The 144,179-nt window shown below is 47.7% G+C and overlaps 1 protein-coding gene across 1 annotated transcript; it reads left to right on the forward strand.

Annotated features, from left to right (window-relative positions):
• Nucleotides 1-12,296: 12,296 nt before the first annotated feature.
• LOC140393797 (voltage-gated potassium channel KCNC1-like) lies at nt 12,297-92,428 on the forward strand. Its single transcript, XM_072480242.1, has 4 exons — nt 12,297-13,212; nt 68,895-69,819; nt 74,382-74,537; nt 91,402-92,428. Exons 1-4 carry the CDS (start codon nt 12,574-12,576, stop codon nt 91,461-91,463), a joined length of 1,782 nt encoding a protein of 593 aa, XP_072336343.1. The 5' UTR covers nt 12,297-12,573; the 3' UTR covers nt 91,464-92,428.
• The last annotated feature ends 51,751 nt before the right edge of the window (nt 92,429-144,179 follow it).

Below are 144,179 nucleotides of genomic sequence, written 5' to 3' on the forward strand. Positions count from 1 at the left end.
AATCCATTGTTAAGGATGAGATTTCTAAATTCTTGGAAGTGCAGGGTCGGATTAGGACAAGTCAGCATGGATTTAGTAAGGGGAGGTCGTGCCTGACAAATCTGTTAGACTTCTTTGAAGAGATAACAAATAGGTTAGACCAAGGAGAGCCAATGGATGTTATCTATCTTGACTTCCAAAAGGCCTTTGATAAGGTGCCTCACGGGAGACTGCTGAGTAAAATAAGGGCCCATGGTATTCAAGGCAAGGTACTAACATGGATTGACGATTGGCTGTCAGGCAGAAGGCAGAGAGTTGGGATAAAAGGTTCGTTTTTGGAATGGCAACCGGTGACGAGTGGAGTCCCTCAGGGTTCAGTGTTGGGGCCACAGCTGTTCTCTTTATATATTAACGATCTAGATGACGGGACTGGGGTCATTCTGGCTAAGTTTGCTGATGATACAAAGATAGGTGATGGGGCAGGTAGTATGGAGGAGGTGAGGAGGCTGCAGAAAGATTTAGACAGTTTAGGAGAGTGGTCCAAGAAATGGCTGATGACATTCAACGTGGGCAAGTGCGAGGTCTTGCACTTTGGAAAAAAGAATAGAGGCATGGACTATTTTCTAAACGGTGACAAAATTCATAATGCTGAAGTGCAAAGGGACTTGGGAGTCCTAGTCCAGGATTCTCTAAAGGTAAACTTGCAGGTTGAGTCCGTAATTAAGAAAGCAAATGCAATGTTGTCATTTATCTCAAGAGGCTTGGAATATAAAAGCAGGGGTGTACTTTTGAAGCTTTATAAAGCATTAGTTAAGCCCCATTTAGAATACTGTGAGCAATTTTGGGCCCCACACCTCAGGAAGGACATACTGGCACTGGAGCGGGTCCAGCGGAGATTCACACGGATGATCCCAGGAATGGTAGGCCGAACATACGATGAACGTCTGAGGATCCTGGGATTATATTCATTGGAGTTTAGGAGGTTGAGGGGAGATCTAATAGAAACTTACAAGATAATGAATGGCTTAGATAGGGTGGATGTAGGGAAGTTGTTTCCACTAGCAGGGGAGACTAGGACCCGGGGGCACAGCCTTCGAATAAAAGGGAATCACTTTAGAACAGAGATGAGGAGAAATTTCTTCAGCCAGAGAGTGGTGGGTCTGTGGAATTCATTGCCACAGAGGGCGGTGGAGGCCGGGACGTTGAGTGTCTTTAAGACAGAAGTTGATAAATTCTTGATTTCTCGAGGAATTAAGGGCTATGGAGAGAGAGCGGGTAAATGGAGTTGAAATCAGCCATGATTGAATGGTGGAGTGGACTCGATGGGCCGAATGGCCTTACTTCCGCTCCCATGTCTTATGGTCTTATGGCTGGTCAAATGGCAAATGGGCAGAACAATGGCAAATGGAATTTAACTCTGGAAAGTGTCGAGGTGATACATTTTGGAGGACTAACAAGGCGAGGGGCAACAAAATCTACAGTGGACCCTATATATATAGAATAGATAGGTGTTTGATTGTCAGCACAGACACAATTGACCAAATGGCCTCTTCTTGTGCTGTAAAACTCTATAACTCTATGATAACACGCCCATTCCCGGTACTAAACATAGAACATACAGTGCAGAAGGAGGCCATTCGGCCTATCGAGTCTGCACCGACCCACTTAAACCCTCACTTCCACCCTATCCCCATAACCCAATAACCCCTCCTAAACTTTTTGTCACTAAGGGCAATTTAACATGACCAATCCACCTAACCTGCATGTCTTTGGACTGTGGGAGGAAACCAGAGCACCCGGAGGAAACCCACGCAGACACGGGGAGGGCGTGCAGACTCTACACAGACAGTGACCCAGCGGGGAATCGAACCTGGGACCCTGGTGCTGTGAAGCCACAGTGCTATCCATTTGTGCTACCGTGCTGCCCGAATCCAGTAAACCTGCTCTGAACTTCTTCCACGCATTTCCAACCTTCCTTAAATAAGGAAACTAATACACACAGTACTCCAGATGTGGCCTCAAATGCACTGTATTGGGGAGCAATGGTGTTGTGGTATTGTCGCTGGGCTAGTAACCCAGGGACTCAAGGTAATTATCTGGGGACCCGTGTTTGAAAATCACCAGGGCAGATGGTGAAATTTGGATTCAATTTAAAAATCAGAATTGAAAGTCTAATGATGACCATGAAACAATTGTTTAAAAAAACATCTGGTTCACTAATGCCCTTTAGGTTAGAAAAGGAAATCTGCTCTCCGTGTGTGCGTGGGTCTCAACCCCAAAATGATGTGTAGGCTAGGTGGATTGGCCACACTAAATTGCCCCTTAATTGAAAAAAAAGAATTGGGTAATCTAAATTAATTTTTTTTAAAAGGGAAGGAAATCTGTCCTCTTTACCTTGTCTGGCCTAACTGTGACTGCAGATCCCCCAAAAAAACCTCCCTACTTTTATATTAAATTCCCCTTGCAATAAACAATAGCATTCTATTAGGTTTCCAAATGAATTGCTGTATCTGCATACTAACCTTGTGTGATTCATGCACTTTGACACCCAGATCCCTCTGCATCTCAGAGCTGTGCAATCTCTCACCATTTAGACAATATGCTTATGTTTTGCTCTTCCTGCCAAACTGGATAATTTCACATTTTCCCACATTATACTCCACTTGTCAGATCTTTTTGCCTATTCACTTAACCTATGTCCCTGTGTAGCCTCCTATGTCCTTTTTAGAACTTACTTTGCTACTTATCTTGGTTTCATCAGCAAATTTAACAGCTGTACCTTTGGTCCCTTCATTCATTTATATAAATTGTAAAAAATTGAGGATCCAGCATTGATCTCTGTGGCACACCGCTCGTCACCCAAAAAATGACCCATTTATGCCTACTGTGTCCTGTTAGCTAGCCAATCTTCTATCCATGCCAATATGTTAACTCCTACACCAGAAGTTTTTATTTTCTGAAATAACCTTTGATGTGGCACCTTATCAAATGCCTTTTGGAAATCTTTTTTTAAAATAAATTTAGAGTACCCAATTCATTTTTTCCAATTAAGGGGAAATTTAGCGTGGCCAACCCACCGACCCTGCACACCTTTGGGTTGTGGGGGCGAAACCCACGCAAACACGGAGTGAATGTGCAAACTCCACACAGACAGTGACCCAGAGCCGGGATCGAACCTGGGACCTTGGCGCCGTGCAGTGTCTTTTGGAAATCTAAGTACCAGTACATCCACCAGTTCCCCTTTATCCACAGCACGTGTTACTTTATGGAATCATAGAATCACTACAATGCAGAAGGAACCCCATTGGTAAATTGGTTAAGCATCATTTGCCTCTCACAAAACCATGTATATTCTGCCATATGCCTTGAATTTATCTAAGTGCCCTGCTATAACATTTTTAACAATAGCTTCTCATATTTTTCCCTATGTCAATTAAGCTAACTGACCTGTAGTTTCTTGTTTTCTGTCTCCCTCCCTTTTTGAATAAAGGAGTTACGTTCACTATTTTCTAATTCGTATTCTACCAGACTTGTAGAGTGTTCCCAACATGCACCCAGGACGTATCCTCAGGTTTAATGACTGAAGTTGAACCCATAAGACGACCTGGTTCTGGATGTATCGGACCCAACAGAGGGGATGGAAGAAATCATGAGGATTCTAGGGGAATTTGGCCGGTTTTCGGGGTATAAGCTAAGTATGGGGAAAAGTGAGATGTTTGCGGTCCAGGCAAGGGGACAGGAGAGGCGATTGGGGGAGCTGCCGTTTAGATTAGTAGGGGGAAGCTTTAGGTATCTAGGCATCCAAGTGGCGCGGGAATGGGACCGGCTGCATAAATTAAATCTGGCCCGACGAGTAGACCAAATGAAGGACGATTTTCAGAGATGGGACGCGCTTCCGTTGTCACTGGCTGGGAGGGTGCAGACGGTGAAGATGACGGTCCTCCCGAGATTCCTGTTTGTATTTCAGTGTCTCCCCATCTTTATTCCGTGGTCCTATTTTAAACGGGTCAACAAAGTGATCACTGGCTTCGTTTGGGCGGGCAAGACCCCGCGAGTAAGGAAAGTAATGCTTGAGCGGAGTCAGGGAGAGAGCGGGCTGGCGCTGCCACATTTTAGCAACTATTACTGGGCGGCGAATATAGCCATGATGAGGAAGTGGGTGGTGGGGGAAGCGTCGACATGGGAGCTTGTGGGGGCAGCTTCATGTAAAGGCACCAGTCTGGGGGCATGGGTAACTGCGCCTCTGCCGTTCCCGCCGGCACAGTACTCCACCAGCCCCATGGTGGTTGCGGCCCTGAGGGTCTGGGGGCAATGGAGGAGACATGTGGGAGCGGAGGGAGCATCGGTCTGGTCTCCAATCTGTAATAATCACCGGTTTGCCCCGGGAAGGATGGACAGGGGGTTACGGAGATGGCGGAGAGCAGGGATTGAGAGGATAGGGGATATGTTTATAGAGGGGAGCTTTCCGAGTATGAGGGCGCTGGAGAAGTTTGGGTTGGCGAGGGGAAACAAATTCAGGTACCTGCAGGTGCGGGACTTCCTACTTAGACAGGTTTCAAACTTCCCACTCCTACCACCAAGGGGGATTCAGGACCGGGTAGTTTCCAGAGGGTGGGTAGGAGAAGGGAGCGTCTCTGACATTTACAAGGAACTTATGGGGGTCAGAGGAGACACAGACCGAGGAGCTGAAGCGCAAGTGGGAGGAGGAGCTGGGGGGAGAGATAGAGGATGGTCTATGGGCGGACGCATTGAGTAGAGTCAACGCGCGCACAACATGTGCCAGGCTCAGCCTAATACAATTCTAGGTCGTTCATCGGGCTCACATGACAGTAGCCCGGATGAGCAGATTCTTTGGGGTGGAAGACAGGTGTGCAAAGTGTGCGGGAGGACCAGCGAACCATGTCCACATGTTCTGGACATGTCCGAAGCTTAGGGGATTTTGGCAGGGGTTTGCAGATGTCATGTCCACGATGTCATAATATCCACTCATGTATATAATGAGATGCAGACAGGCAGTGATTGACACACAGGATGACCAGTAAGCACACAACACAGTGCAGCCAATCACCAGACAGGACACTACCACTATAAAGCCAGAGGGCACTAGGTTTCCCGCTCTCTCGGGACCCAGCCACTGAGACAGTCAGAGTCCACGAGCTAGCAAGTGCAAACACCATGCGGTAGCTAGTAAGTCTGGTCAGGCTACTACAAGGTCTCCAGTCAGTTCAGTATAGTGTCGACCCACAGCTGAATATGTATATCAGTTCTATCATTGAATAAAACAGTGTTGGATCTTCTCCAGTGTTAGACGTCTGTTTCTAGCTTCCCTGCATCGAGTGCAGTCCACATCGAACCTACCTGCCAAACACATCAGGTGTTAAATACAAGGGTGGCACCGAGTCCAGAGGTGGCGATTTTCCGGGTGTCGGAAGATCCGGGAATCCAAGAGGAGAAAGAGGCAGATGTTCTGGCCTTTGCTTCCCTGGTAGCCCGGAGACGGATACTATTAGCTTGGAGGGACTCAAAGCCCCCGAAGTCAGAGACCTGGCTATCTGACATGGCTAGCTTTCTTTGTCTGGAGAAAATTAAGTTCGCCTTGAGAGGGTCACTTTTAGGGTTCGCCCGGAGGTGACAACCGTTCGTCGACTTCTTTGCAGAAAATTAATCGTTTAGCTTGGAGTAGGGGGTAAATAAAGGTGGGACCTGTAAGGGAGGGAGACGGCTTTTGCACTATGTTTATAGATTCATGTACATTGTTTATTTCGTTGTTGTAATACCAAAAATACCTCAATAAAATGTTTATTAAAAAAAAAAAGAATGAGTTGTTCCTTTTCAGTATGAAGAGCAGGCTTCCTGTCCGCCAGCCATTCCATAACCTAGCTTGCTTATGGTTTTGTCATGAATTTCAGGCTTCCAATCACTTTCAAGAAAAGTGAAACTGACAATAACATGAACTTACACAATCAGCGTCGTGCATATGTAACTGAGGCTGACAGACAGTCCCACACATTATGTCCTCATCAAACAAACCATTCTTGGCTTTGACAGATGAGGTTCAATGTGCAATTGGGTTTACAAATTATAATTGATAAGTCCTGACCAGCCTTTCTTCAGTATTAACAACCAGTTGAGTGAACCGAACATGACTTCATATTTTAACGGGCAGTTGCCAAAGTTGGTGAAGACAGTAGCAGGGTCCGAGATGCCTGCAATGTTTAAACCTTTATTATGACTGCCTTTAGCTTTCCATAGTAACATGGGACGATTGCAGAGTTTTACCAATGCTTCAAAGCAGTCGGGGTACAATTGAGGCCGAGAAACTGGTTTGATACCTGCTCATGTCAGGCCTTCACCGGGCTTTGACTGCACCAGAATGTCTGGGGATCTTGCGGAAGGGGTTGCGCGTGGTGGTAATCCGGCACCTTTCCTGCTGTCATCAGGGAGAGATGATGTAGAGATGCCGGCGTTGGACTGGGGTGAGCACAGTAAGATGTCTTACATCACCAGGTTAAAGTCCAACAGGTTTGTTTCGAATCAGTAGTTTTCGGAGCACTGCTCCTTCCTCAGGTGAATGAAGATGTGGGTTCCAGAAACATATATAGACAAAGTAAAAGATGTAAGACAAGGCTATGAATGCGAGTCTTTGCAGGTAATTAAGTCTTTACAGGTCCAGGCAGAGCAACTGGAGAGAGGATTGATCACAGGTTAAAGAGGTGTGAATTGTCTCAAAGCAGGACAGTTGGTAGGATTTCGCAAGCCCAACGAGATGGTGGGGGTGAATGTAATGCGACATGAATCCAAGGTCCCACTTGAGGCCGTAGTCATGTGTGCGGAACTTGGCTATAAGTTTCTGCTCGGCGATTCTGCGTTGTCACGGGTTGTCAGCACTCACACTCGGGCCGTCAGCACTCACACTCGGGCCGTCAGCACTCACACTCGGGCCGTCAGCACTCACACTCGGGCCGTCAGCACTCACACTCGGGCCGTCAGCACTCACACTCGGGCCGTCAGCACTCACACTCGGGCCGTCCAGCGTCTCACTCACACTCGGGCCGTCCAGCGTCTCACTCACACCGTCCAGCGTCTCACTCACACCGTCCAGCGTCTCACTCACACCGTCCAGCGTCTCACTCACACCGTCCAGCGTCTCACTCACACCGTCCAGCGTCTCACTCACACCGTCCAGCGTCTCACTCACACCGTCCAGCGTCTCACTCACACCGTCCAGCGTCTCACTCACACTGTCCAGCCTCTCGAGACCACACACACCTAAATTCCTGGTCTCCCATTAATCTGTTTCTGGAACAATTGTTTCCGCAACAATTCTCTTTGCAGTCACAATGTTGGGGGTATACTACAGGCCTCCCAACAGCCAGCGGGAGATGGAGGAGCAGATAGGTAGACAGATTTTGGAAAAGAGTAAAAACAACAGGGTTGTGGTGATGGGAGACTTCAACTTCCCCAATATTGACTGGGACTCACTTAGTGCCAGGGGCTTAGACGGGGCGGAGTTTGTAAGGAGCATCCAGGAGGGCTTCTTAAAACAATATGTAAACAGTCCAACTAGGTAAGAGGCGGTACTGGACCTGGTATTGGGGAATGAGCCCGGCCAGGTGGTAGATGTTTCAGTAGGGGAGCATTTCGGTAACAGTGACCACAATTCAGTAAGTTTTAAAGTACTGGTGGACAAGGATAAGAGTGGTCCGAGGATGAATGTGCTAAATTGGGGGAAGGCTAATTATAACAATATTAGGCGGGAACTGAAGAACATAGATTGGGGGCGGATGTTTGAGGGCAAATCAACATCTGACATGTGGGAGGCTTTCAAGTGTCAGTTGAAAGGAATACAGGACAGGCATGTTCCTGTGAGGAAGAAAGATAAATACGGCAATTTTCGGGAACCTTGGATGACGAGTGATATTGTAGGCCTCGTCAAAAAGAAAAAGGAGGCATTTGTCAGGGCTAAAAGGCTGGGAACAGACGAAGCCTGTGTGGCATATAAGGAAAGTAGGAAGGAACTTAAGCAAGGAGTCAGGAGGGCTAGAAGGGGTCATGAAAAGTCATTGGCAAATAGGGTTAAGGAAAATCCCAAGGCTTTTTACACGTACATAAAAAGCAAGAGGGTAGCCAGGGAAAGGGTTGGCCCACTGAAGGATAGGCAAGGGAATCTATGTGTGGAGCCAGAGGAAATGGGCGAGGTACTAAATGAATACTTTGCATCAGTATTCACCAAAGAGAAGGAATTGGTAGATGTTGAGTCTGGAGAAGGGGGTGTAGATAGCCTGGGTCACATTGTGATCCAAAAAGACGAGGTGTTGGGTGTCTTAAAAAATATTAAGGTAGATAAGTCCCCAGGGCCGGATGGGATCTACCCCAGAATACTGAAGGAGGCTGGAGAGGAAATTGCTGAGGCCTTGACAGAAATCTTTGGATCCTCGCTGTCTTCAGGGGATGTCCCGGAGGACTGGAGAATAGCCAATGTTGTTCCTCTGTTTAAGAAGGGTAGCAAGGATAATCCCGGGAACTACAGGCCGGTGAGCCTTACTTCAGTGGTAGGGAAATTACTGGAGAGAATTCTTCGAGACAGGATCTACTCCCATTTGGAAGCAAATGGACGTATTAGTGAGAGGCAGCACGGTTTTGTGAAGGGAAGGTCGTGTCTCACTAACTTGATAGAGTTTTTCGAGGAGGTCACTAAGATGATTGATGCAGGTAGGGCAGTAGATGTTGTCTATATGGACTTCAGTAAGGCCTTTGACAAGGTCCCTCATGGTAGACTAGTACAAAAGGTGAAGTCACACGGGATCAGGGGTGAACTGGCAATGTGGATACAGAACTGGCTAGGCCATAGAAGGCAGAGAGTAGCAATGGAGGGATGCTTTTCTCATTGGAGGGCTGTGACCAGTGGTGTTCCACAGGGATCAGTGCTGGGACCTTTGCTCTTTGTAGTATATATAAATGATTTGGAGGAAAATGTAACTGGTCTGATTAGTAAGTTTGCAGACGACACAAAGGTTGGTGGAATTGCGGATAGCGATGAGGACTGTCTGAGGATACAGCAGGATTTAGATTGTCTGGAGACTTGGGCGGAGAGATGGCAGATGGAGTTTAATCCGGACAAATGTGAGGTAATGCATTTTGGAAGGGCTAATGCAGGTAGGGAATATACAGTGAATGGTAGAACCCTCAAGAGTATTGAAAGTCAAAGAGATCTAGGAGTACAGGTACACAGGTCATTGAAAGGGGCAACACAGGTGGAGAAGGTAGTCAAGAAGGCATACGGCATGCTTGCCTTCATTGGCCGGGGCATTGAGTATAAGAATTGGCAAGTCATGTTGCAGCTGTATAGAACCTTAGTTAGGCCACACTTGGAGTATAGTGTTCAATTCTGGTCGCCACACTACCAGAAGGATGTGGAGGCTTTAGAGAGGGTGCAGAAGAGATTTACCAGAATGTTGCCTGGTATGGAGGGCATAAGCTATGAGGAGCGATTGAATAAACTCGGTTTGTTCTCACTGGAACGAAGGAGGTTGAGGGGCGACCTGATAGAGGTATACAAAATTATGAGGGGCATAGACAGAGTGGATAGTCAGAGGCTTTTCCCCAGGGTAGAGGGGTCAATGACTAGGGGGCATAGGTTTAAGGTGAGAGGGGCAAAGTTTAGAGTAGATGTACGAGGCAAGTTTTTTACGCAGAGGGTAGTGGGTGCCTGGAACTCACTACCGGAGGAGGTAGTGGAAGCAGGGACGATAGGGACATTTAAGGGGCATCTTGACAAATATATGAATAGGATGGGAATAGAAGGATACGGACCCAGGAAGTGTAGAAGATTGTAGTTTAGTCGGGCAGTATGGTCGGCACGGGCTTGGAGGGCCGAAGGGCCTGTTCCTGTGCTGTACATTTCTTTGTTCTTTGTTCTTTGTTCTAAACATGTTTGTCATTTTCTACATTTGATGGACAGATTTAAATCCAAGGTTTTCTGTCCTTACCTGTGATGTGTGTTCGGAATAGGTGGGTCTGCATCTGGATAACACCCTCGATTGCCTGACTGCGAGGGGACTACTATACAGAATAGACAGTGCTGGCTCCTGTGTGTTTCTGATTTATGCTGTTTAGCAGCAGCTGCTGGAGGTTTATATTCATTCAGATTCCAGTCGCTTGACGCCACTGGCGGCAGAAAGGAGCAATTTATAAAAATAGATTTTTTTAAATTGTATCTTCGACAATCCAAGAAATTCTAAACCAAAGAGATTAAACATCAGAAATAAAAATGAGGAGAAATTATTTGTGCTTCTTCCCAGTAAGTCTTGGGTCCAGGAGTTGAAACAATATTCACTCCTGATCTGTAATAATTAACTGCCAATGGACGATGTATCAATTAATACTTGTAATTTAGGATTATCGATTTTCTGGCAGGGCTGGCAAAATGTGATCTGTGGAGAAAATGTTTCAACTGAAAGGTTATCCACCGAAAACATTAACCCCGCTCCTCTCTTCAGCGAAGCTGCCTGACCTGCTGGGTATTTCCAGCTTTCTCAACTTTATTCCTCTTTTCAAATATCTTCTTTTTTAAAATTACCTTAGGGGCGGGTAGCCCAGGAGGAGAAGGTGACAGAGAGCACTCCCCCCCCCCAGCAGAGAGACCCCTTATCCAGGTAGAGCGAGACCCCAATAACCCAGGCAGAGAGGGAGCACCCCTTACACAGGCAGGGAGGGAGACCCTGGACAGCACGGTAGCATAAGTGGATACCACTGTGGCTTCACAGCGCCAGGGTCCCAGGTTCGATTCCCCGCTGGGTCACTGTCTGTGCGGAGTCTGCACGTTCTCCCAGTGTGTGCGTGGGTTTCCTCCGGGTGCTCCGTTTCCTCCCACAGTCCAAAGACGTGCAGGTTAGGTGGATTGGCCATGATAAATTGCCCTTAGTGACCAAAGAAAAAAGGTTAGGAGGGGTTATTGGATTACGGGGATAGGGTGGAAGTGAGGGCTTAAATGGGTTGGTGCAGACTCGATGGGCCGAATGGCCTCCTTCTACACTGTATGTTCTATAAGACCCCTTTATCCAGGCAGAGAGGGAGACCCCCTTACCCAGGCAGAGAGAGACCCTTCTCCCCGGAAGAGGGACCCTTCTCCTGGAAGAGGGACCCTTCTCCCCGGAAGAGGGACCTGTCTTCTCTTCCATCCCTCAAAATCTCCATCGCCACTTTAGACACAGGGTACCTCACCCTGTCCCTCCAAGAGCCACCCCCACCCTTACTCCGGCGATGTCAGTAATCCATTCCGTCCCCTCACTTCTGCTGCTGCCTCTTTAATGGTCTTAACATCCGGACCCGGGGAGGGAGACGTGAGAGCCTGAATATTTTGACTTGTGACTGGAGTGAAGCAGCCAATAATCAATAATTAATAATCAGCCAATAACTAATAACCCTCCAATACTGAATAACCCACCAATAATCAATAATCAGCCAATAATCAACCAATCATTAATAATCAACCAATAATTAATAATCCACCAATAACTAATAATCAGGCCATAATCAATAATCGACCAATCATTAAAAATCAACCAATCATTAATAATCAGCCAATAATTAATACTCAACCAATAATTAATAATCAGCCAATAATCAATCATTAATAATCAACCAATAATTAATAATCAACCAATAATTAATAATCCACCAATAACTAATAATCAGGCCATAATCAATAATCGACCAATCATTAAAAATCAACCAATCATTAATAATCAGCCAATAATTAATACTCACCCAATAATTAATAATCAGCCAATAATCAATCATTAATAATCAACCAATAATTAATAATCAGCCAACAATTAATAATCAGCCAATAATCAATCATTAATAATCAACCAATAAGTAATAATCAGCCAACAATTAATAATCAGCCAATAATCAATCATTAATAATCAACCAATAATTAATAATCAGCCAACAATTAATAATCAGCCAATGATCACATTGAACGACTCGACCAGGATGGAAGATTCTCCTGGCTTTGTCAATTCTGTGATCTGACAGTGAGTGGAGTTGTTCCTGTTGTGTATAGATCAAAAAGCCAATGGAGTGGTTAACACAGAGACAGGTTAATATTCCGGGCGGTGAGAAAGGCTTCACTGACCCTCAGCAACCTGTCAACGAGACCAAACTGATGGGTGAATTGAGAAATCCCTGCGTGTGGGACAGGAGCAAACTGTTGCTGCGCCTGAGGACTCAACCCATTTGGGAAGGAGAGCAGGCAGGAGTTGTTCCCGTATGTTTTTGATGCCAGGCAGTCTAGCGGCTCAATGAACCAGGTGGTCAGTCTGTGTGTGTGGGATTGATTCAGTCTGTGTGTGTGTGGGGGGGGATCTCAGGGCGGCTCCCATCCTTTCCCACCCTTTCCCACTCTCTCTCTCCAATTGCTGCCAACATCAGTATCACAGTCACTGCTCGCTCTGATTCCACCCGATCGCCCTGTCCCCTCTCCAGTAACTTGATCCGGGCTCAAAAGAAAAAAAAAACAAGCGCCGAAATAAAAGCCGATGCTCCTCGGGGGGAGATTTGGAGAGTGAGTGAAGCCAGAGGCTCCGTATGATAAGCTCCGTGTGTGTTTCATCTTACCGGGGACGCAAGCCAGGGAATAAAGCTCCTTCTAAACCATGTCTGAAAGCAGAGATGGCCAAGGGAGAGGACAGCGAGAGGATCACCATTAACGTGGGTGGAACCAGGCATGAGACGTACAAAAGCACCTTGCAGACACTGCCGGGGACCCGGCTGGCTGTGCTCACCGAGCCCGGAGCCCAGGGAAACTTCGACTTCGACCACAAGTCCAGGCAGTTCTTCTTTGACCGCCACCCGGGCATCTTCGCCTACGTCCTGAATTACTACCGGACGGGCAAGCTGCATTGCCCGGCGGATGTGTGCGGACCCCTGTTTGAGGAAGAGCTGGCTTTCTGGGGGCTGGACGAGACCGATGTGGAACCCTGCTGTTGGATATCTTACCGGCAGCACCGGGAAGCGGAGGAGGCTCTGGACATCTTCCAGCCCCCCGATGGGAATTGCGACGGCGCCGAGAGGGACGAGGATACGGGCGTGGAGCCGGACCCCGGCCGGAGTCTGGGTCTCGGGGAGGGGAACTCCAAGCCCTCGGCTCCTGGCAACTGTTGGAGGAAGTGGCGACCCAAAATCTGGGCACTTTTTGAAGACCCTTATTCCTCTCGGGCAGCAAGGGTAAGGAAGGGGTTAACGCCCTCTGGTCAATTTCACCGGCTCTTTAGTCAATTTCTGATAAAGAACACTACCGAGATTGCCACAGGTTTGCATTTGCACATTGCCATTCATTCAGTAAAACGTGAAGCAGAATTTTTACACAAGCTCATTGACTAAAGCCCGTCTTATGGTTCAACGAAAATCATCTTTATAATTTAACTAAATAAAATTAAACGACAGAAACCCGGGCTTGGGGTGGGGGGCAATTGGAATTCAAACCCCTGTTGAATCAACTCATTTCTGACACTCACCAGCCTGGCCTGAAGTAAGGAATATTTGAAACCTGTTTTAAATGAAAGGCTGATCGGTCAGCCCTTAGTTGAGGTCTGGGAGGACCAGCGAATGACTTCGGGGCTGAGTGTTCAGCACCAGCACTTCAATGCACAGCCATTGTAAATCAGAGCGAGGGAGTTCTGTCAATTATTCAGCAATACATCTTGAGTTCTTCACTACGATTCCACTTTTCGAAAGCTATACCCACCCGTTCGGTATCTATGGCTTGAAAGGGAGTGGAACGAAGATCCAGACACAGGGAGACACAGAGGCGTACACAGACACCCATCCAGACAGAGACACAGGCAGACACCCACCCAAACATAGACACAGACAGACGGACACTCATCCAGACACACAGAAACACACGCAGACAGGCACATAAAAAGAGACACATACAGACATCCACCTAGAAAGACAGAGACACAGATAGACACACACCCAGACATACATGTAGGCAGACAGACAGACGCATATAGCCATAACACATATAGACAGACAGACGTAAACACAGACACCCAGACATGGATGTGGATACAGACATGTACACAAACACACCAATATAAACACACACACTATTTAAGATGTGAATAGAGACAGGGACAATACTAGAATTCTGTACAGCTGTTTACTGGGAGCAGCCTCCTTGGTTCCTCAAAGGTTAATCTGAGAGCCAGACACACACGCTTTCTGCGTATGAAGATGACCAAAGATAATTGAGCCAGTTAGAGGACAAAATGGCATCAAATTCAGCAAAATCAGTGGCACAGTGGTTAGCACTGCTGCCTCATAGTGCCAGGGTGCGGGGTTCAATTCTGGCCTTGGATGACTGTGTGGAGTCTGCACGTTCTCCCCGTGTCTGTGTGGGTTTCCTCTAGGTGCTCTGGTTTGCTCCCACAGTCCAAAGATGTGCAGGTTAGTTGGACTGTCCACGCCTAAATTGCCCCTTAGTGTCCAAAACTTGGGTGGAGTTACGGGGATAGGGCGGGCTATTGGGCCTGAGTAGGGTGCTCTTTCAGAGGGTTGGTGCAGACTCGATGGGCCGAATGACCTCCTTTTGCACTGTAGAGATTCTATGGAAACATCTACTGGCTCAGAGAAACATAACAAGTGGTATCTGTCCACGACAATTGGAACAGGAACAGATGTCCACCAGACGTGTTCTTAAATTAAGATTCAGTCTGAAATTAACCAATTAATTATTGAATGGGCTGAAAATGTTGAGGAAGAAAAGTTATTTCTGATTTTTTTTAAATACACTGTATATTGAACGTGTTTTCAACCATTGAGCAGCTGTGATAACACAAGTCGTGACTTTGTTGTGTCACATTGGGCTCATGGCGTACCATAGGGTCCCTGACTGTTGTAGTGCACATGAATGATCTAGACATGAATGTGGGAGGTATGATAAATTCATAGATGACACAAAAAATGGTGGCATAGTAAATAGTGAGGAGGAAAGCCTTAGATTACAGGATGATATATAGACCGGCTGGTTATACGGGCAGAGCAGTGGAAAATGGAATTCAACCCTACTAAGGGTGAGGTGATACATTTTGTGAGGACTAACAAGGCAAGGGAACATGCAAGGAATGGTAGGATGCTAGGAAATACAGAGGGACCTTGGGGTGCATGTCCAAAGCTCCCTGAAGGCAGCAGGGCAGGTAGATAAGGACAGGCCAGGTGGTTAAGAAGGCATTTGGGGCACTTATTAGCCGAGGCATAGAATATAAGAACAGGGAAGCTATGATAAAGCTGTATAAAACACTCGTTGGGCCACAATTAGATTATTATGTGCTGTTCTGGTCGTCACACTCTGAGAAGGATGTGATTGCACTAGAAAGGGTGCAGAGGAGATTCACCAGGATGTTGCCTGGGCTGGAGCGTTTCAGCTATGAGGAGAGGCTGGTTAGGCTGGGGTTGTTTTCCTTCGAGCACAGAAGGCTGAGGGTGGGTCTGATCGAGGTGTGCAAAATTATGAGGGATTGACATGGTAGATAGGAAGAAACGTTTCCCCTTAGCAGAGAGGTCAGTAATCAGGGGGCATAGATTTTAAGTTAAGGAGCAGGAATTTAGAGGGGATTTGCAGAAGAGTCTGTAAAGTAACAGGGGTATTTTATTGTGCTTGTGTATAGTGGACAGCACGGTAGCACAGTGGCTTCACAGCTCCAGGGTCCCAGGGCCGATTCCCGCTTGGGTCACTGTCTGTGCGGAGTCTGCACATTCTCCCCATGTGTGCGTGGGTTTCCTGCGGCTGCTCCAGTTTCCTCCCACAGTCCAAAGATGTGCAGGTTGGGTGGATTGGCCATGGTAAGTTAGTGTCCAAAAAGGTCAGGTGGGGTTGCTGTGTTCAGGGGATAGGGGTGAGGTGTGGCCTTAAGTCGGGTGCTCTTTCCAAGAGCCGGTGCAGACTCGATGGTCAGAATGGCCTCCTTCTGCACTGTAAATTCTATGATTCTGTGATAAAAGGACAGTCCTCTCATTGAAGCAAGATAAGGTCAGGGTTTTGAAAGATGGACATAGCTCATGTGCAGGGGTGTGAATAAAGCTTGCGAGGAGGAATGATCAAATTCATGGTCAAAGAGCAGGCATTTGTAACAGGGTGGAGAGGTAATAAAGTGAGATTAATCAAACCTAGACTAAGAGTCAACAATAGAAAAGGGAAATTGTGGTTGGGGGGGGGGGTTTACCTGGGAACACCACCACCTGTAAAGTTCCCCTCCAAGTCACTCACTATCCTGACTTGGGAATATATCATCGTTCCTTCAGTGTCACTGGATCAGAATCCTGGAACTCCCTCCCTAACAGCATTGTGGGTACACCTACACCTCAGGGGCTGCAGGGGTCAAGAAGGCACCTTCTGAAGGCCACTAGGGATGGACAATAAATGGTGACATAGACAGAGACAGCCACATCCCACAGAACAATAAAAAAAGACAGACTTGAGGACACTTTGGGAGGAGGGAAATGTAGAGAACGTGAAGTTTGAAATAGTTCAGTATTTACCAGATTAACATGGATTAATATAGAACATAGAGTGCAGAAGGAGGCTATTCGGCCCATCGAGTCTACACCAACCCACTTAAGCCCACACTGCCATCCTTTCATCGTAACCCAATAAATCTTTTGGTCACGAAGGACAATTTATCATGGCCAATCCACCTAACCTGCACGTATTTGGACTGTGGGAGGAAACCAGAGCACCCGGAGGAAACCCACGCAGACACGGGGAGAATGTGCAGACTGTGCACAGACAGTGTCCCAGCGGGGAATCGAACCTGGGACCCTGGCGCTGTGAAGCCACTTGTGCTACCGTGCTGCCCACTATATGTCAGGCTGGAGGTTGTTTAAGGGCTGATTGAATGTGCCTGTGAGAAGTGGCGTATTATTGCAGAACAGCACCAGTTATGTTGGAAAATATAGACGAGATTCTCCCTTCATCAAAATGTGCTTCACAAACTGTTCCCATTCACAAAAGCTGGATGCAGGTAAGAATCAAAATCTGGTAGAAACAGCTCATCGCTTCAACTATTTTGATTCTGTAATACAATTGGTGCAGATTTCACTTGAGAAATTGTTGTAAACAATAATAATATCAGAAAATCCACTCGACATTAAAAATTTTCCAGATGCATTTACTCATTACGTGTCGGATTACTTGGCTCCCAAGCACACATTAGCAACTTTGAAAAGCATTTCACTTACGAATGAGCTCAATCCTTCATTTAACAAATGCATTGTCAAGAAACAATCTGAGCAAAACACACCAACTGTGTCTGGTTAGATCAGTCGGTGCAGGTTAATGGTGGAGTCCAGGGGGCTACTGATTGGCCACGGCAACCATCTGTCAGAGAGAGGGGAAATAGCGAGTGTTCCATCTCAGAGACAGAGCCCCCCCTCCCTGCTCAGAACCCCCCCCTCCCTGCTCAGAGACGAACCCCCCCCTCCCTGCTCAGAGACGGACCCCCCCCTCCCTGCTCAGAGACAGACCCCCCCTCCCTGCTCAGAGACAGACCCCCCCTCCCTGCTCAGAGACAGACCCCCCCCTCCCTGCTCAGAACCAGCCCTCCCTGCTCAGAGACGAACCCCCCTCCTCCCTGCTCAGAGACGAACCACCCCCGTGCTCAGAGACAGACCCCCCCTCCCTGCTCAGAGACAGACCCCCCCCCCCCCGCTCAGAGACGACCCCCCCCCCCTGCTCAGAGACAGACCCCCCTCCCTGCTCAGAGACCCCCCCCTCCCTGCTCAGAGACAGACCCCCCTTCCTGCTCAGAGACAGACCCCCCTCCCTGCTCAGAGACAGACCCCCCCTCCCTGCTCAGAGACAGACCCCCCCTCCCTGCTCAGAGACAGACCCCCCTTCCTGCTCAGAGACAGACCCCCCTCCCTGCTCAGAGACAGACCCCCCTTCCTGCTCAGAGACAGAACCCCCCCTCCCTGCTCAGAGACAGACCCCCCCTCTCTGCTCAGAGACAGACCCCCCCCGCTCAGAGACAGACCCCCCTGCTCAGAGACTGACCCCCCCCCTCCTCAGAGACAGACCCCCCCTTCCTGCTCAGAGACAGACCCCCCACCTCCCTGCTCAGAGACAGACCCCCCCCGCTCAGAGACAGACCCCCCCCCTGCTCAGAGACGGACCCCCCCTGCTCAGAGACTGACCCCCCCCCCTGCTCAGAGACAGACCCCCCCTCCCTGCTCAGAGACAGACCCCCCACCTCCCTGCTCAGAGACAGACCCCCCCCGCTCAGAGACAGACCCCCCCCCTGCTCAGAGACAGACCCACCCCCCCGCTCAGAGACAGACCCCCCCCCCCGCTCAGAGACGGACCCCCCCTCCCTGCTCAGAGACAGACCCCCTCCCTCCCTGCTCAGAGACAGACCCTCCCGCCTCCCTGCTCAGAGACAGACCCCCCCTCCCTGCTCAGAGACAGACCCCCCTCCCTGCTCAGAGACAGACCCCCCCGCCTCCCTGCTCAGAGACAGACCCCCCCCCTGCTCAGAGACAGACCCCCCCCCCCCGCTCAGAGACAGACCCCCTCCCTCCCTGCTCAGAGACAGACCCCCCTCCCTGCTCAGAGACAGACCCCCCTCCCTGCTCAGAGACAGACCCCCCCTCCCTGCACAGAGACAGACCCCACCCTCCCTGCTCAGAGACAGACCCCCCTCCCTGCTCAGAGACAGACCCCCCCCTCCCTGCTCAGAGACAGACCCCCCCTCCCTGCTCAGAGACCGACCCAGCCCCTCCCTGCTCAGAGACAGACCCACCCCCTCCCTGCTCAGAGACAGACCCACTCTCCCTGCTCAGAGACAGACCCCCCCGCCTCCCTGCTCAGAGACAGACCCCCCCGCCTCCCTGCTCAGAGACAGACCCACCCCCTCCCTGCTCAGAGACAGACCCACCCCCTCCCTGCTCAGAGACAGACCCCCTCCCTCCCTGCTCAGAGACAGACCCCCCTCCCTGCTCAGAGACAGACCCCCCCTCCCTGCACAGAGACAGACCCCACCCTCCATGCTCAGAGACAGACCCCCCTCCCTGCTCAGAGACAGACCCCCCCTCCCTGCTCAGAGACAGACCCCCCCCTCCCTGCTCAGAGACCGACCCACCCCCTCCCTGCTCAGAGACAGACCCCCCCTCTCTGCTCAGAGACAGACCCCCCCTCCCTGCTCAGAGACAGAGCCTCCCCTCCCTGCTCAGAGACAGACCCACCCCCTCCCTGCTCAGAGACAGACCCACTCTCCCTGCTCAGAGACAGACCCCCCCGCCTCCCTGCTCAGAGACAGACCCACCCCCTCCCTGCTCAGAGACAGACCCCCCCTGCTCAGAGACAGACCCCCCTCCCTGCTCAGAGACAGACCCCCCCCTCCCTGCTCAGAGACAGACCCCCCCCTGCTCAGAGTCAGGCCCCCCTCCCTGCTCAGAGACAGACCCCCTCCCCCCTGCTCAAAGACAGATCCCCCCCTGCTCAGAGACAGACCCCCCCCCCTCCCTGCTCAGAGACAGACCCCCCCTTCCTGCTCAGAGACAGACCCCCCTCCCTGCTCATAGACAGGCCCCCCTCCCTGCTCAGAGACAGACCCCCCCTCCCTGCTCAGAGACAGACCCCCCCTCCTTGCTCAGAGACAGACCCCCCCTCCCTGCTCAGAGACAGACCCCCCCTGCTCAGAGACAGACCCCCTCCCTGCTCAGAGACAGACCCCCCCGCCTCCCTGCTCAGAGACAGACCCCCCCTCCCTGCTCAGAGACAGACCCCCCCTCCCTGCTCAGAGACAGACCCCCCCTCCCTGCTCAGAGACAGACCCCCCGCCCTGCTCAGAGACAGACCCCCCCCTCCCTGCTCAGAGACAGACCCACCCTCCCTGCTCAGAGACAGACCCCCCCCTGCTCAGAGACAGACCCCCCCTCCCTGCTCAGAGACAGACCCCCCTCCCTGCTCAGAGACAGACCCCCCCTCCCTGCTCAGAGACAGACCCCCCCCTGCTCAGAGACAGACCCCCCCTCCCTGCTCAGAGACAGACCCCCCACCTCCCTGCTCAGAGACAGACCCCCACTCCCTGCTCAGAGACAGACCCCCCCCCCTGCTCAGAGACAGACCCCCCCTTCCTGCTCAGAGACAGACCCCCCCTTCCTGCTCAGAGACAGACCCCCCCCTGCTCAGAGACAGACCCCCCCATTCCCTGCTCAGAGACAGACCCCCCCTTTCTGCTCAGAGACAGACCCCCCCTCCCTGCTCAGAGACAGACCCCCCCTGCTCAGAGACAGACCCCCCCCCTGCTCAGAGACAGACCCCCCCCCCTGCTCAGAGACAGACCCCCCTCCCTGCTCAGAGACAGACACCCTCTGCTCAGAGACAGACCCCCCCCTGCTCAGAGACAGACCCCCCCTTCCTGCTCAGAGACAGACCCCCCTCCCCGCTCAGAGACAGACCCCCCTGCTCAGAGACAGACCCCCCCCCCTGCTCAGAGACAGACCCCCCCTTCCTGCTCAGAGACAGACCCCCCCTTCCTGCTCAGAGACAGACCCCCCCCTGCTCAGAGACAGACCCACCCCCTCCCTGCTCAGAGACAGGCCCCCCCTCCCTGCTCAGAGACAGACCCCCCCTCCCTGCTCAGAGACAGACCCCCACCTCCCTGCTCAGAGACAGACCCCCCCTCCCTGCTCAGAGACAGACCCCCACCTCCCTGCTCAGAGACAGACCCCCCCTCCCTGCTCAGAGACAGACACCCCCTCCCTGCTCAGAGACAGGCCCCCCCTCCCTGCTCAGAGGCATACCCCCCCCCCTGCTCAGAGACAGACCCCACCTCCCTGCTCAGAGACAGACCCCCCTCCCTGCTCAGAGACTGACCCCCCCTGCTCAGAGACAGACCCCCCCTCCCTGCTCAGAGACAGACCCCCACCTCCCTGCTCAGAGACAGACCCCCCCTTCCTGCTCAGAGACCGACCCCCCCTCCCTGCTCAGAGACAGACACCCCCGCTCAGAGACAGACCCCCCCTCCCTGCTCAGAGACAGACCCCCCCTCCCTGCTCAGAGACAGACCCCCCCTCCCTGCTCAGAGACAGACCCCCCCACCTCCCTGCTCAGAGACAGACCCCCCCTGCTCAGAGACATACCCCCCCCTGCTCAGAGACAGACCCCCCCTCCCTGCTCAGAGACAGACCCCCCCTCCCTGCTCAGAGACAGACCCACCCCCTCCCTGCTCAGAGACAGACCCCCCCTCCCTGCTCAGAGACAGACCCCCCCTCCCTGCTCAGAGACAGACCCCCACCTCCCTGCTCAGAGACAGACCCCCCCTCCCTGCTCAGAGACAGACCCCCACCTCCCTGCTCAGAGACAGACCCCCCCTCCCTGCTCAGAGACAGACCCCCCCTCCCTGCTCAGAGACAGACACCCCCTCCCTGCTCAGAGACAGGCCCCCCCTCCCTGCTCAGAGGCATACCCCCCCCCTGCTCAGAGACAGACCCCACCTCCCTGCTCAGAGACAGACCCCCCCTGCTCAGAGACAGACCACCCTCCCTGCTCAGAGACAGACCCCCACCTCCCTGCTCAGAGACAGACCCCCCCTCCCTGCTCAGAGACAGACCCACCCCCTCCCTGCTCAGAGACAGACCCCCCCTTCCTGCTCAGAGACCGACCCCCCCTCCCTGCTCAGAGACAGACACCCCCGCTCAGAGACAGACCCCCCCTCCCTGCTCAGAGACAGACCCCCCCTCCCTGCTCAGAGACAGACCCCCCCTCCCTGCTCAGAGACAGACCCCCCACCTCCCTGCTCAGAGACAGACCCCCCCTGCTCAGAGACATACCCCCCCCTGCTCAGAGACAGACCCCACCTCCCTGCTCAGAGACAGACCCCCCTCCCTGCTCAGAGACAGACCCCCCCTCCCTGCTCAGAGACAGACCCCCTCCCCTCCCCTCCCCCCCTCCCCTCTCCCCTCCCTCCCCCTCCCCTCCCTCCCCCTCCCCTCCCCATCCCCTCCCCCTCCCCCCTCCCCCGGTGGACTGGCCAGAAATGGACGGCCGCTCGGCCCATCAGGGCCCAGAGAATTGCCGGGGGGGGGGGGGGGCGTTGGCCGGTGTGGCGTGATCCCCGCCCCGGCCCGAAAGCCGGCAGCGGAGAATACGGCAGCTGCCGTCGGAGTGGCGGGATGGGATCCCCCAGGGGATTCTCCAACCTTGCGGGGGGGGTCAGAGAATCCCGGCCCTTATATTCATCAATTAAGTCACCTCGTACTCTGCTGAACTCCAGTAAATACAAGCCTAGCCTGTGCAACCTTTTCTCATAGGACAAGCCACCCATACTAGCTACTATTCTAGTAAGCATTCTCCTAAACACTGGCTATACCTGCGCACTAACCTTTTGTGATTCATACACTAGGACACCCAGATCCCTCTGCACCTCAGAGCTCTGCAATCTCTCACTATTTCAATACTGTGCAGAATTCTCCCAAACAAATTCTAAATGTGATCTCCGGGTGTGATTCGTGCCGGGCGGCTGAGCACGACCCAGATCACAATTCCTACGCTTCAAAGTTATTGTGGAGCCAGGGTGAGAAAAAAAAGGCGCCCTGATCTCAGAAAATAACACTACACCCGCCCCCTAATCGCTAGCAAGGCTCCTTCCCCAATCGCTGAGAGGTCTCCCTCCCCAAATAACTGACACCCCACTATGGGTTCGCCAAAGGCCTCCCATCTTCAGGGTCCTCCTTCGAGACCCTCCCCCTTCAGGTTCTGCCCCTTGGCAGTGCCAGGTCAGTACTACCAGTGTGCCAGGATGCAGCTCTCCTACAGAGCACCTGGTCCTTATAAGGACTTCAGAACAGACTAAGCCCCAGCAGTGGTCAGAGACAACATATGCCCAAAAGAGGAAGAAAATCAGAGTTAATGCCCATAAAGAGCTTTAAAACAAAGCTTTCCCTGCTTTGAAATAGCCTGGACCTATCAATCAATAGACGTAAAAGGTAATGGACTATGGAATTGAATGTAAACAATGCAGTTCAAAGATTTCAGACTTCTCAGCAATCCCAGAGGCTTGAAAAGGTTAAAGGGGAATGAAATTGAATGTGCAAAAAACTTCAAAGGGAAGACTTTTACCTTCAATTAACAGTTCATTGAAATTAATGTGCTGGGAGAGAGTTTAAAGGCTTTCAAGGCTATAGAAGGAAAACTTGCCATATGGCCACCATACTGGGAAAGGCCCCTGACCTGAGCCCCTCCAACCCAACCCAAGCCCCCCTGACCCCTCCTCCATGGAGGCACCCCCCTTGTAATCCTGGAGGTAAGTGCTGAGAAGGTATTTACCCACTTTTTCCCCATCAGTATCCTTGGCACCTGGTTCATACGTTTAGGGACCAGTAGTGATTTGGAAGACTTTCAGCTGGGGGGGGGGGGGGGGGTGGGGGGGGGGGGGTGCAGGAGCATTCTGGGAAGCCGCACATTCCACTTCAATCTCGCTAATGAAATTGAAATGGATGCTAACGGATTTTGATCAGGTTCCCGTTGTTCTGGGTAGTGTGCCAAATGCCCGATTCAATGGACCAGCGGGAATTCCTGCGAAGTCTAACAGTCCTGGAGATTCGCCCCAAATATGCATCTTCTTTATTCTTCCTGTCAAAGTGGACAATTTCACATTTTCCCACATTATACTCCATTGATCAGATCCTTGCCCACTCACTTAATCTACTTTTACCCCTTTGTAGCCTCATTGTGTCCACTTCAGTACTTTCCTATTTATCTTCACTCCATTAGCGGATTTAGCAACCATCAGCGGAATTCTCCATCGGAGGAATCCTCCAGTCCGCAGGCAGCACACCCACACCTGTGGGTTTCCCGACAGTGTGAGATGTCCATATTGGGAAATCCCATTGGCTGGCTGTAGGAACAGAGAATCCCGTTGCCGGTGGGGGGCACGCAGTGCCAGAAGGCGCGGCTGATGGACCGGAAAATCCTGACCATATCTTTAATCCTTTCATGAAAGTCATTTATATCAATTGCAAAAAGTGGCAGCACTATTCCTGTGGCACACTATTTGTTATATCATGCCAACCAGAAAAAGATCAATTTATGCCTATTCTGTATTCGCTTTGAGCTAGATAATCTTCTATCCATGTTACCCCTATACCATGAGATTATTTTCCCGCAATAACTTTTGATGTGGCACTATATTAAATTCTTTCTGGAAATCTAAGTACAGTGCAACCACCAGTTCCCCTTCATTCACAACACATCTCTACAGGGATGGTGCAGGAGGGAGCGTTTCAGATTTCTGGATAATTGGGGCTTATTCTGGGGTCGGTGGGATCTCTACAAACAGGATGGTCTACACCTGGACCAGAGGGGTACCAATATCCTGGGGGGGAAATTTGCTAATGCTCTTCGGGAGGGTTTAAACTAGTTCAGCAGGGGCTTGGGAACCTGAATTGTAGCTCCAGTATACAGGAGGTTGAGAGTAGTGAGGTCATGAGTAAGGTTTCAAAGTTGCAGGAGTGTACCGGCAGGCATGAAGGTGGTTTAAAGTGTGTCTTCTTCAATGCCAGGAGCATCCGGAATAAGGTGGGTGAAATTGCGGCATGGGTTGGTACATGGGACTTCGATGTTGTGGCCATTTTGGAGACATGGATAGAGCAGGGACAGGAATGATTGTTGCAGGTGCCGGGGTTTAGATATTTCAGTAAGCTCAGGGAAGGTGGTAAAAGAGGTGGAGGGTTGGCATTGTTAGTCAAGGACAGTATTACGGTGGCAGAAAGGACGTTTGATGAGGATTCGTCTACTGAGGTAGTATGGGCTGAGGTTAGAAACAAGAAAGGAGAGGTCACCCTGTTAGGGGTTTTCTATAGGCCTCTGAAAAGTTCCAGAGATGTAGAGGAAAGGATTGCAAAGATGCTTCTGGATAGGAGCAAAAGCAACAGGATAGTTGTTATGGGGGACTTTAACTTTCCAAATGTTGACTGGAAACGTTATAATTCGAGTACTTTAGTTAGGTCCGTTTTTGTCCAATGTGTGCAGGAGGGTTTCCTGACACAGTATGTAGATAGGCCAACGAGAGGCGAGGCCTGTTTAGATTTGGTACTGGGTAATGAACCAGGACAGGTGTTAGATTTGGAGGTAGGTGAGCACTTTGGAGATAGTGACCACAATTTGATTACGTTTACTTTAGTGATGGAAATGGATAGGTATATACTGCAGGGAAATAGTTATATCTGGGGGAAAGGCAATTATGATGCGATGAGGCAAGACTTAGGATGCATCGGATGGAGAGGAAAACTGCAGGGGCTGGGCACAATGGAAATGTGGAGCTTGTTCAAGGAACAGCTACTGCATGTCCTTGATAAGTATGTACCTGTCAGGCAGGGAGGAAGTGGTTGAGCAAGGGAACTGTGGTTTACTAAAACAGTCGAAACACTTGTCAAAAGGATGAAGGAGGCTTATGTAAAGATGAGACATGAAGGTTCAGTTAGGGCGCTCGAGAGTTACAAGTTAGCTAGGAAGGACCTAAAGAGAGAGATAAGAAGAGCTAGGAGGGGACATGAGAAGTCTTTGGCAGGTAGGATCAAGGATAACCCTAAAGCTTTCTATAGATATGTCAGGAATAAAAGAATGACTAGGGTAAGAGTAGGGCCAGTCAAGGACAGTAGCGGGACGTTGTGTGTGGAGTCCGAGGAGATAGGAGAGGTGCTAAATGAATATTTTTTGTCAGTATTCACACAGGAAAAAGATAATGTTGTCGAGGAGAATACTGAGATTCAGGCTACTAGACTAGAAAGGCTTGAGGTTGATAAGGAGGAGGTGTTAGCAATTCTGGAAAGTGTGAAAATAGATAAGTCCCCTGGGCCGGATGGGATTTATCCTAGGATTCTCTGGGAAGCTGGGGAGGAGATTGCTGAGCCTTTGGCTTTGATCATTAAGTCATCTTTGTCTACAGGAATAGTGCCAGAAGACTGGAGAATAGCAAATGTTGTCCCCTTTTTCAAGAAGGGAAGTAGAGACAACCCCGGTAACTATAGACCAGTGAGCCTTACTTCTGTTGTGGTCAAAATCTTGGAAAGGTTTATAAGAGATAGGATGTATAATCATCTGGAAAGGAATAATTTGATTAGAGATAGTCAACACGGTTTTGTGAAGGGTAGGTCGTGCCTCACAAACCTTATTGAGTTCTTTGAGAAGGTGACCAAACAGGTGGATGAGGGTAAAGCAGTTAATGTGGTGTATATGGATTTCAGTAAAGCATTTGATAAGGTTCCCCATGGTAGGCTACTGCAGAAAATACGGAGGCATGGGATTCAGGGTGATTTAGTAGTTTGTATCAGAAATTGGCTAGCTGGAAGAAGACAAAGGGTGGTGGTTGATGGGAAATGTTCAGACTGGAGTCCAGTTATTAGTCGTGTACCACAAGGATCTGTTTTGGGGCCACTGCTGTTTGTCATTTTTATAAATGACCTGGAGGAGGGCGTAGAAGGATGGGTGAATAAATTTGCAGATGACACTAAAGTCAGTGGAGTTGTGGACAGTGCGGAAGGATGTTACAAGTTACAGAAGGACATAGATAAGCTGCAGCGCTGGGCTGAGAGGTGGCAAATTGAGTTTAATGCAGAAAAGTGTGAGGTGATTCATTTTGGAAGGAATAACAGGAAGACAGAGTACTGGGCTAATGGTAAGATTCTTGGCAGTGTGGATGAGCAGAGGGATCTCGGTGTCCATGTACATAGATCCCTGAAAGTTGCCACCCAGGTTGAGAGGGTTGTTAAGAAGGCGTATGGTGTGTTAGTTTTTATTGGCAGAGGGATTGAGTTTCGGAGCCATGAGGTCATGTTACAGCTGTACAAAACTCTGGTGCGGCCGCATTTGGAGTATTGCGTGCAATTCTGGTCGCCGCATTATAGGAAGGATGTGGAAGCATTGGAAAGGGCGCAGAGGAGATTTACCAGAATGTTGCCTGGTATGGAGGGAAGATCTTATGAGGAAAGGCTGAGGATGCAGAGCTGGGCTGAGAAGTGGCAGATGGAGTTTAACCCTGAAAAGTGTGAGGTTGTCCATTTTGGAAGGACAAATATGAATGCGGAATACAGGGTTAACGGTAGAGTTCTTGGCAATGTGGAGGAGCAGAGAGACCTTGGGGTCTATGTTCATACATCTTTGAAAGTTGCCACTCAAGTGGATAGAGCTGTGAAGAAGGCCTGTGGTGTGCTCGCGTTCATTAACAGAGGGATTGAATTTAAGAGCCGTGAGGTGATGATGCAGCTGTACAAAACTTTGGTAAGGCCACATTTGGAGTACTGTGTACAGTTCTGGTCACCTCATTTTAGGAAGGATGTGGAAGCTTTGGAAAAGGTGCAAAGAAGATTTACCAGGATATTGCCTGGAATGGAGAGTAGGTCTTATGAGGAAAGGTTGAGGGTGCTAGGCCTTTTCTCATTAGAACGGAGAAGGATGAGGGGCGACTTGATAGAGGTTTATAAGATGATCAGGGGAATAGATAGAGTAGACAGTCAGAGACTTTTTCCCCGGGTGGAACAAACCACTACAAGGGGACATAAATTTAAGGTGAAAGGTGGAAGATATAGGAGGGATATCAGAGGTAGGTTCTTTATCCAGAGAGTAGTGGGGGCATGGAATGCACTGCCTGTGGAAGTAGTTGAGTCGGAAACATTAGGGACCTTCAAGCAGCTATTGGATAGGTACATGGATTACGGTAAAATTATATAGTGTAGATTTATTTGTTCTTAAGGGCAGCACGGTAGCATTGTGGATAGCACAATTGCTTCACAGCTCCAGGGTCCCAGGTTCGATTCCGGCTTGGGTCACTGTCTGTGCGGAGTCTGCACGTCCTCCCCGTGTCTGCGTGGGTTTCCTCCGGGTGCTCCGGTTTCCTCCCACAGTCCAAAGATGTGCAGGGTAGGTGGATTGGCCATGATAAATTGCCCTTAGTGTCCAAAATTGCCCTTGGTGTTGGGTGGACGTGTTGAGTTTGGGTGGGGTGCTCTTTCCAAGAGCCGGTCCAGACTCAGGGGGCCGAATGGCCTCCTTCTGCACTGTAAATTCAATGATAATCTATGATTAATCTAGGACAAAGGTTCGGCACAACATCGTGGGCCGATGGGCCTGTTCTGTGCTGTATTTTCTATGTTCTATGTTCTATGACTTGAGGCTATTTTCGTTAGAGAGAAGAAGGTTAAGAGGTGACTTAATTGAGGCATACACGATGATCAGAGGATTGGATATGGTGGACAGTGAGAGCCTTTTTCCTCGGATGGTGATGTCTAGCATGAGGGGACATAGCTTTAAATTGAGGGGAGATAGATATAGGACAGATGTCAGAGGTAGGTTCTTTACTCAGAGAGTAGTAAGGGCGTGGAATGCCCTGCCTGCAACAGTAGTGGATTCGCCAACACTAAGGGCATTCAAATGGTCATTGGATAGGCATATGGATGATAAGGGAATAGTGTAGATGGGGTTTAGAGTGGTTTCACAGGTCGGCGCAACATCGAGGGCCGAAGGGCCTGTACTGCGCTGTAATGTTCTATGTTAATTCTTTAAAGAACGCCAATAAATTGGTTAAATATAATTACCCTTTCACTAAACCATGTTGACTCTGCCTGATTTCATTGAATTTTTCGCCCTGCTATATAACATCCTTAATAATATGTATGAACATTTTCCCTAAGACGTATCTTAAAGTCACTGGCCTGTAGTTTCCTGCTTTCTGTGTCCCTCCCTTTTTGAATAAAAGAGTTACATTCACTGTTTTCCAATCCAATGGAACCTTCCCCAAATCCAGGGAATTTTGTGAAATGTTGGGTGAGGACATCTATGAGGAGGTGGAACATCCAACTCATGAAAAACCCTGGCTTGTGACTGACCAATATGAGAAGACTTATTCAGGAAGGAACTGAACACGCCGAGAGACTTTGTCAGGATTATTCAGAAGCGAAGTCAAGGAGTCGGAGAGAAAACTCTAAACGCATCTACCCTCGCAGGTCCACCTGCTCCTCCATGTGGCAGAGTCCAGCATTCATGTATTGGACTTATCAGCCATCTAGGACCCATAGAACCAGAGTGCAACAAGTGTGGGGATAATATATGTCTATGTTTGTGTATCTGTACGTGTATATGCCTATGTTTGTAATTGCAGGTATGTGTCTATGCATAGGAAGAAACTTTCCCCCTTAGGTCAATAACCAGGAGGCATAGATTTAAGTTTATGGGCTGGACATTCAGAGGGGATTTGAGGAAAAACCTTTTCACCCAGAGGGTGGTGGGAATCTGGAACTCACTGTCTGAAAGGGTGGTAGAGGCGAGAACCTGCACAACATTTAAGAAGCATTTAGATGATTTGAAATGCCATAGAATACAGGGTTTCTAACCAAGTGATGGGAAATGGGATTAGATCAGGTAGGTGCAGACATGATGGGCTCAAGAGCCTTTTCTGGGCTGTATGACTCTGATTATGACTCGATATGGAGGTGCATGTATGTCTGTGTATGTGTGCAAGTACCTGCTTGCATGCACCTATCTGTGCGTGTGTGCCTCTGCATGCGTGTGTGTGTCTCTACGTGTGCCTTGGTGAGTTCCTGCAGTGCATCTTGTAGATGGTACACACGGCTGCCACTGTTCGTCGGTGGTAGAGGGAATGAATGTTTGTGGAAGGGGGAGCAATCAAGTGGGATGCTTTGCCCTGGATGGTGTCGAGCTATTTGAGTGTTGTGGTGCTGCACTTATCCAGGCAAGTGGAAAGTATTCCATTCCATTCCTGACTTGTGCCTTGTAGGTGGTGGACAGGCTTTGGAGAGTCAGGAGGTGAGTTACTCGCCGCAAGATTCCTAGTCTTTGATCTGTTCTGGCAGCCATATTATTTATATGGCTGGTCCAGTTCAGGTCTGGTCAATGGTAAGCCCACAGGATGTTGATATTGTTATGGGCCAGGGTTTAGAGAATCCCAAAGTGTATCATGGAGTTCACCTGACCCACAACGTTTAATAGATTGTGGTATGGGGAGCACACGGCTCACTCTACAGGTATGGTATAGCAGAAAATGGATTTTTAAAACAAAACAATGTTTATTCTATGGACTCAAGTTAACCTTTCTAAAACAAACAGTGAACATCTTAGCAACCTGTAAATCAAATACACCCCCCCAAAGAGTACAACACTAAGTAATCTGTATGCCGTCCTTTTAACAGCCAAAAGACTTAACAAACCTCCAAACAGGAGCACATCAGGGTTTACATTCAAGACTGAAAACATTTATACTTCTTCTGAATTCACCAAATGATCCATGGATAGTTTTTCATGGCAGAGATCAACAGCAGTGCAGCTCACAGACACACCCAAGCTTTCTCAAACTGAAACTAAAAAGCAGAAGTGGAGCTCAGCTCCACCCATACTCTGACATCACTCCAGTAACATGAGCAGCTCTCTTTCTTAAAGGTACATTTCTTAAACACCCATTTCTTAAAGGGTACTCTCACATGACACCTCCCCCCCAAGAAAAAAAACCAAACCACCAACTTCAAGATGGTTTCATTTTTCACCTTTTCACCATCCTTTAAGAAATGCACACAGTAAATATACTTGTTCGTTTAAAAAAACAACACACGCAAACAGGTATAATAATAAAGTCCATTTTTTCTGTTCTTCTTCCTCCAACTGAAATCCTTCATGATTGACAGTCTCGTTGAGCAGGAAGGTCTCTGCACGATGCGTCTAATTCTCTACGCCTCGGCATGTCTCTTTAAAGTCAGATACATGAGTTCAATTTAATCACAGAATCCCTTGTAATTCTCCAACACTGGAGCATTGGTTATCACAACTTTCAGGCAGTCAAATGCCTGTTGAAACTCCGCTGTCCATTGAAATTTTCGACGTTTCTTCAGCAAATCCATCAGTGGAGCAACCACGCTACAAAACCTTTGCACACATGTTCGATCAAATCCACTCATGCCAAGAAATCGCATTATTTCCCTTTGTCTCGAGGGTATCGAAAACTCCTCAAGGAAAGTGATTCGGGCTTTTCCAAATTCACTTTTGGCTAGATTTATCACCAAAAGCCTCCAGAAGTCGGTCGAACAACTCCATCAGATGTTTCAAATGTTCTGTCCATGTCTGGCTGAAAATTGCCAGATCGTCGATGTATACCGCACAATTGGGTTATCCTAAAATGACTTTGTTAGTTAACCGTTGAAATGTAGCTGGGGCGCTTTTCATGCCAAATGGCATAACCTTGAAATGGTATATACCATCTGGAGTCACAAAAGCTGAAATCTCCTTCGCCCTTTCGGATAAAGGTACCTGCCAGTAACCTTTAAGTAAATCCAATTTGGAAATAAAAGTGGACTGTCTCACTTTCTCAATGCAATCTTCCAAACGTGGGATAGGATAAGAGTCCGTTCTTGTAACTGCATTCACCTTTTTATAGTCCACAATGTTGGGTACCATCTAGTTTAGGCACCATCACTATGGGTGAGCTCCATTGGCTGCAACCCACTTCAATTATGCTATTTTTAAGCATACTCTCAATCTCTTTGTTAACCTGTACCAATTTTAAAGGGTTAAGTATGTATGGATGTTGGTTTGATAGGAACAGCATTTCCCACATCTACATCATGTATAGCCATTTTAGTACTTCCCAATTTATCTCTACAAACTTGCCCATATGATATCAATAACTCTTTCAGGTCAGTTTGTTTTTCCTCTGGAAGATAACTCAACAATTTATCCCAATTTTTAAGAACATTCTCATTTTCCTATTTTAATTTGAGATATGTCAAATTCACAGTCATCTGGATTTGGTTCATCACTTTGAGTTAGAATCATTAAAACCTCCTCCTTTTTCTCTCCTTCCCTGTCAAAGTACCTTTTAAGCATATTCACATGACACACTCGGTGATTCTTCCTTCTATCTGGTGTTTTTACCACATAATTCACCTCACTTAATTTCCTTTCAATCTGATACGGTCCACAAAACCTAGCTTTTAAAGGCTCACCTACCACTGGTAACAACACTAAAACTTTATCTCCACTGGTAAAACTATAAACATTTGATTTCTTGTCCGCTACCCATTTCATCACACTTTGTGCAAGTTTCACATGTTGTCTAGCCAATTCACCTGCTCTATTTAATCGTTCCCTAAATTTTGACGCGTAATCCAATAATGTAATTTCTGATTTCTCACTCACCAATTTTTTCTTAATCAATTTAAGTGGTCCTCTTACCTCCTGCCCAAAAATTAGTTCAAAAGGACTAAATTTGGTTGACTCATTAGGTGCATCCCTAATTGCAAACAGTACGATTGGAATTCCTTTATCCCAATCCTCTGAATAATCTTGACAATAAGCCCTCGACATTGTCTTTAATGTCTGATACCACCTTTCTAATGCTCCCTGCGATTCTGGATGGTACGCAGTTGATTTAAATTGTTTTATTCCGAAGCTATCCATCACTTCTTTGAATAACCTGGAGATAAAATTTGATCCTTGATCCGATTATATTTCTGTGGGTAGTCCATATCCAGTAAAGAATTTAAGTAAGTCCTCCACAATCTTTTTAGCTGTACTATTATGTACTGGAATGGCCTCTGGAAACCTAGTAGACACATCCATTATAGTCAAAAGATATTGATTCCCACTTTTTGTTTTTGGAAGCGGTTATACGCAATCAATTAGGATCCTTGTAAAAGGTTCCTCAAATGCTGGAATGGACATTAAGGGCGCTGGGTTTAACACTGCCTGAGGTTTCCCTATCACTTGACGTGTGTGACATGATTGACAAAATTTAACTACATCTTTATGTAGTCCAGGCCAATAAAAATGCTTCTGGATTTTAGCTTGAGTTTTCCTTATTCCCAAATGACATCCCACTGGTACCTCCTGTGAAACTCGCAACACCTCTTTTCTGTAGCCTATCGGCAATACTACGTGATGACCGTCTGCCCACTTCACATCCGCCTGCATATGTAAAGGTCTCTATTTTCTCATCAAGACATCACTTTTACGGTAATAACACTCTGGTATACACTCAGATTCCTCTTCCATGTACGCTTTTTGATACATCCGTTTTATTTCTAGATATTTTTGTTGTAACTCCGCCAATTTTCCTGAACTAAAAATATCCGCTATATCCACCACCTGTTCTTGTTCTTTTTCAACCATCTGATCAAAAATCGTTTCTGATAATTGCACTTCAACTTCATCTTCACTCTTTGATTTCTCCTCTTGTCTTAACCAGTGACTTTGCGACCTTGTTACCACACATTCCGGAAAAATCACAGGATATTTGTCCTTCAACACTTCAGTTGTCTGATTTTCCACTGGCTTATCAACCACAGTAGGCATCGCTCCCACCTGCGATCCAGCTATATCATTACCCAAGATAACCTGTATTCTTGGACAAGATAGTTTCTCTATTACTCCTACTACCACTTCACCACTCTTCACTGGACTTTCCAACCTTAGGAACGCTACACCGCTCACCCTGAATTCCACATATTACCCACATTCTTCCCAAACTACATAACTCCTCATCTCTTACCATTAAAGATTTACTAGCACCGGTATCTCTTAAAATTGTGACTTCTTTACCTGCTCCTCCTGATACACATGAGTAAACTCTTTAAAGAGATCTGGCACCTTCTTATCAATCACCTCTTGATCAGGCTGTACAATCTTTTGCACCTCCTTTGCTTCACTTGGGCTTTCCTTTACCACTGTGACAAACCTGTGTCTTATCCTGTTTTACCACATCTGCCTTCCCAGTGCTTTTCTTCAACCACCAACACTGTGACTTTGCATGGCCTAGTTTATTACAGTGAAAACATTTGAAACTTTTCATTTCTTTTCCACCATCCCGGATTTCTTTTTTATTCTGAGGTACACTCTCCTTATTATCTCCCATCAGATCACCTTTACCTTTACCACTTGTGTATTTCTCATATCCCCAGTTTCTATCCCTCACAGGCTGAAACTGATGTCGGAAACCAATCTTTGATTTATGACCTAATTCATAATCATCTGCCATTTCTGCTGCTAATCTCACAGTTTTAACCCTCTGCTCTTCCAGCACGGTAGCATTGTGGATAGCACAATTGCTTCACAGCTCCAGGGTCCCAGGTTCGATTCCGGCTTGGGTCACTGTCTGTGCGGAGTCTGCACATCCTCCCCGTGTCTGCGTGGGTTTCCTCCGGGTGCTCCGGTTTCCTCCCACAGTCCAAAGATGTGCAGGTTAGGTGGATTGGCCATGATAAATTGCCCCTAGTGTCCAAAATTGCCCTTCGTGTTGGGTGGGGTTACTGGGTTATGGGGATAGGGTGGAGGTGTTGGGTGGGGTGCTCTTTCCAAGAGCCGGTGCAGACTCGATGGGCCGAATGGCCTCCTTCTGCACTGTAAATTCTATGATAATCTATGAATGAGTTCTCACTACATCAGGAATTGAATTTTTAAACTCCTCCAAAAGTATAATTTCTCTGAGAGCTTCATATGTTTGGTCTATTTTCAAAGCCCTTATCCACCGATCAAAATTACTCTGTTTGATCCTTTCAAACTCCATGTATGTTTGACCAAATTCTTTCCTTCAATTTCTAAACCTTTGTCTGTAGGCTTCAGGCACTAGCTCATATGCACCAAAGTTGGATTTTTTCACCTCCTCATACGTCCCCGATACCTTCTCCGGTAGTGATACAAACACTTCACTAGCCCTACCTACCAGCTTTGTTTGAATCAGTAATACCCACATGTCCTGTGGCCATTTAATTTGTTTAGCTACCTTCACAAATTAAATGAAAAAGGCTTCCACTTCCTTCTCGTCAAACCTTGGCAATGCTTGGACATATTTAAATAGATTCCCACCAAGCCTTCGACTTTGACGCTCTTTCTCACTATCCTCAGCACTATCATCCAACTGTACGTTTCCCTTTACGTCTGCCAATTTTAACTGACTGTCATGTTTCATGGCCATTTTCTGAAGTTCAAACTCTCTCTTTATCTTTTCCTCTGATCTGTATCTCCCTTTCTCTTTCTTTTTGTTCTGCTAGGGCTATTCTTTTTTTCTCCTTTCTTCTCTCTCCTTTTCTTTTTCCTCTCTCTCTCTTTCGTAATTAAGCTGCTTTAATTCTTTCTCATGTTCCATTTGTTTAATTGGCAACTGAATTTTTGCCATTTCCAGTGAGTCAAACTCTATCTCAGGCAACTTTAAATACTTAACCATCGCCATAATTACCTCATCTTTTCGCATTTTTTCAGGTAATGTTAACAGCAATGTTTTTGCCAAATCTACCAGTCTGCTTTTAGTCTCTGTACCTACGGTACTGCGTGTGACAGTCTCCACCCCCAAAAACGTATGAGCCTCTGAAAGAGCCATTGCCCACAACACACTCCCCACTTAAACTAAACTACCACACCTGAAAAGCAGCCACAATATGCTCACCCCTCACTGTCTTTAAGTTCACTAAGCCAATCCAATAGATAGACTTTTATCCCCCTCGAGCCCCCAATTGTTATGGGCCAGGGTTTAGAGAATCCCAAAATGTATCATGGAGTTCACCTGACCCACAACTTTGAATAGATTGTGGTATGGGGAGCACACGGCTCACTCTACAGGTATGGTATAGCAGAAAATGGACCAGTGGTTTTTAAAACAAAACAATGTTTATTCTATGGACTCAAGTTAACCTTTCTAAAACAAACAGTGAACATCTTAGCAACCAGTAAATCAAATACACCCCCCAAAGAATACAACACCAAGTAATCTGTATGCCATTCTTTTAACATCCAAAATACTTAACAAACCTCCAAACAGGAGCACATCAGGGTTTTCATTCAAGACTGAAAACATTTATACTTCTTCTGAATTCACCAAATGATCCACAGATAGTTTTTCATGGCAGAGAGATCAACAGCAGTGCAGCTCACAGACACACCCAAGCTTTCTCAAACTGAAACTAAAAAAGCAGAAGTGGAGCTCAGCTCCACACACATTCTGACACCACTCCAGTAACATGAGCAGCTCCATTTCTTAAAGCTTCATTTCTTAAACACCCATTTCTTAAAGGGTACTCTCACATGACAATAGTGGGTGATTCAGCGATGGTAATGCCATTGAATCTCAAGGGGTGATGGTTAGATCCTCTATTGTTCGAGATGGTCGTTGCCTGGCACTTGTGCGGCATGAATGTAACTTGGCACTTGTCAGCCCAAATCATAGAATTTACAGTGCAGAAGGAGGCCATTCGGCCCATCGAGTGAACACTGGCCCTTGAAAGAGCACCCTACTTAAGCCCACACCCCCACCCTCTCCCTGTAACCCGTAACCTCACCTAACCTTTGAACACTACGGGCAATTTAGCATGGCCAATCCACCTAACCTGCACATCTTTGGATGATGGGAGGAAACCGGAGCACCCGGAGGAAACCCATGCTGACACGGGGAGAACGTGCAGACTCCGCACAGACAGTGACCCAAGTCGGGAATCGAACCCGGGTCCCTGGCACTGTGAAGCAACAGTGCTAACCACTGTGCTACCGTGCTGCCCAGGATATTGTCCAGGTCTTACTGCATTTGGACAGGGACTGCTCCAATATCTGAGGAGGCACAAATGGAACTGAATGTTGTGCAATCATCAAGTCATTTTCAATTCTGCCCTTATGATGGAAGGAAGGTGATTGATAAAGCAGCTGAAGATAGTTGGGTGTTGTGGGGAGACAAATGATTTGGGTTTACTAAGAACAATTTATTAGGACAGTCAACAATTATTCTCAGGAATTTTTGAATTTATATAGTGTATAGTATACTAAAGCCTTAAAGGACAATTTGGCAAAGATATCAACTAAAAGCTGTGTGGTATTATAGGTATTACGGTATCTGATAGGCTAAAGCACCATTTGTGGAAACTGTATGCTTGCTATTGGTTAGAGTGTATGATAGCTCCGCCCTGATAGGCGGGGTATAAGAACCCGTGCCGCCCCAGCAGCCCTCATTCTGTACCTGAGCTGCTGGGGAAAACATCTAGCTTATTAAAGCCTTCAGTTGGACTAGAATCTCGCTTTAGTGGTCATTGATCGTTCATCAAGCTGACAAGGCACCATCTGCAGCAGTCAGCATAAGGGCCAAGCAGTTTTCAGTTTCCAGTATAACTGGTTCTCAGTGACCTTAACATCTTGTTCTTAAGACAAAATCTACATGTAGTAAGGATAAAGGTTCACAATAAGTTTCCCTAACTCGGCCTAAGGACCAGAACACCATGGAGGAGGGGATATGGAATAGAGGCTATCAAAAGAGCGAGGGCATAAAACAGAGAAGATGTGAAAAATATATAATGGCGGTGGATACAAAGGATGGGAGGTCGGAGAAATACTGGGAGACTGGAAAGCAAGAAATGAAAAACAAGTGAAAACAACCAGGAGCAAGATGGTGACGAGTAACTGCATATCATCTCCAGCTTCAGGAGAGGAGAAGACTCAAAACCAAAGAGGCTAAATGAAATAAAAGAACAAGAGTAGGAGAGGAGTTGCAGGAACGCAGGATGAGTAGATAGCTGGAACACTGCATGGCTCGTAAAATCTGGAGGGAGGACGGGTAACTGAGGAACAGGCGAGTTTCACTGTTTACAATTATCTGGAAGCAGGTTAGGGGCTTCCACTTTCTGCTGCTCTGATTTAATATCCACAGCTCTTCCCTTATTCATTGATTCTTCGTTAGCACAGTTGCTATATAAATGCCAGTCTTTCCTTTTTAATTGACGTTGAATGCAAGACACTGAAAGCTGTTAAAGAGTTTGTGAAATTGGATGTCTGGGCTATTATAGATAGTGACTTTTTTTATAATTTAAAGAGGAATTTAACCTTCCTCTTGCTCAACTTCTGCCTGCTATTATCCAGATGTGAACACTCCCTTTGAAATACCTATTTTTATTGTGAAAGAGGAGAGATCAAGGAGATTTTAATATTTATAGATTATGGTGATGAATGTATTTCTTTCTCTCCATCTCACTGTCTCTCCCTCTGTCTCAGTGGAACTCTCTGGGTCTCACTCCGTGTCTCCCTCCCTGTTTCGCTCCTTGTTTCACTCCCTGTCTCACTGTATCTCCGTCTGTCTCACTTTCTGTCTCACTGAATCTCTCTCTCTAACCCTTTCTAATTTTCCTTCACAGTCTTCGGTCTACGTAGTTGCACTCATTCAGTTTAGAGGGGCTGCCGCCCAGACCCCCAACCCAGTGCGACAAGGAATTGTCTGTTAGATGTCTGGATTAATGAACTAGCACAGTTGTTTGATAAACAGGTCGTACCAGATGTGTCCCTGCTGTGGTGTCACTGGTCTGTTGCTGTACCTCATCTGTAAACAGGCACAGCAACACATCTCACAGCACCATAGCAACACTGCAGTGGAGATGATAATCTCATCAGACACAGCATCCACAGTGACTGTATCCAGCTCTCCCGTGCGTTTAGTTAGACACAGATTCTACTCAGCGCATTGAATAATGAAGTCGGATTTATATATTTGTATCATAAGGTTTAGGCTGAATATGGGACAGGAGAAAGAACAATCCAGAATAAGAATCGTAAGAAGTCTTACAACACCAGGTTAAAGTCCAACAGGTTTGTTTCGAATCACTAGCTTTCGGAGCATTTCTCCTTCCTCAGGTGAATGAAGAGGTATGTTCCAGAAACATTTCTATAGACAAAGTCAAAGATGCAAGACGATACTTTGAATGCGAGCATTTGCAGGTAATTAAGTCTTTACAGATCCAGAGAGAGCGGTAACCCCAGGTTAAAGAGTTCACATGTGTACTGTGAATACTCTTTGAGAAGGCCTTCCTTGCCCTTACCCTCCACCTCATTACCCCATATCAGAGAATCATACAATTTACAGTGCAGAGGAGGCCATTTGGCCCATTGAATCTTCACCGGCCCTGGGAAAGAGCACCCTACTTAAGCCTACGCCTCCTACCCTATCCCTGTAACCCAGTGACCTCACCTAACCTTTTGGTTGGTTTCAGGATGGGCTGGGGGCTGCACAACAGAAATGCAAAATTGCGCATTTACTCGAAGAAGATCAAGCATCTAAGACTTGTCTCAGAGATTAGCACTGCTGCCTCACAGCTCCAGGGACCTGGGTTCAATACTGGACATGGGTGACTGTGTGGCGTTTGCACTTCCTCCCCGTGTCTGCGTGGGTTTCCTCCGGGTGCTCCTGTTTCCTCCCACAGCCCGAAGATGTGCAGGTTAGGTGGATTGGCCATGTTACAGTGCCCCTAGTGTCCAAAAGATTAGGTGGGGTCACTGGGTTACGGGGATAAGGTAGAGGCGTGGGCTTAAGTAGGGTGCTCTTTCCCAGGGCCGGCGCAGACTCGATGGGCCAAATGGCCTCCTGCACTGTAAATTATATGATTCTCTGATGTGGGTTAATGAGGTGGAGGGTAAGGGCAAGGAATCGCATTCTGTCAACATGAAACAGCAGGTGAGCAGACCAGAGACTTGACAGGGCATCAAATCTAAGAGCTTATATTTAATGCATCTGCGTATTTAACCTGTGAGGAATCCATTAATTCACTATTGTTCGATGCCTGCAAACACTTGGTTAAACTAAGAACTTTTACCGGAATGAAAGTAAATGGCTCAAGGGAACATTAACAGTCGGAATAGTGACAGCGCTACTGCCCCGATGAAGTGTTCACTGCCTTTTATATTTTCTGAATCCTTGCAGTAACACCAAAGTCTGTTCAAACCCTTGAAAGAAAGTGAATGTTGAAAGGACAGGAAGTGTGAATGTCAGTGTGTGGTAACGTGTCTGTGAAGGTGACTGACCAGTGCTCTTCCTCGGGGATTGAGTGTGGATCACTGCCTGAGCTGCTGAGAATTTCCTGCCTTTGCTATTTTTAATTTCAGATTTCCAGCATCCTCAGTATTTTGCTAATGCCAGCCATTGCACTGAGCTACTGAACAGTTAGTGTCTCCTGGCTGATGTGTGACTCCAGGATATACCCATGGCTCCAGCTCTTGACTCCTCTTGGCTTTTGTAAGTGAAAGGGATTAAAGCAGGGAAGAAACCAGAGGCAACCCTTGTCCGGGAACAACTTCTGCCATGCCAACCAGACTGGAAGATTGAGCTGAATGACAATCTGCTCCTTCTTCTATTCGTTCGTTTCATTCTTGATAATTGTGGAGGTTTATCCACCTGACAACAGTTGCAGGGAATTATCATACTCCAACTCAACTAGAAGTCAGCGCAATATTGGAGACAGGGCCTGGGACCATCTCAATGCCTTTCATTCATCAGGAATCGGTCTGAAAGCTTTTTAGTTTAGGTTTCTGCACAGAACTCTTTGTCCCTCCTTCTCCCATCACCCAGCAATTCTACAGTCCATATCCTCTCTGCCCCCTCTCTTACCACCATCTTCTCATTTCCCCCCCCCCCCTCATTCCGTCATAAGCAAACCTCTTCCTCAATTCGCCATTCTTTTCAGAAGGAGCGGGGGTGGAGGGGTTGAGAGGGGCGAGGTGGGTGGGGAGGTTTACCTCTGTGCCCTGGCCGGAGGTAATCCTCAAATCAAAATCACTAAAACGGGTAAAATCTGGCCATTATCACATTGCTGATTGTGGGAGCTTGCTGTGCACTCATTGGCTGCCAGGTTTCCTGCATTGCGACTGTGACACAACTTTAAGAGCAGTTCATTAGCTGTAAACTACTTTGGGATGCTCTGGAGCCAATTTTTGCACAGAGAAATTAAATGTGACATAACCTGGAATATCTTCAAATGAAAATTGGCAATCCCTGGGTGACATTTGACACATCCAGGCTCATATAAAAGAGAATTGTTTGATTCCCTGGTGTGTGTATCAAGGGTATAAGCCATATCATTAACTAAACAAGGAACTGATCCATTGTCCATCAGTGGCACCTGTCTGCACACATACAAGGGACAAAATAATCAACATTTTATTCATCACTTTGACATTGAATGGACTGAGTGAAATGTTCGATTTCCAAACATGTACCTGTTGTTAAGTAAATACTTAACAATGGTTTAATTGCGTTGCTGACCTCAGAATTGCATGAGTAAATAAACAAGAGCTCTTCAGGGAGTGTGCCAATGAAACATATTATTGATGGCCAGTATTGATAGGGCCAACCTTTTACAAAGGCCGGTGTTCTTGTTACAAATGAAGCTGCCCATAGTTGGCCTGACTCAAACATGGAGCTGGCGTCAATGATACAGACATAAAATCTGCTGTCTGCTACCCTGAACCAATCAAAACATAAAGTCCTTGCCCTCAATTACCAGTTCCGTGAGTTACCAGTGCTGAAACCCAGCAAGGGAGTATGGGTCTGAGACTAGCAGATAAATGGCACCATCATTGAAAACACTCCACAACCAAGATCATGCAGGGTGAGACAGACCAGGGTATCATAAGGAGAAACCGCAACACCTTAATATCCTTGGCGAGAAAGCCAAAAGAAACCTGAGCTTACTACTCGGGTCCTGATGAAGAAGAAAGATTTATCACCAGCTCTACAGTCACCCAGGAGAAGAGCACTCACACCAACCGAAGGGAGAGTATGGAATATCCCAACCTCAACAGGAGATCAGACCAAGAACAGGGAGAATGGTCAAAGGACCTCCGAGAATAACCCTGTGAAGCCTGAGACTTTTGGGGGCGATGTACGCTGATGTAAATATGATGGCTATAAAGAGGAGGGAGGTGTAGGCTGAAGGGTTAACATCAGAAGCATGTATGATACTGATGTAATAATAATGTCAGACCACATGGCTGAGAAGTAAGGACGATCTGGAAGGAGGAGATGCTCCAGTTTAGTGTAGAGGTCCAAATGAGTAAACACTGCAAATAAATAGTTCAGAACTCGGGCAGCATGCTTTTGGGAGATTAGACGATCCTCAAACCTCACCTAAACCCTGACCACACAACAGAACCCCTGCCTCTAGGCATGGCTCCCAGTGAGGGTTAAATATTTCTCTCCCTTCACCCACAAATATATTTGGAATGCAGTAATGTCAGAAACCTGGGAACCTGTGGTAGTATGTATTGGGGGTCATGTGGGACTGGAAGCCCTAATGTCATTGGCTGACAGATCCCGCAGGCCAGTTTACTATCGGGCTGCTGGGGAACAGACACGCTTAATAAACCCTCATCGACTTCACTCTATTCGTCTCACGGAGTCTTTGTGCGCTACAGAACCAATGTACCTTTCTTTCTGTGAAGGTAATGTTTGTTCTTGGACGCTTCGATTACCAGTCATTCTACTGTAGGTCAGAGGTAAATCATAGAATCAGGCAGCAAATGGACATGGTGTAGTGATATTTTCAGTGGATTAATAATCCAAAGTCCCAGGCTAATGCTCTGGGAATCTGCATTCAAATCTCACCACGGCAGATGGTGAAATTTGAATTCAATAAAAAATTGGAATTAAAATGTCGAATGTGACCATGAATCCATTGTCGATTGTTGTAAAAAGACATCTGGTTCACTGATGTCCTTTAGGGAAGGAAATCTGCCACCCTTACCTGGTCTGTCCTACATGTGACCCCCTTTGAAATGACCTAGCAAGCCACTCAGTTTAAGGGCAATCAGGGATGGGCAATAAATGTTGGCTGAGCCAGTGAATCCCACATCCAATTGATGAATGAAAACAATGTGAAATGCCGCCAGGTTGCAGGGAAGTTTGATGAACAATGGGCGGGACTCTCCGCAAACTGGCGTGATATCCGCTGCCTGGCGCCAAAAATGGCGCGGATCACTCCGGCGTCAGGCCGCCCCAAAGGTGCGGAAGTCTCCGCACCTTTAGGGGCCAAGCCCTCACCTTGAGGGGCTAGGCCCGAGTCGGAGTGGTTTCCGAGTCGGAGTGGTTTCCGCTCCGCCGGCTGGCAGGAAAGGCCTTTGGCGCCACGCCAGCCGGCGCCGAAAGGACTTTGCCGGGCGACGCATGCGTGGGAGCGTCAGCGGCTGCTGACGTCATCCCCGCGCATGCGCAGCGGAGGGGATCTCTTCCGCCTCCGCCATAGTGAAGACCATGGCGAAGGCGGAAGAAAAAGAGTGCCCAATGGCACAGGCCCGCCCGCCGATCGGTGGGCCCCGATCGCGGGCCAGGCCACCGTGGGGGCACCCCCCGGGGCCAGATCGCCCCACGCCCCCCCAGGACCCCGGTGCCCGCCCGCGCTGCCTTGTCCCGCCGTTCACAAGGTGGTTTAATCCACGCCGGCTGGAGAGGGTTGACAGCGGCGGGACTTCGGCCCATCGTGGGCTGGAGAATTGCCGGGGGTGGGCCCGCCGACCAGCGCGATTCCCACCGACCGGTGTGGCACGATTCCCCCCCCGCTGAATCTCTGGCGGCGAAGAATTCGGGACACGGCGGGGGCGGGATTCACGCCAGCCCCCGGCGATTCTCCGACCCGGTGGGGCTCGGAGAATCGCGCCCAATGTCACCCAATTCTTATGGCAGAATTGGAACCTTTATTCCCCAACAAATACCCACCTATTTCCACTTCCATAACATTGCCTGACTCACTCCCATCAGTTCATCTCCTGCTGAAACCCTCATTCATTCCTTTGTTGCCTCTGGGCTTGACAATTCCAACACTCCCCTGGCCAACCTCCCACATTCTACTGCCCATCAACATGAGGTCATCTAAGACTCTGTGTCCTGACTTTCACCAAATTCATTCCCCTGTACCCCCTGTGCTCACTGACCTCCATCGACTCCTGCTCAAGCAGTGTAAAATCATAAAGTTTTACAGCACAGCAAGAGGCCCTTCCACCAACCACCAACCACCAATCTATTCTAATCCCATTTCCAGCACTTGGTCGATGGCTTTACGTGCTCTGGGGTTTCAAGTACTGACCCTAAGTGTCTTGATTTTTAAATTCTAATGCTTGTTTTCAAATCCCTCCGTGTCCTCGCTATCTCAGCAATATCCTCCTGCCCCACAACTCTCCAAGATCTCCGAGCTCCTCCAATTCTGTCCCTTTAAGCTTTCCTGATTTTAACGCTCCACCATTGGTGGCCATACCTTCAGCTGCCTGAGCCCCAGGCTCTGAAATTCCCTTCCCAAACCCCGCTGCCTCGTCATCTCTTTTTACTCCTCCAGGTGAGCTGGCTAAAAGCATGTCCCATGCTCATTCCATGCCTTGTGGTCATGTGCTTTCCATTTCAGTTTATTGGTAGGAGCCCCTCATTTTTAATTTCAATGTGCAATATGACTCGGGAATAAAGTACATGAGGTGGTTTCCCGTTGCTTTCCCCATGCCGGCTTAAAGGAAACAAGTGCTTCTCTGAAAGGATCTTGCGCCCGTGAGCAGCTGCTGTCTTCTCGTGCTTCTCACTCTTCCCCCATCCCCACCAAAAATTCACTGGTTCTGTTGTTGGTCAAGGCTCATATCCCTGAGGTCCTTTCCTGGGTCTGAGGCGACTCGCAAAAGAACAGTGATGACCCTCTGAGATTTCAAATGATCCTGCTATCCTATCTGGAAGATACTCCTTAAGACCTACTTTGACCAAGCTTTTAATCATCTCTCCTATTGGTTCAAATCTTCCGTTGTCCTCGAAATAAGGCTGTATTGGGTGTTGGAACCCTGTGGAAGTCTTAGAGTGTGAACATGCACTGTAAATGCCTGAGAGGTTTGAACATCCAATAGGCTGGTTAGTGCTGTCTGGGCCCCTCCGTAAAAGCCTCCTGACACTGAAATCAGTGTGGCAACCCCGACCCATCAGGATTTACCTGGATACTTGCAGAGAAACGTTACTCGGGTTAATAATGGATCTAATTCTGAGATTAGCCAGCATAACTGAACAGAGCACCACAACCAAACCCAGCCCCCAATCACCCTCTGCAAACTGACCTGATGGCTGCCCACAACCCAATCAACCCCCACCACCCGTCCCCGCCACACATCCAATGAGTCTCCCGACCTGACTGCCCACCCCAACCAACTCATCCACACCATGACCCGGCCCGACTGGTCAACCAACTTGACTGCTACCCCACCCCAACCTAACTACCCTCCCTACCAAACTGCCCACCTGACCCATTCACCTCCTGATCCCACTGTCCCCTCAACCCAATTCAACTGCCGTCTCTGACCCAACAACGCCGACCCACGCACTCGACTTCCTGCCTGACCTAACTACTCCAACCCCCCAACTTGACTGCCCATCCAATCCGACCCAATTACCCCAAACTCCAACCAACCTGGCCGCTCAACCAACCCAAACTGATTACCCCCTGCCACACCGACCTAGAAAAACTTGATTACCCCCTCCAACCAGATTTTGCCAAGCTGACCCAACCTGATCACGGGCCACCCCCAACCCACCATCTCATTAAGGTCAGCATGTCAACTCCTGCGAAGCACCTTGTGTTATGCTGCTTCGGATAACACAGGCTGCTACTTGATGCAGTCTTAATTAAAGGATGCTCCAGACTCTGAAATGGGTTCAACGTGTTTATTGAGCTATTAACACACTTCTAAAATGAGTGCGACTCTCTGCTAATCTAACTGTAGTAACTCAGTCTAACTGTGCCAGCTTGCTCTAAGCTATGTGCTGATCAACCCTGTCTAACTCTCTAGATGTCTGTCTGTGGAAAGAGGCAGGGTGTGGGTGCCTCATCCCTTTTATAGTGTTTATGTCATGTCCCCTTGTGGTGATGCCACCTCTGAGTGTCCTGACCGCCCATTGGTTGTGTCCTATTCTGAGTGTTCATTGGTTGCATGTTTGCATATCATGACATCTCCCCTTTTTTTTTGTATTTTTTTAGATGTGTATATATGTGAATGTGTCTGTCTAATGTGACTGACTGAGGAATACAGAACAGAACAAACAAAACAAATGCTCATAAGTCCAGTCTCTGAGGCTTGCGTCTGATCCTCATCGACCGCCGGAGAGGTGATGGAGGGGATGATGATGTCTTGACAGGGGAGTGGGAGGCACGACTGGTGGCCTCGTAGATTGAGGTGTCTGGAGGTGACAATTCGACATGTGGAAATGGAGGGGAAAGTGGTTGTGGGCAAGCAACTTATTGCAGTGCCCTTCGATTCCTTCGCACAATGGAGCCATCAGTATACGTATGACATAGGATATGGGCGCAGCCTGTCGAACAACGACAGCCGGAGCAGACCACCCACCATCCGGTATCTTGATCCTGACCATGTCTGCCGGGATAGCACGTCCAGATCGGTGGCATGTGCATCATAGCCCTGCTTCTGGCTGTCGCAAAGCTGCTGCATCTTCTGCAGCACCGGGAGGTGATCAAGGTTGGGCAGATGTATGGCTGGAAGCGTCGTCCACAGGTCCCTGTTCATCAGCAGTTGGGCTGGCGACATGCCAGTGGACAAGGGAGTCACCCGGTATGCAAGTAGTGCAAGGTGTATGTCGGAAGCGAGTCCGAGGCCTTGCGGATGAGCTGCTTAACGATGTGCACCCCTTTTTCGACTTTGCCATTAGACTGCGGATAGTGTGGACTGGAGGTGACATGCCTGAAATTGTAGCTCTTGGCAAACGTGGACCATTCTCGACTGTGGAAGCACGGGCCATTGTCGCTCATGACGGTGTTCGGGTTGCCATGCCATGAGAATGTCTCTTTACACGCTTTGATGACGGTCCGTGAGGTGAGGTCTGGCAGCTTCAGCACCTCAGGGTAGTTCGGAAAGTAATCGATGATTAAGATATAGTCGCGACTATTCGCGTGGACTAGGTCAATGCCAACCTTGGACCACGGAGAGGTCTCTCAGTCATGTGGTTGGAGCGTCTCCTTGCACTGCGCTGGTTGGAACCCCTGACAGGTTTCGCAGTTCAGGACCATGTCCGTGATGTCCTGGTTGATGCCGGGCCAGTAGACAGCTTGCCGGGCCCTGCGTCTGCACTTTTCTACGCCCAGGTGTCCCTTATGAATCTGCCGCAGCACCATGCTCTGGAGACGTAGTGGGATGACTATCCTGTCCAGCTTGAGCAGGATGCCGTCGATCAGCGTCAGGTCATCCTTGACATTGTAGAATTGAGGGCATTGCCCTTTCTGCCAGCCATTGCTGAGGTTGTGGATGACTCGCTGCAACAGGGGATCTTTGGCCGTCTCTTCTCGGATGAGAACAATCTTCTCATCTGTTGCCGGGAGAGTGCTTGCACACAGTTGTACCTACAATTCAATGTGCTGGATAATCGCCAGTGGTTCACTGGGTGAGTTGACGGAGCGGGACAATGCATCGGCGATAATGAGCTCCTTGCCAGGTATGTACACCAAATTGAAATCATACCTCCGGAGTTTGAGCAGAATTCTCTGCAAATGAGGCGTCATGTCGTTCAGGTCCTTTTGGATGATGTGGACCAGAGACCTATGATCCGTCTCAACAGTAAATGTTGGCAAGCCGTAGACATAATCATGAAATTTGAGGATGCCTGTGAGAAGACCTAAAGTCTCCTTCTCAATCTGCGCATATCTGGTCTCAGTGGGTGTCATTGCCCGTGACATGTATGCTACTGGTACCCAGGATGACATGTCGTCAACTTTGAAGCAACACCGCCCCAATGCCATCCTGACTCGCATCTGTGGATATCTTGGTCTCTCGGTCTGCGTCAAAGAATGCAAGGACAGGTGCAGTGGTGAGCTTGACTTTCAGCTCCAGCCATTCTGTTCGGTGCTCCGCCTTCCACTCAAAGGCGGTTGATTTTTTCACCAGATTGCATAGGGCTGTGGTGTGTGTGGCCAAATTCGGGATGAACTTGCTAAGGAAATTGACCATTCTTGTATCAGGGACTTTCATTGCCTCGATGGCTTTAATTTTGTCTGTGTCCGGGCGCACACCGTGTTGCAAAATCTGATCGCCCAGTAACTTCAGCGTGGATGTCCCAAAACAGCACTTGGACCTAGCTTGAGGCCATGTTCATGTGTGCGTCGGAATACTTTCTTGAGTCACGACACATGTTCCTCTGGGGTTGTGGACCAGATTATGATATCGTCAACGTAGACACAAACCCTTTCTATTCCCTCCATCATCTGTTCCATGATGCGATGGAAAATCTCTGATGTCGAGATGATGCCAAATGGCATTCGGTTGTAGCAGAATCTGCCAAAAGGCATGTTGAAGGTGCAGAGCTTCTGCTGGATTCTTCAAGTTGGATTTGCCAAAATCCTTGGGTTGCGTCCAATTTTGTGAAGAAGCGCGCGTGTGCCATCTCACTCGTGCTTTCTTCCCTCTTCGGGATGGGTAATGTTCCCGCATAATATTTTTGTTTAGGTCCTTGGGGTCAATGCAGATGCGTAGGTCCCCCAAAGGCTTCTTTCTGCACACCATCGAGCTGACCCAGTCGGTTGGTTCAGTGACCTTGGAGATGATGCCTTTTTGTTGTAGACTCGTGAGCTCTGCCTTCAGGCGCTCTCTCAGTGGAGCAGAGACACGTAATGGTGCGTGGACCACTGGCTTGGCATCAGGCCTCAGTAGAATCTTGTACTCATATGGCAGCGTGCCCATCCCGCTAAATACATCTGGGTACTGGGTTAGGATGTCGTCGATGCTGGCCTGAATATCCGAATGGGACGGTGTCGTGGTGTAGACCCTTTGAATGAGGTTCAGTTGCTTGCAGGTGTGCGCACCTAGCAGGGATGCCCTGACTGGTTTAACAATCTCGAAGCGTAAGCTTTCTTTTGTGTGGCGGCTGGACACCTGCAGATGGCAGGACCCCAGTGCATTGATTGCGTTTCCATTGTAGTCCAGTAATTTGCAGGCAGCTGGAAGGAATGTGGGGGGCTTCTTAATTCTCTTGAAGTCCACCTGCGAAATCAGGTTGGCAGAGGCACCTGTGTCCAGTTTGAACCGGATGGGGCAGTGGTTGACCTTCATCACTGCGTGCCATTCGTCCTCGGAGTCCACGGCCAGGATTGATTGGACTCGCGATGTGTCCGGTGTGGCGTATTCGCACTTCGTAATAATGCCCACTCGGTAAGTGATGTCCAGGTATTCATCAGCTGGATCCGTCGCACTGCCTGGATCAGAGTCATGCATTCGGTGTTGTACACTTCTGATGCGCCGCTGTTGGAATTGGGAGCGCTGGCTCCTGACTGGTGGTGCAGATCTACACAGGGCTGCATGGTGGTTTGGTTTCCCACAGTTTAAACAGCGTTTGCCTCTTGCAGGGCAGTTTTTTTTATAATGGGCGGTGCCGCAGTTCGCACACGTCATGACGCCGTGTCATGGCACTCAGTGCGTCGTTGCGCATGCGCGGTGCGGTTCTCGGACACCTGCACCTGCGCAGTGCAGTTTTCGGCCGCTTCGTGTTCCCGATCGAATTGCGCATGCATCGGGCCCTGGGAAGAGCGCACAAAATTGCCACTTTCGTCAATGTGGAGGCGCTGCATCTAGTAGATGGCCTGAACACTCTCCACCTCATGGGAGGCTTGTTTTTCACTTTCCGCCATTTTGTACTGTGAATAGCGATTTTTAGAGTGTTCATGCACAGTACATGTTTCAATCGCAACTGGCAGGGTCATGTGCTTGATTTTCAACAATTGCTCTCGCAGAGGATCAGAGTGGATTCCTAAAATGATTTGGTCTCTGATCATGGAGTCAGTGATATCTCCGAAGTTGCAGGATTGCGCGAGCAATCTAAGGTTAGTTAGATAGGAGTTGAAGGATTCGTCTTTACCTTGCATCCTCTGCTTGAAGATGTAGCACTCAAAGATATCGTTGGTGTCCACCTCGCAGTGGCTGTTGAATTTGTCCAGGATGGTTTGGTACTTCGTTTTGTCCAGACCTTCGGAAAAGTGAAAGGAGTTGAAGATCTCTATCGCATGGTCATCCGCAGTGGTGAGTAGAAGAGATATCTTCCGAGCATCGGTCGCGCCATTGAGGCCAGATGCTTCCACGTATAGTTGAAATTTCTGCTTGAATGATCGCCAGTTGGCACTAAGATTGCCGGTGGTCCTGAGCTGATGAGGAGCCTGAATCTTGTCCATTGTGCCTGTATTCAGTAGCTGGTTGTCAAGGATCTTGGTGAGTTAAACTAAATAGATTGAAAAGTCAGTCCTGGTATCATGTTGTGTTATGCTGCTTCGGATAACACAGGCTGCTACTTGATGCAGTCTTAATTAAAGGATGCTCCAGACTCTGAAATTAGTTCAACGTGTTTGTTGAACTATTAACACAGTTCTCGAATGAGTTCGACTCTCTGCTAATCTAACTGTAGTAACTCAGTCTAACTGTACCAGCTTGCTCTAAGCCACATGCTGGGGTGTGATGCTGCTGATCAACTCTGTCTAACTCTCTAGATGTCTGTCTGTGGAAAGAGGCAGGATGTGAGTGCCTCATCCCTTTTATAGTGTTTATGTCATGCCTCCTTGTGGTGATGCCATCTCTGAGTGTCCTGACTGCCCATTGGTTGTGTCCTATTCTGAGTGTTCATTGGTTGCATGTTTGCAGATCATGACACACCTTGTGTGGTTTTATTATGCTAAAGGCATTATACAAATGCAAGTTATTGTTAGATGGAATCGTGTTGGATTCATGCCTTTGAGAAATTAGATGTCATCTGGGGACAGCCATTAGATTTTGATGTAGATTTAAACTAATCATCATCCGTTATTCCAGAATCAATCATCAAAGCCTTGGGCGAAAGCAAGAACAATTCTGATAAAGTACGAGCTGTCACTGTGGAAATCGGAGTCCAGAATCTGACGAGAAGAAATATTCTGCAGCTTAATTAAGGAAAGAGAGACCATTGACCAAACCCTGTTTGTACAGTCAGCTGATCAAAGCAGGATGTTAAATATTGCAGTCAGAACAGCTTCAATTAAAAATCCAGTTTTTAACAGCGACCTACCCATGAGGTGCTAACTCAGTTCCAGGAACTCATCAGATCGGTCCTTCCTCATTGTAAATCTAAAATGGGGCTGTTAAGGCTATTGAACTATGAGGGGCACCACAGGTGTGTCAGGTCTTGCCCCCAGTCAAGATCAGCACTTGCGTGCAGGAGTCACAGGTTCACATTCAGACAATTTGTGATTTCTCCCTACACGAGGAGAGCAATTGTTCCTAATCTGTTACCTTAACTTAGACTAAATACCTCAGCACAGACCAGCAATTTGCATTCCAAATCGAAACAGCTCAATACCATGTTCTGGGAGCATCGAGTCACTCATCCATCCGACTTAGTGTGATGAATGTAGGAATTTCAGATATATTGCATTATATGTATTTGGTGCAGTAAGGGTTAAAAACTTGGGTTAGTGTGTGTATGACCGCTGCAGTCATGTTTTTTGAAACCTTGGTTTGAAAGGCAGCTAGACCTTTTGGAGCCAGAGATGCAGTTAAAGCACTGTAAACGTTTGGGCTAATGCACTTTTGTTTATATTGACAGGGTTTTCTGGGGAGTAGATAATTAGAGACATTGGGCGGGATTCTCCGATCGGAGAATCGCCGACGCTGGCTGCCGAATTCTCCGGTGTCGTTTTTTTGGCGGGGGCGGCGTTCGCGCCTTGCCGGTCGGGGGCCTTTGGCAGTGCCCCCCCCCCCTCCCCCCCCCCCCCCTCCCCCGCCGATTCCCCGGTCCCCGATGAGCCGAGTGGCCGCCCGTTTTCCACCAGTCCCGCCGGCGTGGATTAGACCAGGTCTGTACCGGCGGGACCTGGTTCTGAGGGCGGTCTGCGGAGTCCTCAGGGGAGCGCGGGGGGATCCGGCCCGGGGGGCCCCCACGGTGGCCTGGCCCGCGATCACGGCCCACCGATCTGCGGGCGGGCCTGTGCCGTGGGGGCACACATTCCCTCCGCGCCGGCCTGTGTAAAGCTCCGGCATGGCCGGCGCGGAGAGGAAACCCCCTGCGCATGCGCAGGAATCACACCAGCGGTTCTGGGAACACGCTGGCGCTCCTGTGCATGCGCCAACTCGAGCCGGCCGGCGGAGGCCCTTCGGCACGGTTGGCGCGGCGCCAACCACTCCAGCGCCGGCCTAGCCCCTGAGGGTGCAGAGGATTCCGCACCTTCTGGGCGGCCCGACGCCGGAGTGGTTCACGCCACTCCTCGGCGCCAGTACAGCCCACTCCGCCGGGTAGAGGAGAATCCCGCACCAGCTTATTAAGTTAATGTAGTTAATGGGGGCAGACGGAGTTGAACCAGTCGGGTGTTAAGCTTTTCGGCTTTGAAGTTTAATTTTAGATTTAGATGTAAACAGGCTAGAAGCAGTGCTCTCAATACAGTTCAGTTAAAGATCTGTCTGTGGACAGACTAACAGTTTCTGGAGAAACAGTCAGATGAGGATTTGACTGTGGACAGACCTGCAGCTGATCTTAAGGCAATGAGTGAAAGATTTGCCTGTGAACAGGATAAGAGCAATTTCAAAGACTGGCAGTTTAACCAGTGAGTTGAAACAGGCAAGAATCTGCAAGCTGGATCCTGAAGGATATCGCTTTCTCAAAGTAGTTAATCCAGGACATCTCTTTATGGCAAGTATTCCTGATCTGCTAACTGTATTCAAAAGTGGATTGTGACCTGACTAGAGTTTTGTTTGAGTGGAGATAAAGAAAGCAGTTAGGAGTGTTTCTTTGCACTGCTTTGGTTAACTGGTAATTGAATTGTCCTTATGATGTTAAAGTTAGTAATAAATTTGTTTTAATAGACCATGGATGGGATTCACCGGCCCCCCGCTGGGCCGGAGAATCGCCGCGGGGCAGCGTGAATCCCGCCCCGACGCCAGCTGCCGGATTCCTTTTCAGCGCCGGCGGGAATCGCGTTGTGCCGGTCGGGGGCTGTTGGCAGTGGCCCCCCGGCGATTCTCCGGCCCGCAATGGGCCGTGTGACCACCTGTTTTCAACCAGTCCCGCCGGCATATATTACACCAGGTCCGTACTGGCGTGACATGGCTCTGCGGGCGGCCTGCGGCGTCCTCGGTGGGGGGGGGGGTGCGGGGGGATCTGGCCCCGGGGGTGGACCCCACGGTGGCCTGGCCCCCGATCAGGGCCCACCGATCCGCGGGCGGGCCTGTGCCGTGGGGGCACTCTTTCCCTCCGCGCCGGCCGGTGTAATGGTCCGCCAGGCCGGCGCAGTGAAGAACCCCCTGCGCATGCGCTGGGATGGTGCCAGTAGACGCTGGCGCTCCCGCGCATGCGCCAACTCGCGCTGGCCGGCGGAGGCCCTTCGGCGCCAGCTGCCGCGGCGCCAACCCTGCCGGCGCCGGCCTAGCCCCTGAAGGTGCGGAGGATTCCGCACCTTCCGGGCGGCCCGACGCTGGAGTGGTTCACGCCACTCCTCGGCGCCGGTACGGCCCGCCTCCACCGGATAGCGGAGAATCCCGCCACATATCCCTATTCGAGCATAAAATCACTCCTGGAGCGAAGTATCCTTTCCTCACAGTCGTAGGAAATTGAAATAAAATATTGGGGTTTCTGTCTGGCATCCTTGCAACCATTGGAGTTTGGTCTGGGATCATAATATCAGGGAAACAGAGATCGACTACCCCTAATGTACATGTTGGGGCTGGAAAACGTCTCAACACTAAAAAATATTCTTTTAAGTAACAGAGGTCAAAGAGAATGCGGTGGGTGTTATTGATATGTCTTTTAAGAAAGCATTTGAGAAAGTACCCCCAAAACATTCCTTCACAAAATTGTGACCCATGTTATAGGAGGGTCAATGCAAAGCTTCCCCGACACTGTCCCCCTCAAACACATGCAGAGCAGGTACAGCACAGGGTTAGAGTGTAAAGCTCCCCATCAAACATAAGAGGACAGTTAGATACAGAGTAAATCTCCCTCTGCACTGTCCCCATCGAACACTCCCAGGGCAGGTACAGTTGGAATACGGCTACATCAAGTAATTAGGGAAGCTAATAGAATGTTATTGTTTATTGTGAGGGGACTTGAATATAAAAGTAGGGCGGTTGTGCTTCAGTTGTACAGGGCATTGGTGCGACCACATCTGGAATATGGACTCCTTAGTTAAGGAACATAGAACGTAGAAAATACAGCACAGAACAGGCCCTTCGGCCCACGATGGTGTGTCGAACCTTTGTTCAAGGTTAAGAACAAATTAATCTACACCTATCATTCTACTGTAATCCATGTACCTATCCAATAGCCGCTTTAAGGTCCCTAATGTTTCCGACTCAACTATTTCCACAGGCAGTGCATTCCATGCCCCCACTACTAGGTAGGTAAAAAAGCTTCCTCTGACATCCCCCCTATATCTTCCACCATTCACCTTAAATTTATGTCCCCTTGTAATGGTTTGTTCTACCCGGGGAAAAAGTCTCTGATTGCCTACTCTATCTATTCCCCTGATCAACTTATAAACCTCTATAAGGTTTCAAAGTTGCAAGAGTGTACCGGCAGGCAGGAAGGTGGTTTAAAGTGTGTCTTCTTCAATGCCAGGAGCATCCGGAATAAGGTGGGTGAACTTGCGGCATGGGTTGGTACCTGGGACTTCGATGTTGTGGCCATTTCGGAGACATGGATAGAGAAGGGACAGGAATGGTTGCTGCAGGTGCCGGGCTCTAGATATTTCAGCAAGCTCAGGGAAGGTGGCAAAAGAGAGGGAGGGGCGGCACTGCCAGTCAAGGACAGTACCACGATGGCAGAAAGGATGTTCGATGAGGACTCGTCCACCGAGGTAGTATGGGCCGAGGTTAGAAACAGGAAAGGAGAGGTCACCCTGTTAGGGGTTCTCTACAGGCCTCCGAAAGCCCCAGAGATGTAGAGGAAAGGATCGGAAAGATGATTCTGGATAGGAACGGAAACAACAGGGTAGTTGTTATGGGGGACCTCAACTTTCCAAATATTGACTGGAAACGCTACAGTTTGAGTACTTTAGATGGGTCTGTTTTTGTCAATTTGTGCAGGAGGGTTTCCCGACACAGTATAAAGATAGGCCAACGAGAGGCGAGGCCACACTGGACTTGGCACTGGGCAATGAACCAGGACAGGTGCCAGACCCGGAGGTAGGTGAGCACCTTGGTGACAGTGACCACAATTCCATCACATCAACTCTAGTGATGGAAAGGGACAGGTATATACGGCAGGGCAACAGTTACATCTGGGGGAAAGGCAATCACAATGCGATGAGGTAAGACCTAGGATGCATCGGATGGAGAGGACGTAAATGCATCAGAAGGTTTACTGGACTAATACCAGTAATGGACGGGTTGTCTTACGAGGAAAGGTTGGTTAGATTAGGTTTGTAGCCATAGAGTTTAGAAGAGTAAGAGGCGAAGTGAATTTAAAATATAAGATCCTGACGGATATTGACAGGGTGGATGTGGAGACATAAGAACATAAGAACTAGGAGCAGGAGTAGGCCATCTGGCCCCTCGAGGCTACTCCACCATTCAATGAGATCATGGCTGATCTTTTGTGGACTCAGCTCCACTTTCCAGCCCGAACACCATAACCCTTAATCCCTTTATTCTTCAAAAAACTATCTATCTTTATCTTAAAAACATTTAATGAAGGAGCCTCTACTGCTTCACTGGGCAAGGAATTCCATAGAGTCACAACCCTTTGGGTGAAGAAGTTCCTCCTAAACTTAGTCCTAAATCTACTTCCCCTTATTTTGAGGCTATGCCCCCTAGTTCTGCTTTCACCCGCCAGTGGAAACAACCTGCCCGCATCTATCCTATCTATTCCCTTCATAATTTTATATGTTTCTATAAGATCCCCCCTCATCCTTCTAAATTCCAACGAGTACAGTCCCAGTCTACTCAACCTCTCCTCGTAATCCAACCCCTTCAGCTCTGGGATTAACCTAGTGAATCTCCTCTGCACACCCTCCAGTGCCAGTACATTCTTTCTCAAGTAAGGAGACCAAAACTGAACACAATACTCCAGGTGTGGCCTCACTAACACCTTATACAATTGCAGCATAACCTCCCTAGTCTTAAACTCCATCCCTCTAGCAATGAAGGACAAAATTCCATTTGCCTTCTTAATCACCTGTTGCACCTGTAAACCAACTTTTTGCGACTCATGCACTAGCACACCCAGTTCTCTCTGCACAGCAGCATGTTTTAATATTTTATCATTTAAATAATAATCCCTTTTGCTGTTATTCCTACCAAAATGGATAACCTCATATTTGTCAACATTGTATTCCATCTGCCAGACCCTAGCCCATTCACTTAGCCTATCCAAATCCCTCTGCAGACTTCCGGTATCCTCTGCACTTTTTGCTTTACCACTCATCTTAGTGTCGTCTGCAAACTTAGACACATTGCCCTTGGTCCCCAACTCCAAATCATCTATGTAAATTGTGAACAATTGTGGGCCCAACACTAATCCCTGAGGGACACCACTAGCTACTGATTGCCGACCAGAGAAACACCCATTAATCCCCACTCTTTGCTTTCGATTAATTAACAATCCTCTATCCATGTTACTACTTTCCCCTTAATGCCATGCATCTTTATCTTATGCAGCAATCTTTTGTGTGGCACCTTGTCAAAGGCTTTCTGGAAATCCAGATATACCACATCCATTGGCTCCCCGTTATCTACCGCACTGGTAATATCCTCAAAAAATTCCACTAAATTAGTTAGGCACGACCTGCCCTTTATGAACCCATGCTGCGTCTGCCCAATGGGACAATTTCCATCCAGGTGCCTCGCTATTTCTTCCTTGATGGTAGATTCCAGCATCTTCCCTACTACAGAGGTTAGACTCACTGGCCTATAATTACCCGCTTTCTGCCTACCTCCTTTTTTAAACAGTGGTGTCACGTTCGGGACCACCCCAGAGTCTAGTGAATTTTGGTAAATTATCGCTAGTGCATTTGCAATTTCCCTAGCCATCTCTTTTAGCACTCTGGGATGCATTCCATCAGGGCCAGGAGACTTGTCTACCTTTACCCCCATTAGCTTGCCCATCACTACCTCCTTGGTGATAACAATCCTCTCAAGGTCCTCACCTGTCATAGCCTCATTTCCATCAGTCACTGGCATGTTATTTGTGTCTTCCACTGTGAAGACCGACCCAAAAAACCTGTTCAGTTCCTCCGCCACTTCCTCATCTCCCATTATTAAATCCCACTTCTCATCCTCTAAAGGACCAATATTTACCGTAGCCACTCTTTTTTGTTTTATATATTTGTAGAAACTTTTACTATCTGTTTTTATATTCTGAGCAAGTTTACTCTCATAATCTATCTTACTCTTCTTTATAGCTTTTTTAGTAGCTTTCTGTTGCCCCCTAAAGATTTCCCAGTCCTCTAGTCTCCCACTAATCTTTGCTGCTTTGTATGCTCTTTCCTTCAATTTGATACTCTCCCTTATTTCCTTAGGTATCAACGGTTGATTTTCCCTCTTTCTACCGTCCTTCCTTTTTGTTGGTATAAACCTTTGCTGAGCACTGTGAAAAATCGCTTGGAAGTTTCTCCACTGTTCCTCAACTGTTTCACCATAAAGTCTTTGCTCCCAGTGTACCTTAGCTAGTTCTTCTCTCATCCCATTGTAATCTCTTTTGTTTAAGCACAAAACACTAGTGCTTGATTTTACCTTCTCACCCTCCATCTGTATTTTAAATTCCACCATATTGTGATCGCTCCTTCCGAGAGGATCCCTAACTATGAGATCCTGAATCAATCCTGTCTCATTACACAGGACCAGATCTAGGACAGCTTGTTCCCTCGTAGGTTCCATTCCATACTGTTCTAGGAAACTATCGCGGATACATTCTATAAACTCCTCCTCAAGGCTGCCTTGACCAACCTGGTTAAACTAATCGACATGTAGATTAAAATCCCCCATGATAACTGCTGTACCATTTCTACATGCATCCATTATTTCTTTGTTTATTGCCTGCCCCACCATAATGTTACTATTTGGTGGCCTATAGACTACTTCTGTCAGTGACTTTTTCGCCTTACTATTCCTGATTTCCACCCAAATGGATTCAACCTTATCCTCCATAGCACCAATGTCATCCCTTACTGTTGCCCGGATGTCATCCTTAAATAACAGAGCTACTCCACCTCCCTTACCATCCACGCTGTCCTTCCGAATAGTTTGATACCCTCGGATATTTAACTCCCAGTCGTGACCATCCTTTAACCATGTTTTAGTAATGGCCACTAAATCATAGTCATTCACGATGATTTGCGCCATCAGCTCATTTACCTTATTCCGAATACTACGAGCATTCAGGTAAAGTACACTTATATTGGCTTTTTTACCTTTGTTCTGAATCTTAACACCTCGATCAGTAACCTCTCCTAAGTTATATTTCCTCTTAACCTTTCTCGTAATTTTCCTTGTCGTTGAACCCATATCTTCATGTAACAACCTGCCGCGTCGCTTACCATTAATGCTTTCACTTCCCGTTTTATTCCTTTTAGTATTCCTGGTCCTATTCACTGAGCTCCCCTCAGTCACTGTACCTTGTACTGTCGCCCTTTTTGATTTTTGACTATGGCTTCTCTGCCTTACACTTTCCCCCTTACTGCCTTTTGTATCTGTCCCTGTTTTACTACCTTCCAACTTCCTGCATCGGTTCCCATCCCCCTGCCACATTAGTTTAAACTCTCCCCAACAGCTCTAGCAAACACCCCCCCTAGGACATCGGTTCCAGTCCTGCCCAGTTGAAGACCGTCCGGTTTGTACTGGTCCCACCTCCCCCAGAACCGGTTCCAATGCCCCATGAATTTGAATCCCTCCCTCTTGTACCATCTCTTGAGCCACGCATACATCCTATCTATCCTGACATTCCTACTCTGACTAGCTCATGGCACTGGTAGCAATCCTGAGATTCTACCTTTGAGGTCCTGGATGGCTGGATTCTCTGTTTTTGGGTCTATGTCCTCACGCTGTCATAAAAACTGTGGACTTTCACGCCAGAAATACTGGCGTGAAAGGGCTATATATTCTTAGCACTGCAGGGGGCTAGCAGTGAACCATTGTAAAACTAGCTCCAGATACGGGCCCCCACACGTCCGGGTCAGAGGCCGCGTATGCGCAATGGCGGCGGCCTCCAGTGGCCGAGCCGTGTTCCATAGTGGACTCAGGCCGCAGAGCTGGACCTTAAACATAATGCCCCCAATCGGCCACACGACCGACCCGGTCCACCCGCCCAAAAACCCCCCTCCGATAGGCTCGCCCCCGACCAGGGCGGCCGCGGACTGAGTTCGCAGCCGCCACGCTCGTATCCCGACCGGCAGGACCATGTTCGATCGATGGCATTGGGACTTTGGCTGGTCAGGGGGGGAGAATGGCGGGGCGGGCCTCTAAAAATGGCCGCAGGTAGGCAATATGCGGCACGGCCGCTTTTCGGGGCCTGGAGAATCGGGGAACTAGCGCCGGTCCCGATCCCATGCGGGGAAATGGATTCTCTGCCCCGGCGTCGGCCGCCATTTGGGCGACGTGGTGTGGAGAATCCAGCCCAATGGTTCCTCTTGTGGGAGAATCTAGAACGAGGGGTCACTGTTCAAAAATAAGGGGTCGCCCATTCAAAACGGAGATGAGAAATCATTTCTCCTCAGAGGGCTGTGAGTTTCTGGAACTCTTTTTAAAAAGCGTGGAAGTAGAATCTTTGAATATTTTCAAGGTGGCGGAAGAGAAATTCTTGACGAACAAGGCGGGGTGAGAGGTTTCGGGGGTAGGCAGGAATGTAGCGTTGAGGTTGCAATCAGATGATTATTGATTGGCATAGCAAGCTCGAGGGGCCGAGTGGCCTACTCCTGCTCCTAATTCGTATGTTCGGAGGAGATTATTCTTTCCGTGTTTTGTTTTCTTCAGCTATTTACTGAAATGTCCTCTCCTGTTTTTGAGCCAATGCCCCTTTGAGAATGTCCACCATTAATATTTAATTTCTAGTCAATGTTGCACGATGATTGGATTTCTGGACAGTTTCCATCTCTGTTCTCACAGATTACATTATCCTTCTACAACCAGAGGAATTTCAAAACCTTCAGCTCAAAATAGCTCGGCTGACACTTTTTGTTTTCCTCACAGAGGTGTTTGATAAAATACCTCTTAAGAAAGCTTCAAAGGATAAAACTATAAATGCAAACGACATGTCTTGACTGAACTGATGAATGAGGATCAAGGTAATAAAAGTAAAATACTGTGGATGCTGGAAACTGAAATAAAAACAGAATACCCTGGAAAAACACAGCAGGTCTGGTGGCATCTGTGGAGGGAGTAACAGAGTTAACATTTCGAGTCCATGTAACTTCTTCAGGAATAAAGAGAGTGGAAAAGTGATGGAATTCATACTGTTTCAGAGGGGTGGAGCAGGTGGAGCAAAATAATAATAATCGCTTATTGTCACAAGTAGGCTTCAATGAAGTTACTGTGAAAAGCCACTAGTCGCCACATTCCGGCGCCTGTTCAGGGAGGCTGGAACGGGAATTGAACCCGCGCTGCTGACATTCTTCATTGAAAGCCAGCTATTTAGCCCACTGTGCTAAACCAGCCCCGGGGTAGGTGAGAGCTCAGGAGAGATTTGACAAGGATGTCATGGACACAAGACAAAGGGAATGTTAATGATTGTGTTAACGAATAATGTAGTGGCTCAAAGGCCAGATAGCAGAATACATTAAATGCAGACCAAGCGTTTCACAGGACTCTGTGAAAGCAGTACTCAAGAACAAGTGACGGATGCCCATGGGAGGGGGGGAGGGGGGGGAGGGGGGGGAGGGGGGGGGGGGAGTTGGGAAAACAATATTTGATTTAAAAAAGGGTTCAAGATGAGCAGAGATTGCATGGTCTGAAGTTGTTGAACTCAATTTTGAATCCAGAACCTAATGGAAAGATGTGGTGCTGTATCTCCAGTTTGTACTGGGCCAATGTAACACCCTTATTCAAAAAGGGAGACAAAAAAACAGGGGTGAAATTCTCCGGTATCGGCGCGATGTCCGCCGACCGGCGGCAAAAACGGCGCAAATCAGTCGGTCATCGCGCCGCCCCAAAGGTGCGGAATCCTCTGCATCTTGGGGCCGAGCCCTAACCTTGAGGGGCTAGGCCCGCGTCGGACTGATTTCCACCCCGCCAGCTGGCGAAAGTGCCCCGCCAGCTGGCGCGGAAATGACATTGCCGGGCGGCGCATGCGCGGGAGCGTTAGCGGCCGCTCAGGGCATCCCCGCGCATGCGCAGTGGAGGGAGTCTCTTCCGCCTCCGCCATGGTGGAGACCGTGGCGACGGCGGAAGGAAAAGAGTGCCCCCACGGCAGAGGCCCGCCCGCGGATCGGTGGGCTCCGATCGTGGGCCAGGCCACCGTGGGGGCACCCCCCCCCGGGGCCAGATCGCCCCACGCCCCCCCAGGACGGCGGAGCCCGCCCGCGCCGCCTTGTCCCGCCGGTAAGGTAGGTGGTTTAATCCATGCCGGCGGGACAGGCATTCTAGCAGTGGGACTTTGGCCCATCCGGGCCGGAGAATCGCGGGGGGGGGGGGGGCCCGCCAACCGGCGCGGCGCGATTCCCGCCCCCGACGAATCTCTGGTGCCGGAGAATTCGGCAACCGGCGGGGGCGGGATTCACGCCAGCCCACGGCGATTCTCCGACCCGGCGGGGGGTCGGGGAATCTCGCCCCTGCTAACTATAGGTCAGTTAGCTTAATGTCTGTCATTGGGAAAATGTGAGTGTCTATCATAAAGGGTGTAATAGAAGAGCAGTTAGAAATGCATGAGGCAGGGCAGCACGGTGGCGCAGTGGACAACACTGGGACTACGGCGCTGAGGACATTGGTTCGAATCCCGGCCCTTGGTCACTGTCCGTCTGGAGTTTGCACATTCTCCCCCATCTGCATGGGTTTCACCCGCAACCCAAAAGATGTGCAGGTTAGGTGGATTGGCCATGCTAAATTGTCCCTTAATTGGAATAAAATAATAATTGGGTGCTCTAAATTTATTTTAAAAAAGAAATGCATAAGGCTGGGTTCTCTATCGCCAAGATTCTCCGTTTTGCCGACAGAGGACTCATGCCCACAGATTTCCCAATGGTATGCGAGTGCCCACAATGGGAAAAGCCATTGGCTGGCTTCCGGGATAGGGAATCCACCTGCTGGCGGGGGCGCGGCGCATCCGAAAATGGGTGCGGAGGGATGGAGAATCCCCCCCCCATAATATAATCTAGCAGAGTTAGCATGGCTCCATGAAGGGGAAATCATGCCTGAGAAATTTATTAGAATTCTTTGAGGTGGTAACAAGCAGGATGGAATAAGAGGAAACAGTAGATGTAATATACTTAGATTTCCAAAAAGTGTTTGATAAGGTACTGAACAAAAGGCTACTTAATAAGATAAGATAGTACTGGGGGTAGTATATTAGCATGGATAGAGGTTGGCTAGCTAATAGAAGAGAAAGAGTTGAGTTAAGAGGGGCATTTTCAGAATGGCAACCTGCAACTGGTGGAGTGCCACATGGATCAGTGCTGGGCCACATTTATGTTCAATATATATTAATGACTTCGACAAGGGAAGTGAATATACTGTTGCCAAGTTTGTGGATGACACAAAAATAGGTGCAAAGTCAAGTGATGAGGGTGACACAAAGGGGGGGAGTTTCCGGCTATATTCTCCAGAGCAATCCTCCGGTCCCACTGACTCTGAACCCCCGCTGCAAGGGATGTGGAAAATCCACCCCAAAGAGTCTACAGAGGGATATAGACAGGTTAAGTGAGTGGGCTAAAACTTGTCAGGTGGAATATAATGTGGGAAAATGTGAAGTTATGGGGTGGGATTTTTCAACCTCCCATCCTTGTGTTTCTCGGTGGCTGGAGTGGTCGCACCATTCGCTGACGGTAGGATTCTCTGTTCCCATTGCTGTCAATGGGAATTCCCATTGAATCTACCCCGCACCACCGTGAAACCCACGGGAGGCGGTGCGCTGCCTGTGGGACCGGAGAATCCCGTCATGTGAAAGGCCGGAGAATTTCAGCCTTTGGCAGGAAGAATAAAGGAGTTGAACATTGTTTAAATGGAGAAAGACTGCAGAAAGCTGCAGCACAGAGGGATTTGAAAAGTCCTCAGACATAAATCACAAAAGGTTTGCATGCAACTTCAGCAGATAATAGGGAAGGCAAATTAAAGGTTGGCCTTTATTTCAAAGGGAATGGATTATACAAATAGGAAAGTCTTCCTAAAACTATACAAGGCACTAGTTAGATCGCACCTGGAATACTGTGAGCAGATTTATCCCTTATCTAAGGAAATATATACTTACATTGGAAGCAGTCCAGAGAAGGTTCACTAGGTTGATCCTGGCTATGGAGGAATTTCCTTATGAGTAGGTTGGGCCTGTACTCATTGGCGTTTAAAAGAATGAAAGGTGACCTTATTGGGATATATATGGGTGGCACAGTGGTTAGCACTGCTGCCTTACAGCTCCAGGGACCTGGCTTCGATTCTGGCCTTGGGTGACTGTGTGGGCTTTGTACTTTCCCCCCATGTCTGCGTGGGTTTCCTTCGGGTGCTCTGGTTTCCTCTCACAGTCCAAAAATGTGCAGGTTAGGTGAGGTTATTGGGATGGGGAAGGGGGCGTGGGCTTAGATAGGATGGTCTTTCATCGGGCCAATGCAGATTCGATGGGCTGAATGGCCTCCTTCTGCACTGTCAGGATTCTATGGTCGGGATTCTATATTGTGTCAATATTGAGAATACCAACTTTATCTTCAAGAAGGCTAGCTGGTGTTGGTTTTTAATTAGAAAACTGAAAGGGTTTGGAGTGAGTCACAATGTCTTAGAGATGTTAAATCATAGTCCGGAAGAGTGTTTTAATATTCAACAAGGCAGTCTGGTATGGTAACCTGGGTTAACTGGCCTGAATTGGCAACACTGCAGGTAAAATCACTGGTAGACAGCAAACACAACAGCTCTCGATTTATTTAACAACACAGTTAAGAGAAATGCTTCGGGCATGATCGGTGATCCCTGAGCTCTTTATATCATCAATTTGAAAGTCTCCCTTTGGGCCGATGCTTTAGAATGCCTGTTGCTAGGAGAAATCTGTTCAGGTGGTCTTTTGTTCCCAGTACCATAGGCTTACTAAATAACATCATGTAAATTTAACTTGTTTTTATTTATTTTAACTGCAGTAGTGCTTTAATGGCAGTGTGCAGTATGTTAATTTTGTATGGAATGGATCATAGAATTTACAGTGCAGAAGGAGGCTATTCGGCCATCGAGTCTGCACCAGCCCTTGGAAAGAGCTGCCCTACTTAAGCCTCCACCCTATCCCCGTAACCCCACCTAATCTTTTTGAATGCTAAGGGCAATTTATCATGGCCAATCCGCCTAACCTGCACATCTTTGGACTGTGGGAGGAAACCGGAGCATCCGGAGGAAACCCACGCACACACGGGGAGAACATGCAGACTCCGCACAGACAGTAACCCAAGCCGGGAGTCGAACCTGGGACCCTGGAGCTGTGAACCAACTGTGCTGCCAACTGTGCTACCATGCTATGTCACATATGCACAAAAGTATGAATGTAGCGATAGATGAAATATTTACTGTTTTGAACTAATGACTATGATTATATGTTATATTGGAGGTGAAGCTATCAACAGATTTTCACATCTGCGTGGATAAAAAAGTTCTAATCTAGTTTATATAGGGTTCTCAGGTGACTGGACGGGGTAGATGTTGAGAGGTTGTTTCCACTTGTGGGAGAATCTAGGACCAGAGTCCGTAAGATGGTCATCCGTTTAAGACAGATGAAGGGCAGCACGGTAGCGCAGTGGGTTAGCCCTGTTGCCTCACGGCGCTGAGGTCCCAGGTTCAATCCCGGCTCTGGGTCACTGTCCGTGTGGAGTTTGCACATTCTCCCCATGTCTGCGTGGGCTTTGCCCCCACAACCCAAAAGATGTGCAGAGTAGGTGGATTGGCCATGCTAAACTGCCCCTTAATTGGAAAAAAAAATGAATTGGGTAGTCTTAAATTTATTTTTTAAAAAGACCGAGATGAAGAGGAATTTCTTCTCTCAGAGGGCAGTGAATCTGTGGAATTCCTCTCCTCAGAGAGCTGTAGAGGCTGGGCTGAGATAGACAGATTTTTAATTAGTAAGGGAATCAAGGGTTATGGGGATAAGGCAGGGAAAGTGGGGTTGAAGATGATCATATCAGATTAGCCATGAACTCATTGATTCACGGCGCAGACACGATGGGCTGAATGGCTTACTGCTGCTCCTACATCTTATAGTCTAACAATGCAGCACGCCAAGGAGAGACATGTGAGCGTGAGAACATAGAACATAGAAAATACAGCACAGAACAGGCCCTTCGGCCCATGATGTTGTGCCGAACCTTTGTCCTAGATTAATCACAGATTATCATTGAATTTACAGTGCAGAAGGAGGCCATTCGGACCATTGAGTCTGTACCGGCTCTTGGAAAGAGCACCCTACCCAAGGTCAACACCTCCACCCAACACCAAGGGCAATTTGGACACTAAGGGCAATTTATCATTGGCCACTTCACCTAACCCGCACATCTTTGGACTGTGGGAGGAAACCGGAGCACCCGGAGGAAACCCACGCAGACACGGGGAGGATGTGCAGACTCCGCACAGACAATGACCCAAGCCGGAATCGAACCTGGGACCATGGAGCTGTGAAGCAATTGTGCTATCCACAATGCTACCGTGCTGCCCTTAAGAACAAATAAATCTACACTATATCATTTTACCGTAATCCATGTGCCTATCCAATAGCTGCTTGAAGGTCCCTAATGTTTCCGACTCAACTACTTCCACAGGCAGTGCATTCCATGCCCCCACTACTCTCTGGGTAAAGAACCTACCTCTGATATCCCTCCTATATCTTCCACCTTTCACCTTAAATTTATGTCCCCTTGTAATGGTTTGTTCCACCCGGGGAAAAAGTCTCTGACTGTCTACTCTATCTATTCCCCTGATCATCTTATAAACCTCTATCAAGTCGCCCCTCATCCTTCTCCGCTCTAATGAGAAAAGGCCTAGCACCCTCAACCTTTCCTCGTAAGACCTACTCTCCATTCCAGGCAACATCCTGGTAAATCTTCTTTGCACCTTTTCCAGAGCTTCCACATCCTTCCTAAAATGAGGCGACCAGAACTGTACACAGTACTCCAAACGTGGCCTTACCAAAGTTTTGTACAGCTGCATCATCACCTCACGGCTCTTAAATTCAATCCCTCTGTTAATGAACGTGAGCACACCATAGGCCTTCTTCACAGCTCTATCCACTTGAGTGGCAACTTTCAAAGATGTATGAACATAGACCCCAAGATCTCTCTGCTCCTCCACATTGCCAAGAACTCTACCGTTAACCCTGTATTCCGCATTCATATTTGTCCTTCCAAAATGGACAACCCCACACTTTTCAGGGTTAAACTCCATCTGCCACTTCTCAGCCCAGCTCTGCATCCTATCTATGTCTCTTTGCAGCCGACAACAGCCCTCCTTACTATCCACAACTCCACCAATCTTCGTATCGTCTGCAAATTTACTGACCCATCCTTCAACTCCCTCATCCAAGTCATTAATGAAAATCACAAACAGCAGTGGACCCAGAACTGATCCCTGCGGTACGCCACTGGTAACTGGGATCCAGGCTGAATATTTGCCATCCACCACCACTCTCTGACTTCTATCGGTTAGCCAGTTCGTTATCCAACTGGCCAAATTTCCCACTATCCCATGCCTCCTTACTTTCTGCATAAGCCTCCCATGGGGAACTTTATCAAATGCCTTACAAAAATCCATGTACACTACATCCACTGCTTTACCTTCATCCACATGCTTGGTCACCTCCTCAAAGAATTCAATAAGATTTGTAAGGCAAGACCTACCCCTCATAAATCCGTGCTGACTATCCCTAATCAAGCAGTGTCTTTCCAGATGCTCAGAAATCCTATCCTTCAGTACCCTTTCCATTACTTTGCCTACCACCGAAGTAAGACTAACTGGCCTGTAATTCCCAGGGTTATCCCTAGTTCCTTTTTTGAACAGGGGCACGACATTCGCCACTCTCCAATCCCCTGGTACCACCCCTGTTGACAGTGAGGACGAAAAGATCATTGCCAACGGCTCTGCAATTTCATCTCTTGCTTCCCATAGAATCCTTGGATATATCCCGTCAGGCCCGGGGGACTTGTCTATCCTCAAGTTTTTCAAAATGCCCAACACATCTTCCTTCCTAACAAGTATTTCCTCGAGCTTACCAATCTGTTTCACACTGTCCTCTCCAACAATATCGCCCCTCTCATTTGTAAATACAGAAGAAAAGTACTCGTTCAAGACCTCTCCTATCTCTTCAGACTCAATACACAATGAGGGCATGAGTTAAAATGGCAAGCAACAGGAAGGCCTGGATCATGCTTGTGGACTGAGTGAAGGTGTTCCTCAAAGCGATTACCGAGTGTGTGTTTAATCTCCCCGGTGTAGAAAACATAGAACATACAGCGCAGAAGGAGGCCATTCGGCCCATCGAGTCTGCACCGACCCACTTAAGCCACTTCCACCCTATCACCGTAACCCAATAACCCTTCCTAACCTTTTTGGTCACTAAGGGCAATTTATCATGGCCAATCCACCTAACCTGCACGTCTTTGGACTGTCGGAGGAAACCAGAGCACCCGGAGGAAACCCACGCACACACGGGGAGAACGTGCAGACTCCGCACAGACAGTGACCCAGCGGGGAATCAAACCTGGGACCCTGGCGCTGTGAAGCCACAGTGCTATCCACTTGTGCTACCATGCTGCCCAATGAGAAGACCTCATTGGGAGCAGTGAATGCAGTAGACTAAATATGGGCAGCACGGTAGCATAGTGGTTAGCACTATGGCTTCACAGGGCCAGGGTCCCAGGTTCGATTCCCGGCTTGGGTCACTGTCTGTGCGGAGTCTGCACGTTCTCCCCGTGTCTGTGTGGGTTTCCTCCGGTTTCCCCCCACAAGTCCTGAAAGCCATGCTGTTAGGTAATTTGGACATTCTCCCTCCGTGTACCCAAACAGGCGCCGGAATGTGGCGACTAGGGGCTTTTCACAGTAACTTCATTGCAGTGTTAATGTAAGCCTACTTGTGACTATAAAGGTTATTATTATTAAATTGAAAGAAGTGTAAGTGAATCGCTGCTTCACGAGTGTTTGGGGCTTTGGATGGTGAGGAGGTAAAGGGGCAGGTCTTTCACATTCTGCGACTGTATGGAGATTGCATGGGGAGGTACCATGCGAAGGGGGATGAGGAGTTGGGTGTTGGAGGAGTGGAACCAGGTGTCATGGAGGGAATGGTCCCTGCGGAATGCTGACAGGGTGAGGGAAAGAAATAGAGACAGTGAGTTCAAGGAAAGGAAGTGTCGGAGAGGAGTGGAAATTGGAAGCAAAATCGATAAGTTCTTCCAGGTCCAGACGAGAGCATGAAGCGGAGCCAATACCATCATCGCTGTAACAGAGAAAGAGTTGTGGGGAGGGAACCTGAGTAAAACTGGAGAAAGGAATGTTCCACATACCCCACAAAAAAACAGACATTGCTGGGGTCCATGTGGGTACCCATAATCGCATCTTTTATTTGCAGGAAGTGAGACAAGTTAAAGGAGAAATTGTTGAGTGACAGAACGAGTTGAGCTAGGCAGCAATGATCAATGATTGTGTTGTTCTATGAGTTACATCCTGAGTGATCAAATGGGAGAATTTCACTGACAAGGATCTTAAAAAGGATAGATTGGTTTATCAATTGTTTACAGTGTGCTATTTTGCTGATTAAAGATGCTATATAAATGCATTTTATTGTTGTTGATATAGTCGGCATTTGACAATCAGGAGAAAAGTATTTAAGAAAAGGTTGCAAGCTATTAAAGCCAACGTATCCACAACCTGTGTATATTTCTTCCGCACCTTCAGATGGTCTCCTTTCACCAGGCAGTAACTCATTCCTGAGTGGCTATTGCAGATTTGAAGCTCTGATTCTGACTTTTGTCTGACCCGCATTATTTTTCTTTTGCAGCTTATTGCTTTTGTGTCCCTCTTTTTCATCCTCCTGTCAATCACCGCCTTTTGCCTTGAGACACACGAAGCATTCAACAAGATCATTAACTTGACGGAAAGTACAGGCGTTGGGAACAGCACTCAACTGGTGAATGTGTATGAAGTGGTGACAGAACCTGCGCTCATGTATGTGGAAGGCGTGTGTGTCGTGTGGTTCACTCTAGAGTTCTTGGTCCGTATTTCCTTCTGCCCCAATAAACTGCTGTTTATTAAGAATATGCTGAATCTCATTGACTTTGTGGCCATTCTGCCCTTCTACCTGGAACTGGCACTTCGTGGGTTGACCTCCAAGGCAGCAAGGGATGTTCTGGGCTTCCTTCGGGTTGTCAGGTTTGTACGGATTCTACGGATCTTCAAGCTGACTCGGCACTTTGTGGGATTGAGGGTGTTGGGACACACCTTAAGAGCCAGCACCAATGAGTTCCTCTTACTTATCATCTTCCTCGCTCTGGGAATCCTCATCTTTGCCACAATGATCTACTATGCAGAGAGGCTGGGGGAAAACCCCAACAGTGGGAGTCCCACTCACTTCAAAAATATCCCCATTGGCTTCTGGTGGGCAGTCGTCACCATGACTACCCTTGGTTATGGTGACATGTACCCCCAGACATGGTCAGGTATGCTAGTGGGAGCACTGTGTGCCCTGGCTGGTGTGCTTACCATTGCGATGCCTGTGCCAGTCATTGTCAATAACTTTGGAATGTATTATTCCCTGGCAATGGCCAAGCAAAAACTCCCCAAGAAACGGAGGAAACACATCCCCAGTGGGCCACATGCCAAGTCTTCGGGCCATTGCAAGTCAGCCCTGAGCTCTCCACTCAACAACACCCAGGGTGACAGCAATGCAAGTACTGCCGAAGAAATCAAAGAGAGAAAGAACTCAGGTAGGACCTGAATTCTGTTACATTTCAGAGCTTGTGTGTGAGCGTTGCTGTCCTGTCTTTGTGTCATTCCAGAAGATGTATTTCTCATTCCTATTCAGTTGCTGAGGCTATGTGGCGTCTTCTGCGCAGCGTCATGTTAGCACAGAAACTCTTTAAAGTTACATTCCAGGTCCTGATTTAATGCTCAGGGTCACATTGCCACAAGGCCAACAGGTGTCTGAAACTGAGGCCCTTAACCAATCAAAAGAAGACAAAGGAAATGAAAGGAAAGACCCATAAAATTCCTACAGTGCAGAAGGAGGCCATTCGGCCCATTGAGTCTGCTCCGACCCTCTGAAAGAGCACCCTACCTAGGCCCACTCCCCCACCCTGTAAACCCATAACCCCACCTAATGGGCAATTTAGCACCGCCAATCCACCTAAGCTGCACATCTTTGGACTGTGGGAGGAAACCGGAGCACCCGGAGGAAACCCATGCAGACACGGGGAGAACGTGCAAACCTCACAAAGACAGAATCAACCCAGATCCCTGGCACTGTGAGGCGGCAGGTCTAACCACGGTGCCTCCCATAGAGACAGAAGAGAGAAGGAGAGTAGCGACAGAATGAGAAATGAAGATAGGAAGAGAAGATTAAGGGAGTAAAAAGAGAAAAGCAAGAAATACTTTGAAAGGAACAAACAGCAAAGATTTATCAGATTGTTCCAGGGATAAAGATTTTCAGTTTTTACAGAGAGTTTGACAAAGCTGGGATTGTTAGAGCAGAGAAGGTTAAGGAGAGATGTGATAGAGGAAGGCAAATTTAAGACAAATCCCAAAAGAAACATAGCTGGGACAGAGTGTAGCAGAGTAAAATTTGTGGATGATACTAAAATAGGTGGGAAAGTAGACAGTGAAGAGGAGATAAAGAGTTTACAGACGGACATAGGTAGGCTCGGAGAATGGGCCAAAATTTGGCAGACGGAGTTTAATGTGGATAAGTGCGAGGTTATCCATTTTGGCTGAAAAAAAATAGAAAGGCAAATTATTATCTAAATGGAAAGCAGGTTCAAAATGTGTCTGTGCAGGGGATCTGGGTATCTTTGTTCATGAATCGCAGAAAGTCAGTATGCAGGTACAGCCTGTAATAAAAAAATCAAATGGACTGGTGTATACGAGTAGAGAAGTGTTGTTGCAATTGTATGGTTGGTAAGACCGTGGGCGCTATTCTCCGAAATGGAGACAAAGGGCGGAATTCTCCGCAATCGGCGTGATGTCCGCCGACCGGCGCCAAAAATGGCGGGAATCAGTCTGGCATCACGCCGCCCCAAAGGTGCGGAATCCTCCTCATCTTGAGTGGCCGAGCCTTATCCTTGAGGGGCCAGGCCCGCGCCAGACTGATTTCCGCCCCGCCAGCTAGCGGGAAAGGCCTTTGGTGCCCCGCCAGCTGGCGCGGAAATGACTTTGCCAGGCGGCGCATGCATGGGAGCGTCAGCGGCCGCTCACGGCATCCCCGCGCATGCGCAGTGGAGGGGGTCTCTTCCGCCTCCGCCATGGTGGAGACCGTGGCGAAGGTGGATGGAAAAGAGTGCCCCCACGGCACAGGCCCGCCCGCGGATCGGTGGGCCCCGATCGCGGGCCAGTCCACCGTTGGGGCACCCCCCGGGGCCAGATCGCCCCGCACCCCCCCAGGACCCCCGGAGCCCGCCCGCGCCGCCTTGTCCCGCCGGTAAGAGAGGTGGTTTAATCCACGCCGGCGGGACAGGCATTCCAGCAGCGGGACTTCGCCCATCCGGGCCGGAGAATCACCGGGGGGGGGGGGGGGGCCGCCAACCGGCACGGCACGATTCCCGCCCCCGCTGAATATCCGGTGCCGGAGAATTCGGCAACCGGCAGGCGCTGGATTCACGCCAGCCCCCGTCGATTCTCCGACCCGGCGGGGGGTCGGAGAATCCAGTCCATTGTGTCTAGTTTTGGTCTCCTTATTTGAGGAAGGATGTGGTGCCATTGAATGCTGGTCAGAGGAGATTCACCGGATTGATTCCGGGGATGAAGGGGTTGACGTATGAGGAGAGATTGAACAATTTGGGCTTATACTCTCTGGAGTTTAGAAGGATGAGAGGGGATCTGATCGAGGTATATAAAATATTAAAAGAGATTGATAAAGTAAATGTAGACAAAATGTTCCCCCTTGTGGAGCAATCTCGAACAAGAGGTCACAGGTATCCGCTGTGAGACAGGATCCTGACACCTTGCAAAGGGTGGTGAACTTCTAGAACTTCTGCCTCATGCTGCGTGGAGTCTGATTCATTAAATCAAGAAGGAGATAAATCTATTTCTGTTTAAAAATGGGTTAATGGGAAATGGGGAACAGTTAGGGAGGTAGATTTGAGACCAAAAGGAGGTCAGCTATGATCTGATTGAATAGTGGAGCAAGCTCGAGGGGCTGAATTGCCTAATTGTGCATCTAGGGCGGGATTCTCCCAACCCCCGCCAGGTCGGAGAATTGCTGGGGGCTGGCGTGAAACCCGCCCCCGCTGGTTGCCGAATTCTCCGGCACCGGATATTCGGCGGGGGCGGGTATCCCCCCCCCCCCCGGCAATTCTCCGGCCCGGATGGGCTGAAGTCCCGCTGCTGGAATGCCTGTCCCACCAGCGTGGATTAAACCACCTCTCTTACCGGCGGTCCAAGGTGGCGCGGGTGGGCTCTGGGGTCCTGGTGGGGGGGGAGGGGCGTGGGGCGATCTGGCCCCCGGGGGGTGCGCCCATGGTGGCCTGGCACGCGATCGGGGCCCACCGATCCGCGGGCGGTCCTGTTCTGTGGGGGCACTCTTTTCCTTCCGCCTTCGCCATGGTCTCCACCATGGTGGAGGCGGAAGAGACCCCCTCCACTGCGCATGCGTGGGGATGCCATGAGCAGCCGCTGACGCTCCCGCGCATGCGCCGCCCGGCAAAGTCAGTTTCGCGGCAGCTGAGGAGCACCAAAGGCCTTTCCCGCCAGCTGGTGAGCCGAAATCAGTCCGGCGCGGGCCTTGCCCCTCAAGGTTAGGGCTCGGCCGCTCAAGATACAGAGGATTCCGCACCTTTGGGGCGGCGCGATGCCGGACTGATTTGCGCCGTTTTTGGCATCGGTCGGCGGACATCGCGCCGATTGCGGAGAATTCCGCCCCTAATTCCTATGTTCCTATGTGGAAAACATTGATATTGACAGTGTGTTGTGATCTGGAATGTGCTGTTTGAAGGGCAGTGGAAGCAGACTCAGCGGGAACTTTCAGAAGTGAATGTGATGGTGAATGGGCAGGGTGATGGCGCAAGAGTAGGAGATTGGGACTACTTGGGTAACTCATTCAAGAGGTAGCACAGCCACAATGGGCAGAATAGTCTCCATTTATGCTGTTAGAATCATTATTTCTTTATTCATTTACGGGATGTGGGCATCACTGGTTAGGCCAGCATTTATTGCCTATCCCAAATTGCCCTTCAGAAGGTGGTGGTGAGCTGCCTTCTTGAATCACTGCATTTCCCTGAAGTATACATAAACCTAGAGTGCTGTAAGGGAAGGAGTTCCAGGATTTTGACGCAGTGACAGCGAAGGAATGGCGATATATTTCCAAGTCAGGATGGTGAGTGACTTGGAGTGGAACCTCCAGGTGGTGGGATTTCCATGTGTCTGCTACCCTTGTCCTTCCTGATGGCTGTGCAGTCGGATCCTGACACATGCGTGGCTGTACAAGCGGATCCTGACACATGCGTGGCTGTGCACGTGGATCCTGACACATGCGAGGCTGTGCACGTGGATCCTGACACATGCGTGGCTGTGCACGCGGATACTGACACATGCGTGGCTGTACAAACTGATCCTGACACATGCGTGGCTGTGCATTCGGATCCTGACACATGCGTGGCTGTGCACGCGGATCCTGACACATGCGTGGCTGTGCACGTGGATCCTGACACATGCGTGGCTATGCATTCGGATCCTGACACATGCGTGGCTGTGCACGCGGATCCTGACACATGCGTGGCTGTGAACTCGGATCCTGGCACGTGTGGCAGTGCACCTGACTCATGGTACATGTGTGACAGTGCACCTGACTCGTGGTACATGTGTGACAGTGCACCTGACTCCCGGCACATATGTGACAGTGCACCTGACTCCTGGTACATGTGTGGCAGTGCACCTGACTCATGGTACATGTGTGACAGCACAACTGACTTGTGGTACATGTGTGACAGTGCACCTGACTCGTGGTACATATGTGACAGTGCACCTGACTCCTGGCACATGTGTGGCACTGCATTTAGCTCCTGGCGCATGTGTAAGAGTGCATCTGGATCTTGGCATGCGTGCGGCAGGGATCCCAGCTCTGGGCACACGTGTGACAGTGCAGTCTGCTCCTGGCACGCGTGTGGCAGTGAAATCGGCTCCACCTGCTGTTATTTCTCCAGCAGTTTCTGAGAAGCAATTGCATTGTAAACTGTTCTTTCCTGCTTCAATTTGTGGCTTGCCTTGTCTGGGAAAAGATAAAGTATTGTTGCAGTGATGTATACAAGATACTGAGCAGAAATTCTGTATATATTCCAAGACTCAAAACAGAATGGTGAAGCGAACATGGCCTTATCAGATGAGGAGAGTGCTGCACTGAATCAACCGCTAACACCTGATGAGAATAGGATGCACAAATATTCCAGTTCCAGGGACAGGTGCAAGAAAGGGTCAGCCTGCTTCTTACTGACACCTGGTGAGTTCACCGATGGAGGACAGAACAGGAGGGGTAATTAATAATCTCCTTCGAGGTGCATTGGGTGGCAGGGGACATTTAGTTGGGCAAGTTGGTGCTGGGTAGTGACTCTGCCTTCTTCCCATCTCTGCCAGAAGTACATCCATTGCAGGCAGGCCCATTGAAGTTTCCAGAATAATTCAATGCCCACTTCAGGGCCTCTCCCTGGCTCACAATGGTGGGCAGCGGACTCGCCCTGCGCACAGCTTGACCAGCATACTGGCATATGGTGTCAGCTTCTCTGTGTGACCGGGCAGTGGGAAGATGTGAGGGGTGCTCCATTGTCACTCAGCGCCTGATCAAGGGACCTGGCATCAGGGAATCTGACATTCAGGGAGGCGCAACCAGGGCCAGCCTCGTGCCTCAGGGTTCACCCCAGGACCCTAATCGAGCTATCACTCGCCTGTGGCCTCGGGCCCACCATGATCCTGGCTCCTGAGTGGGTGCAATGTCAGAAACTGCCACTGATCCCACTGGCACTGACAGGCAGTGCACAGCTTAGCCTGTGATTGGCTGGCAGCACCCATGTCTGTGGGGGGATGGGAAATTACAGGGCAGTCCCCCTCTTGCCCAGTTAAGTACCTCGTTGGCCATCGCAATGGGAGTCAACAAGAGGCTCTCACCAGCTCCCCATCACCTTCATTAAATCGCACCACCCCACCCTTACCACACTCACACTCGCTCAGTCCTACACATACTAACCTTCACACATACTCACGCTCACTCATATAAACAATAACCCTCACACACACTCACTCATACAAAAACTAGCCCTCACACACATACTCACACACACACTCACTCATACAGACACTGACCCTCACACACACAAACTCACACACCACACTCATACAAACACTAACACTCACGCACACATACTCCCACACACACTCACTCATACAAACACGAACCCTCACACACACATACTCCCACACACACTCACTCATACAAACACTAACACTCACGCACACATACTCCCACACACACTCACTCATACAAACACTAACACTCACGCACACATACTCCCACACACACTCACTCATACAAACACGAACCCTCATGCACACATACTCACACATACTCACACACACTCGCTCATACATACACTAACCCTTGCACACATACTCACACACACTCACTCACACAAACGCTAACCTTCCGCACACATACTCAAACACACACTCATATAAAACTTAACCCTCACGCACACATACTCGCACACACACTCACTCATACAATCACTAACTCTCACGCACACATACTCGTACACACACTCACTCATATAAACACTAACCCTCACACATAAACTCAAACACACACTCATACAAACCTTAATGCTCCGCACACATACTCAAACACACACGCACTCAAAGAAACACTAACCCTCATGCACACACACTCACACACACACTGACTCATAAACAAACACTGACGTTCACGCACACATGTTCACACACACGCTCACTCATACAAACACTAACCTTGACGCACACATACTCGCACACACACTCACATAAACACGAACGTTCACGCACACATACTCACACACACTCACTCATGTAAACACTAACCCTCAGGCACACATGCTCACACACACCCTCACTCATACAAACACTCACCCTCTGCACACATACTCACACACACTCACTCATACAAACACTAACCCTCACGCACACATACTCACACACACACTCACTCAAACAAACACTAAGCCTCATTCATATATACTGACACACACTCACTCATACAAACGCTAACCCTCACACACACATACACATGCACACTCACTCACATAAGCACAAACCTTCACGCACACATAGGCACACACACACACACACACTCATATTAGATTGGATTGGATTGGATTTGTTTATTGTCACGTGTACCGAGGCACAGTGAAAAGTATTTTTCTGCGAGACGCTCAACAGGTCATTAAGTACATGAAAAGAAAAGGGAATAAAAGAAAATACATAATAGGGCAACACAACATATACAATGTAACTACATAAGCACCGGCATCGGATGAAGCATACAGGGTGTAGTGTTAATGAGGTCAGTCCATTAGAGGGTCATTTAGGAGTCTGGTGACAGCAGGGAAGAAGCTGTTTTTGAGTCTGTTCGTACGTGTTCTCAGACTTCTGTATCTCCTGCCCGATGGAAGAAGTTGGAAGAGTATAAACGCAAACCCTCAAGCACACATACTCACACACACACTCATTCATACAAACACTAACGCTCCGCACACATACTCACACACACTCACTCACTCATACAAACACTAACCCTCACGCTCACATACTCACACACACACACTCACTCATACAAACACGAACCCTCACACGCAAACCCAATCACACACTCACTCATGCAAACACTAATTCTCACGCACAGACTGAACTCACACTCACTCATACAAACACTAATGCTCCGCACATGAACTCAAACACATACTCACTCATACATACTTTAACCCTCATGCACACATACTCACACACACACACACACACTCACTCATACAAACACTAACCGATCGCACACATACTCACAGACACTCACTTATGCAAACACTAATCCTCATGCACACATACTCGCACACACTCACATGAACACTAACCTTCACACACACATACTCACACACACAGTCACTCATAGAAACACTAACAATTAGCACATACACACACTCACTCATACAAACACTAACCTTCATGTACACATACTCACACACACGCTCACTCATAGAAACACTAATGCTCCGCACACGTACTCAAACACATACTCACTCATGCAAACACTAACCCTCATGCCCACATACTCACACACACATACATAAACACTAAGCTTCATGCACACATACACACACACGCACTCACTCATACAAACCGTAACACTTCGCACACATACACACACTCACTCATACAAACACCAACACTCACGCACACATATTCAAACACGCACTCACTCATACAAACACTAATGCTCCGCACACATACTCAATCACATACTCACTCACACAAACACTAGCCTTCACGCACACATACTTACACACACTCACTCATACAAACACTAACCCTCACGCACACATACTCACACGCATTAACTCTTACAAACATTAACCTTCACGCACAAATACTCACACAAACACTAACCTTCATGCACACATACTCTCACACACGCTCACGCATACAAACACTAATCCTCGGCACACATACACACACACTCACTCATACAAACACTAACCTTCACGCACACATCCTCACACACACTCACTCATACAAACACTAATCCTCACGCACACACACTCACACGCAATGGCTCATACAAACAATAACCCTCACGCACACATAATCACACACACTCACTCATACAAACACTAACCCTCACACACAAACTCAAACACACAGTCACTCATACTAACACTTATGCTCCCCATACATACTCAAACACATACTTACTCAGCCAAACACTAACCCTCACGCACACATACTCACACACACTCACTCAGACAAACACTAACCTTAACGCACACATACTCAAACACACATGCACTCATACAAACACTAACCCTCAAGCACACATACTCACACACCGCTCACTCATAAAAAGACTAACCTTGACGCACACATACTCACACACACACTCACTCATACAAACACTAACCCTCCACACACATACTCACACGCACTCACTCATACAAACACTAACCCTCATGCACCCATACTCACACGCATTGACTCATTCAAACATTAACCCTCACGCACACATACTCACACACACACTCACTCATACAAACACTAACCCTCACACACAAACTCAAACACACACTCACTCATACAAACACTAATGCTCCGCACACATACTCAAACATATATTTACTCATACAAACACTAACCCTCACGCACGTATACTCACACACACTCACTCATACAAACACTAACCTTAACACACACATACTCAAACACACATGCACTCCTACAAACACTAACCGTCACGCACACATTTTCACACACACCCACATAAACACTAACATTCACGCTCACTCTTACAAACACTAACCCTCACACACAAACTCAAACACACACTCATTCATACAAACACTAATGTTCCGCACACATACTCAATCACAAACACACTCATACAAACACTAACCTTCACGCACACATACTCAGACGCATTGACTCATACAAACATTAACCCTCACGCACACATACTCACACACACTCATTCATACAAACATTAACCCTCACGCACACATACTCACACACACTCACTCATATAAACACTAACCCTCACACACATACTCACACACAGACTCACTCATACAAACACTAACCCTCCGCACACATACTCACACACACACACTCATACCAACACTAACCTTCATGCACACACACACAAATATACACACTCACTCATGCAAACACTAACACTCATTGACATGTATTCAAACACACACACTCACTCATACAAACACGAACCCTCACGCACACATACTCATACAAACTCACTCATACAAATACTAATCCTCCGCACACATACTCACACACACGCTCACTCATATAACTCTCACGCACACATACTCACACACACACTCACTCATACAAACACTAATGCTCCGCACACATACACAAACACATACTTACTCAGACAAACACTAACCTTCACGCACGTATACTCACACACACTCACTCATACAAACACTAACCTTAAAGCACACATACTCAAACACACATGCACTCATACAAACACTAACCTTCATACTCACACATACAAACACACACACTCACTCATGCAAACACTAACCCTCATGCACACATATTCACACACACATTGACTCATACAAACACTAACCCTCCGCACACATACTCACACGCTCCCACTCATACAAACACCAACCCTCACATACTCACACACATACACTCATTCATACAAACACTAACCCTCACGTACTCACACACATGCTTACTCATACAAAGACTAACTTTGACGCACACATACTCACACACACACTCACTCATACAAAAACTGTCCCTCACACACAAACTCAAACACACACTTTCATATAAGTGCTCCACTCACAGACTCAAAAATATACTCACTCATGTAAACACGAACCCTCATGCACACACATACTAACACACACACTCACACATACAAATAATAACCTTCCACATACATACTCACACACCTCACTCATACAAACATTAACCCTCACGCACACATGCACACACAGACCCTCGCTCATACAAACACTCACCCTCCGCACACATACTCATACACACACTAACCCTCACACACAAACTCAAACACACACTCAATCATGCAACACTAACCTTCACACACATACTCACACACACACTCACTCATACAAACACTAACCCTCCGCACACATACTCACACACACTCACTCATACAAATCACTGACCCTCAAGCACACATACTCACACACTCATACAAACACTAACCTTCATGCACACACTTACAAACACGCACTCACTCATGCAAACAGTAACACTCATGCACACATACTCACACACACACTCACTCACATAAGCACTAAACTTCACGCACACATACGCACACACACATTCACTCATACAAACACTAACCCTCCACACACATACTCACACGTACTCACTCATACAAACACTAACCCTCACGCACCCATACTCACACGCATTGCCTCATTCAAACATTAACCCTCATGCACACATACTCACACACACACTCACTCATAAAAACACTAACCTTGACGCACACATACTCGCACATACACTCACTCATACAAACACTAACCCTCCACACACATACTCACACACACTCACTCATACAAACACTACCCCTCCGCACACATACTCACACACACACTCACTCATACAAACACTAACCCTCACACACAAACTCAAACACACACTCACTCATACAAACACTAATGCTCCGCACACATACACAAGCACATACTTACTCAGACAAACACTAACCTTCACGCACGTATACTCACACACACACTCATACAAACACTAACCTTAAAGCACACATACTCAAACACACATGCACTCATACAAACACTAACCTTCATGCTCACATTTTCACACACACACACATACAAACACACACACTCACTCATGCAAACACTAACCCTCATGCACACATATTCACACACACATTGACTCATACAAACACTAACCCTCCGCACACATACTCACACGCTCCCACTCATACAAACACCAACCCTCACATACTCACACACATGCTTACTCATACAAAGACTAACTTTGACGCACACATACTCACACACACACTCACTCATACAAAAACTGTCCCTCACACACAAACTCAAACACACACTTTCATATAAGTGCTCCACTCACAGACTCAAAAATATACTCACTCATGCAAACACGAACCCTCATGCACACACATACTAACACACACACTCACACATACAAATAATAACCTTCCGCACACATACTCACACACCTCACTCATACAAACATTAACCCTCACGCACACATGCACACACAGACCCTCGCTCATACAAACACTCACCCTCCGCACACATACTCATACACACACTAACCCTCACACACAAACTCAAACACACACTCAATCATGCAACACTAACCTTCACACACATACTCACACACACACTCACTCATACAAACACTAACCCTCCGCACACATACTCACACACACTCATTCATACAAATCACTGACCCTCAAGCACACATACTCACACACTCATACAAACACTAACCTTCATGCACACACTTACAAACACGCACTCACTCATGCAAACAGTAACACTCATGCACACATACTCACACACACACTCACTCACATAAGCACTAAACTTCACGCACACATACGCACACACACATTCACTCATACAAACACTAACCCTCCACACACATACTCACACGTACTCACTCATACAAACACTAACCCTCACGCACCCATACTCACACGCATTGCCTCATTCAAACATTAACCCTCACGCACACATACTCACACACACACTCACTCATAAAAACACTAACCTTGACGCACACATACTCGCACATACACTCACTCATACAAACACTAACCCTCCACACACATACTCACACACACTCACTCATACAAACACTACCCCTCCGCACACATACTCACACACACACTCACTCATACAAACACTAACCCTCACACACATACTCATACACACACTAACCCTCACACACAAACTCAAACACACACTCAATCATGCAACACTAACCTTCACACACAAACTCAAACACACACTCAGTCATACAAACACTAATGCGCCGCACACATACTCAAACACACACTCACTCATAAAAACAATAACCCTCACACACACATACTCACACACACTCACTAATGCAAACGCTAACCCTCATTCACATATAGTCACACACACACTCAGTCATACAAACACTAACCCTCACGCACGCATACTCACACACACACTCACTCCTTCAAACACTAACCCTTACACACAATCTCAAACACACAATCTCTCATACAAATACTAACCCTCACGCACACATACTCACACACACACTCACTTCTTCAAACTCCTTACAGACAATCTCAAGCACACAATCTCTCATACAAACACTAACCCTCACACACACATACGCAAACGCGCTCACATAGACAAACACTAAAACTCACAGACTCCTACTCACACACACACACTCATTAAAACACAAACCCTCATGCACATATCCTCACACACACTCAGTCATACAAACTCTAACTCTCATGCACACATACTGCCACACACACACTTGTATCAACCCAACCCTCACGCGCACACACTCACACACACACTCATTCATACAAACACTAACACTCCGCACACATACTCACACGCACTCACTCATACAAACACCAACCCTCATATACTCACACACACATACTCACTCATACAAACACTACCCTTCACACACAAACTCAAACACACACACTCACTCACACAAACACTAATGCTCCGCACACATACTCAAACACATATTCACTCATACAAACACTTACCCTCACGGACACACACTCACACACACACTCACCAGTATAAACACTAACCCTCCGCACACATACTCACACACACTCACTCATACAAACACGAACCCTCATGCACACATACTCACACAAAACTCAATCATATAAACACTAACCAGCACGCACACATACTCACACACACTCACTCATACAAACACTAACCTTCCCGCACACATACTCACACACACACTCATTCATACAAACACTAACCGTCATGCACAAATACTCACAAACTCACTCATACAAACACTAACCCTCATGCTCACATATTCGCACACACACACTCACTCATGCAAACACTAACCCTCACGCACAAACTCAAACACACACTCACTCATACAAACACTAACCCTCACGCACACATACTTACACACACTCAGTCGTACAAACACTAACCCTCTGCACACATACTCACACACACTCACTCATACAAACACTAACCCTCTGCACACATACACACTCACTCATACAAACACTAACCCTCACGCACATACTTACACACACTCACCAATACAAACACTAACCCTCTGCACACATACACACTCACTCATACAAACACTAACCCTCACGCACACATACTTACACACACTCACTCATACAAACACTAACCCTCTGCACACATACACACACATTCATATAAACACTAACCATCAAGCAAACATAGGCTAATGTGCTCACTCAGACAAACACTAAAACTCACAGACTCATACTCACACACACTCAGTCATACAAACACTAACCGTCATGCACACATACTCACACACAAACTCACTCACATAAACACTAACCTTCACGCACACATACACACACACACACACACTCATACAAACACTAACCCTCACACACAAACTCAAATACACACTCACTCATGCAAACACTAACACTCACGCACAAACTCAAACACACACTCACTCAAACAAACACTTACCCTCACGCACACATACTTACACACACTCACCCATACAAACACTAACCTTCACGCACACATACTCACACACACACTCACTCACACAAACATTAACACTCCGCACACATACTCACACACACTCATACAAACACTAACCGTCCCCCACACATACTCACATACACACTCATTCATACAAACACTAACCATCGGCACACATACTCGCTCAGACAAACACTAACCTTCACGCACACACTCAAACACACACTCACTCATACAAACACAAACCCTCATGCACACATACTCACACACACACTCAGTCATACAAGCACTAACCCTCATGCACACATACTCACACACACACTCATATATACCCAACCCTCACGCGCACACACTCACACACACACTCATTCATACAAACACTAACACTCCGCACACATACTCACACGCACTCACTCATACAAACACCAACCCTCATATACTCACACACAAACTCACTCACATAAACACTAACCTGCACACACACATACTCATACACACAATCACTCACACAAACACTAACCCTCCGCACACATACGCAAACACTCTCTCATACAAACACTAACCTTCAGACACACACTCATTGATACAAACACTAACCTTCCCGCACAAATACTCACACACAAACTCACTCATACAACATTAATCCTCACGCTCACATACTCACACACACACTCATTCATGCAAACACTAACCCTCACGCACAAACTCAAACACAGACTCCCCCATACAGACATTAGCCCTCACACACAAACTGAAACACACACTCAGTCACACACTAATGCACCGCACACATATTCAAACACATATTTTCTCATACAAACAGTCACACTCACGGACTCATACTCACACACAAACTCACTCACATTAACACTAACCTGCACGCACACATACTCACACACACAATCACTCAGACAAACATTAAACCCCCGCACACATACTCTCACACACTCACACTCACAAACACTAACCCTCCACACACATACTCACTCACATACTCCTATAAGCACTAACCCTCACGCACACATACTCACACACACACTCACTCAGACAAACACTAACCTTAACGCACACATACTTACACACACTCGCTCATACATACACTAACCCTTGCACACATACTCACACACACTCACTCATACAAACACTAACCTCAACACACACTCACACACACACACACTCATATAAACACTAACCCTCACACACACATACACACACAGTCACTCATACAAACACTAACCCTCACGCACACATACTTACACACATTCACTCATTCAAACACTAAACCTCACACACAAAATCAAACGCACACTCACTCATACAAACACTAACCCTCACACACAATCTCAAAGACACACTCACTCATACAAACACTAATGCTCCGCACACATACTCAAACACATACTCGCTCATATTAACACTAACCCTCACACACAAATTCAAACTCACCCTCACTCATACAAACACTAACCCTCACACACAAATTCAAACACACATTCACATATACAAACACTAACCCACATGCACACATATCACACACATTCCCTCATACAAACACTAACCCTCACACACAAATTGAAACACACCCTCACTCATACAAACACTAACCCTCACACATAAATTCAAACACACACTCACTCATACAAACACTAACCCTCACACATAAACTCAAAGACACACTCAGTCATACAAACACTAATGCTCCGCACACATACTCAAACACATACTCACTCATACAAACACTAACCCTGACACACACAAACTCAAACACACACTCACTCATACAAACACTAACCCTCACACACAAACTCAAACACACACTCTCTCATGCAAACACTAATCCCCACACACAAACTCAAACACACACTCTCTCATACAAATACTAACCCTCACACACAAACTGAAACACACACTCAGTCACACACTAATGCACCACACACATATTTTCTCATACAAACAGTAACACTCACGGACTCATACTCACACACAAACTCACTCACATAAACATTAACCTTCACTCACACATACTCACACACACTCATACAAACACTAACCCTCTGCACACATACATGCACACTCATATAAACACTAACCCTCAAGCAAACATACGCAAATGCGCTCACTCAGACAAACACTAAAACTCACAGACTCATACCCACACACACACACTCATACAAACACTAACCCTCACGCACACATACTCACACACACACACTCACACAAACATTAACACTCTGCACACATACTCACACACACTCACTCATACAAACACCAACCTTCCCGCACACATAATCACAGACACACTCATTCATACAAACACTCGCCCTCCGTTCACATACTCACCCGCACTCACTCAGACAAACACTAACCCTCACGCTCACATATTCACAGACACACAGTCACTCATACAACCATTAACCCTCACGCACAAACTCAAACACACACTCATTCATGCAAACACTAACCCTCACGCACAAACTCAAACACAGACTCTCTCATACAGACACTAACCCTCACACAAAAACTGAAACACACACTCAGTCACACACTAATGCTCCGCACACATATTCAAACAGATATTTTCTCATTCAAACAGTAACCCTCACGCACACATACTCACACACACACACTCACTCATACAGTCACTAACCCTCACACACGCAAACTCAAACACACTCACTCAAACAAACACTACCCCTCCGCACACCTCCTCACACATACACTTACTCATAAAAACACTAACCCTCACACACAAACTCAAACACACTCACTCATACAAACACTCCCCCTCCGCACACATACTCACACACACACTCACTCTTGCAATCACTAATGTTCCGCACACATACTGAAACACATACTCACTCATACAAACACTAACTCTCATGCACATATACTCACACACTCATACAAACACTAACCCTCACACACACAAACCCAAACACACTCACTCATACAAACACTAACCCTCATGCACACATACTCACACACACACTCACTCATACATACACTAATCCTCTGCACACATACTGACACACACAATCACTCTTAAACACACTAACCCTCATGCACACATACTCACACACACTCATATAAACACTAACCCTCACGCACACATACACACAGACACACTCCTATAAACACTAACCCTCATGCACACATACGCACACAAACACGCACTCATACATACACTAATCCTCCGCACACATCCTCACACACACTGACTCATAATAAAACACTATGATTCACGCACACATAGTCACACACACGCTCACTCATACAAACACTAACCCTCCGCACACGTACTCACACACACATTCACTCATACAAACACTAACCTTCACGCACACATATACACACACACACTCACTCATACAAACACTAGCCTTCACACACACATACTCTCACACACACTCACTCATACAAACACTAACCCTCATGCACAGATACTAACACACACACTCACTCATACAAACACTAACCCTCATGCCCAGATACTTACACACACTCACTCACTCATACAAATACTAACCTTCACACACACATACTCACACACACATTCACTCATTCAAACACTAAACTACACGCACACATACTCACACACACACTCATATAACCACTAACCCTCATGCACACATACTCACACTCACACTCACTCATACAAACACTAACTGTCCGCACACATACTCTCACACACTCACACTCATATAAACACTAACCCTCACGCACACACACTCACACTCATACAAACACTAACCCTCATGCACAAACACTCACACACACACTCACTCATACAAATACTAACCCTCATGCACACATACTCACACACACGCTCACTCATACAAACACTAACCCTCACGCACACACACTCACACACACACTCACTCATACAAACACTAACCCTCACGCACACACACTCACACACACACTCACTCATACAAATATTAACCCTCACGCACATGTACTCACACACACACTCACTCATACAAACACTAACTGTCCGCACACATACTCACACACACGCTCATTCATGCACACACTAACCCTCTTGCACACATACTCACACACACACTGACTCATAATAAAACACTAAGCTTCACGCACACATACTCACACACACACTCACTCATACAAACACTAACTGTCCGCACACATACTCTCACACACTCACACTCATATAAACACTAACCCTCACGCACACATATGCACACTCACACTCATATAAACACTAACCCTCATGCACACACACTCACACGCACACTCACTCATACAAACACTAACCTTCACGCACACATACTCACACACACACTCACGCATTCAAACACTAATAATCTGCACACATACTCACACACGTACTCATTCATGCATACACTAACCCTCTTGCACACATACTCACACACACACTGACTCATAATAAAACACTAAGCTTTACGCACACATACTCACACACAATCACTCATACAAACACTAACCCTTCGCACACATACTCACATGCACTCACGCATACAAACACTAACCCTCACGCACAAACTCAGACACACACTCACTCATATAATCACTAATGTTCTGCACACATACCGAAACACATACTCACTCATACAAACACTAACCCTCACGCACACATACTCACACACACACTCACTCATACAAACACTAACCTTCACGCACACATACTCACACACACACACTCACTCATACAGTCACTAACCCATACTCACACAAACTCAAACACACTCACTCATACAAACACTCCCCCTCCTCACACATACTCACACACACACTCACTCATACAATCACTAATGTTCCGCACACATACTGAAACACATACTCACTCATACAAACACTAACCCTCATGCACATCTTCTCACACACTCATACAAACACTAACCCTCACACACACAAACCCAAACACACTCACTCATACAAACACTTACCCTACGCACACATACTCACACACACACTCACTCATATAATCACTAACCCTCCGCACACATACTCACACACACTCACTCATACAAACATTAATCTTCACGCACACATACTCACACACACTCACTCATACAAACACTAACCCTCACGCACAAACTCAGACACACACTCACTCATATAATCACTAATGTTCTGCATACATACCGAAACACATACTCACTCATACAAACACTAACCCTCACGCACACATACTCACACACACACTCACTCATACAAACACTAACCCTCACGCACACATACTCACACACACACACTCACTCATACAGTCACTAACCCTCACTCACACAAACTCAAACACACTCACTCATACAAACACTCCCCCTTCTCACACATACTCACACACACACTCACTCATACAATCACTAATGTTCCGCACACATACTGAAACACATGCTCACTCATACAAACACTAACCCTCATGCACATCTTCTCACACACTCATACAAACACTAACCCTCACACACACAAACCCAAACACACTCACTCATACAAACACTTACCCTACGCACACATACTCACACACACACTCACTCATATAATCACTAACCCTCCGCACACATACTCACACACACTCACTCATACAAACATTAATCTTCACGCACACATACTCACACACACTCACTCATACAAACACTAACCCACATGCACACATGCTCACACACAAACTCACTCACATAAACAGTAACCGTCAATTTTTTTTAGTGTACCCAATTCATTTTTTTGCAATTAAGGGGCAATTTAGAGTGTTCAGTCCACCTATCCGGCACATCTTTTGGTTGTGGGGGCGAAATCCACGCAAACACGGAACACTAACCTTCACGCACACATACACACACACACACTCAAAAAAACACTAACCCTCACGCACACATACACACACACTCACTCATACAAACACTAACCCTCACACACACATAATCACACCCAAACTCAAACATGCAAACACATATTCATACACACTCAGACCGACACACACTCACACACACATTCCTGCTCACACGCACTCATATACACTCAGAATCTCACACACACAAACACTCACAATTGCACTCACATGCACACTCATCCACACAAACTAACTCACACACAAATCACACACACCTCACTCATACACATTCACAATCACACTCACTCATACATGTACACTCACTCACTCTCAGGCACCCTCACTTATGCACACTGACTTACACACACTTATCTCTGCACACACACATTTACACACACACTCACTCAAACACGCATTCACCCTGACACACAGAAACACACAGCCACATATTCATATTCACACAGGCACACGTATACCTTCTCTCACACACTCATACAGAGTCAGTCTCTCTCACACACACTCAGACTCACACACTCATGCAAACATCTTCACATGTACCCACTTACACACACACAGTTACAGGCACACTCATATATATACTTACTATCTCTCTCACACACGCACACATATATACACACACCTACACATACATTCACGCATTTACTCATACACACACTCATACATTCACACTCTATCTCACACACATATTCAGACTCACACACACTGCTACTCAAGCATATACCCACACACATGCTCGCACTCACTCACACACATGCTCATGCACACACTCACTCACACATACACGCAGTTACTTAAATACAGACACTCACATTTACACTCTCTCTCTCACACACACACTCACATTCACCATTATATTCACACACACTCATACTTGTGTGCACACACACACTCACACACTTACATTTAAACACATGCCACACACGCACAAACTCACACTCACACCCACACTCACTCACACACACCTACTCACAAACATACTCAAACACACACACACAACTACTCAAACACACACACACACTTTCATACAGACGCACACTCTCACCCACACACATACGTATTCACACACAGACACAGCTACTGAACCACACGTAGACTGACACACACTCATTCATTCACGTTCTCTCTCTAACGCACACATACATTCACTCTCACACACACACTCACATTTGCATTCACCATTATACTCACACACGCTCTCATATGCTTGCATGCACACATATTCACACACAATCACACACACAGTCACACTCACACACGCTCATACCCACACACTCTCAATCACACACCTACTCATACACACATATTCACTCACACACGCACTAACAGACACGCACACACATTCTCACACCCACACACACAACACCCATACGTTCACACTCCCTCTCTCACACACACTCACTCCCACACACACACGCATCTACTCACACACATGCATGCACAAACACTCACACCCACTCACATCCATATGCACTCACTCACACGCGTCCACATCCATACACTCACTCATAACTACACCAACCCCCACACATTCTCTCACACACATTCACGCTCTCACAAACACTCATCCTCACATACGTACAAACACACACACGGACAATCTCAAACACACTCACACCGACACTCACACATGCTCTTTCTTTCATGCCGTCTTTCTCTCACACTCTCTCTCTTACACTTACTCACTAAATCCTACACATGCATACAGGGGCTGGTTTAGCACAGTGGGTTAAGACAGCTGGCTTGTAATGCAGAACAATGCCAGCAGCGTTGGTTCAATTCCCGTACCGGCCTCCTGAACAGGTGCCGGAATGTGGCGACTGGGGCTTTTCGCAGTAACGTCATTGAAGCCTACTTGTGACAATAAGCTATTATTATTTCAGACTTGCCTTGTCCTGTCAAATGATCCACCATGCCAAGCCTGGTTGGGGAGTTCTCTCTCTTTTTATCTTTGTTGTATTTTCTGCTGTTTTATTCTTGGCCCACAGAGAACTGCAAAGATGTGCTCAAAGTTAATTACACTCAAGCAGAAGTGATCACCCTCTCATAATGGCAAACAGCAGAGGTCAGAGGGAAAAGGTCGAGCTTCCATGCTTTATCCAAAGTCCTGTCCTGGAGGGAAGCAATGGATGGTTCCAGGCTGCCTCAATCTGGGTTGAAGATCAGGAACTCAGAATTATTGGACACTCATAATAATTAAATGTGTTGTAATATATCTATATAATCCTGTAAAAGCATGAGTGCATGGTGGTTCTGTAAAATATGTAAAATGAAGAAAATAAATATATATATATATATAAAGACATTTCTATACATAAACTATAGGCATTTGTTAACATTCTCGATCATAATGTGCAAAGATCTTGGAATTCCAGCAATAGATTAACGACCTTTATTTTATCATTATTGTTGAACATTTTATACTTGTCTATTACTGTCTATTGTTGAATTAGAAGGGAGGTGTGTGAATTTTATCTCCATAAGTGCTTTATTGTGAAGACTGGTATGTTTGAGTTGTATCCTAGCAACAAAGTTAAAATATCAAAAGTTCTTTGAAGTAAACAATGTCCTCTCGTGTTGCAAGTCGCTTCTCCGCACTGAACTAAGTCAGGCCCCTGTTTCGTGACATGAATTTAATTCTTGCCAGTTTGCAGTGAAATCAATAACCCAGCAAGAACGAGCAGTAAACCTGAAATAAATACAAAAAAATACTGGATTTAAACAGCGCCGTCGGAGTAAAGAGAGCAACAGAGAACCACAGCCTGCACCTGAAACATTAGCCTGACTGATCAGTTGTGTATTTCCAGAATATTCTTGATATTCTAAACCAGAATGGGCGTCAGTGGGGAACTGTGACGTGGGTAAGTTTGATGGTTACGTTTCTGTGCCTGCTCCATGTGCTGTAGTGTTCCATGTTCTGTGTCTCTGGCAATAACACTTGTTTGTATGTTGTTAAGCATGAAATTGTTCAAGCATATTTGTGTGGAAATAAAGAGTTATTCCTTTTCGAGTTAACACTACTGTTTTATGTCTCAAAATGGAGCTGGCTGTAAACACCCACAAGCAAGGATCGAGAGAGCGCAGGTGGAGGACATTCAACCCATCATATCTGGGCTGGCTTTTATGAAAAGATCTGTCCAATTAACCCGACTGTCCTGTTCTTTCCCCACAACCGTGCCAAATGTTATTTTTCAAATATTTATCCAATGGCCTTTTGAAACTTGCTACTGAATCTGCTTCTCGTGCCCTTTCAGGCAATACAGTGCAACGTGACCTACCTCCTTCAGAGGTTTGTGTATCAGCAGCCCTACAGGGCGGCACGGTAGCACAGTGGTTAGCACTGTTGCCTCACAGCGCCAGAGTCCCAGGTTTGATTCCCGCCTATCTGTGAGGAGCATGTTCTCCCCTTGTCTGCGTGGGTTTCCTCCGGGTGCTCCGATTTCCTCCCACAAGTCCCAAGAGATGTGCTGTTAGATAATTTGGGCATTCTGAATTCTCCCTCAGTGTACCCGAACAGGCGCCGGAATGTGGTGACTAGGGGCTTTTCGCAGTAACTTCATTGCAGTGTTAATGTAAGCCTACTTGTGACACTAATAAAGATTATTATTATTCCCCTTTCAAATTGTACCATTTAGTTTATGTTGCGTCGCCTCATTCTACCTTCCAAAATGTATAATTTCATCCTTCTCTGCAATAAATTTCATCTGTCACGTGTCTGCCTACATATAACTTTCTCTGCCATCCTGAAATGTGTTCCTGTCCCTTTTTTTCCCCAACCACTTTTCCAATTTTGTGGCAGCTGCAAACTTTGAAATTCTGCCCTGTGTATTTAGGTTGTGGCCATTGATATATTTCAGAAAGAGCAGTGGTCTCGTCCCTGGGCGAACATCACCATATACCTGCGCCCAGTCTGAAATACAGTCCTGTGACACTGGTCTCCTACTGCTCCTGTTCCATTGACTACAACAAGTTTTGTCTGCGGTACTTTATTAAACACCCTTTGGAATTCCACATCAAACATACGACACAACTCAAACTTTCGGCTAATTCAACAGAGACCTCGATCAAGTTCGTCAAACTTTGCCTTTAACTCCTTCACATTGAATGTCAAAGCTGAAATGGGTGCAATGGCACTCCCGACAACATCTCAGGGCTGTGATTGACTAGTATGAGGGTCACGTCTTTATCACTGAATGGCAAGCAACTGTCGGAAACGGAGATATAATTAATTAATTTTTTTTTAAAGGTAAAGGTTGTGCAAATATGAAGGCTGTGGAGGATTGCCGGTCAGCTGTTTCCCTGTGCTTACTCCACTTGACCACTATTCAATAAGGTACTGCCTCTCACCTCCATGTGGAGGCTTTGCTGAGAGATGAACGGATGTCATCTCTCCAGGAATGATAGATTTCCTCATTGCAAGGCCTTGCTGGGGATGCTTGACGACAAACTCCGGGATCGGCGATGTTCAGTTTGGTTCTTGGTGTATCAATATTTTCAAGAGACCAATAACTTCAAAAGTGCTGGGAAAATTCTGCAGGTCTTACAGCATCTGTGGAACATGAGCCAGAATTAATATTTCCAGTCCAATTTGATTCTTCTTTGGGTCACTTTTTGTTCAAAATAAATGAATTTCTTAAATGACCAATGCAAATAACAGAAGAACAACATTTCACAGCTTGAGACTTTTACTGAAGCAAACAAACTAAAATCAACATAAATCAAACAATATACAAGCAGTTTAAATATCAGACTAAAGAAAGGGTACTTTTGTATGAATTGAGCTCTGTCTTACGTACCCTTTAGCTGTGCATCGTACCATTGTCTGCTACATAGCGTAATTTTCAGCTTTCCAGCAGGCTCACTGCTCCCTTCCACACAAGTTGAATTTTGCAGTGACCTTCAGAAATCATTTCACGCAGCCTGAATATTCCAATACCAACTTCCACGAGCAAGTCCCACCTTTGCGACTCCGAGTTCCTTACATCTCCAGTACAATTTAGTTTCTGCTTCTTTTTCAACAGAGGACCAGCTCTCAGCAGCACCCGGATTGGTTGCTAACACAAAATTAGAATTTTTTTGGCTCTCATAGCAGAAGCTGCATTGTCTCACTCTCAATGTCCCTGCATCTGTTTCTGAAAAACAGCTGTCCCTTTTCTGTTCCAATGTGTGAAAATTGTCACTTTATTTTCGATAGGTTTCAGTTTGGATTTCTTTCCTCTTGACAACCAGATCACACATGGGCCTATCTCTGGACAGAGATGTAGTTTGACCACAATGCCCCTCTATCCAGGATATCACGTTAAGTTAAAGGAGACATTTTAAAACATAACCATCGAGCAAAGCCCTACATTTTGGAACAGCTTAATCAGTAAGACATAATACCCATACTCGCAGATCATATTCTTCTCATCAGAATCAGCGAACAATAAATTGAACATAATACATAGAAAATAAAAGCAGGAGAGGCCATTCAGCCCTTCACATTCATTCTGAGAAGCAAGTATTAGCAAAACTTAAATGAGCGAAATCCAGCAAATCCCTTGACTTGATGGCCTGTACCCTAGGATTCTAAAATAGATTGCTGCAGAGATAGTGGATGCACTACCTATTTCCCAAAATTTCTTACATTTGGAAACGGTCCCATTGGATTGGAAATTGGCGAATGCTACACTACATTTCAAGAAAGGAGAAAGAAAAAACAGGGAACGCCCTGAGGGAGCACATTGGAAGCGGCAGTCCACACTGTCCTCTTTCTCAGCCCACTCTCCTCCCGTTTTCCCCTGCAGCGCTCACCCTTTGACAGAGTACATTTCCCGCTAGGTAGCCGTTAGTTGGCCAGTCATGGTAATATCACATTAACAACATGGGGCGGGACTCGCTAACCCCCCGCCAGCTCGGAGAATCGCCGGGGGGGGCGGCGTGAATCCAGACCCCGCCGGCCGCCGAATTCTCCGGCCTCAAATACAAAATTCAGGCCAATGTCACATTACACAACACCAACCTGCTCTCTGATTGGTTCCAGAACATGCTGCTCTAAGGAACCATCTCAAAAACCCTTCATCCAGGCTACTGCCAATCTGATTTTTCCAGCTTATAAGTAGATTGAAGTCACACATGATTATTGCTGTTCCTTAATCAAAACCACCCACTATTTCTTCTTGTATATTTTGTTCTACATTGTGGTTACCATTAGGGGGCCTGTAGACCACGCCCACTGGTGACTTCTTTCCCCTACAATTCGTCATCTCCACCCAAACTGATTCTACATCCTCATCTCCTGGATTAAGAACATCTCTAACTTCCCCACCAATGCCGTCCTTGATTAACACTGCCAACCCTCCACCTTTCCTAGCTTCCTATTCTTCTTGGAAGTCTTAACAATGCACTTAGCAATGCCTAGAATGATTAGAACAAGTCAACATGGTTTTACAAAACAGAAATCCTGTTTGACAAATTTACGAGAGTGTGGTAGATAAAGTAGGTGTAGTGTATGTGGATTTCCAAAAGGTATTTGATAAGGTGTCGCACTAAAAGCAAGGTAAGGGCTCATGGAGTTCAGGTGATATTTTATTGTGGATAGTGAATTGGTTAACAGATGATTATACCAAGCTTGGTGCGAAGGTAAACTGCGGGGAGGACACGGGTGGTTGCAAAGAGCTATAGACAGGTTAAGTGAGTGAGTAACATGATGGCAGATGATGTGTAACATGAAGTGTGCAGCTATTCACTTTGGTCGTAAGAATAGAAAAGCAGGATATTTTTAAAAGGTGAGAGACTTGTAAGCGTTCATCTTCAAGGAGAGTTGAACGCGTTTGTACAAGGAATGCAGAAGGTTAGCATGCAGGTGCAGCAAGCAATTCGGAAGGCAAATGGCATGTTGGCCTTTATCACAAGGAGATTGGAATACAGGGATAAATAGGTTCTGCTGCAGTTATATAGGGTTTTGGTGTGGCCATATCTGAAATAGTGGGCTGGACTTACTGGCCAAGCCACCGTGTATTTTTCTGCAGAGGAGGTTTCCCGCCAATGGGATTTACCGACCCCCCCGTTGCCAATCGTCACCGGGAAACCGGTGCGTTGACATGGACTGGAATATCCCACTGGCGTGAACAACCAGTAGATCGTGCCCAGTGTGTGCAGTGGTGGTCTCCACGAAAGGGACAACCAGCAAATGTAGATACATTGCTGTCTATCTCTTCACTTCAGTGATCAAGATAGGTTGTAAATAGCTGAGGCCCAGCACTGATCCTTGTAGCACTCCACGATTCACTGCCTATCAACATGAAAAACCCCTGTTCAAGAAAGGAAATACTTGCACTGAAGGTGGGACAGCGAAGGTTCACTAGATTGGTCCATGGGGTGAGGGGGTTGTCCCATGATGGGAGGCTGAGTAAATTGGGTTGATATTCTCTGGAGTTTATAAGAATGAGAGGTAACCTCATTGAAATCTACAACATTCTGAGGCGGCTTGATAAGGTGGATGCTGAGAGATTGTCCCCGTTTATCAGGGACCTGAAACACGGACGCGGTCTTGGATAAGGGGCGGATCATTCAGGACTGAGGTGAGGAAATATTTCTTTACTCCAAGGGTAATGAATGTTTGAAATTCTCTACCCCAGAGTGTTGTGGGTGCTCCATTATTGGGAGAGACAGAATTCTGGTCTCATGGGAAATTAAGGGCTGTGGAAAACAAGTGGAAAAATGGAGTTGAAGCTGAAGATCAGCCATGATTGTATCGAATGGTGGAGCAGGCGAGAGAGGCCGATGGTTTGCCCCTGCCACAATTTCTTGTGTTCTTGTGAATGGTTAGTTCCTGATTTGATCAGGCTTTTTCATTATCTCTGGCAATAACAGAGCCAACATGAAGAAGTAGATCCCTAAAGATTCTGGGCTGTGCTGACGCCAATGGAGGATCTGTGGAGTTCCACGATGGAAGGATTCGCGCCACACCCGCACTGATTCCACTACCGCTGAGGGGCTAGCACCGGCGATGCGTGAAACATCTGCAGAACGCGTGAAAAATGGTGGGAGAATCGCTGGGTCCGTGATGGGCACGCACTGCCGCACATACAGTTACACCCCCACTCACACCGAACGCGCCCAAAAAGATGGTGCCATGTGCTGGACCACGTACCCATCAGCCCCGGCCCCACAGACCACCTCCCAACCACCCCCAATTCTCCCCCAGCCCTAGCAGAAGCCCCCTGGCCACCGGCACGACTGTCGGTAACGTATGGCAGTGGTGGACACCGTCCGTACGCCCTCTCTCTCTCTCAGCAGCCACCACGTCAGGCTCACGACTGTTGAGAGCACACGTGGACCACACCGTTGGAAACACGGCCCATCGGAGGTGGAGCATCGCGGGTGGGCCCGATAATTAGATGCGAACGGGTTGGCTACTTCGAGCGTCGCAATGATGCCGAATTGGAGGGGGCGGAGCATCGCGACCCGGTATCTTGCCGCGATTTTGCCATGGGGAGCCGTTCTCCGCTTGATCGGCGTTCCCGATTTCGGCATTGGGCTACGGAGAATCCCACCCTTTGTTTATACCACTTCCATTGGACTTTGACCAATTGAACCATTTGGGAATGGGAAAGAGCAAATCAAATTTAAAGGCAATTCCAGTGACATCAGCAAACGTCAAACTAAACTGAACCCTCAGGGATCCAATGGTCATTGTTTTGGCCACCATGAATCTGTAGATTCGACACAGTCATCTCTGAACTGTTAGTTTTTAGCTGCTTTCTGCTGTTTATTTCTAATTGGCGTGACGCCGCAGCACAAACAACTTCCATAAGACCTGCATTTCTAGCAGTATTTCTATTCAATGGAGCATGAAGAACAATTTACTTTTAAATGGTGAATATCCCAGAGCCTGAGGACAAAGAGACAGTGAAATAATGTGGGGGAGGGCGAGTGGAATCAAAGGTAAGGGTTGGAAGAAGGATTTGCATCCCTCTCACAGCTCAGCAGACATTGGCGCAGGAGCATTCAGAACTCAAAGTATTGCTTTTGGAAACCTGATGGGTGGTGTTTAATGCCCTTGGGGCAGCACTGTAGCACAGTGGTTATCACAGTTTCTTCACGGCTCCAGGGTCCCAGGTGCGATACCCGGCTTGGGTCACTGTCTGTGCAGAGTCTGCACGCTCTCCCCGAGTCTGCATGCGTTTCCTCCGGCTGCTCCGGTTTCCTCCCACAGTCCAAAGAGGTGCAGGTTAGGTGGATTGACGAAGCTAAATTGTCCCTTAGTGTCCAAAAAGGTGAGGTGGGTTAGGGGGATAGGATGGAGGCATGGGTTTAAGTGGGGTGCTCTTTCAACGGCCGGTGCAGACTCGATGGGCCGAGTGGCCTCCTTCTGCACTGTAAATTCTATGATTCTATGATCACCGCATGACAGGTAAGGCCTTTAATCAGGTGGGACGTTGGTGCTTGGCGAAGTATCTAATGAATAGGCTGCTCTGGGGATCACCATTCATTTAGGGAGGGCGGATGGGTTGGCAAATGATTAAGTGCATGACAGGAGGGGTCTTCAGTGTCTCTACAGAGAGGATGCTGCTGAGATGAAACGGCCCAGAGAGGGTAGATAAAATTAAGGAGTGAAATGGGGAAACAGTAGGAACTTCATTCCATCAGCACAGTCCGTGACATCAATCTCCAGGGGACAATTGCAAACCCCTGCCTGTACATGGCTTCAGCTTTACTAATTTGAATCTTTAACACGCAGATACCATTTTATTTTCATGAACTTCGTTCATCCTTCAGTACACTAGCCTCCTGTCAGTTCGCAAACACTGTGTGTGGCCCCGTATGCCGTCAGCAGGATTTGATTACCCTTAGAAAATATCAGCTAATTGCTTCATTACCAGCCTCAATTCACTTCCCATGGGTGCTGGGCAGGTTGCTGTCAACACTTACAATCTGCCTCCAGGAAAAGCAGCAGGAACATATGAAATAGAACCAAGAGTAGGCAATGCAACCATTGGACCTCTCCCGACGTCCAATAAGATCATGGCTGATTTTAGATATTAACGCCATTTCCTGCCCATTCCCCATATCCCTTGATTCTTTGAGTGACCAAAACTCTGTCTATCCCAGACTTCAAATATATCCCACGATGGAGCATCTATAACCCTCTGGGATGGAGAATTTCAAAGATTCACAACCCTTTGAATGAAGACATTTCTCCCAATCTCTGTCCAAAATGATCAGCCCCTTACCCTGAGGCAGCGCTCCCCGTGTTCTTGAGTTCCCAGCCAGAGGAAACAATCTCTCAGCATCCGTCAGATTGGCCGGCATCTCTCGCAGGAGAAACTTTTTCCCGAGTAAGGGACAGAAGTCCCACCTGCAGCTACTTAACACTCATTCGAGTATGAAACGGCTGTAGGGCAGTCAGTGCCACTCTTTGGATGGTGGGAGCCAGGAGTCAGCCATCCAAATAATTCATCCCAATGTTCCAGTAGTGGTCCAAAGCCCTGTACATCTGGAGAAATACTTTTTAACCCATGTATTCCAATCGCTTGCAATAAATGCTAAATATAATTTACCTCCCTAATTGCTTGCTGCATCTGCATGCTCACTGTCTGCATTCCTCATACAAATGCACCCGATAACAAAATATTTTGCTTTTCTAATCTTCTGACCCAAGTGAATAACTTCATACATCTCCGCATTATACTCCACCTGCCATCTTGTTCCCCACTAATTTAAGCTGCGTATATCCCTTTGCAGACTCTCAGTATCCTCCGCACAACTCACCTCCACACCTAGCTTTTTATCATCAGTAAATTAAACACTCCCATGACAGGGACAGCAGAGGGTTAGATACAGATTTAAACTCCATTAATACTGTCCCCAGTAAACACTCCAGGGTGGGTACATCATGGGATTAAAGAGCTACTTTACACTGCCCACATCAAACACTCACATTGCAGGTAAAGCATGCGGTCAGATACTAAACTAAAAGCTCCCACTACACTGTCCCCGTCACACACTCCCAGGACAGGTACTGCACAGGGTTAGATGCAGGGTAAAGCTCCCACTACACTGTTTCCGTCAATCACTCCCAGTACAGGTACAGCACAGGGTTGGATACGGAGTAAAGTCCCTTCTACACTGGCCCATCAAACACTCCCAGGGCAGGTACGGCATGGGCTAGAAACTAAGGAAAGCTCCCTCTACACTACCATAAAACAGTCGCAGCACAGTTGGAGCACAGGGTTAGGTATAGACTGAAACTCTCTCTACGCTGTACCCATCAAATAGTCCTAGCACAGGTGGAGCACTGGGTTAGGTACAGACTAAAGCTCCCTCTACACTCTCCCCATCAAACGATCCCAAGGAAGTTACAGCATGGCATTAGATACAAAATAAAGTTTCAACAAAGAACAAAGAACAAAGAAATGTACAGCACAGGAACAGGCCCTTCGGCCCTCCAAGCCCGTGCCGACCATGCTGCCCGACTAAACTACAATCTTCTACACTTCCTGGGTCCGTATCCTTCTATTCCCATCCTATTCATATATTTGTCAAGATGCCCCTTAAATGTCCCTATCGTCCCTGCTTCCACTACCTCCTCCAGTAGTGAGTTCCAGGCACCCACTACCCTCTGCGTAAAAAACTTGCCTCGTACATCTACTCTAAACCTTGCCCCTCTCACCTTAAACCTATGCCCCCTAGTAATTGACCCCTCTACCCTGGGGAAAAGCCTCTGACTATCCACTCTGTCTATGCCCCTCATGATTTTGTATACCTCTATCAGGTCTCCCCTCAACCTCCTTCGTTCCAGTGAGAACAAACCGAGTTTATTCAATCGCTCCTCATAGCTAATGCCCTCCATACCAGGCAACATTCTGGTAAATCTCTTCTGCACCCTCTCTAAAGCCTCCACATCCTTCTGGTAGTGTGGCGACCAGAATTGAACACTATACTCCAAGTGTGGCCTAACTAAGGTTCTATACAGCTGCAACATGACTTGCCAATTTTTATACTCAATGCCCCGGCCAATGAAGGCAAGCATGCCGTATGCCTTCTTGACTACCTTCTCCACCTGTGTTGCCCCTTTCAATGACCTGTGGACCTGTACTCCTAGATCTCTTTGACTTTCAATACTCTTGAGGGTTCTACCATTCACTGTATATTCCCTACCTGCATTAGAAATTCCAAAATGCATTACCTCACATTTGTCCGGATTAAACTCCATCTGCCATCTCTCCGCCCATGTCTCCAGACAATCTAAATCCTGCTGTCTCCTCCGACAGTCCTCATCGCTATCCGCAATTCCACCAACCTTTGTGACGTCTGCAAACTTACTAATCAGACCAGTTACATTTTCCTCCAAATCATTTATATATACTACAAAGAGCAAAGGTCCCAGCACTGATCCCTGTGGTACACCACTGGTCACAGCCCTCCAATTAGAAAAGCATCCCTCCATTGCTACTCTCTGCCTTCTATGGCCTAGCCAGTTCTGTATCCACCTTGCCAGCTCACCCCTGATCCCGTGTGACTTCACCTTTTGTACTAGTCTACCATGAGGGACCTTGTCAAAGGCCTTACTGAAGTCCATATAGACAACATCTACTGCCCTACCTGCATCAATCATCTTAGTGACCTCCTCGAAAAACTCTATCAAGTTAGTGAGACACAACCTCCCCTTCACAAAACCGTGCTGCCTCTCACTAATACGTCCATTTGCTTCCAAATGGGAGTAGATCCTGTCTCGAAGAATTCTCTCCAGTAATTTCCCTACCACTGAAGTAAGGCTCACCGGCCTGTAGTTCCCGGGATTATCCTTGCTACCCTTCTTAAAGAGAGGAACAACATTGGCTATTCTCCAGTCCTCCGGGACATCCCCTGAAGACAGCGAGGATCCAAAGATTTCTGTCAAGGCCTCAGCAATTTCCTCTCCAGCCTCCTTCAGTATTCTGGGGTAGATCCCATCAGGCCCTGGGGACTTATCTACCTTAATATTTTTTAAGACACCCAACACCTCGTCTTTTTGGATCACAATGTGACCCAGGCTATCTACACACCCTTCTCCAGACTCAACATCTACCAATTCCTTCTCTTTGGTGAATACTGATGCAAAGTATTCATTTAGTACCTCGCCCATTTCCTCTGGCTCCACACATAGATTCCCTTGCCTATCCTTCAGTGGGCCAACCCTTTCCCTGGCTACCCTCTTGCTTTTTATGTACGTGTAAAAAGCCTTGGGATTTTCCTTAACCCTATTTGCCAATGACTTTTCGTGACCCCTTCTAGCCCTCCTGACTCCTTGCATAAGTTCCTTCCTACTTTCCTTATATTCCACGCAGGCTTCGTCTGTTCCCAGCCTTTTAGCCCTGACAAATGCCTCCTTTTTCTTTTTGACGAGGCCTACAATATCACTCATCATCCAAGGTTCCCGAAAATTGCTGTATTTATCTTTCTTCCTCACAGGAATATGCCGGTCCTGTATTCCTTTCAACTGACACTTGAAAGCCTCCCACATGTCAGATGTTGATTTGCCCTCAAACATCCGCCCCCAATCTATGTTCTTCAGTTCCCGCCTAATATTGTTATAATTAGCCTTCCCCCAATTTAGCACATTCATCCTCGGACCACTCTTATCCTTGTCCACCAGTACTTTAAAACTTACTGAATTGTGGTCACTGTTACCGAAATGCTCCCCTACTGAAACATCTACCACCTGGCCGGGCTCATTCCCCAATACCAGGTCCAGTACCGCCCCTTCCCTAGTTGGACTGTCTACATATTGTTTTAAGAAGCCCTCCTGGATGCTCCTGACAAACTCCGCCCCGTCTAAGCCCCTGGCACTAAGTGAGTCCCAGTCAATATTGGGGAAGTTGAAGTCTCCCATCACCACAACCCTGTTGTTTTTACTCTTTTCCAAAATCTGTCTACCTATCTGCTCCTCCATCTCCCGCCGGCTGTTGGGAGGCCTGTAGTATACCCCCAACATTGTGACTGCACCCTTCTTATTCCTGATCTCTACCCATATAGCCTCACTGCCCTCTGAGGCGTCCTCTCGCAGTACAGCTGTGATATTCTCCCGAACAAATAGCGCAACTCCGCCTCCCCTTTTACATCCCCCTCTATCCCGCCTGAAACGTCTAAATCCTGGAACGTTTAGCTGCCAATCCTGCCCTTCCCTCAACCAGGTCTCTGTAATGGCAACAACATCATAGTTCCAAGTACTAATCCAAGCTCTAAGTTCATCTGCCTTACCCGTAATGCTCCTTGCATTAAAACATATGCACTTCAGGCCACCAGACCCGCTGTGTTCAGCAACTTCTCCCCGTCTGCTCTGCCTCAGAGCCACACTGTCCCTATTCCCTAGTTCTCCCTCAATGCTCTCACCTTCTGACCTATTGCTCCTGTGCCCACCCCCCTGCCATACTAGTTTAAACCCTCCCGTGTGACACTAGCAAACCTCGCGGCCAGGATATTTATGCCTCTCCGGTTTAGATGCAACCCGTCCTTCTTATACAGGTCACACCTGCCCCGGAAGAGCTCCCAGTGGTCCAGATAATGGAAACCCTCCCTCCTACACCAGCTGTTTAGCCACGTGTTTATCTGCTCTATCTTCCTATTTCTAGCCTCACTGGCACGTGGCACAGGGAGTAATCCCGAGATGACAACCCTCGAGGTCCTGTCTTTTAACTTTCTGCCTAGCTCCCTGAACTCCTGCTGCAGGACCTCATGCCCCTTCCTGCCTACGTCGTTAGTACCAATATGTACAACGACCTCTGCCTGTTTGCCCTCCCCCTTCAGGATTCCCTCTACCCGTTCGGAGACATCCTGGACCCTGGCACCAGGGAGGCAACATACCATCCTGGAGTCTCTTTCACGTCCACAGAAGCGCCTATCTGTGCCCCTGACTATAGAGTCCCCTATTACTATTACTCTTCTGCGCTTTGACCCTCCCTTCTGAACATCAGAGCCAGCCGTGGTGCCACTGCTCTGGCTGCTGCTGTTTTCCCCTGATAGGCTATCCCCCCCGACAGTATCCAAAGGGGTATATCTGTTCGAGAGGGGGACAACCACAGGGGATTCCTGCACTGACTGCCTGCCCTTTCTGGTGGTCACCCATTTCTCTGCCTGCACCTTGGGTGTGACCACATTTACATAACTGCGATCTATGACGCTTTCCGCCACCTGCATGCTCCTAAGTGTATCCAATTGCTGCTCCAACCGAACCATGCGGTCTGTGAGGACCTGCACTTTCCTCTGCACTGTCCCCACCAAACACTCCCAGGACAGGTACAGGATTTTGATTGGTCTAATGCCTGATCTGCTTCACCAAGACTGGCAATATGTCTAAAGATTTAATGCTATATGATTTCTTGTGGTACTGGAGTAAAGGTGGTACTTCCTTGCAAGGGTAAATGGTTATGAGCAGCCACATTCGCTTTGTGAGTTCCAGGTCAGTGCTTGAAAGTTGATTCATAAGCAGACAGAATTAACGCTCACCGTAGGTACTGGTGGAATTTCTTGATGCCAAAGACTATTGATAGTTCTTCCTTCTCAGTTTGTGAGCAGGTGATTTTAGTCCTCAGAGAGTTTTTGACACAGACCCTATTGGCTTTTCAGAGCTATTGTCTATCTCATGGGACAACACGGCACCAACACCATATGGAGAAGCGTCGCAGGTCAATGTCAGTTCTTTAGATGGGTTGAAGTGTACTAACAGATTTGAGCAACAATGCCTTGACTCTGTTGAAAGCTTCCTCCTGGAGAGCTTTTCAAGACAATGATGGTGCTTCTTTAGCAGAATATGCAAGGGGGCCAATTCATTTGATAAGTTTGGTAAAAAATGTGCATCGTAGTTTACCGTCCCCCAAAACAATTTGTGTTCCATTGTGTTTGTGGGGCAGGCGCCTCCTTTATCGCCTTGACCTTTTCTTCCACTGGGTGTAATCCTTGTGCATCTACACGGTGACCCAGATAGGTTACCTCAGTGGCTTGAAAGGTGCACTTCTCTTTCTTGAAGCAAACTCAAGCCTCCTGAAATCTCTTTAACATCTTCTCTAAGTTTGTTGGATGCTCACCCTTTGTCGATCCAGTTGGAAGGAAGTCCCTGTAACAGACTCTCCATTGTCCTTTGAAATATTGCATATGCCAAAGACACACCAAAAGAAAGGCTTCTGTGCTGGAATAGGACTTTGTGTGTGTTTTATCATGACATATCACAGAAAGCGACATCTAATGCAAGTTGCTGGTACTCGTGACTCATATCCAGCTTTGTGTAAGATCGACCTTCTGCCAGCTTTGGATACGAGTCTTCAATTCTCGGCATTGGATGTTTGTCAAGCTTGGTGGCCTGATTAACAGTTAGCTTACAATCGCCGCAAATGCAGATGGCCCTGTTTCAATACGGGAACTATAGGTGCTGCCCATTCCAAGAACTGAACTGGCTGGATGATGCCTAGTTCTTCCAACTTGCTTAAATCAGTATCCACTTTCTCTCATAAGGCAGATGATGCTGGTTTTGTCCTCAAGAATCTGGATGTCGTCTCTAAATCCACATAACTAGTAGCTTGGAGCCCTTTGATTTTGCAGAATTCATCTCAGAAGAAGTTGTCGTATTTTCTTATCCGGCAGTCCCCCTTCCTGCTCTTGAAAACTCTCGGCCCAATTCAACTTAACATTTTTAAGCCGATTGCAACCGAGAAGGCTTTGTCCTTCACCGTCCGTCACTGTTATCACGGGGAGCTGGGTAGACTGTTGTCCATTGTTTACAGGTACCATTGTGGTGCCTTTTACTTCTATTATTTCTATTGTATTAATCTTCAGCGTAGCAGAAGTGCTCTTCAGGTTCAATGGTTGGACTCCCTCTCTTAGGTACTGAAATGTATGTTCGCCCATCACAATGGCTGATGCCCTTGTATCCACTTCCATCTTAAGAAGCTTCCCATTTACCTGGAGTGTTACAGTGACAGGGTCTATCTTGCCTGTTTTTCGATTAAACAGAGAGTGAATACCAGAATCACTGATGCTCAGCTCTTCCACATTGTATACTTGTAACAGCATGGTTGGTTGATTACTCGGCGATCTTGACTTAGCTCTGCACTGCTTTATCAAATGTCCTCTTCTGAGACAATAAAAACACTCAGCCTCCTTAAACCGATCTGATTCAGGAATGTGGTGACCGCCACATTGGTAACATTCCACTTTATGCATTACTGACGGATTGCTTATTCTGTATCTTTTGTTTTATTGGTGGCTGAAATTGTTTCCTGCCTTGCAGCTGCTTCAGAGGTTTTGGAGCCAGGGCTGGATGCAGGTTCCTGCCCTAAGTTTCTTTTAAAATTTAGAGTACCCAATTATTTTTTTTCCAATTAAAGGACAATTTAGCGTGGCCAATCCACCTAACCTGCACATAGATACATAGATACATAGAAGATAGGAGCAGGAGGAGGCCTTTTGGCTCTTCGAGCCTGCTCCACCATTCATCACGATCATGGCTAATTATTCCAACTCAATTGCCTAATCCTGCTTTCTCCCCAAAGCCTTTGATCCCATTCTCCCTTTTGAATATATTCAATGTTTTAGCATCAACTACTTCCTGTGGCAATGAATTCCACAAGCTCACCATTCTTTGGGTGAAGAAATGTCTCCTTATCTCTGTCCGAAATGGTTTACCCTGAATCCTCAGGCTGTGACCCCTGGTTCTGGACACACCCATCATTGGTAACAGCGTCCCTGCATCTATCCTGTCTAGTCCTGTTAGAATTTTATACGTTTCTATGAGCTTTCCCCCTCATTCTTCTGAACTCCAGCGAGAACAATCCCAACCTAGTCAATCTCTCCTCATATGACAGTCTTGCCATCCCTGGAATCAGTCTGGTAAACCTTCACTGCACTCTCCCTCGAGAGCAAGAACATCCTTCCTCATAGAAGGAGACCAAAACTGCACACAATACTCCACATGCCTCACCAAGGCCCTGTATAATGCAGCAACACATCCCTGCTTCTATACTCGAAACCTCTCGCAATGAAGGCCAACATACCATTAGCCTTTTTTTTACCGTCTACTGCACCTGCATGCTTACCTTCAGCGACTGGTGCACAAGGACACCCAGGTCCCACTGAACACTCCCTTCTCCCAATTTACACCATTCAGGTAGTAATCTTCCTTCCTGTTTTTGTTTCCAAAATGAATAACCTCACACTTATCCAAATTATACTGCATCTGCCATTGATTTGCCCACTCGTCCAACCTGTCCAGATCATGCTGTAGGATCCCTGGATCTTCGTTACAGTTCACCCTCCCACCCAACTTGGTATCGTCTGCAACTCTGAGATGTCACATTTTGTTCCCTCATCCAAATCATTAATATATATTGTGAATAGCTGGGGTCCCAGCACCAATCCCTGTGGTACCCCACTGGTTACTGCCTGCCAATTTGAAAAGGACCCATTAATCCCTATTCTTCGTTTCCTCTCTGCCAACCAGTTTTCTATCCACCTCAATACATTTCCCCCAATCCCATACACTTTAATTTTGCACAATAATCTCTTATGAGGGACTTTGTCAAACGCCTTCTGAAAGTCCAAATATACCTCATTGATTGGCTCCCCCTTGTCAACTGTACTGGTTACATCTTCAAAGAATTCCAACAGATTTGTCAAGCATGATTTTCCCTTCATAAATCCATGCTGACTCTGACTGATCCTGCCACTGCTTTCTAAATGTTCCGCTATAAAGTCCTTGATAATGGATTCAAGCATTTCCCCCACTACCGATGTTAGGCTTACTGGTCTATAATTCCCTGCTTTCTCTCTACCTCCCTTTTTGAATATTGGAGTGACATGAGCTACCTTCCAGTCTGCAGGATTGTGGGGGTGAAACCCATGCAGACATGGGGAGAATGTGCAAACTCCACACGGAGAGTGGCCCAGGGCCGGGATTCAAACCCGGGTCCTCAGCGCCGTAGTCCCAGTGCTAACCACTGCGCCACATGCCGCCCAGATTCCTGCCCTAAGTGATGAATGGCGCCATTCTGTGTGCCCTGCAGCCCTTGTGCACCTTTTGCAGTGCGTTCCATGGCCTGCGCTATCTCCATTGCTCCTTTACAATTTACATCAATCTCTGCAAGCAATCTATGTGGAAAAGGGTCATTGATTACACCACAGACTAAGCAATCCCGTACCCTGCCACAATACTCCAATAATTGCTTCAGTTTAGCAATATGTGTCATGATTTATTCATCTGGGCTCTCACCCTTGAATTAAATTTGAATCTTTAAAGAATGACTTATAATTGAGGATGCAATTGAACCTTGACTATATCTATGAGCTCACCAAATAATTTGGAGTCGGGTGCACTTGGGGCTATAAGACTGTGAATAAGATTAAAGGTCTGCGTTTCACAAAGACTTAGGAGAATTGCTTTGCAATTTGCCTCCTCCCCAATTTCATTTGCTTGATAATAATATCCAAGGAGCTCAATGTATTTTGGCCAGTCGTCTGTGGAGAAGTCAAATGGGTCTATATGTCCAAAGAGAGGCATTCTGGTGAGTACTTTTTTTTCAGATTTCAATTAAAACAGGATACTCACAGGTGTCGGGCCAGAGGCAGTGTCAGGATAATTTAACATTGTCGCCAGATGTAAACATGTACTTTCATAGACATTATTAGTAAACACAAAGGGTATTTATAAATAACAATTGTACAGTAGCCTCATGGCTGTAGCTAGCTCCCAAAATGTCTCTGCCCAGGAGCCTCTCTCACCATGGGTTAATCCTCACTCTGAGTCCCGAATGGTCACAAATCTCCCTCTACACTGTCCCCATCAAATACTCCCAGGGCAGGTACAGAATGGGGATAGATAGAGAGTTCAGCTTCCTTTTACACTGTCCCTGTCAAATGCTCCCAGGGCAGGTATGACACAGCATTAGATACAGAGTAAATCTCCCTCAACATTGTCTCCCTCAAACACTCACAGGGCAGGTACAGCATAGCGTTAGATGCAGAGTAAAGCTCCTCCCAGACTGTCACCTTCAAACATTCTCAGGACAGGTACAATGCAGGTTTGGGTACAGACGAAAGCTCCATCTACAATGTTGCCATCAACCACTCCTAGGCAGGAAGAACATGGAGATAAATGGAAAGTAAAGCTCCCCTCCACTGCCCCATGAAATATTCCCAGGACAGGACAGGTGTAGCATGGAGTTAGATACAGAGTAAAGCTCCCTCTACACTTTCCATCAAACACTCCCAGGAATGGTAAAGCATGGGTTAGGTACAAAATAAAGCTCCCTCTACACTGTCCCCTTCAAACACTCCAAGGGCAGGTAAAATGCAGAGTTAGGTACAGAGTAAAGCTCCTTCTACAATGTCCCCTCAAGTATTTCCAGGGCAGGTACAGCACAGGATTAAACACAAAGTAAAGCTCCCTCTACACTGTCCTATCAAACACCCCCAGGTGCAGCACAGTATTCGATACAGTGTTAATTTCGCTCCAAACTACCTCCATCAAACACTTTCAGAACAGATACAGCATAGGGTGACATACAGAGTGAAGCTCCCTCCACATTGTCCCATCAAACATTTCCAGGACAGGTACAGCACAGGTTAGATACAGAGTAAAGCTCCCTCTATACTGTTGCTATCAAACATTCCCAGGACAGGTACAACATGGGGTTAGATACAGCCCTCTTATTGTCTCTCATCATCACAAGCACCATCCCCAGTGTATTATCAAACCCAAATTGACTCTGAGCCATAAAAAGGGATATTTAGGTCAGATGACCAAGGGTTTGGAGAAAGTGTTTCCCTGTTTTAAGGAGCTTCTTAAAGGAGGGGTGGGAGGGAGATAGGGTTAGGGAAGGAATTCTACATATTCGAGTCCCGGCAGCAGAGATGCAACCAGCATTGATGGAGCCATTAAAACCAGGGACACTTAAGAGATCAGAATTAGAGGCGTTTAGGGATATTGGAGGTTGCAGAGCTTCAGGAGGTTACAGAGACTGGATGGAGTGTGACCATGGGAGAATATGAAAACATAATGAAATGAAGGCATTATTTAGCATTGAATCCAAATAGGATTTTCCTTATTAAAACAGTCAAATTATACCCATCACTGATCCATCACTTAGTTGGGATAAGGAAATAGAGTGATGAAGTTCACTTCAGTATATCATGTTGCTGTTTTCTTTCCCATGTCAACCAGAAAGGACTGAATAATAATGGCAAATAGTAATGTGGAGGGCAAAGGGCAGAGGGATGATGGGTGAATAGGGTTCGGTGCATGTTAGGACAAAAACAACAGGTTTTCCCAGGATAGAATAAGAGAGTCCAGGAGGATGTTGGAATGGATGGAGAGTACAAATTAATGCAAGCGTCTCGAATTGGAAGGATATGGCAAGTGGTGTTCCCCTGGGATTACAAGGGAATCAACTTTTCACCACATGTGTCACTGACTTGGATAAAGGAATATAAAGATGTCAAACCCAATTTGCAGAGGACACTTCATTAAGAATAACAGTTGTGTGTATGGAAAGAGAAAGGACTGGAGAGAATTGATTAAACTATGATGGATAAAGTCCAAAGTGGAGAAGGGTGAGGTCATCAACATTGGATCCAAGAATGACAAGTTGAAATATTTTCTGAATGGGGAGTGACCAGAATATTTGGAGAAGCAACAAAGGGCCCGATTCTCTGGAAACATTTCCAAGTGTTGTAGCGAGCGGGAATTGCCGCGGGATTCCCGGCGCACGGCCCAGCAAGGCCGGCAACGCTATTCAACGTTAACTGGTCCACTTAACAAGGCCCCATGGGCTTCTCGCCAGAAATGAAGGCTTGCCAGCCGATTCGCCGGCACCGGGCTCGCCAGTAACCGCCCCCCCTCAACCCCCCCCCCGCCAAACACACACACCCGCTAACAAGGTCGAGCAGCACTCGAGCAGCACTCTCAGTCAATCCCAGCCAGCACGCATCAATGGCGCTAAGGTGACAGGCCCCAAGACTCAGGGATGCAGACCTGGGGAGGCTGCTAGATGCAGTGGAGGCCAGGAGGGATGTCCTGATCCTCCGAGGGTCCGAGGGGGTGAGCCATAGGGCAAGGTGGCAGCAGCAGTGAGCGCCAGATATGTGACCAGGAGGTTTGGCCTCCAGTGCCGGTAAAAGGTCAACGACCTACACCGGGCAGCACGAGTCAGTAGACACCAATGCCCCCCCCCCCCCCCCCCCCCCGAGACCTTTCCGTCCCCACGAGGGTATCCACCCCCAACTCTCCATGTGACCCCAACCCATCCTCCACTCCCCCTCTCCCTTCAATCAACCCAAACCTTCCTTCACACCCTCCTCTCTCTCAACCAGCTCACCTCTTCCTTCACACCCCCTCTCCCTCAACCCCCCAACCCTTCCTTCACACCCCCTCTCCCTAAACCGCCCCACCTCTTCCTTCACACCCCCTCTCCCTCAATCCCCCAACCCTTCCTTCACACCCTCCTCTCTCTCAACCACCTCACCTCTTCCTTCACACCCCCTCTCACTCAACCCCCCAACCCTTCCTTCACACCCCCTCTCCCTCAACCACCCCACCTCTTCCTTCACACCCCCTCTCCCTCAATCCCCCAACCCTTCCTTCACACCCTCCTCTCTCTCAACCACCTCACCTCTTCCTTCACACCCCCTCTCTCTCAACCCCCCAACCCTTCCTTCACACCCCCTCTCCCTCAACCACCTCGCCTCTTCCTTCACACCCCTTCTCCCTCAACCCCCCAACCCTTCCTTCACACCCTCCTCTCTCTCAACCACCTCACCTCTTCCTTCACACCCCCTCTCCCTCAACCCCCCAACCCTTCCTTCACACCCCCTCTCCCTCAACCACCTCACCTCTTCCTTCACACCCCCTCTCCCTCAACCCCCCAACCCTTCCTTCACACCCCCTCTCCCTCAACCACCTCACCTCTTCCTTCACACCGCCCTCTCCCTCAACCCCCCCAATCCTTCCTTCACACCCTCCTCTCTCGCAACCATCTCACCTCTTCCTTCACACCCCCCCTCTCCCTCAACCCCCCAACCTGTCCTTCACACATCCTCTCCCTCAACCGCCCCACCTCTTCCCTCACACCCACCCCTCCCCCAAACCCTCCCAACCCTTCCTTCACACCCCCACTTCCAGCACTATGAATCAGGCGGTGGCTATCGATGCCCTCTCTGTGTCTCCTCAGGAAAAGCTCTCCCTCAATCGCCAGGAGAAGACCCAGACCAGCGGTCGTGTGCCAGACATAGTGGGCGGGATTCTCCGACCTTGCGCCGGGTCGGGGAATCGGCGGCGGGCTGCGCGAATCACGCCACGCCGCCCCGGCACCGGGACGCAATTCTCTGCAGAGAGGAAAATCGGCGTCATCGGGGCCAGCGTGGTCGGCGCAGCACCGGTCGGGGGCCGCTCTGTGCGGTCCCCCCATGATTCTCCGGCCCGGATGGGGCCGTAAAAAAAAAAACGAGACCCGCCGGCGCTGTTCTAACCTGCTCTGAGCCGGCCGGACCTCGTCGTTGAAGGGTCCGGGGGTGGCCTGTGGGGGGTGCAAGGGGGGTCCGACCCTGGGAGGTGCCTCCGATGTGGCCTGGCCCACGATCGTGACCCACGGATCGGCAGGCTGGCCTCGCTGTCTCCCGGCCTCCTTTCTTCCGCGCCGGCGCCAGTACTCCTGCGCCATGTTGGGTCGGGGCCGGCGCGGACCAGGGAGACACCGTGCGTGTGCAGAAATCGCGCCGGTGGAACTGCGCATGCGCGGGTTCGCGCCATTCCCACTGCGCATGCATGCATCCCCGCCGCCCATTCCACAGCCGGATCAGCAGCTGGAGCAGCTTAAACCGCTCCAGCGCCCTGCTGGCCCCCTGTAGGGGCCAAAATTGCTGTTCCTGGGACCGTGTTGACGCCGTCGGAAACCAAAACTTATCCTCAGGATCACAGAATCCCGCCCAATAATCCTTACCACCTTCGAGCAGCATGCCCTGGAGGTGATGGGGGTGACCAAAGACAGAACGGTCACCAACGCGGAGGCTGGTGGATGCCACAGAGGCGAGGAGTCACAAGGCCCCAGCCAAAGGACCTGTCAAACTTGAGTTGTTATAGCGTTACTGACTGACCCATCCCTCCCACTGACTACATGTCCATTCTCCCACAGGTCCTCCAGCCGACTGTGCTGGCCCATCCCGGGTGGCACCCTCTCCTGCCTCCCAGGGGAACACCTCAGAAAAGGGCTCCAAGAAAGACACGGTCAAGGAGTCACAACTGTCATCCCCACTGAAGTGTTGGGTACTCTGACACACAGACGAACCAACACATTTGCGAATGGTACAACACAGTTTTATTTCATTGAACTATAAACATAGCAAACTCTGGTATTCAGCACATGGTGAACCTCTGAGTGGCTGGCTGTGCTCTGAGCTCTCTCCTGCTCGAGTGCCCAGGAAGTGTCGTGTTCCCTGCTTTGTACTGTGTATGCTCTTGTCCGTGATTGGCTGTCGTGATGTGTGTGTTGATTGGTCCGTTGATCTGTCCATCATTATGTGTGTATGTATGTGCTGTGATGTTCACCTGAATATCATGACATCCCCCCCTTTTTACAGGATTGTGTGCCTACGTGGTTATAAATAAAGATGTGTACTGAGTGTAGCTAAATGTGTGCTTGTGCAATATTTACAGCATGTACATGGGGTTTAACTATATACAAGGGGCGATGGCAGGTGTGACATAACAATGAGGTTGTACCATGAACAAAGAACGGGGAAATGTTGAACGATAAAGCAAATTCCTGTAACGATAAGAACATAAACACATTAACAAAGTGGTTGCATGAGTTCAATGTATAAACAATCTCATAAGTCCAGTCTAGTAGGTGGGCGACGAATTCAGGTTGACCACCTGAAGGGTGGGTCTGGAACCACCGGCTGAGGAACGGGCCTGGCCACGGGCGACAATGGAAGGGGCATGGAAGCAGGCAGCTCCACAAAGTCGAAAACAGGAACAACAGGAGGGCACGGTGTCGGTGTAAGGTCTCGTAGCGAGCGTGGAAGCAGGCGAAGAGCCCGGCGATTGCGCCGACGAACGGATCCATCAGGCATGCGAACCAGGAACGAGCGGGGAGCCACGCGTCGGAGAACTTCGGCAGGTGCTGACCAGCCACATTCTGGTAGGTGGATGCGGACTTCGTCTCCAGGGCCAGGGCGGGAAGATCAGTTGCCCATGTGTCATATGCCCTCTTCTGGCGACCGCGCTGCAGTTGTTGCATCTTGTGCAGTACCGGAGCATGGTCGATCGTGGGCACCAGAATGGAAGGTACAGTAGTCCTGAGGGTGCGACCCATCAGCAGCTGGGCTGGTGAGGGACCAGTGGCTAGTGGGGCCGAGCGATAGGCCAGCAGGGCGAGGCAGAAATCCGATCCGGCAGCAGCAGCCTTGCAGAGGAGCCGCTTGACAATGTGAACGCCCTTCTCCGCCTTTCCATTTGACTGGGGGTGCAGAGGGCTAGACGTCATGTGTGTGAAGCCATACGAGGCAGCAAACGATGACCATTCCTGGCTGGCGAAACAGGGCCCATTGTCCGACATGACAGTTATCGGAATGCCGTGGCGAGCGAAGGTGTCTTTGCAGGCCCTTATGACAGCGGACGACGTCAAATCGGGCAGGCGTATGACCTCTTGGTAGTTGGAGAAGTAGTCTACGACGATGACATAGTCCCTGCCGAGCGCGTGAAAGAGGTCCACACCCACCTTCGCCCATGGGGACGTCACCAGCTCATGGGGCAGAAGCGTTTCAGGAGGTTGCGCCGGCTGAAACTTTTGGCAGGTTGGGCATCGTCACTGATGCCCGGCCAGTATACCTCTCGGGCCCTCCTTCTGCACTTCTCGACCCCCAGGTGGCCTTCGTGTAGTTGGTCGAGAACCAGCTTGTGCATGCTGTGTGGAATCACAATCCGGTCCAGCTTCAGAAGGACACCATCAATGACGGCCAAGTCGTCTCAGACATTGTAGAACTGCGGGCACTGCCCTTTGAGCCACCCTCCCGTCATGTGGCTCATCACACGTTGTAGAAGGGGGTCGGCCGCAGTCTCTCGGCGAATACGGGCCAGACTGGAGCCGTCAGCTGGCAGATTTGCCGATGTGAAGGCCACCTGCGCCTCGACCTGACATACGAACCCCTCCGAATCTGGCGGCGTGCTCACTGCTCTCGATAGGGCATCCGCAATGATAAGGTCCTACCCTGGGGTGTAGACCAGTTGGAAGTCATACCTCCTGAGTTTAAGTAGGATGCGCTGGAGGCGAGGGGTCATCTCGTTCAGGTCCTTGTTTATGATGCTGATCAGGGGGCGGTGGTCAGTTTCAACAGTGAACCGGGGAAGACCATACACATAATCATGGAACTTGTCCAAACCGGTCAGCAAGCCCAGGCACTCCTTTTCGATCTGCGCGTAGCGTTGCTCTGTGGGGGCATGGCCCGCGAGGCATAGGCGACCGGGGCCCATGACGCAGTGTCGTCCCGCTGCAGGAGCACTGCCCCAATGCCGGGCTGGCATCAGTCGAGATTTTAGTGGCACGAGACGTGTCGAAAAACGCCAGTACCAGTGTAGTGGAGAGCTTGAGTTTGAGCTCCTCCCATTCCTGCTGGTGTGTGTGCTGCCACTGGAACTCCGTGGACTTTTTGACGAGGTGGCGCAGAGCTGTCGTGTGGAAGGCAAGGTTGGAAATGAACTTCCCCAGGAAGTTAACCATGGCTAGGAAACGTAGTACTGCTTTCTTGTCTGCCGGCTGCGGCATGGCTGTGATGGCGCTCACCTTGTCTGCATCCGGACGGACCCCTGACCGGGAAATGTGGTCCCCCAGGAACTTCAGTTCGGTTTGGCCGAAAGAACACTTGGCTCGGTTGAGGCGCAGGCTGTTTTCACGTATGCGTGCAAAGACGCGTTGGAGACGATAGATGTGCTCCTGTGGTGTGGTGGACCAGATGATGACGTCGTCCACGTAGACGTGCACCCCTTCGATGCCTTCCATTATCTGCTCCATGATCCTATGAATGACCTCGGATGCCGAGATGATGCCAAATGGCATTCGGTTGTAGCAGAACCTGCCGAAAGGGGTGTTGAAAGTGCACGCTTTCGGCTGGACGGATCCAGTTGGATCTGCCAAAAGCCTTTAGAGGCATCCAGTTTGGTAAATATTTTCGCCTGGGCCATTTCACTCATGATCTCTTCCCGTTTGGGTATGGGGTAATGTTCCCTCATAATATTGTTATTGGGGTCTTTAGGATCAATACAGATCCGGAGCTCGCCGGAGGGCTTCTTGACACACACCATGGAGTTGACCCATGGCGTAGGCTCCGTGACTCTGGATAGGACCCCTTGGTCCAGGAGATCCTGCAGTTGCTGCTTGAGGCGGTCTTTGAGTGGCGCAGGGACCCTGCGAGGTGCGTGGATGACCGGGGTGGCGTCTGGTTTGAGCCGAATTCTAGAGGTGTGTGGCAGTGTTCCCATGCCCTCGAATGCCTCCTGGTTGTGGGCGAGGAGCGATTGGAGCTGTGCGTTAAACTCTGCATCCGGGAAGTCAGACGTTCCGTCTGGAGAGAGAGAGTGGACTCGTTGCACGAGGTGGAGAGCCTTGCATGCCTGTGCGCCTGGCAGGGAGTCCTTCGATGAGCCGACTATCTCGAATGAGAGTGTGGCCGTGTGTGTGTTGTGTGTCACCTGGAGCTGGCAGGATCCCATAGCCGGGATAACGTTCCCGTTGTAGTCGACCATCCTGCACCGGGACGGCCGAATTGGTGGTCTGACCTTCATGGCGTAGAAGGCTGACCATGCTATGAGGTTGGCGGAGGCGTCAGTGTCCAGGCGGAAAGTTATCGACGATCGGTTGACCGTCAGGGTGGCACACCATTCATCACCCGGATTGATCGTGTTAACTCGGTTCCCGTCAATGACCGCAAAACGGAAGGCGTCTCGGTCATCTGTGTTATGGGTCTGGATGTCGTCTGGGCAAGATTCGTAATGGGGAAGCTGAATAGTCCGCACGTCCCTGCGAGGTTGTCGGAGTTGTGAAAGATTGGCAGGTTGAGCTGCTCGACAGTAAGCAGCGTAGTGGCCCACCTTGCCGCAGCGTAGGCATTGTCGGGTTCTTGCCGGACATTGCCGCTTTAAATGTGCAGCTCCACAGTTGCCGCACAGCGTGACGTCACGACGTTCGTTGCGCCACTGCACATGCACAGTTCGGTCTTGCGTTGGGCACGCCTGCGCATCACATCCCTCAGTGTTGCCGTAGGTTTTGGCGCGCACAAGCGCGGGAGGCCCCGAAAAGCGCGCAAAATGGCCAACGTCGTCCGGGCTGCGGGCCGGGAGGAACTCGATCGCCTGGACCCGCTCGGCCTCGTGGGGCACCTGGCTTGCCGATCCGGCCGCGTAGGACCCCCGCCGCGCCGATTCGGCCGCCTGAAATTGGGCATAGCAGCTAGTCGCGTTTTCATGCAGGACACAGGCTTCGATTGCGGAGGCTGAGGTGAGGCCTTTTATTTTTAAAAGCTGCTGGCGTTGGGTGCCCGAGGCGACCCCAAAAACGATCTGGTCCCGAATCATGGAGTCTGCGGTGGTGTCATAACTGCAGGACTGCGCGAGGATGCGGAGATGGGTGAGGAATGACTGAAAGAGCTCATCCTTACCTTGCAGGCGCTGCTGGAAGACATATCTCTCGAAGCTTTTGTTGACCTCGACGTTGAAGTGTTGGTCAAGCTTGAGAAGGACCGTCTCGTATTTGGATTTGTCCTCGCCTTCCGCGAACACCAGGGAGTTGTAGACATGGATGGCGTGCTGCCCTGCGGTGGTGAGGAGGATGGCGATCTTTCTGGTGTCCGAGGCGCTCTCTCTTTTGTTGGCTTCCAGAAAGAGCAGGAAGTGCTGCTTGAACAGCTTCCAATTTACGCCAAGGTTCCCAGCAACTTGCAGCGGCTGCGGTGTGTTGACGGTGTCCATGGCGCAGGATGGCAGATTTGTGGGTAGGTGTCAATTCACTCCTGGTATCATGAAGTGTTGGGTACTCTGACACACAGACGAACCAACACGGTTGCCTATGGTACAACGCAGTTTTATTTCATTGAACTATAAACATAGTAAACTCTGGTATTCAGCACATGGTGAACCTCTGAGTGGCTGGCAATGAGGTCTGTGCCCTGAGCCGTCTCCTGCTCGAGTGCCCAGGAAGTGTCGTGTTCCCTGCTTTGTACTGTGTATGCTCTTGTCCGTGATTGGCTGTCGTGTTGTGTGTGTTGATTGGTCCGTTGATATGTCCATCATTATGTGTGTATGTATGTGCTGTGATGTTCACCTGAATATCATGACACCCACTTTCCACAAGTGCAAATACATGCACCTCGGTGGGACATGTTAATGGTCAGGCTTCTGGGGCACAATCTGGTGAGCTCCACACAGCTGCTGATGCCCATCAGGTGGAGGCAGGAACCCCCAGGCGAGACAGCAGTCGGAGGTCTTCTGGATCCCAGGACCTGCTGGGTCCCATCCAGATGCTGAGCCTGTGGAAGAGGCTATCCCAGAGCTGATGGAGGTGTTAGGGAGCGGCTGGGATATTCAGAAGGAGATGTCAGAAGCTGTTGTTCAGTCGGAACATCCTGAGCAAGGGGAAAGCATCTTAAATTAAACTCCTGTCATTCAGGAAATCAGGAAGCAATTTTTCATGCAGAGGAGCCAATTGATGGTTGCGATTAATAGTTTATTGCTGGATATGGAGGGTCAATGGAGTTCAGGCATAGGTCAGCCATGATCTAATGTAATTTTGGAACAGCCTGAAGGCCTAGTGGCTTCCTCTTCCTGTGTTCTCTCCGCTGACTCTGCCCCTGGTTTATCCAATCAGAAGTGTTGCCCCAGTCACACAGAGTACAGAATCAGCAAGAGCTCAGCTTAACCGAGTCGCCAACTTAACCGAGTATTTGATCCGATGAGCTTTGACGTCTCTGACATGCCAGAGAGGTTACAGCAGGAAATGACCAAATGCCCAAGTAATTTCAAAGCCAATATGTCCAGGTTATTTTTAGCTTGAATCCTGGAATTCAATGTGTTTTAGTGCGGTGAAGAACAGAAATTGTTTGGTTTACCCTATTTTACACCCCCAGTGAGATGTCCCCCTCATCTAAGGGGCAGCTCCCTGAACAGTCGCTGAATGATCATTTTTAAACTGGAGGCTTTTAATGGGCGAGAGGAAACAGGCAATCAGCTCCCTTTAATTGCTCTTGGGTAATTCTCAAATGGGATATTTAACTGAATTATTTAATAGCACTCAAAATTAGGTTCAACAGTAACAACAGTTAAGATTTATAGATTTATACACAGAACATAGAACATTACAGCGCAGTACAGGCCCTTCAGCCCTCGATGTTGCGCCGACCTGTGAAACTACTCTAAAGCCCATCTACGCTATTCCCTTATCGTCCATATGTCTATCCAATGACCATTTGAATGCCCTTAGTGTTGGCGAGTCCAGTACTGTTGCAGGCAGGGCATTCCACGCCCTTCCTACTCTCCGAGTAAAGAACCTACCTCTGACATCTGTCCTGTATCTACCTCCCCTCAATTTAAAGCTATGTCCCCTCGTGCTAGACACCACCATCCGAGGAAAAAGGCTCTCACTGTCCACCCTATCCAATCCTCTAATCATCTTGTATGCCTCAATTATGTCACCTCTTAACCTTCTTCTCTCTAACGAAAACAGCCTCAAGTCCCTCAGCCTTTCCTCATAAGATCTTCCCTCCATACCCGGCAACATTCTGGTAAATCTCCTCTGCACCCTTTCCAATGCTTCCACATCGTTCCTATAATGCGGCGACCAGAATTGCACGCAATACTCCAAATGCGGCCGCACCAGAGTTTTGTACAGCTGCAACATGACCTCATGGCTCCGAAACTCAATCCCTCCACCAATAAAAGCTAACACACCGTACGCCTTCTTAACAACCCTCTCAACCTGGATGGCAACTTTCAGGGATCTATGTACATGGACACCGAGATCTCTCTGCTTATCCACACTGCCAAGAATCTTACCATTAGCCCAGTACTCTGTCTTCCTGTTATTCCTTCCAAAATGAATCACCTCACACTTTTCTGCATTAATTTCCATTTGCCACCTCTCAGCCCAGTGCTGCAGCTTATCTATGTCCCTCTGTAACTTGTAATATCCTTCCGCACTATCCACAACTCCACCAACTTTAGAGTCATCTGCAAATTTACTCACCCATCCTTCTATGCCCTCCTCCAGGTCATTTATAAAAATGATAAACAGCAGTGGCCCCAAAACAGATCCTTGTGGTACACCACTAGTAACTGGACTCCAGTCTGAACACTTCCCATCAGCCACCACACTTTGGCTTCTTCCAGCGAGCCAATTTCTGATCCAAACTGCTAAATCACCCTGAATCCCATGCCTCCATAATTTCTGCAGTAGCCTACCGTGGGGAACCTTATCAAACACTTTATTGAAATCCACATACACCACATCAACTGCTTTACCCTCATTCACCTGTTTGGTCACCTTCTTAAAGAACTCAATAAGGTTTGTGAGGCACGACCTACCCTTCACAAAACCGTGTTGACTATCTCTAATCAAATTATTCCTTTCCAGATGATTATACATCCTATCTCTTATAAACCTTTCCAAGATTTTGCCCACAACAGAAGTAAGGCTCACTGGTCGATAGTTACTGGGGTTGTCTCTACTCCCCTTCTTGAACAAGGGGACAACATTTGCTATCCTCCAGTCTTCTGGCACTAATCCTGTAGACAAAGATGACTTAAAGATCAAAGCCAAAGGCTCAGCAATCTCCTCCCTAGCTTCCCAGAGAATCCTAGGATAAATCCCATCCGGCCCAGGGGACTTATCTATTTTCACACTTTCCAGAAATGCTAACACCTCCTCCTTATGAACCTCAAGCCCGTCTAGTCTAGTAGCCTGAATCTCAGTATTCTCCTCGACAACATTGTCTTTTTCCTGTGTGAATACTGACGAAAAATATTCATTTAGCACCTCTCCTATCTCCTCGGACTCCAAGCACAACTTCCCACTACTGTCCTTGACTGGCCCTACTCTTACCCTAGTCATTTGTTTATTCCTGACATATCTATCGAAAGCTTTAGGGTTATCCTTGATCCTACCTGCCAAAGACTTCTCATGTCCCCTCCTGGCTCTTCTTAGCTCTCTCTTTAGGTCTTTCCTAGCTAACTTGTAACTCTCGAGCGCCCTAACTGAACCTTCATGTCTCATCTTTACATAAGCCTCCTTCTTCCTCTTGACAAGTGTTTCGACTGCTTTAGTAAACCACGGTTCCCTTGCTCAACCACTTCCTCCCTGCCTGACAGGTACATACTTATCAAGGACACGCAGTAGCTGTTCCTTGAACAAGCTCCACATTTCCATTATGCCCATCCCCTGCAGATTTCCTCTCCATCCGATGCATCCTAAGTCTTGCCTCATCGCATCATAATTGCCTTTCCCCCAGATATAACTCTTGCCCTGCGGTATATACCTATCCCTTTCCATCACTAAAGTAAACGTAATCGAATTGTGGTCACTATCACCAAAGTGCTCACCTACCTCCAAATCTAACACCTGTCCTGGTTCAATACCCAGTACCAAATCCAATATGGCCTTGCCTCTCGTTGGCCTATCTACATCCTGTGTCAGGAAACCCTCCTGCACACATTGGACAAAAACAGACCCATCTAAAGTACTCGAACTATAGCGTTTCCAGTCAATATTTGGAAAGTTAAAGTCCCCCATAACAACTACCCTGTTGCTTTCACTCCTATCCAGAATCATCTCTGCAATCCTTTCCTCTACATCTCTGGAACTTTTCGGAGGCCAATAGAAAACTCCTTTCCTGTTTCTAACCACAGCCCATACTACCTCAGTAGACGAGTCCTCATCAAACGACCTTTCTGCCACCGTAATACTGTCCTTGACTAACAATGCCACCCCTCCCCCTCTTTTACCACCTTCCCTGAGCTTACTGAAATATCTAAACCCCGGCACCTGCAACAACCATTCCTGTCCCTGCTCTATCCATGTCTACGAAATGGCCACAACATCGAAGTCCCAGGTACCAACCCATGCCGCAAGTTCACCCACCTTATTCCGGATGCTCCTGACATTGAAGAAGACACACTTTAAACCACCTTCCTGCCTGCCGGTACACTCCTGCAACTTTGAAACCTTACTCATGACCCCACTACTCTCAACCTCCTGTACACTGGAGCTACAGTTCGGGTTCCCAATCCCCTGCTGGACTAGTTTAAACCCTCCCGTGTAGCATTAGCAAATTTCCTCCCCAGGATATTGGTACCCCTCTGGTCCATCCCGTTTGTAGAGGTCCCACTGACCCCAGAATGAGCCCCAATTATCCAGAAATCTGAAACCCTCCCTCCTGCACCATCCCTGTAGCCACGTGTTCAACTCCTCTCTCTCCCTATTCCTCATCTCTCTATCACGTGGCACGGGTATCAACCCAGAGATATTAGCTCTGTCCTAGATCTAAGTTTCCACCCTAGCTCCCTGAATTCCTGCCTTACATCCCTATCCCTTTTCCTCCCTATGTCATTGGTACCTATGTGGACCACGACTTGGGGCTGCTCCCCCTCCCCCTTAAGGATCCCGAAAACACGATCCGAGACATCACGCACCCTGGCACCTGGGTGGCAACACACCAACCGCGAGTCTCTCTCGTTCCCACAGAATCTCCTATCTATCCCCCTAACTATGGAGTCTCCAATGACTAATGCTCTACTCCTCTCCCCCCTTCCCTTCTGAGCAACAGGGACAGACTGTGTGCCAGAGACCTGTACCCCATGGCTTACCCCTGGTAAGTCCCCCCGCCCCCAACAGTATCCAAAGTGGTATACTTGTTACTAAGGGGAACGACCACAGGGGATCCCTGTACTGACTGCTTCCACCCAGCCCCTCTCACCGTCACCCATCTACCTTGATTCTTCGGAGTAATTACATCCCTGAAGCTTCTATCTATGACCACCTCTGCCTCCTGAATGATCCGAAGTTCATCCATCTCCAGTTCCCTAACGCGGTTTCTGAGGAGCTGGAGATGGGCGCACTTCCCACAGATGAAAGCAACAGGGACACTGACGGCGTCCCTCACCTCAAACATTCTGCAGGAGGAACATTGCACTATCTTCCCTGCCATCCCCTCTAGATAAAAAAAGAAAAAGAAAGAAAGAGCTTACCTGTTATTCACTCCCCTTCTCAGCAAGCATTCACTCAGCAACCTCTGCGCCCCGCACGATAACACCTGAGGGAAAATAAAAGAAAAACTACTTACCAGTCACCAGCCAGTCCCTTACCTGCAGGCTGTGATGTCATGATTCAACTTCTTTCGACTTCTACCTGCCCTTGAGTCTTCCCCTCGGCTGGGATCCTTACAGTGGTTGGGTTTTTTTTGGTTAGAGGAGGGGGTAGGGAGGGAAACACTGAAGAAGTGGTTCGGGTTTAAGTGTCACTTGCCAACTGCTCCTCCACAAACCACCTTCAAGTTAGGGTGAGCACACGGACGTATGCAAATTTCCCCGGCAACAGCCAATCAGCAGCTCCGCTCTACTGCCCTCTGCTGGATGCTTGTCTTCACTTGAACAGCTAGGGTCTCTTGTTCAGGTACACCTTCAAGTTAGGGTGAGCACACGGATGTATGCAAATTTCCCCAGCAACAGCTAATCAGCAGCTCCGCTCTACTGCCCTCTGCTGGATGCTTGTCTTCGCTTGAACAGCTAGGGTCTCTTGTTCAGGTACACCTTCAAGTTAGGGTGAGCACACGGACGTATGCAAATTTCCCCAGCAACAGCCAATCAGCAGCTCTGCTCTACTGCCCTCTGCTGGAGGAGAGGTATCGAGAGAGAGAGAGAGAGGGATAGAGAGAGAGAGGGGGGTAGAGAGGTTTAGGGAAGGAATTCTAGAGTTTGGCCCCAGGCAGCTGAAGGCAAGGCCACCAGAGGTGAAGGCATTAAAATGGAGAATGCGCAAGAATTAGATGGGCACAGATGTCTTGGACGATTGTGGAGCTGTTGAAGGTCACAGAGCTCGGGAAGGGCAAAGCCATGGAGGGATTTGAAAACAAGGTTGAGAATTTTAAAATCAAGATGTTGCTTGAACAGGAACCAATGAAGGTCAGCGAGCACAGGGACGATAAGGGAACAGAATTTGTGTATTGAATCATGACATGTTTACAGAGGGTAGAATGTGCGAGACCAGCCAGGAGAGGGTTGGAATAATCGAGTCTAGGGATGAAAACATTAATGAGGTTTTCAGCATTAGATAAACTGAGACAGGGAAAAATTCAGGTGATGTTACAGACAGAGAAATAGGCGGTTTCAGTGATGCCATGAATTTGAGGTCAGAAGTCCACCTTGGGGTTGAATATGACACAGGGGTTGCAAACAGACTGGCTTAATCTCAGACAGGGAGAGGGATGGAGTCGGTGGCCAGGGAACGGAGTTTCAAACCAATAGGTTAGGTGGATTGGCCTTGCTAAATTGCCCTTTGGTGTCTAAAGATATGCAGGTTAGGTAGAGTTAGGAGTTTATGGGGATGGGGTGGGGGATTGGGCTTCGGTAGGGTGCTCTTTCAAAGGGTCACACCCAATGGGCCGAATGGCCTCCTTCTGCACTATCGGGATTCTATGGATTCTATGGGCCTAAAACAATGGCTTCAAGCTTCCTGATACTCAATTGGATTAAAATGTTTACTCCTCCTGGGCAAGATGTCCAATAAGCCGCCTGATAATTTAGAAACAGTGGAGGAGTTGAGAGAGGTGGTGGTGGGGTAGAGCTGGGTGTCTTCAGTCGGAAAGCTGTGTGTTTGAATGATGTCACAGCGAGGCAGCATGCCGATGGGAAACAGCGGGAGGTTGAGGATAGATCCTTGGGCCACACCGGTGGTAAGGGTGTGGGAGCAGGAAGAGAAGCCATGGTCAGTGATTCGCTGGCTTTGACTAGACAGGTAAGGATGGACCAAGGTGAGAGAAATCTCACTCACTTTGAGCTGAACAATCACTGAATGATCATTTATAAGTTGTTTCTCATTGGCATGCTGCAAACCAACCCTAGTAAATACCGAGATCTGGGAGTGTTGTATTTTGCACCCATTTGCACTAAAACAGGGATATTGTTTACAACAGAACTGAACAATTGAAGACTAATGATAGAGGGAGGAGGGCAGACCATGTAGAGAGAATATGATTTAACTTCCAAATACACGGCAAAACCCTTAGGATCCCTTTGAAACAAGAGTGTAGCCCAAGAGCTTTAGCATCAGCTGTTATCAGACAATAAGTGACATGCTCATTGAAAGCCAAAATATTAAAAGTTTGGGTTAACAATTAGAATTGCTCCGTCTCATCACTGGCAGGTATTACATCTTAAAAAGTATGCACACTACCTTACCCTATTCCTGCTGTTTGAACTTTCCCCTCCATCCTGACTTGCCCCTTTAGTTTTCTGTTATTTGGTTTCCCTAGCTTGTCCCAACACAACCCCACCCCTCCTCCACACGGTTCCTTGTTGTTCAGTTTTGCTCCCACTGAGCATTGACCTCTGTTCTCCTATTAACATGTTCTGCTTTCCTACTTTTTCAGTTTCTAATGCACCATTTGTTTTATGTCCATGACATCTTTGCCAATCTCTCCTTTGTTCAGACCTATCACTGATCTTCTATTCTGCCCCATCTCCTCTCTAACTATACAATGAATCACATTTCTATCTCTCTTAGTCACACAGACTCAAAACATGTTTCTCTCTCCACAGATGCTGCCAGACCTGCATTAGCCACCAAGAAAGCACAACAGCGCCTGTACTTCCTCAGGAAACTAAAAAAATTCGGCATGTCCCTTACCAACTTTTACAGATGCACCTCAGAAAGCATCCTATCTGGCTGCATCACAGCCTGGTATGGCAACTGCTCGGCCCAGGACCGCAAGAAACTTCAGAGAGTCGTGAACACCGCCCAGTCCATCACACGAACCTGCCTCCCATCCATTGACTCCATTTACACCTCCCACTGCCTGGGGAAAGTGGGCAGCATAATCAAAGACCCCTCCCACCCGGCTTATTCACTCTTCCAACTTCTTCCATCGGGCAGGAGACACAGAAGTCTGAGAACATGCACAAACAGACTCAAAAACAGCTTCATCCCAACTGTTGCCAGACTCCTAAATGACCCTCTTATGGACTGACCTCATTAACACTACACCCTGTATGCTTCATCCAATGCCGGTGCTTATGTAGTTACATTGTATACCTTGTGTTGCCCTATTATGTATTTTCTTTTCTTCCCTTTTCTTCCCATGTACTTAATGATCTGTTGAGCTGCTCGCAGAAAAATACTTTTCACTGTACCTCGGTACACGTGACAATAAACAAATCCAATCCAGTCCAATATATTTTCTGTTTTGATTTCACATTTCCAACATCTGCAGAATTTTGCTTTTATTGCCCATTCCTTCTTTTCTTGATTCTGGGCAGCATTGTAATCCTCTCCCTTCACTATGGTTTTACCTGTGCTGTTTGTAACTTAAATTATTAACAGCTACTTACTTCAGTGGAGTTACTTTTTGAATACTATGAAATTGAGTAAGAGCTGTAAAAGTAGATAAACATTCCGAGTTTTATCAATGGGGAAGATCAGAGCTAAAGGGTAATGCAGTGCCGATGGACAAATATAACCATCTGATTAGACCACAGGAAGAATTGTCTGCGTTTGATCCTCTTTCAGAATTAATACTAAACCTACAGAGAATGAAGAATGTGGATACACCAGCATATACCAGGAATGGTAATCTAGATGCTCGAGTAAAGATGTGAGACACTAGGAATGTTTTCACGACAGTAGAGTCAGATAAGAGGAAATTTAAGAGAGGGTTTTAAAATTAAGAAAATTAATACCTGTCCTGGGAGTGTTTGAGAGGGACGGTGTCGAGGGAGATTTACCCTGTATCTAACAACATGCTGTACCTGTCCTGGGAGTGTTTGAGAGGGACGGTGTCGAGGGAGATTAACTCTGTATCTAACGACATGCTGTACCTGTCCTGGGAGTGTTTGATGGGGGCAGTGTAGAGGGACCTTTGCCCTGTATGTATCCCTGTGCTGTAACTGTCCTGGGAGTGTTTGATGGGGACAGTGTTGAGGGAGCTTTACTCTGTATCTAACCCCGTGCTGTACCTGTCCTGGGAGTGTTTGATGAAGACAGTGTAGCGGGACCTTTGCCCTGTATGTAACCCTGTGCTGTAGCTATCCTGGGAGTGTTTGATGCGGACACTGTAGAGGGAGCTTTACTCTGTATCTAACCCCGTGCTGTATCTGTCCTGGGAGTGTTTGCTGGGGATAGTGTAGAGGGAGCTTTACTCTGTACCTAACCCCGTGCTGTACCTGTCCTGGGAGTGTTTGCTGGGGATAGTGTAGAGGGAGCTTTACTCTGTACCTAACCCCGTGCTGTACCTGTCCTGTGAGTGTTTGCTGGGGATAGTGTAGAGGGAGCTTTACTCTGTATCTAAACCCGTGCTGTACCTGCCCTGGCAACGTTTGACTGTTTGCCCAGAACGTTTTACACAATGTTCCAGTTTAGGTCAAACCAGTGCTTAATAAAGGCTCACCATAACCTCCTTGCTGTTGTACTCTATTTCGCTATTGATAAAGCCCAGTATCCGAAATGCCTCCTTAACCACTACCTCATCCTATTCAACCACCTTCACTGATTTTTGTACCTATACTCCCAGGTTCGTCTGATCTTTCTACCCATTTAGAATTGTACCCTTTATTTTATATTGTCTCTCTGTTTTCTTCCTAACAAAATGAATCACTTCACACTTCTCTGCCTTCAACCTCATCTGTCACTTTTCCACCCAATCCCCATGGTCTTTAATGTCCACTTGAAGTTTATCACTATCCTCCTCACAGGTGACAATACTTGCCCAAGTTTTATGTCATCTCCAAATTTTGAAATTGTACGTTGCGCACCCTAGTCAATATTAATGGCCTCAAAATGGAAATGAATGAGCAACTTAACTAAAATGATCATTTTGCATTAAGTATCTGGGGATTGATTTGATCCTCAGATTGATCTGGATTACTTCCAGACACTGGTTGGTTCCTTCCCTTTGCTACAATTGCAGCTGATATTGCGACTGGACAAGTAAGATCCCAGAGTGAAACCCAGCTTGATAGATCCTGGGCGGTACCCTCCGTTGGTGGGATTCTCCGTTCTGTTGGTAGAGTACCCATGCCCGCAGGTTTCCCGGTGGTGTGGGGTGGCCACAATGGGAAATACCAATTGTCAGGTAGCCGGAACGGAGAATCTTGAATAACATGCCTTGGAATCTTCTCCCAAATGAAGCTTTCTTTCAGATGTCTTCGCCAGGAATCCACCTCCAGTGTTTCAACCACTCTTGTTCCACTGCCCTGCCGCGCCACGTACTTTCAAACTTTGCCTTTCGTGCAATCTCTCAGATACTCATCCATGCCAACAGGACACCACTGCTTCACCAGTCTGTAGAAAGGACCACCAACCTCGGGTCATATTAGATCTCTGGTTTCACACTTGCCCATGTTATTCCAGGTTGACGCCTTGTCATCCTTTTTTGTAACTTGGCGCCTCTGCTCCTCATGCTTAAGACCATAAGACCATAAGACCTGGGAGCAGAATTAGCCCATCGCATCTGCTCCGTCATTCAATCAAGGCTGATATTTTCTCATCACCATTCTCCTGCCTTCTCCCCATAACCCCTGACCCCCTTATTAATCATGAACCTATCTATCTCTGTCTTAAAGGCACTCAGTGAAGTGGCCTTCACAGCCTTCTGCGGCAAAGAGTTCCACAGATTCACCACCCTCTGGCTGAAGAAACTCCTTCTCATCTCTGTTTTAAAGGATCGTCCCTTTAGTCTGAGATGGTGTCCTCTGCTTCTAGTTTTCCCTACAAGTGGTAACATCTTCTCCACGCCCACTCTATCCAGGCCTCGCAGTATCTTGTAAGTTTCAATAAGATCCCCTCTCATCCTTCTAAACTCCAACGAGTACAGACCCAGAGTCCTCACACGTTCCTCATACGGCAAGTTCTTCATTTCAGGGATCATTCTTGTAAACCTCCTCTGGACTCTTTCCAAGGCCAGCACATCCTTCCTTAGATACAGGGCCCAAAACTGCTCACAATACTCCAAATGGGGTGTGACTAGAGCCTTATACAGCCTCAGAAGCACATCCCTGGTCTTGTATTCTAGCCCTCTTGACATGAATGCTAACATTACATTTGCTTTCTTAACTGCCAACTGAACCTGCACATTAACCTTAAGAGAATCGTGAACAAGGACTCCCAAGTCCCTTTGTGCATCTGATTTCCAAAGCATTTCCCCATTTAGAAAATAGTCTATGCCTAAATTCCTCCTTCCAAAGTGCATAACCTCACACTTTTCCACATTGTATTTCACTTGCCCCTTCATTGCCCACTCTCCTAGCTTGTCCAAGTCCTTCTGCAGTCCCCTTGCTTCCTCATACTACCTGTCCCTCTACAGATCTTTGTATCATCTGCAAACTTAGCAACAGTGCCTTCAGAACCTTCTTCCAGATAACTAATGTATATTGTGAAAAGTTGTCGTTCCAGCTCAAGGTTGGACTTAACTTTACTTAACAGGGCTTTTTCCAGATTCTTGTTCTATCCCTCTGATTAGACGGTCTCTTTGGAACTTCCTTCCATCCTTTCCTTGGTTTTGGGATCTTTGTTTTGTTTAGTTTGGGGTCTGCTCTCTGCATCCTCCCTTCATGTCCTGCGAGAGAGAGAGGCTTAAACTGCGCCCTTCAGCTTAGAGCATAACCACCAACCGAACCTCAATCTGCTTTTTCTTCCTCTGTGGCCTCTCTGTTACAAGGCAACAGTACACTTTTTGTACAGACGGAACGGCATTCATGGAGGTCTCCCAGGGAATCGAAGGCCCTAAGGTAGTTACCCTCAGGGCAGGGTGGCACCCTAGCATTGCTTGTGCCACCTGGGCACTCTGCCACTGCTGGCCTGGCACCCGGTCCGTACCGCTGCCAGATGGCAGTGCCCATGGGCACCTTGGCAGTGACAGGTTGGCATTTTTCCCACTCCGGGGATCTGGCCCAGGGGTGCCCTGCGTAGGTGTGTAGGGGCCTGAGGACCCCCTTTTGGGTGAGTTGGGGATTTGGGAAGGTTCGGGCATCGTGTCGAGGGATTGATAGATCAGGACGCCAACCTCATGCCGCACTGAGGGGATCCGGCGAGCGGAGCTCCTCAGTGCAGGAAATGGGACTAATTGCGGCCTCATCGGGGAGTTCGCCACTGAGGCCCCAAATCGAATTAGAGTCCCGGTAGGTAACTGCTTGCACCGGGAAACACCTAGCTAAAAGCACTCGTCCCGGAACTTGGTTCCGATTCGGTTAGATCGCACCTCTGTTCCCACATTCCAATCTTCCTAATCCTGGACTGAACAAGTTTTCAGTCTGTACATGTTGCTTGTTAAAGTTAATTCTTCGACCCCCTTTTCAGAAATAAAAACTAAATCTGGGGGGAACGGAAACGAGGTGTCACCCTTTTGTTGAGACTCACTAATGACAATCTCTGGTCCTGAATTAGAAGTCCACACACAACTCAGCTTCCAGTCAATGCTGAGAATAATTAAATATCCTGGCCAAGCTGCAATTCCCAGATAAATATCAGCTAGTGCTCCGGGTATTAAACTCACTGCTCGTGTGTTTTCAGCACAGCCCATGGGATTACTTACGCCAGAATGAGAGGGTGGACTTGTGACTGGATTCAACCCCAAAATCCTGACACAATTACTTTTCAAATAAAGCTGTCGGCTGCATGAAAACACAGCAGTTAAAATTCTTGCTTGACCATACGGAAAGCGAGGGAGATATTTTCTTTTATTTTTCAACGCATTTTATTACAAACATGTATCAAAGTAGGTTACAGCAAATAAACACCCCGGGAAACACACTTCCCAACAATCAGCTAATCAGTTTGTACAGATTTTTCTCCCCACCTCTCCCATCACCCACTCCCCCTGCGACGAACAGCTCCTCAAACACGGTCACAAACATCCCCCACCTTTTCTCAATCTCCCCTGCTGAGCCCACTTAACTCATACTTTACCTTCTCTAACCGCAGGAAGCAATACAGGTTACCCAACCATGCTGCTACCCCCGGTGGCGATGCCGACCGCCACTCCAGCAAAATTTGTTGCCGTGCAATCAGAGAGGCGAAGGCCATGACATCGGCCTTCCTCCTCTCCGTGAGCTCCGGCTTCTGGGCGGGACTGTTTGCGGTCTTAGCCAGGATAGTGGAGGAGGAGGTAGACCGGGACCCTTTGGTGGTGATATTTAGGGAGATATTTTCAAAGCAAAATCCTTCAACTAAAACTTTTCTTTAAATTCTCAGTTGAGGCCAGAGCGGGAGAGCAGCATGATCCAATGACAGAAAACAAGAAGATCCTAAAAATCTGGCGCTGAGGCCATGTACGCGACCCTTAGCTCCGCAACCCTTCTGACACCCGCCCGTGACCCACCCAGGGGTCACAGCTGTTATTGAAAATATGGAAAGATGTGTCATTTGAAACATGGAAGTCTGGCAATATCTGGTCTGAGAGAAACATGAGAGGATACAGGGAAAGATCCCACAAAAGGGTTAACAGCAGCTGCTCAGGAGCAGGATTGTAAAATGCAGATATCCTTGGTCAAGCAGGCTTAGCAAACAAGACAAACATGATTTTGAATGAAGCCAAAAACAATGGCTCACACCTTCATTGAAATTAACTATCTTAGTTAGCAGCTGGAAAGAATGGATGAGGTTCAGTTGGCTTTGATGATGATTCTCGGTGTGAAAATTTGCTAATACCAGGTAAATTAAAGAAAACTGGAGACTATCAGTCTACGAGAAACATAATTCAAAGCCAAAATCAAAGTCAAAATTATGAGCTGAGGACACAATTGGAAAATAAAACTATAGAAATGACAGGAACCAAACCAAAATTCACACCTCTATTGAAGTCAAAGCATTTTTGAATATCACAAAGGAACTTTGAATATCACAAAGGACACAATGTAATCAGATCTATGAGCTGAGGTCATGTCAAAATGAATACTTAGTTGGATTAGAAAGTTTAGATCAAAGATACTTTTTACAATCAAAGTAAAAAATGCTACTTTACAATAAAGTCATAAAAACTAGATAACTGTTAGAAAAATATATAAAACTAGAGACCAGAGCAGGAACTATCCAGAACCAGAACTCAGGGGGAGAGAGGGGAGAAGCAGAGAAGGAACAAGCAGCTCAGAGTCAGATTACAGTCAGCTCGGCCATGGGAAAGAGACAGGGCAAAACAGCTGAGCTAAAACAGCTAACACATCTAAGGAAAACTAGAATTTAAAGAGTAGGCAGAGTCAGTTCAGAGTCAACTCAGAGATAGCCAGCAGAGTCAGCTCTCATAGCTCGGTACATGGGAAGGATAGGACACAGAAACCGAGCTAACCAGCGAATACATCTAAAGAAGACCAGACTTTAAAGAAGATTGATTGTCAAGTTGGGCCTGAAGATCCCTTCACCAACCAGAAGGATCCAGAAGCAAGATCATTTTACCTTTCTGTAAAGACAGTAATTGCAGCTTTTAAAAGAAAAAATATAATAATAAAAGAACTTAATTTACCTGAAATAGTGGTTATTCCAAAGTCTACTTTACTTACTTAGCAATGCGGGACCCAGGATCGATGCTACTAAGTGGGAAGTAGATGAAATCTTCGGTGAAGGTATGGGTTATACCGGGGGATAACTTGAAAACATAGTTTGACCTGAATAGCACCCACTGAAGCCTGTATCAGAGTCGGGGAGTGAGAATCCCTGTTCACCATTTAGAATGTCGGCCCTTTTTGGTATAGGGGGACTTCTAAGAATAGTGGTGAGTTTTCAAAAACACAGCCCGCACTGTGATAAACCCTGGTCTACAAGGTGCAATGGAGGAATTCACCAAGGTTCCTTAGGCAGCACCTTCCAAACCCAGGACCTCAACCATCTAGAAGGACAAGAGCAGCAGATATCTGGGAACCCCACCAGCTTGAGCTTCCACTCCAAGCTACTCACCATCCTGAGTTGGAAATTTATCACCATACCTTTACTGTTGCTGAGACAAAATCCTGGAATTTCCTCCCTAACAGCACTGTGGGTAATGCACCTCAGGGATCACACTGCTTCAAGAAGGTAGCTCGCCACCACCTTCTCAAGGGCAACTCAGGATGGGTAATAAATGTTGACCGAGCTAGTGAAGCCCAAATCCTGGAAATGAATGAAAAAAACAATTGTCACTACACTACAGAAAGTATGCCTTTATTAATCCAATGAATCTAAAAATCCTATTATGAGGTTCCAATATTTATACTACAAAGGAGTTGAACCAAGAGGAAGAATGTTGCACACACATGCTAGACAACATATTCTGTTTTAGTCAACATCCTTTGCTTTAGTCAACATCCTTAAGGTTATCCATTGTTCGATTGTAATATCTTACAATTCATCAGTGCCTTGGGGAGGTAATGTAGAGGCCTCTAAGGTTGGCACAGTAGCACAGTGGAGGACAGCACGGTAATCCAGCGGTCAGCACTGTTGCTTCACAGCGCCAGGGAACTGGGTTTGATTCCCGACTTGGGTCACTGTCTATGCAGAGTTCGCACATTCTCCCCGATAGGGTGGAGTTGTGGACTTAAGTTGGGTGCTCTTTCCAAATGGCCTCCTTCTGCACTGTAAATTCTATGATTCTATGGCCATAAAGAAAACAGCTTACAATTAACAGTTAAACTATGCTTAACAACAAAATGAAACACTCACTCCTAAATGCTATATTCTATCTCCATTCAAGCAAAACCCATCTCAGGTAAAAACCCACTTGTAAATACAGTTAGCAAACACAGGGTTACCTGCTGTACACTTGAATAGAGTTCCTTGTAAAAGACTGATTAGAGAGAGAGAGAAATCTGATCAGGTAACAGCCTGCAGATCCTTGTCTGTCTCAGACTACTGTTTAATTTTCCAGCTTTTGGCAAAAAGCTTCTGTCCTGTTCACAAGCAAATCTTTGACTAAACTATCTTGAGAAAAGCTGCTGGTCTGTTCACATCCCATTCTTTAACTGAACGCAACACCTGACTTCTTCAGCCCCTGGCGCTCCCATTAACTAGATCATCTTACTAAAGCTAAACACAACGTCTCTAATTATCCACTCCCCAGGGAGCCACCTTTATATAAACAAAATTCTATTAGCTATTACTTTTGCAATACTTTAATTTTGTAGCTACAAAGCCTGACTGTCTTTCAAACCAGGATTTCAAAAAACATTTCTGCAGCAGTCATACACACTAACCCAGGATTTTAACCCATGTGCGCCAAATACACATAATGCAATATATATCTGAAATTTCTACATTCATCACACAGGAACAGGAGTAGGCCATTCAGCCCCTCAAGCCTGCTCCACCATTTAACTAAATCATGGATTATTTTCTACCTCAACACCATCTTCCTGCATTATCCTGTATTCCTTAATATAATTGGTATCTCAAAATCTTGCAACCTCTGCTTTGAATACGCTCAATGATTGAACTTGCACGGCCCTCTGGCGTAGAGAATTCCATATTCACCACCTTCTGAATTCCTCCTCACCTCAGTCCTAAATGACCGGCCTCTTATTCTGAGACTGTGTTCCCTGATTCTAGACTGCCCTCGTTCATGTAAGAAATGATCCTAAGTGCAGCCTCAGCAGGGCATTCCTCGCTGAGGACCAAATAAGAAGTAGAATCCTGTTTAATGGCGGGGTCGTCCTCGGCGCTGCAAGCGCTGGGAAACACTCCGCTAAATGCACCGAAAACAGGACTCTTTCTTTTCCATTAAATTGCGGCCACCATTTGCATTTTATAAGCCGATCTTGCTGGCAAAGTCAGTGGGACTGCTGTCCATTTAAATTTTCTGTGGTCCTTGTTGTGTAAAACTCCTTTTCCCTATCCCTGTGAGTGTGAATGTGCAGAGTGGGAGATGGTGTTGGAATGTGTAAAATAATCTAACCTTCTGGGTTAATGCTGACTTTAGTTTTCTAAAGATTATTAATGAAATTGGGAAAACCCCAAAGGATTGAGAAAACACGACACAGCTTATGGCTAGGCGGTAAGAGGAATTAAATGCATTTTGAATCGCCTCTCTTATATGGAACACTATTCTGCTAGTAACGACCTTAAAATTCTCCAACAGGGTTGTCAAACATAATGGCTGGAATTCTCTGGCTGTTGCAATTCATTTTTACCGCCAGCAGGTTTCCTGGCGCATGGGTTGGCTTCAATAGAAAATCTCATTGACAAGCGCTGGGAGTGCAGAATCCCGCCGACAGTGAATGGCACGGCGTCGAGAAATACACGGCTGGGAAACTGGAAAACCCAGCCCAATTTCCCTTTCAGAAATTCATGTTGACTGCCCAATTATTATCTGAATGTTCAGTTATCACATCCTTCCATATAGATTCCAGCATTTTCTCTATTACAGATGTTGGACTAACAGGTCTGTAGTTTTCTCTCTCTCCCTACCTTCTTAAGTAGTGGGGTGACATTTTCAACCTTCCAACCTGCAGAACTGTTCCAGAATCTATAGAACTTTGAAAGATGACCACCAATGAATTCACTATCTCGACAACCACCGCTTTCAACCTGATGCAGATCATCAGGTCCAGGGGATTTATCAACTTTAAGCCCCATTAATTTCTCCAGCACTACTATTTTTTACGAATACGAATTTCTTTTAGATCCTCAATCTTACTCCCACTATTTCAGGGGGATTTCTGTAAAAACGTGGGTGTGGCTTATTCCCTTTAACTGCGCAGCCTTTAGCTGTAGGCCTTAGGAAGGTGCTACACAGGCAGACGGTGGAGTAGTGGTTAGCATTGCTGCCTCACGGCGCCGAGGTCCGAGGTTCGATCCCGGCTCTGGGTCACTGTCCGTGTGGAGTTTACACATTCTCCTGTGTTTGCATGGGTTTCGCCCCCACAACCCAAAGATGTGCAGGCTAGGTGGATTGGCCACGCTAAATTGCCCCTTAATTGGAAAAAATGAATTGGGCACTCTAAATTTAATAAAAAGGAAGGTGCTACACTATACAGATCTCGTCCGGCCTGGGTGGGAAGGTCAGGCAAGATAGGCCCAGATAAATTTCAAGATAAGCCAGTAGAACATAAAACATAGAACATTACAGCGCAGTACAGGCCCTTCGGCCCTCGATGTTGCGCTCGGTGATTTATATATAGAATAACAGATACGCGGGAATGGGTTACAGACTGGAATTTAATCGAGGGATTCGGGGTGATTTATATATAGAATAACTGATACCCGAGAGTGAGTTACAGACTGGAATCTAATCAAGGAGTTCAGAGTGGTTTATATATAGAATAACAGATACCCGGGAGTGAGTTACAGACTGGAATCTAATTGAGGGGTTCAGATGGTTTATATATAGAATAATGGATACCTGGGAGTGATTACAGACTGGAATCTAATCAAGGGTTCAGATGGTTTATATATAGAATAATGGACACCCGGGAGTGAGTTACAGCCTGGAATCTAATCGTGGGTTCAGGATGGTTTATATATAGAATAATGGACACCTGGGAGTGAGTTACAGCCTGGAATCTAATCGAGGGGTTCAGGGTGGTTTATATATAGAATAATGGACACCTGGGAGTGAGTTACAGCCTGGAATCTAATTGAGGGGTTCAGGATGGTTTATATATAGAATAATGGACACCCGGGAGTGAGTTACAGCCTGGAATCTAATCGAGGGGTTCAGGGTGGTTTATATATAGAATAATGGACACCTGGGAGTGAGTTACAGACTGGAATCTAATTGAGGGGTTCAGGATGGTTTATATATAGAATAATGGACACCCGGGAGTGAGTTACAGCCTGGAATCTAATCGAGGGGTTCAGGGTGGTTTATATATAGAATAATGGACACCTGGGAGTGAGTTACAGCCTGGAATCTAATCGAGGGGTTTAGGGTGGTTTAGCACACTGGACTAAATCGCTGGCTTTTAAAGCAGACCAAGCAGGCCAGCAGCACGGTTCAATTCCTGTACCAGCCTCCCCGAACAGGCACCGGAATGTGGCGACTAGGGGCTTTTCACAGTAACTTTATTGAAGCCTACTTGTGACAATAAGCGATTTTCATATAGAGTAACAGATACCCTTGCCTGAGTTACAGACTGGAATCTAATTGAGGGGTTCAGGGTGGTTTATATATAGAATAACAGATACCCGGGAGTGAGTTCCAGACTGGAATTTAATTGAGGGGTTTGGGGTGGTTTATATATAGAATTGCAGATGCTTGGGAGTCAGTTACAGACTGGAATCTAATTGAGAGACTCAGGGTGGTTTATATAGAGAATAACAGATACCCGGGAGTGAGTTACAGACTGGAAACGTATTGAGGAGTTTGGGGTGGTTTATATGTAGAATAACAGATACGCGGGAGTGAGCTACAGACTGGAATCCAATTGAGGGGTTCAGGGTGGTTTATATATAGAATAACAGATACCCGACGTGAGTTACAGCCTGGAATCTAATTGAGGGGATTGGGATGGTTTATATATAGAATAAGACCATAAGACCATAAGACATAGGAGCAGAATTAGGCCACTCAGCCCATCGAGTCTGCTCCGTCATTCAATCATGGCTGATATTTTCTCATCCCCATTCTCCTGCCTTCTCCCCATAACCCCTGATCCCCTTATTAATCAAGAACCTATCTATCTCTGTCTTAAATACACTCAGTGAATTGGCCTCCATAGCCTTCTGATGCAAACAGTTCCACAGGTTCACCACTCTCTGGCTGAAGAAATTCCTCCTCATCTCTGTTTAAAAGGATCGTCCCTTTAGTCTGAGATGGTGGCCTCTGGTTCTAGTTTTTCCTACAAGTGGAAACATCCTCTCCGTATCCACTCTATCCAGGCCTCGCAGTATCTTGTAAGTTTTTTTATACATGGAATAACAGATACGCGGGGGTGAGTTACAGCCTCGAATCTAATTGAGGGGTTCGGGGTGGTTTATATATAGAATAACAGATACCCGGGAGTGAGTTACAGACTGGAATCTAATTGAGAGATTCAGGGTGTTTTATATATCGAATAACAGTTACCCAGGAGTGAGTTACAGTCTGGAATCTAATTGACAGGTTCAGGGTGGTTTATATATAGAATAACAGATACCCGGGAGTGAGTTACAGACTGGAATCTTATCGAGGAGTTTGGGGTGGTTTACATAGAGAATAACAGATACCCGGGATATGTGGTGATATACATCACTGTAAGTACACAAAGGGTTAATCTACATACACTACACCTAGCTAGACACTAGAGGGAACACCAGAGACATGACACACAGACAGTCAACCAATAGGTAAGTAAGATAGGACATGACCAATGGGCAGTCACGATACACACAGAGGTGACACTACCACAAGAGGGCATTACACCAACCCACATAAAAGGACACATCACACATGCTCAGTCTCTTTCCAGTGGAGACACTCAGTGAGTACAGACACAGGGCTAAGTGAACATCACACCCACCACATGGATTGTAGCAGACTGGTTAGTCAGTCTGAGTAGCTATAGCAGGATTAACAGTAGCGTCGAATCCAAGTAGGAGAATTGTTAATAGTTTAATAAACATGTTAAAGCTATCTCCAAGTCTGAACCTTCCTTTGTCAGAGTGCACATCAAGGAAGCAGCTTATGCTACGTCAAGAGCATAAGAAAACATGGTACCAGTGAGTAACTGTTTAAATCCATATAGTTAAAACTCAGCAAACAGTGACAACAAAACAACACCCAGGCAAGATGATGTTCGGGATTCCAGTTCCACAGCAGCTCAAGTACCAAGGCAATCTCAGTGAAAACTGCCGTTGGTTCAGGCAGAGATTTGAGATCTACCTGATAGCCTCCGACTTAGATGGTGTGGTGGATGCAGAGAAAATAAAGATTCTACTTATCATCGCGGGTCCAGAAGCAGCTGAAATCTTCCAGACCTTCAAATACTCAAAGAGGCACAACAAGAGTGACTTCCAGGCAGTCCTGGACAAATTCCAAGAATTCTGCGAGGAACATATAAGAAGAAAAGGTAAAAGAGGCGCCAAAACTCACCGCGAGGTAGGCTTGCAGCAACGAACGGCAGTTTTGAATTGTAGCCATCTTGGAAAAGGTGCTGTACATGCGCAGTTGAGCGAAGAGTGCACAGAACGGGAAGGTCCGTTTGCGCATGCGCGAGAAGCCGCGCATGCGCAATTGAGAACAAGGCCCTAAGTAAAGGAACAGCGATCTGCGCATGCGCAATCACTTCCTAAGCTCTACGTCACAAGCGTCATACACCAGAGGCCCAGGACCACGCCCACTTACAGGGGAAATGTCCCAAAACACGGGAAAATTTTCTTAAAGCCGTAAAACCCGATTCTTTCACCTGGAATGAAAGCACAATGCCTGAAATTCGACCAGTAGCTGAAAGTAACCTCCGCAGAACCCTGCAACAAACAGTTAGCACCACCAAAGAGATGATACAGTCCTTGAAGACTATGACTCAGACCTTGAATTCTTCTTTGGACATCGCAAGCACTATGCCAGCTCCGACACAAAACATGATGATATGGTCCTAGAAGACTACGACTCAGACGAACATTTCACCTTGGGAGGCTACCCCAGTACCAAATCCGAACCACAACTAGACGTGTTGTACATTGACGACCCGATGACGAGTTCTTCGGATTGGGGAATCTTCAGCCCAGCATATATGACATCCCGACTCGTGAGTGCAGGATTATGCTGCGGCCTGACACCAAGAGACAGAGAGCGGTACAAGCCCACAGAGAGTGGCCTGCTGCCACACAAAGAGTGGTCCACGCACCGCAAAGAGTCCCCGACTCCACACAGAGAGTGGTCCGTGCACCACAAAGGGTCCCAGCCTCCGCACAGAAAGCGATGAAAGACTCCACAGCGAGACAACTGCACGTCTCCACACAAGAAGTGATTCCAGTGACACAAGCCTCCACAGCGAGCTCGTGGACTGACTCCATGATAGAAGCAATGCAAGACTCCAGAGCGCAGTCCTTGCATGAACAAGAAGTGATGACAGTTTCCACAGGGAGACCAATGCACAATTCCACACAAGGAACGCTGCAAGACTCCACAGAGGGAGTGACACAAGCCTCCACAGCGAGCTCGTGGACAGCCTCCACAATAGAAGCAATGCAAGACTCCAAAGCGCAGTCCTTGCATGAACAAGACCATGAGGGTCTAGCAACCTCCTCTGAGCAACCAGCAGCAGAAAATGCAAGTCTGCCATGCTCAAGTGAATAACAGAAAGACTATGACAGTCTGCCACGCTCAAGTGAACAAGAAGCAGACTGTGACAGTCTACCATGCTCCAGTGAACAAGAAGAAGACTCTGACAGTCTACCACACTCAAGTGTACAGCAAGCAGACTATGACAGTCCACCCAAATTATTTGAGCCACCAGAAGAAGACGATGGCAGTCTACCCAGCTCAAGTGAAAGACAAGAAGACACTAAGGCTCTACCCACTGTATGTGAGACAAGTGACGACGGCATCCCACTTCCCATACCAGATGTGCAACGTGACAGACCTCAGCTAATGTGTACAGAGGCACTCGACAATCACAGTGAGACCACTAGTGTGAACCAGAAAGGGCTCCAGACGGCGAGCATCGACAAGCCAAAACTGACTCATGTGAAACAGGCCAGACTCCAGATGGGAGCATCAACAAGCCAAAACCGACTCAAGTAAGCCGGACATGACTCCAGACGGGGAGCGCCGCAAACTCAGTGACGGCACGCTCAAGGAGACAGCAGACGCCACAGAGCACGCTAACACGAGTAACTGTGTGAAGGACTCGTATTATCCACAGAGTGTAGTCCTTGAGCGCAGCAAACACGGCAACAAAACCAACCACCACAACAACAACATCAAAGACAATACCAAGACGCGTACCAAAGGCGACAACGTCAACAACAAGCACGCCAAAAACAACACCAATGGAACTACGACTGGTACGACATGGTACAACTCTGCCCATGAGGGACACTGTTACTGCTCAGCTCAGTACAATGACATACCATGGCAGGACGATGCATCTTACCAATTCACGTTTGCTGCACTACTAACAGGCAACCTGGTTTCAGGACAGATGCCATCAAGAATTACCACCACAAGTATCGAATGAAAAACAAAAGAGTCCAAATCCGACAACGAAGTGATTTCACCACTTCTTGGTTCCTTCAGCACAGGGACACTGATGGCGTTTACACTGCAATGCCACCATCAACATCACCAACTCACCAGCAAACAAGAAAACCACTCGACCATAATAATTAATGAACTTTGGACTCATGCATATGATTTGGACTTATTGTTTAATGATCACTGTTATCATAACTTGTACAGAGTATCACTCATCTACCTAGTTTGGTCAATTTTCTTCAACACTGTACAGAAAATATGTAACACGAAAAAAGGAGGGATGTGGTGATAGACATCACTGTAAGTACACAAAGGGTTAATGTACATACACGACACTTAGCTAGACACTAGAGGGAACACCAGAGACATGACACACAGACAGTCATCCAATAGGTCAGTAAGATAGGACACGATCAATGGGCAGTCACGATACACACAGAGGTGACTCTACCACAGGAGGGCATTACACCAACCCACATAAAAGGACACATCACACATGCTCAGTCTCTTTCCAGTGGAGACAGTCAGTGAGTACAGACACAGGGTTGATTGAACATCACACCCACCACGTGGATTGTAGCAGACTGGTTTGTCAGTCTCAGTAGCTATAGCAGGATTAACAGTAGCGTCAAATCCAAGTAGGAGAATTGTTAATAGTTTAATAAACGTGTTAAAGCTATCTCCAAGTCTGAACCTTCCTTTGTCAGAGTGCACATCAAGGAAGCAGCTTATGCTACGTCAAGAGCATAACAAAACAAGTTACAGGCTGGAATCTTATCGAGGAGTTTGGGGTGGTTTATATAGAGAAAAACAGATACCCGGGAGTGAGTTACAGACTGGAATCTTATCGAGGCGTTTGGAGTGGCTTATATAGAGAATAACAGATACCTGGGAGTGAGTTACAGACTGGAATGTAAGGAAGGGGTTCAGGGTGATGTAGCCATCAGGGATGGCCACGTCCAGATTACAAAATGGACACCCGCAAAGAATGCAGGGAAAATTGGACAATGCTAAGAAATAAGCAGGTGTAAGCTCTGTCTGTTGATTAGAACCTGAAACTCTCAGACAGGACAGAAACTACCAAACAACCTACATACTAATGAGCCATCTCCGGGGACAAAAGGGAAACATTTAGATACACAATGTTAATGCAGACTCCCCGGCGCCAGATGAAGCTAAGACAAAGCAGACTGACAGTCACCAGGACACAGAGTAAAAACAACAGGGTTGTGGTGATGGGAGACTTCAACTTCCCCAATATTGACTGGGACTCACTTAGTGCCAGGGGCTTAGACGGGGCGAAGTTTGTAAGGAGCATCCAGGAGGGCTTCTTAAAAAAATATGTAGACAGTCCAACTAGGGAAGGGGCGGTACTGGACCTGGTATTGGGGAATGAGCCCGGCCAGGTGGTAGATGTTTCAGTAGGGGAGCATTTCGGTAGCAGTGACCACAATTCAGTAAGTTTTAAAGTACTGGTGGACAAGGATAAGAGTGGTCCTAGGATGAATGTGCTAAATTGGGGGAAGGCTAATTATAACAATATTAGGCGGGAACTGAAGAACATAGATTGGGGGCGGATGTTTGAGGGCAAATCAACATCTGACATGTGGGAGGCTTTCAAGTGGCAGTTGAAAGGAATTCAGGACCGGCATGTTCCTGTGAGGAAGAAGGATAAATACAGCAATTTTCGGGAACCTTGGATGACGAGAGATATTGTAGGCCTCATCAAAAAGAAAAAGGAGGCATTTGTCAGGGCTAAAAGGCTGGGAACAGACGAAGCCTGCGTGGAATATAAGGAAAGTAGGAAGGAACTTAAGCAAGGAGTCAGGAGGGCTAGAAGGGGTCACGAAAAGTCACTGGCAAATAGGGTTCAGGAAAATCCCAAGGCTTTTTACACGTACATAAAAAGCAAGAGGGTAGCCAGGGCAAGGGTTGGCCCACTGAAGGATAAGCAAGGGAATCTATGTGTGGAGCCAGAGGAAATGGGCGAGGTACTAAATGAATACTTTGCATCAGTATTTACCAAAGAGAAGAAATTGGTAGATGTTGAGTCTGGAGAAGGGTGTGTAGATAGCCTGGGTCACATTGAGGTCCAAAAAGACGAGGTGTTGGGTGTCTTAAAAAATATTAAGGTAGATAAGTCCCCAGGGCCTGATGGGATCTACCCCAGAATACTGAAGGAGGCTGGAGAGGAAATTGCTGAGGCCTTGACAGAAATCTTTGGATCCTCGCTGTCTTCAGGGGATGTCCCGGAGGACTGGAGAATAGCCAATGTTGTTCCTCTCTTTAAGAAGGGTAGCAAGGATAATCCCGGGAACTACAGGCCGGTGAGCCTTACTTCAGTGGTAGGGAAATTACTGGAGAGAATTCTTCGAGACAGGATCTACTCCCATTTGGAAGCAAATGGACGTATTAGTGAGAGGCAGCACGGTTT

Source organism: Scyliorhinus torazame, chromosome 17 (genome assembly GCF_047496885.1).
Source record: "Scyliorhinus torazame isolate Kashiwa2021f chromosome 17, sScyTor2.1, whole genome shotgun sequence".
In the NCBI taxonomy this organism is placed as follows: Eukaryota; Metazoa; Chordata; class Chondrichthyes; order Carcharhiniformes; family Scyliorhinidae; genus Scyliorhinus; species Scyliorhinus torazame.

Bases quoted from the DNA above. Each gene is read 5' to 3' on its own strand.
- LOC140393797 (XM_072480242.1), top strand. From the start codon at position 12,574: ATGATAAGCTCCGTGTGTGTTTCATCTTACCGGGGACGCAAGCCAGGG. The intron at 13,213-68,894 runs GTAAGGAAGGGG...TTTCTTTTGCAG, and splicing joins ATTCCTCTCGGGCAGCAAGG to CTTATTGCTTTTGTGTCCCT. The intron at 74,538-91,401 runs GTGAGTTCACCG...CTTGGCCCACAG, and splicing joins CTGCTTCTTACTGACACCTG to AGAACTGCAAAGATGTGCTC.